The sequence below is a fragment of the Rhamphochromis longiceps genome, linkage group LG4 (assembly GCF_057381845.1).
Source record: "Rhamphochromis longiceps isolate RC_006_pf linkage group LG4, R_longiceps_female_GT1.1, whole genome shotgun sequence".
NCBI classification, from domain to species: domain Eukaryota; kingdom Metazoa; phylum Chordata; class Actinopteri; order Cichliformes; family Cichlidae; genus Rhamphochromis; species Rhamphochromis longiceps.
Window position 1 is genome coordinate 24,736,217 of NC_140560.1, and position 144,179 is coordinate 24,880,395.

Genomic DNA, 144,179 nt, shown 5'->3' on the forward strand with positions numbered 1-144,179 from the left:
CAGCTCTGTTCTAGGATGCCCTCTGGACCCAGTGGAGGTGGTGAGAGACAGGAGAACGGTGGCTGTCATCCCTGTTGGACAACATTTTCCACCCCATGCGGGAGACTCTGACAGCACTGAGCTATCATTTGCGTTTTGTGTTAACGCAAATGATACAATATGACACAGCCCTAGTCGACATACAGACTGCACGAGAAAAAAAGTCTGCTTAATAATGCAGGACGGGCATCAGTTTTGTAAACCATGAGGCTCTCAGAAAGAGAGTTCTGTTTATTTGCTTTGTTCGATTAGGTTTGGGCAAAGCTACTTGCTCAGGCTTACAATACAATGATGGTTTGGGTTATATAAAACACGCGTTCACAATGTTAAGTCTCCACTTTTAAAAAAAAAGTGCACTGAGGGCTAAAGAGTGCATTAAAATGGAACACAGAGGGATCTTGAACAGATGTCCCTATGTGAAAGGCTTAGGGTGAGACCAGTAAGTCTCCCTATCATACATCCATGTATTAACCTTCTTCTATTGGCTACTCCCTTTAGGAATCACCACAGTGGATAATCTCCCTCCATCTCATCTTATCACTCACATATGAAAATCTCATTTTTGATGATTTTCATATTTGATTTGGAAACAATTTAATGCCGAATGTCCTTTCTGAACCAACCCGACCCAGGTATTCGGTCTAGAGACCAGCACGCCACAGGTTGTTTTTTGATCTAAATGAGGTTTTTCAGCTTTTAATATTATTATTATTTTAAATACATTAAAATTGCATAAGAATATCTTTCCGTTATAACTTGGCTTAAGTTATATATTTTTCCATGTTATGAAATATTTACTACTGCTTTATAGGTTAGTTATAAGCCTTTGATGAATCTCACTCAAATAGCAAGGTTGTAGAAATCAGATATTGGTGACTTAATAATATGTTTAACACAGATGCCATTTATAATATATCACTAATAGATAAATTAATAATAAATTACACAAATTCACAGCTAAACAATTGGCGTGGAAAAAAAATACCTACAATAAGCTATATGTCAGTATAAAAAATACGTGCACTGCACCACCATTACCACTTAACAGTGTATAAAGCATCAAGCTACAGATATTATAGGTAAATGATGCCCACAGAGGACATTTGCACTATTGCACCTTGAAGACCTCCCTCGTGTTTTTTGGAGGGGTTTGATTTCTCATCACATTTACGCCTGTGAAAGCTCGCTTTATATGACCTTGCATCATTACTGACCCCAATTTCCTTTCAAAAGCAATAGCAGCAACTCCATACGTTTATTCTCCATCAGCAATCATGCTGACCCTCGATTGCAGCATTAATTAAGAGTCAGAACACTTGAGTTTTTACATTAATCCATTGACCTGCACAGATGGGGCTGAAAGGAAAAGAGGCACGCTTCCACCTCTCAGTGGAAAACAAAAACAGCATGTGTCTTAGATCGGCATGAATTTGAGTGCAAAAAAGATACTTGCTAAGAATTATGAATATCAATAAGCAAGTGACACTTTTACAAAAATAGCTTTTCCACCTTAAGCAAATATTAGTTTTAAAATGAAACATGACAAAATCCATGGTCTCACTCTGGAATGTGCTTAAAGGAATTAAGAGACTGCAGGCAAACACTCTACTTTCTCTTTTCCTTGTAGAATAAGGAATTCTGTGCGAGACCTCTTTGGTGGCATGTCTTGACAGCTCTCAAACATGTTATCATCAATTAGGTTGCTCCTGCTTGGAGAAAAATTTCACTGCCCTGTCCTATTTATACATGTGTGTGTGTGCACTACATCTGTGTTTGTGTGTTTTTTGCTGAAATGTATTACAGTATCAGAAGAAATAGGTTTAGGCTCAGGGGAGTGAGAAACATGTTTGGGATCATTAATCAAGTGTCCAGCAGACAGAGCGCCAGAAGTCCAGACTTTGCTCAGCAACTTTGATTACAAATAAAGTGAGTCGATTTGATAGAAAACCGTTTCTCTTATGGGAATACCACAAATGATTAAGTGTAAGCACATGATGTCGCCTGGCCTTTGTTATTTAATAACAGGTGAAAAATAGCACATACACAGTTGTATACATTATGATAATTTTACTTTTTACATACTTTTGATTGCCTATGTGAATCGAAGAGGCTTGTTGTTTGAAGACCACACAGCAACCTCTGTATTCTCTTCCAGAGGGTAAGAACAAAATGGCATTAACTTTTTTGTACATCTATAACAATTTACTGATGAGTTTTCAATCAAACAAGGAGTAGGTTTTCTTTCTCACTTTTTTAACAATAGTTTTGTTTTTAACTTTTGATATGAAAAGTAGTGTTTTTCTCATAAATGAAGTGCACTTTCAGACACAAATGGGTCTTCAGCAGAGATCATTACAGTCCTCATTACCATCATTCTAATGGCTGGATAAATTATTTTTATGAACATATTTTTCATGCAGTGCTCTGCATGAACAAACACAATATTTCTGGATGCTTTGGGTCTAATTTAATTGAAAATCTAAGCCAGAAGGCTCACCCAGACCATACCTGTTGTGAAAAGATTTAAAGCTTTAGATCTCAAATGAGTCATCCGAGAACGGTTTGGGATTCTCTCTGCATTTATTGCTGCACTGTGGGGGGCTAAACATCTGTGGTTCACGTAAGTGAATGTATGATTTCACTGTCAAAAGAAACTCGTGACATTACGGGATTACTGCAGGGTCTTTCTTTTTTTTGGTCAGATAGACTTGGAACATTCAGCTGCATCCACACAGGGAGTGACCCACAGCAACCTAGTGACCAGCGAACATAGAAACTCAATGACGTTCGACAATGTAAAGAGAATATGGGTGAAAAATTTAAAAACCAAAATCACCAAATAAAAAAATGTGAGGAAATTTTAAATGGGTGGGCCCTGAGATAAATCTTTCTCTCCTTCAAGGTGAGTGATGGCGATTGATATATGGCAAGGTAGGTGATTACATTAGAGGGTTACCTAGGCAACCAGAGCCTGGCATGTGATCCACAAGCAAAGTGCCCACTGTGTGGATGCAGCTTAAGAAAAATGAAGGTTTTAAACACTTGTGTAACGGCTTTATGTTTCATGGCTGGAAGCTGCATTTGTCGTTGGATTGCTCACTTGTCTCGGAGTGATGGCATTAACTGAACTGAAGGGGAGGAGTTGCTATAACAGGCCTTTGGTCGGACTGGACCTCACTAAAAATACTGAGCTGCTTTTTATTTTGCATGTGTTTCTTCAAATCTTTGCAATGAGTATACACTTATCAAACAGACACATTTTACCGGTGGTGTTTTTGACTTTTTCATCTAAAAATTCAAAATTATGCAAATTCCGCAGCAAAAGACCTGTGGTAAAATATTCAAATGTCAATGGATAACTGAAGAATAAGTGATGACTTATGTCTAACCTAAATGATTTACTTAAGCCTTCACTCTGAATTTATTTACATTGCTACATTGCTCCTATTTACCATCATCATATATGATATCATATATTTTCATTGAGATACCAGACTGAATTTGATTAAAAGGAACATTTCAAAAGGAGAAAGTCAGTGAGAGCATTCCTCATCACACTTTGGGAGGATTAACTGGCAACAGATGCTGCTCAAAATGTCATTCTGATAAGACGGCGAAAAGACTATTCTTTGTTCCCCTTACTGGTCTGGTGTTTATTTCTAACTGAGAATCTTTAGTGGATTAGCAGTAACACTTTTACATTTGACCAAAATCTAAACAACGTACTGAAGCCTCATAACAAGTGCATGTGCAGTGCTCAGTGCTGAATGCTTCTCATAACCGCTCATGTCATTCTGGTTATTTAACAACATTATTTGGTACAGTTGCAGAACAAGTGATCTCTCCTATTATAGAAGAAGACGTGACATGTTATGGGACCTTGCTCATTAGTCTAGTTTATTACGACACTAATGCGTTATGCGGAACAATAAGTATGTATATTATATTAGAGGACATTATGTTAGCATCATGTGGGCACTATTACTTTTATATTCTGAAAGTTTTCCACGTTTAATTTCTCACTAGCCATCCACTGTCACCAGCAGGGGAAAAATGTGTCTCTGGATGTTCTGCTGTTGACTTTATCCTTGCAAGTAAATTATCATCTGCGTTCAGCTCGGACGCAGCAGTGGAAAACAGCGCCCGATGCCCGTCGCACATCTAAGATAAAGGACCATAAGGACACTTCTCAAATTAAAGCACTTGTCATTAGCTCAGTCTAACTTTGTGGTGAGAGAGCCGTAGAGTGAAAAGTTTGTTTGCAAGCCAAGTGGGGATATTTTCTCCGTCTGAAAGGTTGGGAGCTAACACTTTGTTTCTTGTCAGGGCAGATAGCAGGCTTGAGGGAGATTTGCTTTCATTAGAGCTTCCAGTCAGCTGTGTCCAACACAATCGATATACGAGAGACCAGCTAACAGTATAACAATAGGCTGTGATTTGCAAGTTGATAAGGCTTTGTAAAAGTTGCACTGATAACATGGTACATTTTGGATTTCTATTCTAACTGTTATAATGTCCTTTATCATTTGTATTCATTTAATCTGCTTTTCATCTTCTAGTTGAAAACAATTTGACATCTGCGTAGCAGCAAGTTCTTTTTCTTTGTTTTGTTTTTGTTCTGTTGCGGCTTTAAGGTTTACCACTCTATCATTAGCTACAATAGATCTTCTACTGCACATACTGTGTGCATGAATGATACGCAAGATTGATAATCTCTCAGTTATCTCATGCACTTACTTCACTTATGTATTTGATTACAATTGTATTTCATGCGCTCATTTCTTCATTTTCTTTATATTGCAATTGCTTCTGCTAAATCATTTTTATTAGCCATTTGATACTTTGAAGTTTTACTGCTGAAAATATGAAAAGCACTCCAAAACATAACAGTGTTATCTCCTCTCAGCGTTGTAATTTCTGAACCTTTATCTTCTCTGGTGGCAGAAAGACTTCTAATTAGTCATATAAAAAAGGTGATAGTCATTCTGCAGAATTTTGATGAGCTCTTCTGTGCTCTCTTGATTCAAATGATCATGTTTGTTATCCAGTAATATACGATGAATCAGAGTGTGAGCACATTGATTATAAAATGTTGTCTAGCTGCCAGTGAAATATAACTCAAGCTCAAATTAGAAACAGAACATGTATAACTCTGAACGTGTCATCTGATTTGGCATTACTGATATGAATTTTGAATGCAAAACCAACAGGGTGGTGTAATTTTTTTCAGTAGTGCTTGTAGAGGGACCTCTATTTGTTTAAAAATATAATCTTTATAATTCAGTAAGTCTTTTGATGACATAGTATTTCCAGCCCAACTGAAATACTATGGCAGGACCTCAGAGAGCTGTATGTAACTTAATGCCTGCAAGCCTCAATGACCTGAAGCAATGTCGTAAAGAAGAATGGGGCCAAAATGAGTTATTAGTTAGTAAAAAGTTACTTCTGTTAAAAACTGAGTACACTGCATCATGCAGTGTACTCAGTTTTTCACAGGACTACATAGACTCTTGTGAAAGCTTAATTTTTTCATATGACTGTATGTCACTGATTCCCCTGAGTAGATGTTTGCATTCCCTTTGGCATAACTATATCCGGCCACATTTGGCCCCCTTTTGTACAAATCAGTTTCACCACTATTTAATTTCCAGTATCAGTTAACCCTTAATTATACAAAGGTTGCACAGTGAATCCATCTCTGTTGTGTTTTCAACAGGTGTCAGCAGGGGAAGAGGTGTCAGGATCAGGTGATGAAAGATTAAAAATGAAATAGGCTTGATATTGGTCTGCAATTTCCTGGTAATATCCTGTTATATCTACTTTACCCTCGAGAGGATTGTCATTAAATTGTTGAATGATATCATACAGACAGATCTAGCTTTATTGTTCCACAGCATAGATATTTATCTCTGGCGTGTGTCTTTACACATGGGATATTTGCCTCAAGAACGATGTCTATCTGTAATGACTGTAATCTGTATGCTCTGTAGATGGCAGTACTGTACATATTGTATACCTGAAGCTTAAGAACAGAACTCTGCAAAAGGAAAAGGCTCAGTAGGTCCTTCAGAGTTACTTGTAGTGCAACCCCTGCTTTCAATACCAGTCTCAGTGATCCATCTGTCAATCTTCCTTTGCAGCCAATATATCCTCAGCCACAGTTCTCACACTGTAATCCTTAACAGTCACCAAAACTGAAAGACAGCTTGACAGCAAGCTGAGGCATCGTCAGAGAGCAGAGAAGAATCAATATTTTTCAAGAGTGACTCACATATCTTCCTCGTTTGGAGTCGGTATGTTCTTTAATTGAGGAGCATCCGCTTTGTGAAATATAGTAAACTTAATGAACAATGCCAGGGCGAGTTAAAATTCTGATGTAGTGTTAACACATGCATTTATTTATTTATTTTAAAACTATAGTGCAATGGAGCAACTTCACTCTGGTGAAGCTGAATTCAGGTTAAATAGGCTGCACAGTAATGACAAAAATGATAATCACAATATTTTTGTTAAATCTTAAGGTCAGTGTTTCACATTACACATTCATTTCACATTGTTTCCCCTCTTTGAATATGATTTTGTCCTCGTTAATGTCACTTGCAGGACAAGCTCTTTGGCGTCCGCTGCGCCAGACGTCTGAATTTTGTTGTAAATTTGTCGTTCATATGTCATTCATTACACCAGTCCAGGAAACTTAAAGCTGTGCGGTGAAGTGAATAGATGTGAGTAGATCAGTGCTGATTTAGAGAGTGCTTTATTTGCTTTCAAATGTAACAAAAAACAAAACATTTTAAGGTCAAGTTTTTGATAAAAATGCTTGTCTTGCTAACAGTGAGCAGTCATATTTTGCCCTGTGTTGACTTCTCTGTATTGCTTTGTGTTAACAGATTACTCCTACACTGACGTTACATCAATAAGTAACAGGGATGATTTTAATGATCAGAGCTGGAATCCTTCTGTGACCTGAGACCTTTAATCAGTTGGAATCACCCTCATTACTTCACATATGAATTTTAATGCTGATTCTTCAAATCCTCACTCTTTAATCCATTAGCTAGCTACTAGTGGTGCAGGTACATGAATTGGAAAGACCAAAGGTCTTTGGTCACTGTGTAAGATCTATAGTAATTTTAGGAACTCGTGCGTGTATTGAAAAAATATATTTTATATTTTATCTGAAACTGATCCCAGCAGCATGTTTGAAGTAAGTCTGGAGCGGAACAATATGAGATGGGGATAGCTGTGTAATCCTAAAAATAAAACATAAACCAATACTTTCTAATAGTTAATCTGACAACTAATTAATAAGATGATCAAAAGAGCTCCCACTCATTGAAAGACTGCGTGGGCAAATAGTACAATAATTTAATAATGATAATATTCTTCGGTGCCGAGATTCTGTAAGAAGACAATCTGTAACAAGATTCAGTATATTTACTGAACATGCAGTATATTTTTGTCTTATATACTGTATTTCCACTTATATTTGTTCATATTTTAATAACCTGATGTTTGTATTTTCCTGGCAAAATGTAAAGAAACGAGGGGTGGTTAGGGCTTTTGCATAGCACAAAGGTGCAAAGAACAAAATGAGCCACTGGCGAATGACAGTCTAAGATAATCACAATCAGCAGAGAAGCACCCAGACACACACCTTGTCACAGTGGTTGTTGATTTGTTTGGGTGCTTTCCTCTGTCCTGCATGACTGGGTATACTTCCACAGTCTAATAATACTTGGCTGAGCTTTATTGCCTGAAGCAGAGTCAAAATGATCTTCACAGAGCTGACACTTTATTGGCAAACAGCAGCTAAAGCAACAGGCTACTTGAGGAAAATCTAATCAATACAATGAATTCATCATATCTGACAACCAAAATGGACCAAATGTCACTTGGGGAACATTTGTTGATATTATATATATATTGTTTTCCAGTTCACTACATTTGAAACTCTTTCCTGTAAATTGTAGATAAAATCACCTTCTGAATAGTCTCATAGGCCGTTTCTGACCCAACTCTGTGCTTGACATTTTAATGTAAACTACATCAAGATATATTTTTTTAAATCTAGAAGTTTCCTTTAAGAAACCTCATCACATCATCATCTGGTCCACCGCTCTCTAGAGCAACCAGCCAGTGATCCTCACCTACTCGTGGTATATTGTTTGTTTGCCACCTTTACTGATAATTACTTGGTGATGAAGCATGTGGGCAGGAGATGTGAAACAGAGCTGTTTATTTTCTGTGCTTGATTTGCGGTTGTTGATGGAAAATGAATCCATCAACTTATAAACTTTTTCATATGCAAACCTTTTGCTATAATTTCATTCATTCTCTTAATACCTGCAAGCTTTTAATGTTGTGCTGTGACAAGTGAAGCATTCTAACGGTGCCGGAACGACACTATTAGTAAAAGAAGAATACATCACTGGTCATTATTTTATTTTCTGCTTTTCTAAAGTTTCTATTTGTTCTCCACCCACGCTCTTTTGTTGTGTGTTGCCTTTGGACGCTCTCTCCCATTTTCTCTGCAACCAGCTTGGAACACATCTTGTATAAATTGGATGAACCCTGTCACATTTAGTTTTGCAGTGAGTCTCTCAGTCTTTATAAGAACATTTGAATCTCCTTCAGTAACATTCCTCAGGGACTTACATTTATGCTCATCCAGATGGGTTTTAATGAACTCGGAGTATTCAATTATAGGAGACAAAATGAAAGACTGTGGCTTCCAGCTATGCCCATGACAATCTATGCTGTTTGTTGGTATACGACAGCATAGCAATTACTTATGAACTCAAATGACAGGGAGCACTGAGACCGTACAACAGCAGGTTATTAAAAACGAAATACCAATCATGATGTCCCTGTGTCACTCATTCCTGTCTCTTGTGGTGCAAAACTGCTTAAGTCCCGCTCAGGTCACTGAAACATATCTAAATCTTTTCACCTTGCTATCTTCTTTTTACCGAGCGTAGCCGATATGCTTCTGCAGTTTTAAACCTTTGCATGATTTGCTCACAGTTGTTTCTGTATCTTTAACTCACATCCCCAGATTTTAATTGGCGTGTAACATTTTTATCAATCTTTCAATGCATTTTTGCCATTTTATTTCAAGCAACTAAAGGTTGTTCTAGAGAAATGGTTAGTGGGTTTGCAAAGTCCGCAATTAATCCTGAGTCAGTCACTTATTTCACCAAAACAGATGTGCACTTTTGGGTTGCTTAGATTAAAAGTCACAAGGATCTGTCATCTGTTGATGAATGCCTGCTTGGTTCCTAGCCACTTTGAGCTGAACAGTGCTGTTCAGACCAACTACCCAGCAAATTTCTGTGCTTGCTTTTCCTCCACAGGGTTGTGAAGGCTATAGAGACTACCGTAGGTACATCCCTCATAGACAGCCTATAAACAAATACTTCATGTTGTCTTTTCCAAGAATCTGCTTGAAAATAGAAACAAACGCACTCTACGCAGGAACACAACACATGCCTGTTTTTAAGTTAGTGAAAGATTTTGTGTGAGGTGCTGTTTTGTTGTTGTTGTTTTTTTTTTATTCCTTCTCACTGACTGCAGCACCGGAGTGATTCAATGAACCAATTGAAGAGTTGAAAAATGAGGCCTGCAAAATGGACCAAGAATTGTGGGGTAATTCGACAGAAGCGACCTCACACAGCAACATCGCTCCCTTGTGTTTCCCCACTTTATTGTTGAAATCAATGAAACAAACAGAAGAAAAAAGAAAGGAATTAGACAGAGAAAGACAGATGGTGGTTTTGGCCGGTGGATACTTGGATCAATTGTCAGAGGAATGCAAAGGCTCAAGCTTACATCAGTTACAGCTTGTTAAAAATGAAGTGTTCCCTTCATTTGGGACTGTTCAGTTTAAATCATGACCCAACATGGAAACTATGTCTTAATATATACACCTAACCCCCTTTTCAAACACCCGCCACGACTTCACAGATTACCATATGCAATTAGAATAAGTGAAGGCACAAGGAGTCCCTGCAGCCTTCTCCATATCTAAGAGGTGTTCTAAGTTTTGCCTTCCAGACATTTCGCTCCTGTGGAGTGCACTTTGGTGTTTTGGCTGCACATGCAGAGGTGTGTGATTAGAGGCCCACACATCAACAGCACTATCTGCACGTCTTTATAATCCACCATCCGGTGCCCAAGCTGTGGCTTTTGATAAACCAGCAAATAAACAGTTACAACCGGCGACAGATGCAACAAATGTCTCCATAAATACTACCACTTTCAGCTGGAGTAACTTATAATAAGGACCATAATATCCCCAGACATGTCTAGATGTATGGTAGTATTGATTCCAAGAGCAAAAGATTTACAAGTAACACTTTTCAGTCCTTTTAGCAGGGTTATTTTTTTTCTGGCAGGCGACTCTTATAGATCTATACATCGCTCTAGGAGATTTGTTCCATCTGGGGCTCAGAACTCACAGCCTATTCTAAAAAGCTTTAGAAGACTAGAAGACTGTCTCTGCTTTTAAGCTCTGTTATCAGATCAGAGAAGAGTAGGGTTTCCTTGCAGGCCTAAATGGACGGCTGTGATCTCCTACCGAGCTGGTGAAACCCTTCGAATGCGAGATGATCTCTCGCCCTATCTTAGCCTGCGCTGGATTTTTGTCGAAAGGCTTGCTATGCACTAAAATGAGATTTAAGGTTCTCATATTTAGACAGTCTTCCCACATTGTTTTTGTTTTGTTACATTTTGTCTTTAAGCAGGAACTGAACAAATATGCAGCGACAAACTTGTAGAGCAATTTGGTGATTTAATCCTTGGCAAGCGAGTATGCTGAGAAAAGGCACAGATGGCCTCTGGCGGTGGTGGTGCTGTTTTATCAGGCATCTTTGGAGTCAGTGCAGAGGTGGAGTGTGTTGCTGCAGAAGATGATGAGGTTAGAAAGAAAACTAGTAACTAACAGTAGCTGTGAGGTTTGTGTCATAATTTAAGACGGTTTTCATGTAAGTAAGAGCTTTAGAGATAGTGAAAAACATGTAAATATTAATGAACTCTTCACATCTCTCCTGTACCATGATGCAAGATGCTACAGGATGATAGGCTGAGCCGCAGATGACACATTCAGGAGTTATTTAGCACAGTACAAGAACAGAGTGTCTCTGATGTCACATCTGAAGAATGATTGATTTCACTGTCTGTGAAAGATGGAAACTCTAAAGAGAGATGACTGCATTGTGGGTGAAGGTCAACTCAGCACAGAGATTTAGTGATGAGCAAGTAAAAGGCCGTATTGTTGTGCTCTTAGTTTGTATCCACCTGCACTGGGAAATGTTTGAAAGTCACAACAATTCTGTACAGATGCTGTTTATTTTCCTATCCTACACGTACGCATATCCCAACTTACCAACAAGACTTATCATTTCAGTACAGGCACTCTTGCAAAATCTGTCTGAGTGTTTTGTGTAGACGACCGTTAGTCCCTGTCTACTGTGTAGTAATGCCACCTACTGGATTAACCGTGGCTGCACATTATTTTGTGATCAAAGACTAAACCTAACTTCCCAATTCGACCGTATATTTAGTCAAAATGTGGGTTGCTCCTATCCACAGAATTAAACATTTCTTTCTTGGCATAATTTTCATCACATGCCCTTTTGCAGCTGTGTCTCGGTGCAGGTTTCACATAAACAGTCGCTGGATTCAGAAAAACTGGAATTCATTCATTGACGTGCAATGTTTTGACTGGACCCGATGAAGTGATTGTCTGCTGTTCCTAGCAGGTGTTGGGTGTCAGTGTCAAAGCCCTACACCTGCCTTGGATTCAAATGCCTAATCAATCCCCCCCCATGGTAGTTCACCAGCATCTGTGCCCAGTCTGGGATATCCTGTGTTTTTAAGAATAACTAAACATCAGAGGAACAAAGGGTACACTGTGTCTGCTAGAGATATTTGTCATATGTGGTAACACTATGATGTAGTGGAGCTGGGATTACATGAGTTTAGGAATGTGAAGGGTGACAGCTTGGACAAGATGACTATTGTTGAGAGTAACACCTGAACTGGTAGTAGGAGTGAAAACTGATCAGGAGGAGATGGAAACTGGCTCATCTCTGGCCAAGGAACAACTCGTGTAAAAATTTGATCTTTCTTTATTGAACGGAAAGCGCAGGAGAAGTGCGTCAACGCTAAAAACATAGATGTGTATATATTTCATTGTAGCACTATAGCAGGCCGACATAAATTCTTTTTGCAGAATTTATGGCAAGAAAGATTAAGACAGGAGTAGTAAGGTGTGTGATAAAAGCAGTTTCTCTGCTTGCCTTATTTTTTTGGCTTTGTTTTTGCTTGTTTTTTTAGTTCAAAATTCAAAGACAACACTTTTTGTCTTGTGATGAAGACACACAAAGCACCCCTTTTAGACCATGCGATGGTAAATCTTCACTAACTGTCAGTAGAACAAAGCTCGTATTGGAACAGCCAAGGTTTCAACATGCTCAAGAGTGCGAGTCCTCTGCAGAGCACCGGTGCAAAGATAACAGCATGTTCGCATTTTTCAAATAACAAACCTCAAAACCTCTCAAAGCCATATCCCACTAGAATCAGCTGTAATGGATCCAGGTGGGAACTTTATGAGCAGTGAATAGTATTACTTTATTTCCAGACCAGATGGGATGCATTAGGGAGTAGGCCTGGTTAAAAATACAAAACTTTAACCCCCTTACACCAAGTTTGTTCCCAAATGCATTAGGTGGCCAGCAGCTGGGTTTTAAATCTTTCACTTTAAAAACAATGTGGAATAACATTTGGTGGGCTGGGGATTTTTTTTTCACACATATGTAAGGTGTGTGTAATGCTGGGTGGTGAGTGGAAGTGTGTAGAGCAAGTGAGAGACTTAAACCGCTGTGCAGATGTGAAAAGGGAAGGCGTTATGTATGGTGATGTAGTGGTGGTGCCTGAGGTGGAACAGCATTTAGGGTTGCATACATGTGCACATACTGCCCAACTTTCAACAGAACAACACATTTTGTGTATTTATTTTCAGCGTTATGATGATTTTCTGTTCCTTCTGTCATTTAACAAGTTAAAGAGATAGACTTTTATTCTCAGGTATTAATTATTAATAAAAGTTCGTAAAGCTGTGCATTGAGTCTGTTCCATAAAGCATATAGTTAGGGCTCAATCAATTGACCCTGAATCCTCCCTTAGTTATGCTGCAACTCAGTTTGTGTTTATACACCACTTTGCATTTAAACATTAGTTATTATTAATCTCTGGCTCTCTTCCACAGTGTGCCTTTTGTCCTTTCGTCCTCCCATCACCTCCAGCTAGTTGCGCCATATGGCTTCCCATCCCTGGTACATGTTCTGCCAGAGGTTTATTCTCGCTAAGAGGGAGTTTTTCCTTTCCACTGTTGCCATGTGCTTGCTCATAGGGGGGCATGTGATAGTTGCGGTTTTCTCTGTATCATTTTAAGGTCTTTACCTTACAATATAAAGCACTGTGAGGCAACGTTGTTGTGAATTGGTGCTAAATGATTAAAACTGACTTAAATTTAGTTGGAATATCAAACAATAAAATCGTGTGTATGCCATTCTTGAGACACATAAATATTTTGTTTATGTAATATTGCATGTAGTTAAAACATTTTTCTGACTGAAATTCTTCCTGGTGCTGCCAATTTCATAAACCCAAAATCTCAGTTTGTTCCTTTTCTTATTTAGAAATATCAGTTCCAGCTCATTGTTGCTTAATGTCGACTTCGTTTTGTATGTTTTTTCGCATTTACACATACACATTTGCTGTAATGGTGATGAATGGGGAGCACAACACTGAGGAGGTTCTATTAAAAACGAATGTATACTCAGGAAAGACACTTTAGTCCCTTATATCATACAGTCCACCGATGAATGGTGACGCACGTGTTGGAAACATTGATACAATCTAATGTTTTGACCTGAGCATATATTTTACACCTCAGAACTTTTATAGATAAATGGAGAAAATGTCCTTTTGTGTTCAGAATCTGGCCAACTGCCTGATGTGATGTCACTTGAGCTAGTGGCAAACTTGGAAAAAAAAAAAGAGCTCTGCTCTATTTTAAGACATTTTCAGTTTTTTTGTATGTTCCATTTCTACCAGGGTTTGTCTGTGTAGTCAAGTGAGTTCTGATATATCCAGATAGAGACATTTTCACTGAAAAATGTGAGATAACGAATAGTATGCATTTTCTAGATTGTGTAAACCTTTACAGTCAGCATATCTGACAGGCACGTATTTCTCTTTTATGGTGAAATAATGTTGAGATCGGCGGAAAGATTTTAAATTGGCTGGTGGCTTCTCACATGCCGATCTTTATGAAAATGTGCAGCACATGAAATCTTTTATATTGCCGTGAGCTTTATTGATGGCTTTTCCAATAAAGTCTGCTGTTATTGTAAATATGACAGGCCTACTCTGCACTTCTCAGAGATGTTTTTTAAAAGGGAGTGGCTCATACACACACACATGAACATACACACACACAAACCCTTTTCATTGTAAAGGCAGTGTCGGCTGTCCACATATAATAGATGAAATTCTATAAAGGTTTCTTGTGTGAGTGCGTGGGTGCATCGCCGTGTTGGGGTGTATCCATATTTTCGACAACAAGCAGTTGCTTGTTTGCGGCTCCACGGTGCATTGTACTTATTAAAGTCAGTAAGAAAGGAGTCTTTGTCACAGCCATCATCTAAACCCAGTCACACGGACCATCTTGTGCCAGAGAGCCCAACTCATTTTTACCACTGCATTCCTGGGCTGTTTGGTAAGCCCATGGGGGTCCTTTTCCCTTCTCTCCACCTCCCTCCCTACACCTCTCGTCTACATTCTTCATTCCATCTTCGTTTGAGTCCTAATGGGTACATTAGTTTTACAAACTTGCCTTCACCCTTTAAACTGCCCAGTTTAAAAGGTGGCCAGCAGCTTTCAACAGTTGTCCTGACTTCACTGCCAGCCCTAATCAGAGTGTTGGAGGCAGAAGGTGGCAAAGATCGTTTCTTTCATTTTCTCAAATGAGATCATCTTTGCTGTTTTCGCCACTTATTTACTTTTAAAGTCAGCAGAAGAAACATATTAAGTGAAACAGAACTTCAGCTAATGTAGTGCTTTAGTCATTTATTATTTTTTTTGTGTTGCTCCCCACATCGTTTTAATGGCAGACAAACAAACAATCCATTCACGGGATGCCCAGACTTCCCCAAGAAACTAGACTGTATGTTTATACATTCCTTCTATTTGCGAGGCTATTTGTGGTTGCGTTATTCCAATATTCCATGTTTCACTGTCTCCTGTTGTCTCTCTCAAACATTTTCCAGGTTTTCTCACTCCTAGTCTTCTCCTTCTCTTCCCTGCATCATGTCTGTCTCTTGCCTCAACACTGTTATTTTCTATAATATAAGATTGTTTAGTTAAGAAGTTAGAAGTTTTAATAGTCTTTTCATTACTGCCATCTGCAGCTTTTAGACTTGGAATAAATTCTTTTCTTTAAAGATACAGTCCCTGCTTTTTAGCTTTAAAATGTGGGGAAGTGAAATGCTTCCTTACAAATGAAGTAGACGAGCACTCACACCACAAAAAACAAAACAAAAACAAAAACAAGCACACAAAAGCAAACCAAAGTAGAGATGGGAATCGAAAAGAATTTAGGGATTCTAATTCCCTTATCGATTCTTGCTGGCTCCAGTTTGAGCGTTAGTATCATCGCTAAGCAGCATATCAAAGACATATTTGTGCAAATTAATTGTATACTGTGTGGTCAAATGTTTGTGCATATTGGAGGCATTTCTCCCCTCTCTTTGTTGTGCACACACACACAAATATTAGGGTCAAGAAGTCATACGTTTTTAATGGGCGCAACCCACACACTCAACCATGCTCCTCAACCCACAAATGCATTTTTCTTATAAACGTGGCAAAATGTAAAGGGAAATACACAGGCTCTCCAACAGTATAAGATTTATTGTCAAGAAGCATTTATACAACAAGGAACTAATCTCCCAAACATAAAAGTTTATGTGATTTAACTTAAAATGTATTATTACATTTCAAATTTTACATTGCGTTATTTGCTTTGATTGATCTGTATCATTCAGCCCTCTCGGTTTCCTGAAAGTTGGACAAATAGTGACTCAGTTGTAGCCTGAGTCATAATACGTCTTTGTATACACACACCCTGCAAATTGCACTTTCTTGAGCTCACACCTTACCAGTAATAGATCTTCATATAATCACATAAGTAGTGTAGTACACCACAAGGCAACTATAGGTCATTTGGTATTTTTGTAGTTTGGGACTTGTGTTGCTATATTAACCAATTTCTGTGTATGTATAATAACAAATGCATCCATTGTGCAGGGACTAATGAGATGAATGCAGCTTTTAAACTGGATAACGTGCATCAGACACCACATATTCTGCAATTTAGCATAAAGAATAACTTCAGCATAAATTACAAAAGGACTATTCTCAATTTTAATCCAGGTTTTTAAGGCCATAATCCTCTCTGAAGTGATGATGAGCTCATTCTGCACTCAGACATGGTAGGATGGTGGCAGGGACACATATTGCTTGTAAAGCATCAGCCTTACACAAAAGGAACATTGTTTTATTTTTCACCCAGCTTTAGTCATTCATAGTCATAATATTTAGTATTTATAATGGCCAGATTTGGCCAAAGATTTAGATAAGTTGATCCTGTTTTTAAGATTACTATCCCAGTTCCTGGATTTCTCTATCATAGACTTTATTAGATTCATCTCCTTTACAGCCAAACCTAGTCATCGGGATTAACTCAATTCTTGAGGCCTAACTCCTGCCTCAGCATGCCAATCATTTGGTCAGGCCTGGACATATATGGCAAGAGGCTTTGTGACTCGATTCTCCCTTGTGTGTCTTGGCAGTGTGTTCTTCTTTGTATTATCTGTTATACCAACCGGCCTTTTCTTCTTTTGCAACTCATCAAAATTTAGGGGCGACCGTGGCTCAGGGGGTTGGGAAGCGCATCTGTAACCGGAAGGTCGCCGGTTCGATCCCTGGGTGATGGCCAGAGGGGCTGATGGCGCGATATGGCAGTCTGCCCCAGGGCAGCTGTGGCTACGACTGTAGCTTGCCTCCACCAGTGTGTGAGAGTGAATGAATAGTGGAATTGTAAAGCGCTATATAAATGCAATCCATCATCAAAATTAGACACCAGAAAAATGGATAAACATTGACTGGACTGATGAGTCTTGGTTTCTGCTGCAGCAGATCGTGTGATCAGAATTTGACATGAACAACATAAAAGGATGACTCCATCTTTCCCTTTCAGGCAGGTGATGATGTGCAGTGGAGAGTTTTTGGGTCTCTTAATACAAATTTAGTGTAATCTGAATACCACAATCTCCCCGAGTTCTGCTGCTGACCAAGCCCATCTGTTTATGACCAATGAGTAGCACACGCACCATGCCATGAAGCTCAGATCATCTCAAACTGGTCTTTGAACATACTCAAAAAACCTACCGACCACATCACCTTAGGTTATATTATTTCCAGCACCTTGTTGAAATTTAGGGCACTTCTTGTCAGGCAACCTTCTAATGTGTTTTTCATGGCTGAAGATAAAGAAAAAGAAAACATGCCCATTTAATATTACCATCGTTATTTAAAAAGTACTTACATTACTAAAGAACATATGACTATGTTTGACTTGCGCTCAACTGGGATTGTTGACTTACTGGCCTTTGGTGACGAACCAAATTTTGTTTTATTTGGATAGAAGTGGCATAAAAGTAAACGATATAATCTCAGTGAACTTTAAAGCCAACATCACTGCATCATAACAGCCTCTTTATTTGACAGTTACTATTGTGTTAGTTATCTATTGGCGTTTATTGATAATAAGGGTTTTTTTTTTAACTCAAGAGTCAACGTCCTTTGCCAGGTACATGTTACTATAAAATGTTAACGTTCGGGCTGATTTGTTAAAACAACATGTTTGATTTTCTTAGTTTCGCAGTTTACCTGAAGAAAGTCCCACCCCTTCTTTTCTCGTCACAAAACCTGTTTGCACAGACTACAGAGAAATCTTTCAGAGCTGAACACTCTTGGGATATTGCTTTCTTCGTTATTTTAATAAAGCATTTCAAAGCAGGCCTCCAAGACTGTGAATGCACATTCTGTACTGCAATAAGTGAGTTGTTGTGCTTCTTTGAGTTGCGGAAACACAGAGTCACTTGGTTCCCTTGACTCTGCAGGTGCTCTGAGTACATTTCATAAACACCTGCTGGGAGTGAGAGTGTATGAAACTCTGTGACCGGTCAGAGCTTGAAAGTGTTTGACTGGGTTAGCCCTAAAAAACAGGTTGTGCTGTCTATTAGCCACTTAGGTAACTTTGAGGCAAATAAGTTATATTTAAAACCATTTACCATGACCAGTGGAGCAGTCCTCTGTGGTCCTTGAGAGCCATAATTCTTTACAACACATTTGACATTTCCTTGACCGTATTAGTCAGGGGTGCTTGAAATGTTTCCGAGGACAGGCTAACTATCTGCTTGAGTTCCTGGATTGACTGCAATGACAGCACCAGCCCTAACCTCAACATCAACCCTTCAACAGTTTACAGAGTGAGAGGAATGAGCGAGCTGACCCAAACTTCCCAGGATGAGAAAACTTTAAATCTAAATGTTATTCTTCTGGGTCCTCAAAGGATACATTGTGTAGGGATCCAGAAGGACATACCAGGCAGTGAAAGAGCCTCTTTCTTGTTTTCTGCCCATTGGCCCCCTCCCAGTCTCTCCGGGGCGGCCTGTCTCTCTCTGACAACAGCTGCTTGCTGCCTGTGGAGGCCGGGGGTGAGCGGCGCAGCTCCAGACATCTGTAGGCCCTGAGTTTGGGCCGCCTAGGTCTCTCTTTCTTTTTCACATACACATACATTGGAGCCCACAGTCTGCCCAGCACAAAGGACCACATTCATCCCTCTCATACAGTCTCTACTGGTGAAGAGGCTGTCTGAAGCTCCCAAGCTCTCACTCTTTTTTTTCTCCTCGCGTCTGTATCTCCTGTCATTTTCTCAGATATTTCACCATTTTCAAACTCTGTCTCCATTCCTTTATTGAGCTGAACTTTCTTCATTTTCTCTATGTGACTTACATAATCACTGAGCATTATGAGCTGTGAATGGCAATGGAGGCTACAGGTTGGCAAGTAGTAAGGCGTATTCTCCATTTTGGGAATTATAGCTACCTGTCTTTTGCTTTCAGTGATGTTAACGTGAGGTGTGTCCGAGAAATATGTTGTGGGAAAACATGCATATGTCTTTGTGCATCTATCTTTGTGAATTTTACCTCCAAGAATAGGCATTCCAGTCAGGAGGACTGCCGACTTAGTTCACAAAAGGATACTGAGAGAGGCCAGGCCGAACAGAGATCCTTTGTACAGAATGAATGTGGCCATGAAAAGTTTGGGAACAGCGTGGTTCGAGAAACATCTAAAAGTTGCTTTCAAAAAGCTCCACTGGTAGGAAACCATCTACGTTTAGGTTTTAGACGTCACGGTTGGCCACATATTGCCTTTGACAAAGTCCGTGACTCTATAAAACACACACATTGTGTTTCCCAGAACAGAAATTTAAAAAAAAGTACAGAATCATTATATAACGATCATAGCGAATCTATATATATATTTGGCAGTTCAACTGAGCACCAAACTAAATGTCAGATTTTAATGGTGTGTCACAATATACTGATATTATAAGATCATACTATGATGGTCATAACACATGTTTGTGTCCATGTTTGTAGTAATATATAAGTCAGCGTTCTCCCAGTACAATCCAAAGTATGTTTGCGGTGGCTCAGCAAATTGTCTGGCAGTGACAGCGATTAGATGACATATTGTTCAATGGCACACTCTGTTTAAACCTCGTGATTATCCCTGCGTCTGTCTTGCTAAGCTGCCCTCAAGCAACACAATGATTTCTGACCACTTCACTGCATACTGTCAGGTGGCTGACAGATTTTGGTTGCAAAATCTGTCAGCCACCTGAACAGGTTGCTTTCTAGGCAGTGTGTTTTGCAGCCTGTCCCAGTTTTGTTAATATATCCCTCTGGACCTAATAAATGAATTCCTTTCATAAAGTTATTTCTCCCGACTTTTCATTTGAACATTTTTTGAGGGTCTAAGCTATTGTATTTTCTGTGTTATTATTGGACTTGCGGAAACATAAAACTTGTTCTCAAAATTCCCGTTTTACTTCCTCATGTCCTCAGTTTTCATTTTTAACAAATGAACCATTGATCTCTTGGGAGCTGCTAATAATACCATGAAGCAAAGGGTAAACTCTGTTACAGTTTTACTATTAAATTATTTGTAAAGGAGACTGAAAGCTAATGTCTTTGTGCCATGTTCCCTCAAACCATTCCCATTAGGTTCAGATGATAAAATGACTTTGCGGTTGTTCTTTAGTTGACCTTTGGGTGGCAGATGATTATCTTTCCTCCAGTCCCTCACTATTGCTGTTTAGCGCTACCTATTTGCATTTGCATTTGATGACACCAGAAACCATCACTTGTTTACAAGTGCATGAGGCACTGACCTGCCTAGATTTCCCATCCTCTGTTTTTATCACTTCCTCACTGGCTAACTACGCATACAGTAAAGTACTTAAATGTGCCAAATGTAAATCTATATTTATGTTTCAGCCCGTGTCATTTTGAATAGAAATGATGATGACATGCAGAAGCCACACACAAATTTGTGAATAATTTGCTGACTGTGGTCGTAAAACACAACACTGACCAGAGTGCATGGTTTACATCAGCATGTTCTGATATCTCCATAAACTTTGTTTTTAACCTCAGTCATATCCCGCAGGTCCACAGTAAAATCCATCTAAGCTCTACACAGTCAACCACACATTCATGCTCGCACTCATACACACAGTTGGTGGAAAGCACAGCTTGTCTGCTCATCTGCTTTTGATTACTGATGACATGAGTAATGCCAAATGGGAGATATGGATCTCATTCGTCTGCAGACAAAGCCTTATTCATTGGCAGAAGGCTCAGATGTGGGAAGACAGTTTCTGTAACTTGGACTCAAGCCGGTCTTGTCCTTCAGGGTCTCATTTTATGTGAACAGCGGGGACGACCACATGTGTAAGAGTACATCAGACGCTATGTTGTATTCTTGTCTGAGGAGAGTAGAAAGTGGATTTGTTTTCCATTAGATAGTGCTGATAATGAAACCAGAGTTAATCTGGCATCTTATTGATCTAAGGGAATAATGTCAGATATTTTTAATCAAGCTGAAAATCAGGCACATTTTGTAAGTGAAAAAAGAAAGAAAGGAGATTCTTCAAAGGCACTGGCCCGTAGATCTTGGAGGCATTAAATAATTGTCTATATTATCTGCTGATGTACTTACAACCATTCTTTGCAGTTAGCGTGCAACAAGCGTGTGTGCTTTGGATCTCCTGCAGCATACCAGTAAGCTGTTTATCCATATTTTTTATCCATTCTTGTTTGCTAATGATCTGTTTGGCCAGCGAGATATGTTCTAACCAAATGTCAGTGCGTGGCTGCAGAGCTGGAAAGGTGATGGCACACCTTGAGAGGTCCGGCAACCTGCTGATGACAGCTTAACCCTTTTTTTTCTAACTGCTTTCTGTGTGACTAAAGAGGAAAAAAAATCAACGAGCGCCAGTGCTTGGATAAAACCTTAGGCTCCACCAACGATGACTAATAATTCAAACAGTCACAAAAAAAAAAAATCAAACATCAGAAGCACACTCCTGGGCACAAACGTACGCTCTTTACAGTTTAAAACAGCAGCTATCAGATCAGTAGAAGAGTTGTTGTAAAGCGCTTTACTGCAGTTATCTCTGGTTCATAGGTTCACATTTGAATTGTGGTACAGTAGCTAAATGATAAATGTTGGTTAATTAAATACAAGAAATGACCGAAGTCTAGCGCATTTTTCAATTTTACTTTTATTCCAAGTAGGGCTGAACGATATATCGCATTTGCGATAATATCGCGACATGATCAAGTGCAATTTTCTAACCGCAAAGGCTGCGATTATACTCTGGACATGTCCAAATTCATGGGCTGCATCCTCCTGAGGCCGCATTTGTAGACCGATTACGTCACAGCGACGCGCCGAAGGCTGTCCAAATTACTACCATATCCCAGAATTCATAGCGCGGCCCAGCCAAACTCCAGTTTCCAACAATGGCGGCCGCTACTAAGTTTTAAAATTACTCATACTAATCTTTCTGGGTCACAAAATAAACTTTTAACATATTTTCAGGCGAGAAAGTAGTTGTGTAAACATCAAATATCTGCTCGGTTTATCAAGATATCCCATATTTGCAAAAGTGCTTCGACGTTTTCAGAGGCGTCTGCTACCCACCAGCTCGACAGCTAGCCGGGAGCTCGAGGGTTACTGATGCGGCCGAGAACGGCACAACTCCCGGCACATCATTTTCAGATCACCGCGGAGTTTCGCTGCTCGGGTTAAACGTAATATATAAGTCACTTAGACAACCTAAAAATGTTATTGTTGGGCTTTTTTCAGTGTTTTGTTTGTTCGTGAGTAAATCGGTTTGGCTGAGATTAAAGTTATTAGATTAGATAAAATAAAACTTTATTAATCCCCCGGGTGGGTTCCTCCTTGGTTTTCACACAGCTGACTAAACGTCAAACAGAAAACTTATTAAACAGAAGTATGAGACAGTCGAGAATTTACGCCAGTGTCTGGTTATATTTTAGATAGCAAGAAGCAGACGGCCGAGTTTATTAAACTCCACCGAGACAGCGGTGACGCTAATCAGAACTAGACCGTCCAATTTCACGCCTTTAAATTTTAAAGGCGTGTTTGTGTGTGTGTTTATACAATTGCTATTATGTTTGCACTTTATGTGTAATGTTACTGACTGCAGAGATCAGTAAGATGTGTGTATTTTTTATTTATTAGTTTTATTTATTTAATATTATTTTTTAATTGAATGACTGTCTAGTAGTTCACAGATGTCGAAAAACTGAGTGTGGTAAAGCCACTGATTTTGTTTATGTATATTTCTGCAATCTGCACATTGTACTGACTTTCATTTTAATGTTTACACCAGGGTTCCTTGTCAGCACTTTATGCTCAGATGTTTGTAAGCTAAAAATAAACTATTGTGTATGTTCAAATATACTGTTGTGATTGAAGAAGTTAAATAAAAATGTCAGTCATCAATTCATGCATCACCTCATGTCATCATAACAGAGGTCTGTCTTCCAGGAAAGAACAGTTTAAAATTAATGTAATATAGTATTGGCCATACTATATGATGTATTGCTTGTCTTTGTTTAATAATACAGAAGACAAAGACCTTAAAAAATAATCGCATATCGCATCGCAATTGCAATATTGGGGCAAAAAAATCGCAATTAGATTATTTTCCATAATCGTTCAGCCCTAATTCCAAGCATCAATTCTGTTTCAATTCTTTAATTTGAGATTGTTTTTACAGTGTGCATTTGTAGTGTAGTTTGCTAAGACTGGAGATGCAGTCATCATTTAGAGGTTGTTGACCTTTAGTCCAACTACAAGCTCATGAAACAAGGCACTCCTGTATGATTGTCCAGTGTCTTTTCACTATATAATCCCCACAGTTAAACTGCATTTGCGCTCTATATTTCTGTCTCTCTCACTATGGCTCCTTTCACCTCATTTCTGCTTTAACCCAGAAAACAGTCAGCTTGCCAGTACATATAATAAAATGTAATGGTGGCAGTTACGATATTACATGCACATTTGTTAGGCGATAAATGGACATTGGCACATTCATTTCAGACCTGTGAGGCATTATTGATTGTAATGTGTAACTCAAAGATATTCCATTCTTTCCCAGAAACATACAAAACAAATTTAAGTAACACATGACTCTGTTTTTACTGGCTTGATAGGTCCTGATCAACAAAGCCAACAAAAGCTATCAGGCGTACTTGTTTACATACAATAGGAAGGGCTTACTTAGTTTTTTCCACTGTAGTATGTTTTCTCATGCAATGCACCATGTCATATCCTTCTAAGGCGTAACAATTTCCGTCTCCCAAACAAAACATGCTAGCGCCTGCATTGTGAAGTAACGTGGGAGCAAGTGATCTTTTGTCTTTGTCACCATTGTAAATGAAAATCTGTTTGTTCTACTTGATGTCACTCAAGCATAATGCTTTCCCTGTGTCAAGCACACTTTGACATTTTGCTATTTAAACATAATGAAAGAGACTAAAGTAACCTTAGCTAGCGCAGTATAATTGCTAACTTCTAATTAAATGAGTTAGGTATCCCTGCAGCTACTTTAGTTTATGCTCCAGTAGCAAATTCAGTTATATAGTAGCCTTAGTTAATGTTAACTGCATCATACAGTTTTTAACTTGTTTTTATATTACACTTCACAATGCACCAGATTTCTATTACATCTAATGCTGATAGTAGGCCCACAGTTGTAAAGGTCTTGTGCTTGCAAATGTGTCTCATCCACAGTTCAGTTGCGAGTAAGACTTTTGCCCATTTCTACTTCTAGTCCTTTAATCACAGCAGATGTATTAGACTACATTCTTTTTCAAAATCGACCTGACTATAATACTTACCCACACAATCAGTTTGACAACAACTATGACAGATAGGCATGTAAAACAAGGATCGCATTGTGCGATGATGACACATTCTAAAACTGAAAGAGACTCGTGAGATGAAAACACCTCACTGTATATATGTGAAAGGTTTCTATTTGAAATATCAAATCTTTGAAAAAACGTGAGGAAGTAGATAAAAAATTATGAAAAAATATTTTGCACTCTTTGTTGCTGGAAAGTCTGTGACTTTCTCTCTTGGCATATATATATGTATATGTGGACTACTTCCACTCCTGTTTCCGTCTTAACCACATAAACCTGTAGTGCATCGATGCAAAAAAGATCGACTACCACGCCACCCGGTTTTTCTGTAATCTCCAAAAACAAGCAAATGTTTCGGGCTTTACTCTCCTGGGCGCTCCCCTCCTTCTGCACCGCATGGAGCAGGGTTCATTTGAAAGCCACTGTTTGTTAAGGCTTTAGCGGTTAGTAAGTGCTTCCTTTGTTTGGTGGGAGCATAGAGACGGGGGTTAATATCTCCCAGAGAGCACATACAAAGAAGGCCTTCAGCTTCCCTGGCCGGAGAGGGGTGGCTAGATGAATGAGGCATGGTCGTGGGGCAAAGGTGCCAGGGAGGGCACGGGAGGGTGGGGAAGTGCAGGGGGCAGGAGGCAGGCAGAGTCCAGCAGGTCACAGGGGTATTAGAACACTGCAGGGGGTCTGAGATGCTGCAGGCTGCTAGAGAATAAAAGGAGCGAAGTCTCAGTTTGGGCAGTGACTCTTGATTCAGACAAGACACTAGGCTGAGATTACCATCAGAGTCCGATTGGTCTAAAACAACCAGACCAGTCAGCAACTTTGTGATTATGACATTTTGACATTCTTCCTCTGTTTGTCTAGATTATAAAAGCTTTATGTACAGTAGTAAAAGTTTGATGACATTATGCATTAGCTCTATTTAAACTATGTTATTTGTGTGATTGCCCTGTCCAAATGCGAAAGGTGGTAGGGCAGTATCTGTGCAGTTGCATCAAAAATGCCTTTGATACCATTTGACTACACTCGGAACTGTCATGAATCGCTGTGCGGCAGGCAGGAGTTGGACCCAAAGTGCAGGACTCACAGACTCAGGGAGGTGAACTCAAAACTCAGCTTTATTTGCTGGCAGGGAAAAAACATACAAACTAATCTAAACTGGGAACTTGGAAAACTCACAGAGAGACACACGGAGATCCACACAGCATGAGGGGCGACGCGACACTGACTCAGAGAAACACAGGGTTTAAATACACTGGGAAGTAACGAGGGGAATGAGACACAGAAGGAGGGCACAGCTGGGAGAAATCAGGACTGACAAGACAAGCAAAGCAGGACGCATTCACATGAGACACGGACCATCAAAGTAAAACAGGAAGTATCACACAGAGACGCGAACTTGACACAGTGGAGACAGCAACTAAGAAATACAGAGACATAAACCATAAGGCAGAGGTCTAAGAACCAAAATACACAGGGAAATACTCAGCTGGGAACACAAGAGACTAGACTAGAGAGAGTAACAAAAAACCAACCATGAGAACATAATGCACAATGCAGAGTGACAGAAAACAAGAAACTCAAACATGCAAAGACACACAATTACACAGAACAGAGGGGACACAGAGAGACATGAAGGGATCAAAACTAGAAGCCATAGAATAAATCACACACAAGTACAATAATACAAAAAAAAAAAAAAAAAAAATCACAAAGAACTAAAAACGCTGGGTCAGGAGACCCAGGACCGTGACATTACCCCCCCCTCAAGGGCTGGCTCCAGACAGCCCAAACACAGAAAAACAAAACCAAACAGAAAACAACCCAGGGCGGGCGGCGGGGGCCCAGGACGGAGGGCTCGGAACAGAAAACAAAAGAGCACAGCAAACACCGGAGCCCAAGAAAACAACCCAAACACAGAGCAGTTCAGGGGGCCGGCCGTGCGCAAGGCAACGGCGGCGACGTGGAAACAGTTCAGGAGGCCGGCCGTGCGCAAGGCAACGGCGGCGACGTGGAAACAGTTCAGGAGGCCGGCCGTGCGCAAGGCAACGGCGGCGACGTGGAAACAGTTCAGGAGGCCGGCCGTGCGCAAGGCAACGGCGGCGGCGAAGGAGACAACGGAGCAGTTCAGGAGGCCGACCGCGCGGAAGGCAGCGGCGGCTCTCCAGTGTTAGGCGTGCTGGCCATGGCCCGGTGGGCACAGGACCAGTCGAGGCAGGACCAGGCGACGACGGGGCCGGACCAGGCGACGACGGGGCCGGACCAGGCGACGACGGGGCTGCAGCAAGCGAAACAGAAGCCAAAGACGAAGCTGGGCCAGACGAGGACGAAGACTCTGAGGCCGGGCCAGACGAGGACGAAGACTCTGAGGCCGGGCCAGACGAGGACGAAGACTCTGAGGCCGGGCCAGACGAGGACGAAGACTCTGAGGCCGGGCCAGACGAGGACGAAGACTCTGAGGCCGGGCCAGACGAGGTTGCAGAGGCTGAGGCTGGACCAGGCGGAGCTGCAGAGGCTGAGGCTGGACCAGGCGGAGCCGCAGAGGCTGAGGCTGGACCAGGCGGAGCCGCAGAGGCTGAGACCGGACCAGGCGGAACTGCAGAGGCTGAGACCGGACCAGGCGTAGCAGAAGCACAGGCAGAGGCTGGCCCAGGCGTAGCAGAAGCACAGGCAGATGCAGCCGGACCAGGCGACGACGAGGCGGTCGCAGGTGGCGGCTGGACAGGCTCCTCGGGCCCTCCAGCTGATGCGGCGTGAGGCTGAACGGGCCCCTCGGACCCTCCAGCGGAGACAGGAGGCTGAACGGGCCCCTCGGACCCTCCAGCGGAGACAGGAGGCTGAACGGGCCCCTCGGACCCTCCAGCTGACGAGGCGTGAGGCTGGACGGGCCCCTCGGACCCTCCAGCGGAGACAGGAGGCTGAACGGGCCCCTCGGACCCTCCAGCTGACGAGGTGTGAGGCTGGACGGGCCCCTCGGACCCTCCAGCGGAGACGGGAGGCTGAACGGGCCCCTCGGACCCTCCAGCGGAGACGGGAGGCTGAACGGGCCCCTCGGACCCTCCAGCGGAGGCTAAAACAAAGCCAACAGGCATGAAGTCCTCTGGCGGACATGAGGACAACTGGCGCTGCACTGAGCACTGACTCTGCCCAGGCAATGCGAACATGGTGCAGTTCTTAGGGGGCTGCTTAAACTTCAGGGGTCCAGAATCAGCTGGGGACTGAGACCTAGCCTCTGGGGAAGCCCTGGAGTGGCCAACTGTGCCAACGGCGGCTAAACCATGAAAAGTACCCTGAGTAGAAATCAAGTTACCTCTCTGCATGGAGTGAATGAGCAAAACTGGCGACACAGGAGACTGAGCAGAGAGAGGCTGCTGGGCAGCTAACTGAGCTACTGGAGACACGGGTGAGAGTGAGAGCTGAGCTACTGGCGACACGGGTGAGAGTGAGAGCTGAGCTACTGATGGTGGTGAAGTAGATAACTGCACGGGAGACTGAACTGAGGGCGTCTGCACTGGCACAGGGGACTGAACTGATGTCTGTTGTAACGGAGGTGGTGAGAGCGGAGTAGGCAGGGGAGTTGATGACTTCACAGGAGAATGAACCAGAGGTGAGTGCACAGGAGACTGAGCTAGAGGTGGTAGTGATAGTTGAGGGGAAAGTGGAGCTGGTGATTGAGTGGATGACTGTGCTAAGGGATGCTGCACTGGGGACACTGGAGACTGCACTGGGGACACTGGAGACTGCACTGGGGAAAGCAGGGCTGCAGGAGGCTGCACTGGGGACACTGGAGACTGCACTGGGGATTGCAGTGATGGTTGTAGTGGAGGTGTGACGGGTGGAGGAGTGGCTGAAGTGGCTGCGGGTCGGGCGGCTAGTGGCTCAGCTATAGAGCATATTAACGGCAGGGCTATGGGTTGAATGTCTGACTGAGTAGCAGCCTGAATGGCTGGGTGTAGTGATGGTGGTGGTGGAAGGGAAACAGGTGGTAGTGTGGATGACGGAACTAAGGGCGACTGAGTGGCAGACCGAACTGATGACTGAAGCGATGGTAGAGGTGAAAATGGAGCGTGTGGTGGAGTTAATGGCTGTGCTAGCGGGGACACAGGAGATGGAGCTAGCGCTTCTGGCTGGGCAGCTAAGTGAAAAAACACAGCCCCGGAATAAACAGTCCCAAAGTCAGGAAACTCTTGATTGTCCCTTCCACTCACCACAGCTGGCAACTCAGACGTCTCGGGGTCTGGCTGTGGCGGTGGGTGTCGGCGGCGTGAATGCCGTTTTCTTCGGGAAGCCGGAGGTGCGGTGATGTAGGAAACTGGCAACGACTGAGAGATCACGGCCGGCTCCTCATCCTCCGACCACATTGCTGCGAGAAAAGCAGCGGGTGAGTGACAGTCAGAGTGGAGGGTGGATGGAGAGGAGTCCAGTGGCAGCGGCGTGGAAACGTTTCCCGATTGTGGCGGTCGCTGTTGCGGTATGACGAGCTCGCGAGCTTGTACTGTCTCCTTGGCTTTCTGCAGATTGGACAGTAGGCCCGAAAATCCTGAGAGCTCGCGAAGATGGGGATTCCCCTTGAGAATTGCCTCGATGGCGTTTATCCCAATGGACATTGCTTTAATGTCCGAGGCATGGGAAACTCGCTCCCACAGGCTGAAGATGCGGGCCAAATCGCTTTCCCGGGAGGAGCCTGCTGGGTCCATGTCTGGTCGTGTCGTACTGTCATGAATCGCTGTGCGGCAGGCAGGAGTTGGACCCAAAGTGCAGGACTCACAGACTCAGGGAGGTGAACTCAAAACTCAGCTTTATTTGCTGGCAGGGAAAAAACATACAAACTAATCTAAACTGGGAACTTGGAAAACTCACAGAGAGACACACAGGGAGATCCACACAGCATGAGGGGCGACGCGACACTGACTCAGAGAAACACAGGGTTTAAATACACTGGGAAGTAACGAGGGGAATGAGACACAGAAGGAGGGCACAGCTGGGAGAAATCAGGACTGACGAGACAAGCAAAGCAGGACGCATTCACATGAGACACGGACCATCAAAGTAAAACAGGAAGTATCACACAGAGACGCGAACTTGACACAGTGGAGACAGCAACTAAGAAATACAGAGACATAAACCATAAGGCAGAGGTCTAAGAACCAAAATACACAGGGAAATACTCAGCTGGGAACACAAGAGACTAGACTAGAGAGAGTAACAAAAAACCAACCATGAGAACATAATGCACAATGCAGAGTGACAGAAAACAAGAAACTCAAACATGCAAAGACACACAATTACACAGAACAGAGGGGACACAGAGAGACATGAAGGGATCAAAACTAGAAGCCATAGAATAAATCACACACAAGTACAATAATACAAAAATCACAAAGAACTAAAAACGCTGGGTCAGGAGACCCAGGACCGTGACAGGAACAGTGTGTAAGGGCCACATCCCTCTGAGAAACATAGATGTATATGTAAGAAGAGTTGCTAATGAGGAAACTAGGGATTATCACTATTTAGAGCAGGGGTGTGTAATTAATTTTTCCAAGGGGCCACATGAGAAAATGGGGCTGTTGTGGAGGGCCTCATCAATAAGCTTATGAAGTGATTCAATTAAAATTGCACAGAACTGAGTTTCTGGTGCAGCCCCCCACAACAGCCCACCCCTGCTTTAGAGGAAGACAGATAAACTAAAAATGTAAATAAATGCAGTTAAGCCATCATGTGACAACTTATTGAATTAGGAGTTATAATACTGTAATTAATATGTAAGCTTAAAACTTGTCAAGCTCTTGATTTACATGTTCTTGCAATGTTTCCTCTGCTGCCCAGCGCCCCCGCCCATCTTCCCAGAGCTAATCTAGAATCTGTATCCATATGTGTATTTTGGTGCTCCGTTCAACACGAGTGCAGTTTCCCAATAGAGTCTGATTGTGAAGGCTCAGTGTTGCATGATGGAGAACAATGGGATTTCTGTAGTAGTTTTGGATCAGATTCTATTTCATGGGAATTGGTGTGTACTTTGGATTGCTACATGTGTTGGCGTGGGTCATGATACAGATACAATTGGTGGGGGGGGGACTTGGCTGTAGGGGATGAGAAGTATTTTGAACTAGGATTTGGCAGAAATAAACTTTTCCAGGTATTGATGTACGAGGAAACACAACTCTAATTATTTCTGTTGTTTGTTCAACAAGAACAGGAAGTCTATCAAATGTGCGTGTTAATAATTACATATAATGTATTCCAGAGTTCCTCAGAACAATCTTTCTTTTTTAGTTTCACTTCCTTGTTAGACGTGTTGCTAGGCTGCATATCTTGTGTTGGTTTGAAATTATGCTCACATTGTGTCAGTGAGGGCTGCTTGTGAGGATCTTTTTTGATGTCTCCTTCTCCTCTTCTCCGTCACAAACTCATTGAGAAGAGAGAGAGGGAGATCTGTCTCACTGAGCTGAGTATTCCCACGGAACTCCGACTGGATTCATGCTGCGTCTCAGCCAAACCAATGGTCCCTTTGTGCCTGTCCATCCTAGATTCTCTCTCCTCTACACACTGCCCTCTCTGTACCCTATAGTCCATGACCAACTATTGCCTCTCTTCCTGCTTCACACCCATAACCACTTCAGCAAATCTCAACAAGTTCACTACCCACCTTTGTCTGCAGGCTGGTTAATCTCAAGCTATGATTTTGAAGTATAGAGGTGTGCTTATTATACAATCAATATTATACTAACTAAAATACAGCTGCAAACACACACTCACTGGCCACTTCATTAAATACACCTTGCTAATACCAGGATGGACCACCTTTTGCCCTCATAATGGACTTAATTCTTAACTCTGATCCTATTAACGTTTTTACCTGTTTACCTGGGTCCCCCAAGAATAATTCAGAAGTAGTCATAAGAGCAGAATAATAACAATAGCAAAACACATTTCTTCTCAAAGTCTTATTAGTTATGTAATTGGTGTCATTTAAAGAAAGAAATTATTGTTGTTACAAGTAATTTGCATAATTTATTAAATAAAACAAAGTTTTCTTTCATATAACTTGCAACTTTTCAAACATGTGCTCCACATTATCACTGTTTAGCATACTTTATTCTGTTATCACTTTGTTTTTCAGTCAGTTCAAGTTAATATTATTTGTGCTGTATATATATATGATGAAGTTGCTAAGAGTCATTTTGATCACTCAATTTGATCCCATGATAAAGTAAGTGAAATAAACAACCTAGAGCTCTAAGGCAGACTGTAACGGTGGACCCAAGAAATACCAGCCGGAGCGACTTTGACAATGCAGAACTTTTTATTAAACTCGGGGTTGTACGTGGACACATATGCTCCCGCGCTCTCTTTCTCTGCTGTCACCTCCGTCTCCGTCTGTCACTGCCAACATATAAAGAGACACAATCACTGTCAGATCCCAGCACACCTGTTCACCCCGCCCCTGCGCCGCCCCGGGAGCTCACTGCGTCACTCCTCCTCTGCAGCTGGCCAAGGACCACACCCACGCCACACAGACCAAATGACCGAGCATCTCAAAGGCAGAGCTCAGGCGCACTTTAGAGGAAGCTCATTTCTGCCGCTTGTATCTGTGATCTCACTCTTGTCTGTGACCTGGAGTGGGCACTCTACCCGGTGGATTGCCCACCCTGTTCTGGCTGAGAACTATAGCCTCAGATTAGGAGTTGCTGATTTCCATCACATTCATTTCACACACAGCTGCAAACCAGTGTAAACTGGGGGGGGGGGGCTCAATTAAGCCATGGGACCAAATCTCTCCAAACAGCAGAGATGGGATCCTGAGACCATAGACACCACACTCGAAACTTTGGCTGTCCTTATTAATTCTGTTCATAGATAATAAGAACAAATTGATGAAAAGCACAAAACTATCTCTCCGATCAGAGTTCTTGCTGGCAGTGCAAACCAAGCTCTCACTAAAGCTGTACAGGGACCAGCAACAACTAAAACAAGTAAAGCAAGTCAGGTTTTTACAAGAAACAGAAGTAATTATACTGTAAGTGTACGTAATTTTAAGTGCTGCATTAAACTTTCCTTGTAATTTAGCAGAAAAACAAACAGTATTTCCACATCTTACATTATGGAACCATGCCATAACTTCCAGGGATTGTACAGTAAAGGAGACACAAACTGAGGTTGAGAGTCAACAACGTGCATTCCTCAGAGACCTTGGTCGGTACTGACATGACAGCATCACAGATTTTATGGAGAAACAATTTTGAGCTTTGCGACCTGCTGTGTTATTCTGCTGGACAGAGTTATCAGTACACTGTGGTTATAGAGGAACAGTACTCAGAAAGTCTGTGGTATTTTTAAGATTCTCCTTCTTACTTTGAAGTCTCTCCATATACATCTGATCTTCTGCACATCGCCACTCCCAGTGTACTCTGAGATTCTAGGGGTTGAGGGGTTGAGGTCATTTTTACCTAAAACTCAGCCCTTTCTAAAATGTCATACCTCAAAAATAGATACACTTATTGTGAAGAAAATAAAAGTATCCCATAACCATATAACACATGATGAGTCTGGATATGGAATGTTATGACAACTTCACTCATTGGCAAAGGCGAGGCAGTATTTCTGTTAATGAATTTCTTTTAATTAAAATAGCAGTCTGTAAATGGTCTTTTTGCATCATCAACATCCCTATTAACATAATCACTTTGCCATTTATGGAGTCAGTTGTCAACAAGTGTTCAACTTAAAGAGTGATTTCCACCAGGTGTGGTTACTTGTGTGTTTAGCACATCATGCTGTGTGACAGTATACAATCTAGGACAGCTAATGAGGTCTTAGCTGTAATTTTAAGGCTACCTGAAAAGTAACAAAAGTTGCAAATGGTCATTTAGCATGTTTCATAAGAAGATTTTCCTATTTTTATGTAGTTGCATTGGCTAAATATGCATTCATATTTAGGATCATTGTCCTGCTGAATGAGGAAATGTTTTCAGGGCATTTTTGTGAATTTGTGTACATAGAATATTCTTCAATTGCACTCATGCTATTTAAAAAGGTATGCATCTGGCCAACCATCAAACAAGCTTTCAGCCACAATGTGAAGACGATTGAAACCTGATATTACATTTCCTTATTTCCACAGAGGAATACACCCCAAAAAAGCAATCAGGATTGGAAATTGATCACAGAAACCTTAACTGGAATGCCTCCAAAAGCTATTATTTCATCTAAGAAAGGTAAACATGTTGACTTATGTTTTAGTCCTCAGCCAGCTAGTTTTTTTCCTCTCTTTCTTGCTATTTCCTGTTACTGCTAGACATTTTTTCCCATTTTTTTTCCCGGGTCACTACAGCGGCATTTTCCCCCCAATGAGCTCATCCAGTCTTCACAGCTTTATGTGTGGTGTTGAGTTCTGATTCAAAGCAGGTCTGTGAAAGAATAATATTGCTGTTTAATCCCCTTCTCCACCTCTGCACATTCTCCATCCTACAGAACCATAGGAGTGTGCCAACAATAGCACCCCTCCCTTCTTCCTTCACTCCCCGCCACCTACTCTGCTCTCTCCCAGATAAAGTCAGCGGAATGGGTGGCAGGTGTTTGGGTAAAACACCATGTCCACGGGATAGGAAGTATGGGCATGACTTGGCTCAAAAGAATTCAAGTATTGTGGACCAAATGGGAATGTGTATGCAGACAGATACATTGCTGTCATCTGCAAATTACTTACTGTTAAGTTTCAATTCTAGAAACACCATATTAAAATATATCACAAGTGTGAATATTCCATTAGAAAAAAAACGTGTTGAAAGGTATCACTGGGCTTTGACTGTTTTGCTTAGCTAAATTAATTTCCTCCAGGTGCGCTAGTGGAGCTCGGCAAGAGAAGCATGGAGTTCTTTGTTTTCAAAATCTGTTCAACTGCACTTTTACAGCAATAGCAGCACCGCTCCAGGTTCACTTAAGTTTGGCAAAGCCCTAAAAGATCGACTGTGACAAGAGAACAGACCATTTGTCACCTGTTGCTGCTCTAAGTCACGATCCAGTCTGCATCAGTGCTGAGCCCATTACACATGCCGTCTAACAACAGTTACCTGTTGTTTACTTTTGCTTTTAATAGAATGGCATTGAGAATAAGTGACATCTGTGCAACCTCGGTTTCAGATAAAACAATCGCATAAAGATGCTCTTTGGATTAAAAGGCTTTTACAGTTTCCCTTCATTCACATTGTTCGAATGTCCTGGCACTGTGAAACGGAACAGTTTGCTCTTCACTGTCATAGGGAAAACCCAGCATAGCTCGAGAATGAAGTGAACTGTTTTGAAAAAAACAGACTCACACGCTCTTTTCCCCTTTAGTTTGATGAATATTCTTTCTCAGGATCATTTTTCATCTGATACAAAGACTCAGGTTTGTCAGAGACTCCAAGGTCTGTGATGTCATTGTTTTTGTGGTCAAGAAAAGAAAGGGGAAATGAGGAGAGTGAGTTCACCATGACCTGTGCTTGTCCTGGAGCCTAATACTTTGGTTGGGGGTTTGGGGCTGGGAGACAGGGAGAGGGGTCAGCCCTGGCAGCGTCATGATCTACTCAGCTCTTGGCTCTTTCATCACAGATTAGTCATGATCCATGTTACCTAAAAGAAGAACTCTTGATGCCTTTCGGTTTTTTCTCCTTACTTCACTTCCAAGTCTGTGCTTTCCCACTTGCGGAGCTTGATCTCTTGATCCATGTTTGCCATTTCAACTACTTTACTACTTTACCCTCCGTCAGATTTGAAGGTGTTGTGAGAATATGGAGATTGACCACAGCTGGAGAAGTAGGCTAAGGTTTTGGGAGATAACAAGAGTATGTGGACATTAGCTGGATTTACAGAGATGAAATTTAAGGAGGGCATGGCCTTTTGTCCAGTGATTATATTCATCGTGTTTGTACAACTGTCAGGAATGTTTATGAGGATTCCACTAATCTGCTAAATCTCTTTTAGTATTGTACTCTTACTGATGCACACCCAGGCACAAACACTCACAGAGTCACACACCTTTTACTCATACCTGCTACCATCAACAACATAACAGCCGTTACCTTTTGTTTTACCCCCCATCCCTCCTGTCTTTCCCTTCTCACCCTATTGCTTTCCTTTGCTTTCCTCTGCTCTCTGCCTTTCCGTGACTTGCTGTCATTAATCTTCCCTCACTAGGGGCAGAAACTTGACTGTGTGCCAGGAAGCGTTCATACAAAGCCAAGACAGCAATCCAAAAACAGAGCCGCTTTTCTTGTTTCCAGAGCACCACGAAGCTCACACTCATGCTGCCGCGGCCCTCGGGGCAGCACTTCTCCACACAGCAGCTGTAAGTGCCCTTAAACATTCACACCGAGCTTAACAATATTTCTGTATACACATGCAGGTTGCCACGTATGAGGTGCATACCTTTTTGTCACAGTCACTCATGATTCTTTTAATCCATGTCCATTGTGATGAGTATGATTTTGGTTCTATGCATTTCTCAGTCAAATATTTCAGCAGACTTTGTCCACTGATGCACTTCGATCTATGTCCTTTTTTTTGCTTCACTCATCTGTACTTGTAATCATAATTTACCTTCAGCCACCAGGAAGGGAAAATAATTATAGCTACTCCAAGAACATGAGTCAACTTCTGTTGACATTTCAGTGTGATGTTATCAAACTCCGCACACCTATATAACATAATAACAGGTTTACAGGAATGAACACTCAATGCAAAAATGCAATTCCTTCTCAGCATAGTCCTACAATAATAATTAAGCTTTATTCAACATCTCATGTTTAACGCTTGATCCCTGCATATTCGGTTGTTTGCATTTATATTTAAGATTAAAATGAGTATGCCTTATTTGTGTTCTGTATTTTTCAGCCAGTGATGACCAGTCTGGGAGGTGAGCCAGAGTTCACCTGGCTGACTGGGGTTTAGTAGGTAAACCAATCCTTGACATCATCCTCAGTGTGTTGGCAGCAGACTCTGGACTTTGTGTCACAGGTGGTAATTGTGCATTGCAATGCTTGGGAGAAGAATGAGTTGTAATTTCAATGTTTGCCCCTAATAAAAATGCAGATCCTTCACCATCATAAAGAGCTACTGTGAGGTTTATAGTCCATTGTAAGCACTATAAATGCCAGCCAGTAGAAAGAGGTGAGACACCCAATGTTTGTTCTGCGTGTGTGTGTCTAATATATATTGTATATCAGTGGCTTACTCTCGCTTATGTATACATCATCCCTTTCTTTATTAATTTATTACAACCCAAACCTCTAAACCTACACCCACTGATTCCTAAATTATTGTGAGTGATGATACTGTGACCTCCACATTGTTGCAGTATCTCATCTTTCAAAAGTAGTGCCCCATTCAGCCCCTATAAACCACACACACACCAAAACACACGCATACTTTACTTCTTAGAATATATCATCCAACCTTTACAACCCACCACCACATACTACTTAACTTGCCCACTTCTCTTTACCCTTAGATCTGTTTTCCCCTCAAACCCACATTATCTCGCAATATGGTTGCGCAGTTAAGTGCTGAGGGTGTATTTCAGATTGTGGGAAATATATACAATGCTGCCACAGATAGGGTTTAGTTGTGCTTTGGCCCTGGTGTTATGTTTCTCTTAAAGTGTCTTTTTCTCTAACACTTTGATAGCTATCTGAAAGACAGGATTTTATAAGTTTAGAGTTCATAAAAACAAAGACGCATTCATTTTATATGCAAATGCACAACATCGCTAAGGTTGATGTAGACAGGGTCTGTTATCTTATGAGTCAGAAGTGTCGCTTTGTTCTTTTGTTGTATTTAAATTTGACGTGCATCGGTGGATTAATTCATTCTTTTTAAACTCTCTCCGGACTTTGAATGTGCTAAAAAACACTTATTTCAAGAACGACTACAGCATAAAATCAATTTCAAGCACGTTGAAAGCTGCCGAGGACTCTTTCTCTGTTGGGGTTCTGAATATAGATTTAAGGGGCATACGTGTTAGAGGCACATAATGGTTTAAACAGAAATCAGGGGACACTGTATCTACCCAGGGGGAGGGAGAGTATGCTTTTACTCGTGGACTGTGATGATCCTCATGTGTGCACTGAGTCGTATACAGTAAGCGTGATATATCACACAAATTATTGCTACTTGACTTCTTAAATGCAAAGATAACACAAACCCTATGTAATTATTTCTTGAAAGGTGGGCTTGCAAATGAAAACCTTCAAATTGTTCAAACAGAACTTCCTTCTCTCTGTGTTTCATCTCTTCTGGCTAAAGCCAACAGTCAGTCACTCATATTTCCCTGTATTTGCCTGCAGGGAGAACACATTAACCTGCCTCTGCTGTCACGCTAGCTTACAGTTGTGTGAGTCAGCGTCAGCAAGTGAAATTGGACCTCGGCATACCATTCTCACACATCAAAGGCGCATGCTAAAGTGACTCCATACGCTGAGCCTCCGTGGCATGGTGTACACAGGACTCAAAAGAACCAGTCGGGAAAGAAAACAAAATGTTCTGAGGTCATTCAGTTTGCGGGAACCAAAAGGGGACAAGGGTGACAAAATAAGAGCTAAAGCTAATTATACTGATACAGTAAATCATAGTAAATGTTTACTTTTATTTTGAAGTGGTTGTTAAGATATATTTACGATTCAGAGCAAGAGGCCATGTTCCTTTTAAATCAGTAATGCGAAATATAGTATAAGAAAGTGGTGATTATGTCATAACAAAAATGAAATATGGCTTTCTAATTTTTGGTAGTTGGAAATCAACTCTTTTTAGGGTTTTTTTTTCTGAAAATATGCACCAATGATGACAATCACAACACACTTTTTGCTTTTTATTGTTGATTATTTTTTTGTATTCAGAGGTGCTTTGCCAATGTGCTTCTTTTCTTCTGCTGGAGCGTGCCAGAAAGCAGTCATTATCGTCCAACACAACCCTGTTATTAGATGACTGGCTTGTGGGGAAGACTGTTTGCAAACAGCTGCCTGACGTGACCAGAGAGAAAGTGACACAGACAAACAAGACAGCAACAGAACACCCTGAAATTTGCCTTTGTGACAGCTTTCTCTATTAATAAAACATTGGAAAAAGTAGAAGTGCAGCACTCACCAAATTTAACAAAAAAAGAGAGAACTTTGATAGCAGCTTTCATTTGCGTGACTTTCTGTCAAAATTGCATTAGCCTTCTAACTTCTCAAAAAAGCACAGTTTGTATTATTGGCTAATTTTATGGATACATACTGAAATATTTCCCACATGATGCGGGTAATGAAAGGGAACAATGGTTCCTTGAGGTGCCATGTGGTACACATTTACAGAGAAAACTTGTTTCACTGTTTAGTTACCACTTTGTTGGTCTCCCTCCAAGCACACCTTGGGGTGTGAAGAAGGACAATACAGCCCTTTCACAGCTCTGACCCAACCATCACACCTATCCAGGACGGGGACAAAAGCAATTGTTTGCAATGAAAGCAGAGAGAGAGACAGAAATGAACTCAATATGAAACAATGGACTCAGATGGCAAAAAATATTACACAGTTTAAGTTACAGGAAAGGTGGTGGATTGTAAAAATGTGTGGGAAATTGAGAATTTCTGATATTTTCCTTTAGAGTGTTTGTGCCGTATTCAGTGGTCCAGTGACAAGCAGCTGTGGCTGTAAGAAATATCTATTTAGTCCCCTGCACCAATTGCTTCATATCCCCTATCAAACAACCCCTTTGTGTCACTGTTTCGTCCAAGCACAGTGAAACAGTGAGCTGCATTGACGAGATGCAGACAGATTATCTTGTTTGAATGGCTTTTCCAGAGCAGCAGAAAGGCCAGAACAACAATAGGTAACTTGTTGTAGGCACAACAAATCTAATATTCATTTAACATAGCCTTGTTGTACGCTACCCGTGGGGGCTGCTCAAGCTGGTACAGTAACTGTTTGTATTTGCATAATACACTTCACCTCTGCAGGGCTACTAATTGGGCTGGTTGGAGGGAGCCAAAAGCCCCTGATGAAAGAGAGCAGCAGGCACAGTGATCACAGGAGACAACAATGAAGGGATTGAAATAATTTATTTTGTGGCTGTATGGGACTGTCTTTTCCTCTCTGACAGTCTGACTTTCCCAAATACAAAAAAGAGCAGACAGGGGTTGCCTCACAGCATGAAGGTCCCGGGATCAAATTCACCTGTTGGCTGCGGCTGTTCTGTGTGAAGCTTGTGGGTTCTTCCTGGATATGTTTGCCTCCTCCCAAAGCCGTAGCCATGCATGGGGTTGTTTAACTGGTCATTCTAAATTGAGCGTAGGTGTCAGTGTGATTGGTTGTGTGGTCCAGGGTGCACCCCACCTTTTACTGCTATGACAGCAGTAAAATGCTGCGATGCTGAATTGGATCAGGAGAAAAAAAACTGATAGATGGAGGCAGGACTCATGTATTACATTTATTTATCAATTAATCTGAGAGAATCCTGAATCTTTGTTCATATATGATCTAAGCATACTGGAGAACAGCGATGTGTATATGCAGTTGTCTCTCATGTGTGAACTTTGCAAGCACTTTTGGGTTTGTTACTACGCAGCATGTGAGTATGTGTACAGACATGCACGTTTGTGTGGGTTTCGCATTGTGTGTGTGTGTGTGTGTGTGTGTGTGTCCTTGACATGATAAAACGATTCTCCTTTTCTCTTGCATTCATTTTCAGTGATTTCAGCTCTATTTGATGCTGCTAACATTGGCACAGAGGTTTTGGTTTTCCCCTGCTTAGCCATGACGGTCATTAATCATGGATCTTCGTGTATCGGAACCTGACAGGACTTTTCATTGCTTCACAGTTTGTGGTGAAGTGCAGCTCAAAGGAAGTGCGTGACTGAGGTTGGCAGTAGTACTAGAGCTTGAGTCTGCAGACCAGATTTCGACTTGTTTTATTACCTTCCCCAGGAGTTTAAGTGTTGGATCATAATCATTCACGCACACACCAATAAATATTTTGGAAGTTATTCACACATATTTTTGTATGTCAGTAAAAGCTGTACCAAAACTATGTACAACACCTGAAACAGAAAATTGAAGGTTACACAAGTTGAAAGCGGTTAAAACAGTATAATCTCTTTCTGATTTAAATCAGTGAGAAATCCTTTTTTTCCCCCCTTTTCTCACATTTTGGATTGTCAAATCATATCACGATGGTGGTGCTCAGTAGCATTGCCACCTCACAGAAAGCAGGCTCTGGGCTGTGTTTTCATTTTCCCCTCACTGACCGTACACACTTTTTAAGTTAATCTAAACTGTCAGTAGATGTGGTTTTCTGTCTCTCTTTTATCCCTATGATGGGCTGGAAACGTATCCAGGGTGTACCCCCACCAATGAAGATTATTTTCTAGTGTGCCAAAGGTAATTTTGTTGGTATCGATATTACCAGAAGTGACAGCAGAGCTGGCATGTTCTCATCTTATGAGTCTGTGACAAAATGCGGTTCTTGGAGCACCGACTATCGTGGAAACTAGCAGAAAGGCAGTTTTGCGTAACCTGGCTGGCAAGCTTTAGCATATGGTGCCAACTCTAAGGGATGCAGTCATGGGATGTGACATGCATGTAGTTGGCAATGAAATATTAAATATTAAGTGCTTGTATATTACTATCTAACCTTAGATAAATTCTTGAAAGCTGCAGGCAGAACCATCTAAGAGCCTAGACTACTCTCAGGAGGATCTTGGGGTTTTGTGTCTTGCCCAAGTAAACTTCAACACACCAACCCCGTGTTTATCGGTCTCCGGTATCTGAGACTTTGTTGTGGCCAGTGTGATTCCAGGAGGAATTCTAGTTTTGATTCTGGCAACATTAACTTGAATTAAAAAAGCAAATTTACTGAAATAAGTCTTGTTGGTTTTGTCCATAACTTTGAATTGAATTGAATCTTAATTTTGAACATGTTAAAAAGAAATACAAGCACATAGAAATAAAAAAGAGACAAACTTCATGTAATGTAACACAATATTGCAGGACAAACTGGTTAAAAAAACAAATACAACAAACAGGAAGGAACAACACAGACAAAGGAGACGAACGTTCAGTAACAAAAAACGTGTGTGTAAAGTGTTTGTGAAACTGAATGTTCAGAGTCAATCAGATATTCAACCAGTTTCTCGAGCAACAGAAGGAAACTTCATGTCCTCTATAGGAAACAGGTGCTGAGTCAGTAAGGAGAGGAATTTCAGAAGAATGGGGAGGGAAAGGTAGCGTGTCAGAGGGTGCATGAGCGAGAGACTGAGAATGAGAGGTGTGTGGTAAGTGTGTGTAAAAGAGAGTGTGAGTAAGCCTTGGAGCTGAGGAAAGAACAAGGGGAGGAGACTCTCCGGGGATTGCGTGCGGACATCAAATGTTTACCTGTAACAAAGAGAAAGGGGAAGGTGTAGAAGGCAAAAAAGGAGAGGAAAAAAAGGCCGTGGTTTACAGGGGTGGGCGGGGACCCAAAGCCTAAAGCATGAGCTTCGCACGCAACTTAACAATACTACCTTTATGAAGACTGTATTTCATTAGTCAGTGAGCACACACACACTCACATGAGATAGCGTTGGTGTTATACATGCCCACAAGCACACACCGACACAAGTCGAGGAATTTAACAGGAATAGATAAGTGGTGGCATTTACACTGCAGCTCTCCTTGTCACACAATGGAAAAGGTTAAGGAAGATCAAAGGCACTTAGATTATTTTAAGGCAAACATGGGCTTTTTTTAACAACAAATGGGACAAAATAACTGATGCCATCTGTGGAACAGCTGGAGTTTCTGTTTGGCAGAGATATTTACTTGCGACTGTCCAAGCTCAACCCAGAACTTCTCAAAGCAGATGTTTAGCATTCCCACACATTCCAGACCCTCCCCATAGTTACCCTGTTCATTTCTTTCCCTCTATAATTGCCCAACAAATCACAACAAAATGAGAGACAGCTTTTGTTGCTGAAAGTACAGAGAGTGTCAGTAATTCACCAATAGGCGACCCCCCTTTTACTTTCTTTGGGGGTCTCTCTCAATCTGCAATCTACAGTATCTGCATGACTCTCCGTGTCAAAATTGCCTTATCTGCAACGAGAATAAAAAGGCTGGAAAAACATGGGTTGGCGTAGAACTGATAATAGATTACTATCAACAGTCACGTCATGTATTTACATTGTGTGCTCTCAATTATAGACCCTTAAAGTGACACCTCTGAATAATCTCTCTACGAATAACATTCACACCTATTAAGACATGTTTTTTTTCTTTTTTTTTTTACCATTTATATTATTATGACAGTGTGTTGTATATTCCCCTTCATAATACTGCACATACAAAATATCCTCAACACAATTAGAACTTTTACAAAATCCAACATTTCAACTTTTTGGATATAATAATATCAGGGGACTTCTCATAATCTCTTTTTTTTTTTTTTTTTTTTTTTTTTCTTTTTTGGCCTGTCCCGTTTGGCTCTTTTGCCATCAGAATTGTTGTCTAAAGGCAAAGAAAGATGCCCAACGGATTTACTTTACCAAACTGACCATCCCAGCCTTGCCGTAATGGTCCATTTGATTCACCTTTTATTGTTTATTTTATTTTCACTTACTGAATACGGGACAGACTTGACTGGGGGAAAGAAGGGGAGAAAGAAAGAGGGAAAGAGAAACAGCTGAGAAGAGGGACGGGGGAGAAGGGCAAAAGACAAAAACCAACAGAACGGGCAGAGAAAAAAAAATGCATATATCAATCACCTGGATCACCTGCTGAGAAAGAAAAAAGAAAGCAAGCAGAAGAGAACAAGAGTAATAGAATAAACAACATCACAATGATATATGGGAATATGACAGTAAATACTAAATGTTAAACATTATTGTGCAGCACATAAGATCAACAGAACACAGTGTGCTTTGAGGTAGGAGCCAAAAAGGGTGTAGTTTGCGGATGTGATCACCCGTGTGTACACCTGTGAGCATGGACGCGCTTGTTTTTTGTTTTTTAAAAGGTTCCTTCATGTAATGATCTGCTAGAGGGTGTGGGGGGGGCACAGCCCCGTCCTCCAGGGCATGAAGCAGGTGTGGATGAGATCAAAACTCCAGACATCCAGAGGCCCCCAGAACACAAGAGACCAAGGAAGACCAACAGAGGGGCAGCTGCGCCACTGTCCCGGAAAGAGCTGAGGAGAGTCCCAGATGAGGGCTCACTCAGCAGCCGCGGAGCAGAAGCCAGGGGGAGTTGCAGTGACGCGCCCGTGAGCTCCGCCGGCAGCCAGCTGCGCCTGAGTGACTGAGCCCCAGGCCGAGAGGCCGGGGGCACCCCACCTCCGAAGTGGCCCGAGCGAGCCCCAGGCTCCAGGCCCCGATAAGCGGCCGCCAAGGAGTGAGCCGGTGTGTACCTGGACGCCCACCCCCGGACACAAAGAACCACCAACGCACCGATGTCTGAGGGGGTCCGCCACTGGCAGGGGAAGTGGTGGTAGGGGGAGATAGGCCTCCAAACCTTGGAGGGCCTGAGATGTCCCCAGAGAGGTGGCGCCTGACACCCAACCTGACATATAGACACAGACATACAGGCACACATATCAGGGGACTTCAATCATGCCTCACTGGACTCCACACTGCCCACCTTCACCCAGTATGTGACCTGCCCAACCAGAGTCAATAAAACACTGGACTTACTGTATGCCAATGCAGAAGAGGCATACAGTTCATCACCTCTCCCTCCCCTGGGCAGATCTGATCACAACCTGGTGCACCTTGTCCCTGTGTATGAGCCCTTAGTGCGCAGGGAGCCACCAGCCACCCGCACAGTACAGAGATGGTCAGAGGAGAGCGAGGAGGCTCTTAAGGATTGTTTTGAGTTGACTGTGTGGGAGGTGATTTGTGATGACCACGGTGAGGACATCGACAGCCTTACTACATGCATTACTGACTATATAAACTTCTGTGTGGATAACACTGTACCTACCAGGACTGTACGGTGTTTCTCCAACAACAAACCTTGGATTACCCCAGAAATTAAAACCGTCCTCAAGCAGAAGAGGAGGGCCTTCAAATCCAGAGACAAAGAGGAGTTGAAAAGGGTGCAGAGAGAGCTGAGGGGACTGATAAGGAATGGGAAGGAGAGCTACAGGCAGAAGATGGAGAACCAGCTTCAACAAAACAACGTTGGTGAAGTCTGGAGAGGCCTCAGAACCATCTCGGGCCACAAACAGCAGAACTCTCTGCCTGGGAGGGATGTGAGATGGGCAAATGAACTGAATCATTTCTTCAACAGATTTGACTCAGCCATGAGGCAGTCTGCAACATCGGCTGCAGACTCACCCACCCCCACTGCTGCTGTTCCACCTCAGACACTTCACACCTCCTCTATTCACCCTGCTCACTCCCCCCCACCCCCAACAACAGCATCCAATACACACTCAACACAAGGCTCCAGCCTGTCTCTCTCAACCACCCAGGTTAGGAGGGAACTGAGGAGGATTAATGGCAAGAAGGCAGCGGGTCCAGATGGCATCAGCTCGAGGGTCGTCAGGTCCTGCGCGGACCAACTGTGTGGGGTGATGGAGCACCTCTTCAACCTGAGCCTGAGGTTGGGAAGAGTTCCACAGCTCTGGAAAACCTCCTGTGTTGTACCAGTGCCAAAGACTTCACGCCCCAAGGACCTCAACAGCTACAGGCCGGTGGCTCTGACATCCCACCTGATGAAGACCCTGGAGCGGTTGGTCCTGGCTCAGCTTCGGCGCCTAATAAGCTCATCACTGGACCCACTTCAGTTTGCCTACCAGCCTGGCATTGGAGCGGATGATGCCGTCATTCACCTCCTACATCGTTCCCTCGCTCACCTGGAGACCGCTGGAAGCACTGTGAGAATCATGTTCTTTGATTTCTCCAGTGCCTTCAACACCATTCTTCCCTCGGTTCTAAAGGACAAGCTGGTGAACTCTGGAGTGGACCATCACCTCACTACCTGGATCCTGGACTACCTCACCGACCGACCACAGTATGTGAGGACTCAGGGCTGTGTGTCGGACAGGGTCGTCTGCAGTACGGGGGCCCCACAGGGAACGGTTCTGGCTCCGTTCCTCTTCACCATCTACACTGCAGACTTCTCCCACAATTCCACCCAGTGCTTCCTGCAGAAGTTCTCTGATGACTCTGCAATAGTCGGCCTCATCACTGATGGGGACGACAAGGAGTACAGAGGTCTGACCCAAGACTTTGTGGACTGGTGCCAGCTGAACTACCTCCAGATCAACGCCAGTAAAACCAAGGAACTGGTGGTAGACTTCCGCAGGCACAAGCATTCTCCACTGCAACCACTGAACATCCAAGGTATGGACATTGAGGCTGTGGACAGCTACAGGTACCTTGGTGTTCATCTGAACAATAGACTGGACTGGACTCATAACTCAGACGCCCTCTACAGGAAAGGGCAGAGCAGGCTGTACCTGCTGCGGAGACTCAGGTCGTTTGGAGTGGAGGGCCCACTCCTGAAGAAATTCTATGACTCTGTTGTGGCTTCTGCTATCTTTTATGGTGTGGTCTGCTGGGGCGGCAGCATCTCTGCTGGGGACAGGAAGAGACTGAACAGGGTGATCCGAAGGGCCAGCTCTGTTCTAGGATGCCCTCTGGACCCAGTGGAGGTGGTGAGTGACAGGAGAATGGCGGCTAAGCTGTCATCCCTGTTGGACAACGTCTCCCACCCCATGCAGCAGACTGTGACAGCACTGAGCAGCTCCTTCAGTGGGAGACTGCGGCACCCACGGTGTGGGACGGAGAGATTTCGCAGGTCTTTCCTCCCCACTGCTGTCAGACTCCATAATAAAGACTTTAACTGATCAAGCACACACATCCATACATATGCAATAATACTAAGTGCAATAATCCTTTCTGTCATCGTTGTATTTTTACTCAGTTGTATATAGTATTTGTATTTGTATTCTATTTTTATCTTATTGTATATTTATTTTATTTTATTCTACTGTATATAGTATTTTATTTTATTCTATTCTGTACAGTTGTGTACTGTATTTATTCTTATTGTATTCTAATTTTTGCCTCATAACTTTTGCACTGTCCACTTCCTGCTGTGACAAAACAAATTTCCCACATGTGGGACTAATAAAGGTTATCTTATCTTATCTTATCTTATAAAAAAATCTGTCAGTCACTGCTCTGATTGGCAACTTGCGTGTAAAAGGCAGAGTTGTTGGGATTTAGCTCAGGGCGCCTGCGGTCAGCGCAATATGTGTACTGTAAATAATTTGGCTGTGTATCTCGTGTGATTGTGTGAGCAGGGAGGGAGAGACGGGCAAGCGAGCTATGCACACACTGGGATCAGGGCTTCCTCTCCTGCGAGTATCAGCAGTCAGAGCGCAAGGTACAATAGGGAGCATTGTTCACCTGGCAGGCCCCTGCTTGCCGACTCCCCCTCCATACCTGAGCACAGAGACAGGTGTATTTCTCCTAGTCACGCATAGCCCTGCCACACTCCCAGCTGCCTACACACTGCTTGCACCAAAATCTACCCCCCTGACCCCTCCCCACACACACAGACATTTAGAAAAGCATCCAGAGGAAAAATTTAAAAAAAGGCTTCATATGCTTATTCTCCAACTAGAGGTGTAAACTTACTCATAGTATTTCCCCTATTTGAACAATTTTAGCCTCACCTTCATTTTTTCCTGTTTAAAATTTTAAACTTCATGAGGGCTCTTTGTAGAGTCACCAAGCCAGAACTCATGCTCCTTGAAATGCATGCACAGGTATGCAGCTGCATGCTCCTTGGTGCTTAGTGTGTTCATAATTAGAGCTATAAATTTAGGTTTTTATAGACTAAGATTTGCTCTTTGACATAGAAACCCAATAAACCAAGACACCTGCAATGGTCAAACTATGCTACACGCCAGCAAGGGTGTGTTTCTCCGAATAAATTCCGCCTGTGTCCAGTGAAAGACTGAATGAGTCATATAGGCTACATGTCAGTGGTTCTGTAAGCCTAGTCCAGGCCAAAACTTCATTTAATTTCTCCTCAAGTGAGAAAACTTGGTTGGGTAAACACTGGAACTCCAGTTACAGTTTGACATCTTAATGCAAGATGAGATGGGAAAGGCTTGAGCGAACTGATTTACTAAAATCTTTACGGTTAGCATCAATCAAATGAGGGGGTTTGAGGGGGATTGTGCCATTGATTACATGGTTTTCTTTGAAAGGCTCTCTCTTCCATAGATCTGACTCCCTAAGGTGCTGGAAGGAATCCAGCTCTATCAGTCTCATAGCACAAGAGGATTAGCTCTTTATCCTGGGTGATTCTATAGAAAAGAGGTACATGCCACATTGTGTCTCATTATGTAAAACTGGTGAAAGCCATTTTTAGTTTCACATGAGAAATTTTCACCCACTTCAGTGAGAAACCTTGCCTTGACCTCTGTTTTGCTACACTTTGCCCATTCCCACAGGCGTGCCAAAAAAAAAACCAGACGGAAATCTGCATGTTGGCTGTATGTGAAATTACATGAGCTGCCAACATGGAATCTAACCTCATGTTTCCTGGCTGATGTTTACCCAATTAATTCCCAGGCGGATGTAGAAGTAATAACACTCATGAGAAGTGGGAAAGTGAGAAAATAAAGAACGGAAACCTAAGCAGACTAGCAATTTTGTGGTTACCAGAGAAACAGCATATAGTTATTGGGAAATATGTGTCATTGTGCCATCCACCCTGTTATTTCTGTAAGGTCATTACCATCCTTCCCCCTGTCCCCACCTGTGATCCAGCTTATATCCCTCTATAAGAGCAGAGGTATGGCCTTCAGTAATGTCTCTCTTTCAGTCTCATAGGCTCTTCTCTATATCCTGCTGAAGCTTAGGTACTCAGGGTCACATAAGGAAACATTTGTTCCCAGTCTGGTTGAATAGAGCCTTGTGTTGGAAGTAGTCAAAGAGATACAAGGGGATAGGACATCCAAACAGTCCAACACAAGGGCTCTGCTCTGAAGCCCCTCTCTGTCTGAGCTGGGCCAGTAATGAATGTGCTCTAGTCTTAATCACTCTCAGAGCACACACTGGAGATATGACTGACTCAATTGTCCTCGTCTCTATGTTTTCTACGTTGAAAGCAGAAGGTCATGAGGGTCATCGCTTTCAGTAAATATTAGATTTATTTCACCCACTCCAGGTGATGGCGGCCTCGCTTGGCTCCTTTGCCAGTAGATTTCCACATATCATAAGTTTTACACTTGCACGACTGTCTGTGGGTGTACACTCAGTCTCGTTTCCTCTGGATTTTTTTTTTAATGCATTCCTCCTTTTTCCTCCCATCTGTGTGAGAAGCATTCAGCATGGGTTTGTGCTCCCTGGATATGATTATCCTTGTCACACCAATGTGGAAAACATTTGTGTGCACATTAGCACATACCTACAGACGCATGCTGGCGTGAGTGGAGACACGGTGTAGGAGGATGCACACAAGTGAGCATAAACACATTTGCAGGCTGTTGCACAAACAACCTGGAAATCCCACCCGCGCATGCTTTAAGGGGATACACTGAGAAGCAATGCATTTTCATTTGATTTAATACTGCTGTTCAGCTGGCTGCTGGCTTAACATGAAAGCTGGCACACTGTGTTTACATTCATCACATTGTTTTGGATAAGGGATAAACACCTCTTAATTACCCCATGGCAGATAATTGCCTCAACTAATACTTTAATTCAGTCTTGATTAATGATTAATGAGCTACGAGAAAAATTGTGGAAGAAGCGAGGTCGACACAGTGAACCAGATTAAAAAAGTGCAACCCTCCTTTTCTTTCTTTTTTCCTTTCTTCCTTTTTTTTAAAGGAAAGAAAAAAAAACCCTTCACACTGCAGCGGTGGCTTAGGAATGTGAGACAGGAATGCTGTTGAGTTACTATAAAGGGGGTTTGATCACTGAAAACAATGTCTTTGTGTTTTCGTCCCCAGCGCTAGTCACGCAATGCTGTGTGCGCAAACCTCCAGCAACTTTTCAACCCCTGCACACAAGAAAGCCATCAAGTACCTGCAATTGACAGAATCGCGTGCAATTCAGGTACTCCTGGACTGGACTGGATCGCAGCCAAAAGAACAAAGTAAAAAGTGGAATGGAACCGTGCCAGGCCCTGTGTGAATAGGAGTAATGTATGAGGAACGAAAGTATAATAAAGACTGATATAACTTCTACGTGAATATACTTTTTTATTTATTCATGGTTTTTCCCCTTTGGTTTAGGTCAGAGTTTATCAGCTTTACTCCCTTAATCCCAGCTTTGTTGTCACTTATATCCTCTCTGCTGTGTTTTAGTCATAAACACTTCATCCGAGTACTTCTTAAATATGATGAAGTAAAAAACACAACAAAATCACAAATAACAGCAAACATGCATGCAAGCTTTGACTCCACAGTCCACAGTAGAACAGAGAAGAAATGTCCAGCTTTACTTAGCTTCAGCTTATTATAACTAAGTGGGCTCTGTTCTGATTTTGATCTGTGCTCCATTCCCGTGAATCCAGGCCTTGTTTTGAAGTTTGAGAGCGTGATCCCGGCAATACAAGCAAGCCTGGAGGTGGTTAGGACATGAAAGTGAGGTAAGAAAGACAAGAGATTCATTCATGGGAAGGTGATTCAAGGCACCGACATCTCTGTATCTCTGCACAGCTACAGATGATCATTATTACTCACACACACTGCTCACACGCAACCTGGAATGAAACTAACAGGTGATGAACGATTGCAACAGAGATTGTAACAGCTGATATCCATGACAGCTTTACTGATATTTATAGAATAATAATACTAATACTACTACTGCTAATAATAATAATAATGATAATATGATCTAATTTCTAATGCCTGTAACTGTTTTAAAAGTTATTTTAAAACTTTTAAAAGTTTAAAAGTTATTTCACCTTTACTTTGCTTTCATTATTTTAAGGTTAACCTGTGAAATCATTTCATTGCGTTCCGTGTTTTCTTTCTTTCTTTTTTTTGTCTTTAAAAACTGCTTTTAAGGTTTAAACCTGCTGCTGTTTTCCTATTCCAGTTAACTCCACTTACCGTCATGCATTGCGCATCTACGTTTGGTGAAAGCAGCATGTGCTGAGGCGCTCCGCACAAACTATGGCTCAGTGAAGCTGCGGCTCTTGACGAGAGCGCGTCGTGTCAGCAGAGACTCTGGCTGCAGCTGCCGCAGATACCATCATTGCGCTGGACCCTAAGGAGGAATCAGCATCTTCGAAAATAATCGTTCTGATTGCTTTGCTGGATTTGCCTGGGCGTAAATCGTTTAATGCTGGGGCTCTTTGGACGCATTAACGGGATTAATCGCGACATTGACAAACGTGGAGAAGTTATTATTGTTTTGTGTTTTTGTTTAAACGTGATCACGATGATAGCAGCTGATGGATTGAAAACTCCAGCTATGGATCTTTTCGCGTGTTATAAGGAAATGCTGACTTCAGTCTGGGATGAGTTTCTACTCCTGCCACAGATTCAGCTGCTGGACAAGTCTCTTGGGATATTTGGGATACACGCGTGGTCAAGTGCTGACATTTTCATAGATGGTTAATGTTATATGCTGATTTCGGAAATGAAATCTGTATTTGGTGGATTTCTTTTTTTTTTTTTTTGCACAGTTGGATATCTTGGATTATGTTTTGGAAGCTGTGCTCCAGTGGATGTCCAGTGATTTGGATAATATGTGCGCATCTCCTGATTCCGCAGGTATGTGGACAACGTCAATATAAAAACCCCAAAGTATGCTTGACCTATGGAGGTTTGTATTTATGTTATACATTCGCGACGTGACAATGCATTCAGCACTGTCTGCTTTGGCCAAAGGTTCTGTTCTTATCTTCTCAACACACCCACATGGGTGCCCATATCTTCTCTACCAAATTATAATTTATACTGAAATTCTTTTGGAAGTGGACTCATTAGGAACATACTTATACATACAAACACAGAAGGTGTGTTTCTGCTCATTGTCAGTTGGGAGCTGCGTATTTTGACAATGGAAGCCTCGCCAAACTCTCATTAAGTTCACCTGTTCAGTAGGTGAGAACTCTTCTTTATTATTCTCTAACATCACTACATATGCATCTGTAAATGTTAAAGAAGAGGGGAAATGGCTCAATTTAATATTTCACATGCATGTGTTGAGCACAGCCATTGGCTATGCACCTGCACTGCCGGGTGTTCACAGCCTAGAGAGCAATGACCTGTTATAAGTTGTTAAAGACCAGGTGCAGCTGAAATAAATCCACAGTGTGGATACAGTGTTCATAAAAAGGAGCAGGCCCTCCCACCGCTCATACAGTAACTCCATTCAAGGTGAGAGGAAAGTGCTTTGAGCACTATAACGTTGACCTCAGTGGTAGTGGAACACCTGTCAATCATATCTATCTATCTATCTATCTATCTATCTATCTATCTATCTATCTATCTATCTATCTATCTATCTATGTATATATATATATATATATATATATATATATATATGGAATGTAATTGGATTATGTTGAACCTACAGGTCCATGTGATCACCCAACTGATAAACATGCTCAAAATAGCGTGAGATAACCTGCTTTGCAAGTTAGCATGTCCATCTTTTACAAGCCTTGTGTGACTTAACGGCATTGCATTCATAATGGGTGCTGTGTGTGTGTGTGTGTGTGTGTGTGTGTGTGTCTTCCTTCATTTGCTGAAGCCTCCACTTTCACCTGTCTTCATCTTTCAGTACCCAGTCCTCTCAATCCCACGCACTTCTGTAGCAATGAAGAATTTCTCCTGTTGTGGTTGTGGGAGGGCACAGAGCTCCACTATATGTCCGTATACAGCTTAGAGCACCGACTGAGCACCCCTCTGTCCACACACACACACACACACACACACACACACACACACACACACACACACACACACACACACACACACACACACACCACCTCTATTAAAAATCTTCTCCAAACAAGACCCCCTTTCTCCACTGAAGAGCGACCCTCTGTCTAATGCCAAGTGACTCTCATGGCCAGCATTGACGGTGGGACACTTGCTTCACAAAAGGAGCTGAAGTGTCAAATAAACTCGGTCAGAGCCCCCGACACACAAGAATTCCTTTATCTGGCACCCTGGGAGGCAGACAAAGACAGACTTTGTGTCAGTGAGCAGGCCTTGACTAAACACTGGGGCTTTTTTCCCCCTTACTCCTCTTCTCACAACTTCTGCCTCTTCTTCCTCCGCCTCCTTTTGTTATTTAAACGGCAAAGCGGGAGCAATATCTGACCCCGGTTGTCCAGCATCTGTCCTGCGCATGGCCAGCATCACCCCTTTTCCTGTTTAAGCCCATCAAAAAATAAAGATGCTTAAATGGAAGCCCACGAGTGATCGGATAGACATCAAAGCAGCCATGACGCTTCAGCAAGTGTATTTCTTTTTCTGATTCTTTTGTTTATGTTTGTCATAGCTAAAAATAGCAGGAATTTGCTTTCTCTCAGTTTTCTGTCCTGTCATATGATATGTTTGTGGTGAACCACAGCAAAGAACCATATACACACACCGGGGCAAGACTTAACAACCCTGTATTTACTCCAATCAACGTTTCAGGAGGACCTTGTCATCACTGGCAATTGAGTTTCAGCTTCAAGTTGATTTGTGTTGTCGGGAATATAATACGCTAATCTAGTTGTTTCTATTTAGTAAGATGCAGCTGATGTTTATTAGACGATTAACACCAGTTTACACTCCCTGAATATAAATGTCACCTAAGCAAATCAGGGAGCGCGTGCACTGTTTCTACACTGCGGTCTGAAGCACATTACATATCTAATTACTAGTGATGGGAAAGGATCTCATGTAGCTCCCCATGCTCCTCACAGATCCTCATGTAGCTGTGACAGCCATGTGCATCAGACCCCTAAGAGTGCTATCACAGGCAGATAGTCCCGAGCACCATGCGGTTAAGGTAAACGGATAGAGTTCATGTGGTCGAGCGTGTTAATGGTGTGTTTATGAGCTTAAGCTGAGTGGTGATTTATCATGTCTAAACTCAAGGCCTACCTCAGCTCCCTGGCCCCCGATTGAGCTCACAGGGTGACAACACGCACTGAGCAGCATGACCTCCTGGTGAACTATGACTCAATGTCATGACTGCTTTTGACCACCGAAGAGAAATGGAAGGCAATAGGAACAGTTGTTATTCATTATTACACAAACGGCCCTCAGGATTATCTCATCCTGTCCTCAGGTTCAAAGCTTAAGACGCAGGAAGACATCCTTACATCATTAGTGTCAGATAAACACTTAATGAGCTCGAGAAATACCAGTCTTAAAAGAAAATGCTCCTGGTATCTTTTTATGTAGAGCACCATTTAAACTTTTGTGTGTGTGTGTGTGTGTGTGTGTGTTTGAATGGGCCCTAAAGTTTGTCTGAACAGGAGAACTGTCATTTATTAGTAGTGCGGGAACAATGGGGAGCTTGTCTCCGGGGTGGTGGGGGCCGGAGGGGGGGGGGGCAGTGGAGCCAGGGGAGGGTGGCCTGAGATTGGGCAGCAGCCTCTGACCAAGAACAAGCCCCTGTCTGATGGAGAGAACTGCTGACCCTTCCTGAGTAAAATGGCACCTTTGTTTCGAGGTGTATGTGTTTGTGTCTATGTGTTTATGTGTGTGTGTGTGTGTGTGTGTGTGTGTGTGTGTGTGTGTGTGTGTGTGTGTGTGTGTGTGTGTGTGTGTGTGTGAAAGGGAGAAGGAGAGAGCTTTTGAAAAGCTGGAGCGCTTTATAAAGTGTTTTTCTTCTCAGGGCTTTTGGCAATTGTGTCTCCATATGTGCTGTCTCGTGTTTAAAATTTTGTGGTAGGAAGGTAGGAAGAGAGCGCAAATTGAACTGACACAGCAGCTAAACGGTCCAACATCATGTCATGTTTTTCTGAACGGTCCTCTCGTCTTGCTCACAGTTTCAAATTCGCAGAATATTCTGAAGTTTAGAAATCACGAAACGTCCTTCAAGAGCAGTCACATCAGAATGTGTACATAGCTTTTGTTAATAACACTGATAACACCCTGATGCTCTGACACCAGATCACCGCCTTAGATTTATTAGCTGTTTTTGGCGTCTTTTAACAGTCTGTGTGGTGCTTTCTTCCTGTAATGATCTCTCATAAGGGAGAGAAGTTGTTTGTTTTAAACATTGGGGCAAAGAAAAATTAAAGGGTGCAGAGAGGAGGTGTAAATGCTGGTGGGTAATGGCAGCAGATTGCTGATTTCCTAAAGGGAAACCACAACTTAGAAGGTGGCTCGTGTGTGTATATTTGCCTCAGGGTGGTGTTATCCTGGTGTGGGAGTTACCAGGAAGTGTGAGGCTGAGAGAGGCATCCAGCCTGTGCTTAGGTGAGAATGAAGAAGGTTGTTTTAGAGGAAGTAGCAAACCTGGGTGGAGGGGTTTTCTGGAGCGATGCCTGGGAGGTATGACACGAAACCTGACTTCTTTGGTTAAAAATTCCCAGTGCACTTTGTGTTTACACCTTTTGAAGTTACATAGCTGTCATATAGCCTGTCACTTGCTGTTATGTGATAAAAAACGGTATGTTTCCTGGAACTGTAATTGTGATCCTACTACCCCGTGGGCTTTTTACCTTTTGTGCATAAGAAAAACCACACTGACCTCTGCAGGAGTATAGAAGATAGAGTGTCAGCCCAAATGTTAAGACCAGAGAGCAAACAGTGAAAATGCTCAGCAGGCCACATTACAGGGGCACCTCTGTCAGCACGGGCAGACAGCTCTCCATTCTCACAGGATGCTCTACGTACCTCAAACTTGTCCCAAAGAGGAACGATGCTAAATAAAGACTCTTACTTTAATAGTAAAACTCAAATACAAACAGCCCGCTCTGATAGTTTGCAGTGTAACAATGATGACACTAGTTTAAAATGCATTTCTTTTAAAACAGACTTGGAGTGAACTTTCAGGTGCATTCTTAACCGTCCTTGTATGGAAAAAAAATCTGATCGAGAGTTAGAAATACTTTAAATTCCTGACATTTCTCCTTCAGTTTTCTTGCTCCTGTTTTGGAAGGAAAATTCCTCCCTTTGTGTTTTGCTCTCATAAATGTCACATTCCACTGAACCTGTGACCACGTTCCTCCTTTACTTTGCTGGGTGTGGGTTGCCATGGCTGTGTTTCAGCGAGTCACACCTACATAAGTAAGACAGAGTGGGTTTCCTTTCTTTTCCAGTTCGGTCTTTCATTCCTCTTTTCTTTTCTTTTGTCTCCAGTCGGGAGGATAAAGGAGACATTTTCAGTGTGAAGAGGAGCGTGAAATTTCCTGTGTGACCTCCCTGGGACACAGCAGAACACCAGGCTCCTCAGACCGCTGTTTATGTGTGTGTTAAGTCATGTGCTCGTGTTGGAGATCCGTGCAATTGTGAAAGCTTTTAGTTCCTTTAAAAGAGATTGAATGTCGTCAACTCGCAGTCGTCTCCACATAAAATGCTTGATTAAGGTTGATTGTTTGATACCTTTGGTTTTCTTGACGCATAGAGGCTCATTGCTGAATTCAAATTTTAGGCCTGATAAGTAGGGGGGCAGATGCTGAGCAGGCCAGTGTGTTGTGCTGTCAAACTATTACTTTGAGCCCTGACAGACAGGGAAGAATTTGCTTGCCAGTGTCACTGAACAGAGTCACAGACTTACAGCACCAAAGTAGTTAAATTGACTGCAAGCTGTCCTCTACTTGGGCTGTCATCAGAAGGCTTCAGTCAAATAAGCAGAGCCATTCATGTTTCCCAGGGGACTGATTTATTTTGTTATCTTACATTGGCTTAAAATGAAATCTGGGCTTCATAGGTGTGATGTTAGTAGTTGTGTAAAATAACACTGAGAGAATTGCTGTGCTGTAGTGCCATCTGTAGTCAAGCTTTCGGATTATCTTGATGCATGCCTTACATTCTGCTGCACTCTTGTGGTTAATGTGTGCAACAACATAATCCTGGTTTTCTGGCCTGCATTTCTTTCTGTGGTCGCTTAAAATGTGTGGCGCTAATTTGGAACTTTACTCCTACCTCCGGCAGCCAGCAGAAGTGGAAGGGTTGCATCAGGGATGGCATCCAGTGAAAAATCTATGACACAACGAACATGCAGATCTGTCTGCATCCCTGTGGAAGAAGAAGGTTTATCCCTCGGGAAATTAGTTTTCATTAGGGGTTTTTTTTTAAGCTTTGTGGTGGTTTTCTTAGTGCCTTTTATCCAGCGAATTATGATCACAATATCTTCATTTATTTTGAAGAGAGAAAATCGGGGTTTGAAATCAAAGAGAGATTAAAAATCAATGACAAAATCATCATAATTACTAGTTAAATGTTTTTTAAGGCATTCAAAACATTTCACACGTCTGTGATTTTTTTTTTTAATGACTTTCAGGAGTTATGAAAATCTCAACAATGGCATTGTCACCTTAACTGATTAAAACTTCCAGTAATTCTGGCTCTCCAAACTACAGCTGGAGAGATCACCCTTTTTTGTTCAGACAACTTTGGCTTACTATGAGTTAGCATGCTAACAAACAACACTTAGAAATTAAACTTAATAAATATTTTCTAGTGGCTAACAACTTGAGAGTCTTTGATGATATCCTCCTACTCTTCTACCCTCTTTGATCACGCTGTGTGCTGAGGGTTCCAGAGTAGTAGGGGAGTACATGTTGAGCTGCTGCCATCAGATATGACACTGGGGTCCAGGTATTACTCATGCTTTGTGGGCCTTATGATTTGGGTGCCCCCTCGGGCACTTTGTGCTGTTTGTACAGCGTGTGATTAATCACCCACCACCACATATATATTTAAATGTGCAGGCTGCACTGAAAAAAGGGGGCATTTACAGATTGTGCGTTCATCTATAACATGTTCTACTTTTCATACTGTTACCTTGGTCTCCCATTGTAATGTACACTGACTACACTGAATCTATCTAATGTTCATCTGTCGTAGTAGTGTAAAAATCCATCTTTGAAATCTGATCTTCTAATTTACAGTGCTTAACAAATTTATATGACAGTCTGTCATAAAAAAAAGGAAATCTGTTAAAATCTTGTTTGAAACTAAAAGTTTTATTGTTTTTATTAAGCAAATGAGACAAACTTAAATTTGTTAAGCATTGCAAATTTAATTTTATGTCACAAGCTAAATAAAATGTAAATAGAGTCTAAAAAAATGATAAAACATAATAAAATAGTTAAAAGAAAATTAAAAAATATCATTTTGGGGACACATTCGCTTGCTCTCTTGTTTTTCTGTGCCTTGTGACGTCCCCCACACACTTCCTTGACTTCACCACTAGAGGTCACAATTGGATCTTTTCTGTGGGGTTTCTCAAGGCCCCACTTTCTATTTGTGTTTTATTGTATTATTAAGTGTAATTAGATTACATATGTCACCTGTCACAGTAGATAAGCATGTTTCATATACAGTTATTACACCTCGCTGACTCTTCTGCCCTCGGTTTAACTGTAAATCACAGCAGAGCTTTCTTTCCTCTACTACAGCACAGTCATTAGTACAATATGTCCTCTACTGCTAGAGGTTGACTTTTTTTTTTATCACTAAAAGTGTTTTTAATATTTTTATACTTTTATACTTACAAATGCTTTGAATAGCATTCATTCACATCCTTCACTTTTCAATTTGTTGCAGTATTTGTAGAATGCAGTGCTGGAAGCTTCTGGTCTTGAATCTCCTGGTTGGCTGGGCCTTTCATTGTGGGTTTACGTGTTCTCCCTGTGGCTGTATGGCTTTCTCTTGGTGCTCTGGTTTCCTCACACAGTCCAGTGACTTGCTGGTGATTTTACATTGGCTTTATATATAGATGGAAGAGTTTATGGTGGTCATGTCTCTGCTTTATCCCTGGGATTGACTGAAAACTTTTCCAGGGTGTAACCTGCAGCTTGCTCTGTTACATCTTAGATGGGCTCGAGTCTGCATCCAGCTGACCTAACCTAAGATGGAGAAGGTTTAGGTTTGCTGTTAAGAAACTGAATGCATGGCTAGATTTGCAGTAGGTTTCCATTGCTGGTCCGGGTACATGCGACCACTAGGTGGCAATGTGGTAACATGAAATGTGGCTCTCTGTCTGGAAAATAAAAGCTAGGAAAGCTACTTTGCATGTTGCAGTGAACCTGTGATCTATGGAGTAATGGATATAGATTGGCGTTATTATCTTCTTATTGCCCCTCATTCTAGCTCATCTCCCTTTGAAGATCAAAGTGGCCGTGTGCCTCTGTGTGTACCGACACCGATAAAATCAGAGTGAAGTTCAATAAAGTTCACTTTGTACATCTGTCTCCCATGACCCTTTTCCAGCCCTGCAAGTTGCTGTCAAATTACAGGAAACTCAAATATGCAGCATTTTTGATTACTGCTATCAAGATAATCTGAACGATTTCAACAAAGTTTTAAATACCTGATAATTTGATAAAGTGCTGAAAAAAACAAAAACAGCCTTCAACGCCCACTCTGTCCTTTAGATTTAACAACTACTGAGCAATCAATTCATTCATGTACTTCAGCTCTGCTATAAACTTCAGACATTAACGAACAGAGAATGAATGAAGCGGAGATAAAACTGGCCTACTTCAGGAACAGGTGGGGCAACTTATGACAAAGTGACAGCACAGTCATTAGTACAATGCAAGTAGAGTTTTCATTCCCACGGGTGTCCCATATGCATGTGTCTGCGCAAATTGTGTGTAGGCCAAAGTCATACTTTGGTCTACACATCTTGCAGCTTTTGCATATTTGTAAAGGTGAAGTTTTCCATGTCCTCTTATTGTGTACATCACATTGTTGTACGTTGACCAATTTGCTTTAAACAAAACAGGTTTGAAACTATGCAGTTTTTCAGGTTAGATAAACCTGAAAAAGTTTGAGATTAGAGATGGAAAAGAGTGTCATGGGAACAGGTTTTAATCACAGGAGGATTTTTATGTGACCTTTTGGCCCTGTAGTGTCTTTGACGTGTCTCAGAATGTCTCTCAAACAGTCTGTGCATTCATTCTCAATGCAGTATGTGCACATGTGCAATTAGACATTTACTGTTGCATGCATTTGTGTATATGTAAAGTGTGTGCATTTTAAATGCAAAGCTGCAAGTCATGCACAAATGCACTATATCAAGTCATCCATAATCTACGGCCTATCAGATTTCTCTTTTTGAGTATGTCAGTCATGGAACTTGGACCTTTGACACTTTAAAAAAAAAGTTGAACACACACACTGAGATATGCAAAGCCTTCTTAACTTTAGTCATATTTCATGTACTGTAGGTCCTTCTTATCGCCTCATTTCTTTCTCACCAAAGCCTAAATACATTTCCAACCTGCGGGCTTATCAAAGCTGTTGACCATTCATATCTGTTCTTGTTGCATTTTCCATATACTTTCTGTTTATTCTCAGTGAAAGTGCAAACTTGTACTGCCCATATTTTATTTTCAGGTCTTTGTGGAAAGCTCGCTGACAATCGCACCTGAATTAAAACTCATTCATTCTCAGACAGTTGCTGTATACAACATAAGCAAATGATTGCAACACTGCTTTCAGCTGCTTATCTTTCCATCTCTTCTAAGCTCTCCAGAATTACTCATCTCTTCATAATAATCGATCACTGAAATCCTTCAGCAGCTTTTGATAACAGCTACTGCAGGCTAGCAGAGCTCAGAACCTGACCCGGCGTGTTCGAAACTGTCAGGCAGGAATCTTAGGAGCTCACTTGCCTTTACGGTAAAGATCTGTGTTTTTCCCCAAGCTGTTTACTGCAGACAGTTTGTTGAGGCATGGTAGAGCTGCCGAATGAGCAAGTTAGGGTGGAGCTTTGGTAGCGATATGAAGGAGGAAGTCTGTAGTGTATTTTTATGTGCCTGTCTAGTCAATGGCTCAGGTAAACCCCAGTCTACTGTTCAAGTTAATCATTGATGCCGGAGTTCACCATCTTTCTCTACTTTGTAAGAGGCCAAGACTTTAGGAAAACATTTGTTCATTAGCTGCATTTTTTAGATTTCAAACCTCAGAAGGTTGGCTTTTGCATTAACCACATTTTGCAGCTGGGCAGTAAAGAATTACATTTCTCTGTAGCTATTTATTATTGCTCTGTGCCGTGGCTCCTTACAGTTGATTTTAAAAGGGGTGTTAAGAGCAGCAGCTCCTTGACTGGCCTTTTTTGGTGCACATAGCTTCTTTTTTTATTTGTTAAACTTTCCAGCAGGTCACCTCCACACAAGCCCTCCCTGGTATAACACTGGCAATACCTCAGTTTAAAACCAGGGGAAATCCTACCACAGTAAAGTACTACATCTTGCCCATCTGCTAATGCTCTTAATGGCTTCTGTAAAAGCACGTAACACTATTAACAGAGCGAGAGTCTAGTGCCCAACAGGTAGCATAGGTGAACTAGAGGCAGACATATACATGCACACAAAGACACCAGCCCCTGCATGCAGACACCAGGTTAGCACTGGTGCATGTCTGTTGTGAGCTTGGCATTCAGTGTGGTGTAAGGAGAAAAGTTGGTGTGAGGTTAACACACGTTTGTGTGTGTTCCTTCATTTGCTTACAAAGCCAGTCCTCCTTCACTGTAAACTCTGCCAGCCTAGCTTCTTCCAGACATCTGTCTCTCTCTCTCGCTCGCTCTCCCTGTCACACACACATTCACATGCCTTCCCACCTTCTCAGTAAATCCCCAAGTCTCAACAAGCTGCAACTTGAAATCCAACCCCCGTGCACCACAATGTGTGCATATAAAAACAGGTAATACGCCTTCCAATATAATTACAAATGTGACAATGCTGTGCTCTATTGTATGTAGATAGCGTGCTTTCTTTGTCTCGTAAAGCAAGGGGAGGTCTGTGGAAGTATTGATCGTGGTCACAGCAGACAATCTTAATGGCTTTGAAGACAAGGCAGAGGTCATTCAGGTGAGGCTGGCCCTCTCCCAGAACTCTGGCGCCATGCAAAAGATCAACTTCACTGAGCTCTTGAGGGCTGAGTCGTGTACAACCGGGGAGGAGAGGCAGAGTTTAGATTGTGAAAACATTTTGGAAAGTTTGAGTAAGGTGGCCAGGGACCTAGCGGCTACAAATGGCAAGCTTGGCTTCTGCCAGTTGCCAGCTTATCGCTTTTAATGATGTTAGAGAGCGATGGTCAGTCCCCCTGTCTCCTGGGTTTCTGTGTCCTTCATGCCTGCCAAGGCAATAAGAATGGCAGCAGTACACCAATAAAGCTCCACATGGTACTGATTGAGAAGTATTAAAGCTCACATTTCCTAAATCTTTATGATCAAAGAAATTCAGATATGTCCAGCACATTTGGTCATTTTTAAGTTGAAAATGGTTGCTTACTTCAAATGCTTTTGTGTAAACTTCTTTAATCATCAGATTTCCGAGAGATTTATGAAAATAATCAAGATTCATGCTAGGACTTTTTTCATTTTCATTGCATTTATTTCATTTCTTTTAGTAAAGCTTTTCGTTTCGGGCACCGCAGGTCAGATTGGTTTGCCTGTAATTTCCAACCTGCCTCCGTTCCTCCCCTGTCCTCTTCTCTTTGGCTGACCTGTTTTGGAGGGAGCTCCAGGGGTAGCATTCATTTAGGAGTCAGATATAAACAGGCATTAAAAAGCAGCGTGGTCTTAATTAGCTGAAGCTGCTCATATGTTTGGTGTGATTGTGTAATGTTTATATTTCAGTGAGTGCATGCTGTGTCAGGCCACAGTGCTAATCACCTATCCTTAGTTTTATTGCCCCGTGCGATGTTGTAACGATGCCGAAGCGAGACAAGCGAAGAACCCTCACACGGAGACAGAAGATCGATGGACGAATAGTGATTTTAATGACTTATAGCAACGAAAAACAGCTGCTGTTGTAGCATCAATGTACGTCATCTTGCTTTGTAGCAGCATCATGATTACGCGATCTCAAAATGTCTTCCATAAGGGTAGGTCCAGTGCGATTATGCAAGTTGGTTTTAAGCATAGATAGGTCGTGTGTGTGTGACAAAACAGCACCAAAAATGCATGAAATAGATTTCTTTGTGCAGCACTGTGTTCTAGTGGAACTCAAGTAGAAGTCTGTGAGAGCAAATGGTACCTTTCTGTGTGGGAGGACCAATCCTCTCCTCATCAACACTTCCTTAGCCTAAACAAAGTTCCAAAACATCATAACTGTCTTGTTTTCTAGAGAAGTATCTGCCCCTTTTGGTGTACAGTGAAGCAATGACATTTGGCTGGGTCATAAAGGAACTACAAGAGCCATAAAACACCTTACGATGTCTGGCTTTCTGTAGCCAGGTTATTAAGCTGTAAAACCCTATTGTAAAAATCGAGATTGAACCGATTTATTTAAGGAGAGCGCTGCAAAGATGAAAAGGGCCTTACTCAGCCATACTTTCATAGATGTACAGTGGGCTTGGTTTGTGCCGGTAAGCACACAGGAAAATTCTTTGAATTCCCCGGCCTCACACCCTCGCTCTACTTTTGCCGCCCGACAGCCAATACCGCTGGCTACATGTGCTTGTTTGCGGCACATTTGACGTCACGGAGGGTGTAATTAGCTCCTCGGGTTAAAAAGATATTTTGCTTTATAGTTTGTACATTGGACTGAATCTGTAGATAAGAGAAGCGGCATATGGGAATATGCACTTTTAACCTTGTAAACACTTGCACATAGACACATGAATATTCAGCTCCTGTGTAGGTGGGCCATATCACACCATCTGACCATACTGGAAGACGTCCACAAGTCTGAGCACACCGCCTCCCTGCTCTTTTCCTTTGTCCCTCATCTCGTCGATCTATCTTTCTATATTTGTGTCCCAGACCCAGACATGTCCATAAATAAACGGGGTCTCCCTCTCCTCAACCAGACCCAAGCCATGTTTATGTTCGGGCCAGTGTTGGGGGGGACCATCTGGACCACTGGGAGTGTATCACCACCTTTCTCTGAGCTCAGGTGGAATCAAGATGTGCCGCCAGCATAACAGACTAACACAGGCAAAAGACATATGGGCTTTTGAGATGTAACTTTAAAGTTTTCCTCGAGTACTCCCTCCCACTTTTAGTATTTTACGATCATCATCCTACAGTGAATTAACTCATCTGTTAAATACTTTTTCATCAATTATATGAGGACACAGTTTTAATTTCAGAAATAGGCTATTTCCTCCCATTCCTCCTCTACTCTTATGCAAACTTCTTAGAAAAGTCAGGATGATTTTTAAATATTTTTTTCAAATTTCTCTCACAACAGACAGTTGATGAGTTTTTTTTGGTTTATTTGGTTTATTTACATTAGCTGGATGTGGTCTCCTGGTCTTCATTTCATTTGCTCCGGGAGCCAGGCTATTAAAACTAATGAACACTTATTGCCCTGAGTTGGATCCTGAGCGACCTGCTAAACATCCCTTCTGTAGCTGTTTGTTTTACTTGTACCTGATTATTCAAACAGAGCAGTAAAACATGTGCCCGAGCCTTTGCCTCTGGTCTTTACAGGTACTCTCTTAAATAGCCTGATCCACAAAATGTGATTGGATAGCCAGGGTTTTTGTTTGAGTAAACATGGGTGGGCTTCACTTTTCTTCACTAATCATCTTGGAAAGAATCCCAGTGTTTTTAATGCATGCACTGCATGCACTATGGTGTCCTGTGTTTTCAGGTATCTGCGTGTAAAATCGCTTTTTTTCTTCTCTGTTAAAAAGCAGAACTGTTTAATGCAGAACATTTCGTAGTTTTATTAACTTTTTATGGTCCTTGTCTTGTTGGAGGGAATGACAGATTTTCTTGGTATGCACTAATCAAGACATCTGCTTTGCAAATGTTGGGGGACATGGAGCCTGTTCTTCAGAGCTTAGCTGAAGCACAGTTTGATGTATTATGATGTTTAATAGTGCTACTTTCAGTTTGTTCAAAAGTAGCATACGGCATTTGTCTTCTTTGTAATATTCTGATAATTTGTTTCAACAGCTTTATTTATTTTTTGGTTTACAGCGCTTGAAAACACTCAACACCTTTTACCTTTAGCTGGTTTCAGCTTTTCATGCTTGATTGCTTTAGAATTGTTTGCTGATCGCCAGGTGTCACACTGAAGTTTCTTGCACTAACCGACAGATGCTCTAGAAAAGTGTGCGTATATGTGTGCCTATGCCCATGTGCTCATGTGTATTTGTGTACACAACAGTTTGAATGTGTCACTGCCAATCATTAGTGGAAGTAGAGAGAGAGAGGGGGACTTGGTGACTGACACATGAAAGTGTGTATTTTTTTTCTCTTCGCCGTGACCTTTGTGCTGCATAAATCAGCCGGAGCAGCTCGGGTAATGTTAAGGGGAGGAAAGGCGCGTTCTTCTGACTCTTCTCCTGACATTTGTGGTTTTTAATATGATATGTGCATACAGAAAGTGTGCTCAAATAAACAGCGTGTAAAGTTTCCCGTGTCTGTACCAATCTGTCAAAAAGAGATGGGGCTCGACTTTCACCCCCCTCCCCAAATCGCCCTCACCTGACCCCTCCCACTACTCTTACAGCCCTTGTCATCCCCCAGGTGGAATTTCCCTGGAGTCAGCACAGGCTATTTCTACTTGTTTTAACCTAATTAAATAATCCGAGAAGGCATGCCGCTTAACAGCTTCGTTTTTTTTTTCAAATACAAGATCAAAGGAATGTGCATAAAATGACAAAAAAGAGAGCGTATAGATGTAGATGAAAAGCATAGGAGAGGCAGAGATGGACACACACACTTTTCTAACTTTTTGTTACTCACATTACCCTTAATGATGAAGCATACATTAGCATTTTATGCAGAAACCTTATATGGTGAAATTACAAGGTAGGGCTGCATAAACTGCTACATCTAGGCCAAGGCAATAGTTCTGATGTTCTTGTATTAGATTTCACTTAACATGCTCTCATTGTAAAATCTGTAATTAAATATGGAACACAAGGCGCCACACCTATAAATCTAGCACAATTATAAAAGCCTGTTTTGGCTTGATGCTCGGACTCCACCTACGTCAGCAGTGTGGGTGGCACTTGGCTACTTTGTGTGTGTGTGTGCTCACAGGTTATGTACTATATCAGTCCCTGTTGTACTTAGTCATTCTACAGATTTGCTCTAAAGAGTTTGGAGATCTCACAACAGCACGAAACCACCTTTTACAACTCTACTTTCCTTGTTTGTGCTGAAGATCATGAACCACGCTGGCACCTCGGCAAACAATGGAAAGAACAGATTAAAACATTACAGCATAATGTGACGGCAAAATGTTTAGTGCAAGAATGGGCCCTGCAGCTGTGTAAAATGACATAAAGAAACAGAAAGTGGGGCCAAGCATTGTGGGAGAACATCGGAGACAGGCTTTTGGAAAGACCTTTGGGTCCTCGGAGTGTCTTAACTGTAGCTGCTGGTGGAGGAAATACTGAATCCTCGCTGCAGGGGCCTTCCTCTGTTCTTTCCTGGAGAGAAGGTGCCCCCAAAGTGCCTGATAGCGCAGGTTTTTCTTGGATGCCTAACAAAGTCTCTTCACACATCTAAAGATGTATTTTTATCAGAGCACAGATGACAGGGGTAATCCTTTGGTGTGTTGCCACCCCCAACTGTCCGTCTACTTCCTCTTTTTGTTTTGCTTTCACTCTCTTCTTTACCCCCTCTTATCAGCTAATCCCTCCTTGGATAGAACGGTCAATTAAGGGACTTAGTTGATAGAAAACAAGACCATTTTGGATGCATGGAATGTGTGAAAATGTAGTGAAAAGAAGGGTTGTGACTGGTCCTCCAACCAAAGAAAAGAGGGAAATTGAGCTTTTTGCCAGGGTTCATTTACTAAAGCATAGTCTTTGTTGCCTCTGAGAGCTAAGAAACAAACTTCTGAATAGTGGAACAAAAACGGAGTCGAGAAATCTCACATCCTAAGCTCGTTTTGTTACACAAGTGGGTTAGATCGGGAATTTCAGACGTCATTATCAGGCACTTTTATAACTGTAGCATTACATTGACCTTAGCATTCCTGACCTTTGATGCAGAAAAAAAAAATAGAAAAATTGCCCGGCAATGTCTTTCAAAGCAAAAGCACATGTACACGCATGGTTTCTGATCTGCTTACTAAGATTAGACATAAATGACCGGGATTATGACGCTGTAGAATATTATGGTTTAATACGGTTTTAGAGCTCAGGGCCATCTACTTTTGTCTAATTCAGGAAAACATATTGCACAAGACTGGTTTGATTAGTAGAAGCCGTGAGTTCCCATAAACTTTAAGCTACAACTGCTAACCTTAAGAATGAGATATACCTGTAATTAAAAAACTCTAAAACATTTTTTTAGAGTTACTCGTGTTCTAAACTGACAACTAGCAAACCTTTTTTCTTATTATCCCACTTATCCCACACTTTTTAGCCGTGCAAACATATCTAATGCGCCCTCTTTTTTTCAGCGAATAGCATCCCATTACAGCTGTGAAGTTTGAGATGCAGCTGGGGGTGAAAGAAATGTTTTCTGTGTACAAAACATAAACGAGATGTGCTTTGAGCACAGACTCTGTGCTGTGCTGCTTGGGGTGGAGAGAAGAGGTGAAGGAGAGGGAAGGGTGGGGGTAATTGGCACATTAAGGAAAAGGAATTCAAAATAAATTTAATCTCCCAATCCCTTTCACCCCCCCGAGAGGTTTACAGTGAGCATGCTCTGTCTTGTTGTGAGACACAAGGAGAGCACAGAGCACAGAGAGAGTGAACCAGAGATGAGGAACGTAGAGAATGAGGTTCTGATCGAAGTAATAAGCTGGCTTCCAGTCAGAAGAGGCAACTTTGAATAAAAATGTCTGAGTTGGTTGTGCCATTTTTATGTACGTGTGTGTGAAGTTGGACTTAGCATCTGGCCAAAGATTTGCATTTGTTCTTCTACGCCATTTCTCGCACCACCTCACACAGTTGACTACTACCATCAAGCCTACACACTACACAAGCCCACTGCAGTATCTGGCAACATGTCAAGAGCGGTACAAGTTTTGGTATGTAGTTCTTAGGTTGGGAGATTCTGAAATCACAAATAGAGAGAATTAACACTTTTTAAGCACAAATTTTCCCTTTTGATAACTTCTTTTTTTCTTTAAAAAAAAAAAAAAACTTCTGGTGAAATGCCCAAAGCGAGGCTGTGTCAGCTTGTGAAGTGCAGAAGCCACGTTAGAAGGCCTGCTGGATTTTATTGTGTGTGGTTTGGGCTCTTACAAGGACATATGGTGTGGCATATTTTTTTATAATGTAATCATTCCTCCTCCTGCAACAACACTATTAAAACTGTCTGCATGCTGAGGCAAGAATTCAGTCAAGGACCCTGCTGACCCAGACACAGCAGAGTATAAACAATGCTGCTAAGGCTTTAGCAGCACACATGAAAGCACACACATTACCACACACATCATACATTGTCAGTACCCAAAAGCTGTTTATTTCTGCAAATTGTGCAGCGGTTCACTGCAGCTGTTTTTTTTCCTGATTTTTAAAATCTTTACTTCAGATTTGGGTCAATGCTGCATACATACAAACTCCTCGCTCCAGTGGTTTTTATTAGTGCTCTGTGTTTATTTTACTCAAATGCAACCCGTGATTTGCGGAGGTTAGTCATCTTCCGCTGCCGAGGAGGGACCGAGAGGTCACCTGGAGTTCTTTCATTCAGAAGCTGTTTGAGTGACACTGATCTGGCTTTCAGGTAGTAAAGTTAGTTGACACGGTTGCACAAGCCTATCATTATGCCTTCTCTCCATTTTGTCAGTATATAGCCCTTTTGTCACACTCACGGTAATTTCTACGTGTCACATGTAGTTCAGAAAATAATAATACTAATTTAAAAAAAAAGCCAACCAAAAAAAGTATATGTATATACAGTATATATCGCGGCTACTCTGTTTAACTTGATGCATTTTAATTTGTTTGAAAGCTACTTCCTGTATAAATGACACAGCTAACAGGCTCATGTGTGTCACAGGAGACTTGGCGGCATGATTGAATGGGATTGTCTTTGCTCTGTTCCGCCATCTCGTTAGGGGAAATACACCAGCCCGGATTTCAGGGTGCTGACAGCCTGATTTGGTGTGATGGGTTGCCCTGCGCATGAACATGCCATCCCCTCGGCTGCTGCGTGAACACTGTGCTCTGTGTTGATGGTGATGGCAGGCGCGCAGATCATCTTTCCAGCAGAAGCAGGAAGTGAGAATTGGAGGGTTCCTGCTACCAGGCCCCTTCTTTCCTCCCGGTACTACACCAGACCAAACTGAAACCATGTGTGTTCTCACCCCGTGGACCTCCGCATACAGCCAGCCTGGCTGCCCGGCTGGCAAGTGATGTGGTCTTTCTAACAACATGTGATCTCAGGAAGCATTCAGCCCCTCCCCCTTCCACTATTGTTATTTGAATCCCGTCTCTGTTTAGCTCCACTGGGGTCTCTTGGGGAAAGTGGTAAGTGATTCCTCCCTGTGTCCAGACTCCAAAGAAAAACCCCTCCCCTTTTCAGCTTTCATTCAAGGTTAGGCACACGATGGATGTGATTGGGGAAGTACAGTAGTCTGTCACCCGGCCCAAAGGTCATTTCCTGCTGCCACGGGTTAACTAGGAGCAGATTAAGAAAAATGGCTCAGACTCACAATGACAATGGAGGAAGTGAAGCCCTGATAATTACGTACAGTTTATTTGTAATCACATAAATTGATCATTTTGTTGGCTTGTATTTGACAGGTGGAAAAAAATGTCAGTTGTAAAATGGAGAGATTTTCAGGATGCACGTAGCAACTTCTGACACACCTCTCATCTAATAAGCACCTACTGTATGCCTTTACACGCTGAAGAACACAATATAAAAATCCCACTTTCAAGCTCAGTATAAAGGTCTTGGATTCAGTCATGTAATTCAGCACAAACATACTGTATTTTTGCTGTGGACTGTGTCTTCATTGAAGCTTTTTTCTAAGCATTCAAATTGTGTACATTGTCATCAATCACAATATTTTAGTCATGGCGACATGCTCGGGCATGGGAATACTCCTGAAGTGAGGTGTTTATGTTGATGGAAAGTGAGGGTGTATGGGGCTGATTACTCGAAACACCCGTCTTTTCTCTCAATCCTTCCAATTCAAACGACTGTTTACTGAAAACATTGGCTGATGAGGGGATAATCTGTCAAAAATATACTGCACAGTGTGCACTCCTTCATTGTTTGCCTCACTTTCTCTCTCTCTCTCACTGACTTCTGTTGCTCTTGCATCTTTAGGAAAGAAAAAAAAGGCAGATTTAATCAATGCATGCAACTGACTCCGTGTGCAAAGCAAAATTAATGGAAACAAAATCTTTTTTGTTGTTATTGTTGTTGCATTAAAAAAAATCATATTCTTGCAGAGTTGCTGCGCTGGCATTCCTGCTACTCCTGGTCTATGAGAGATTGTTCGGGCCTTGCCCCTGCCGCGTTCCACTCCTCTGTCTCATGTGAAAGTCAGCTCTGACCAACCTCCCATCTCTCATTTTTTCCTAATGAGACAGGCATTGTAGGGACACCTGTGGACTGCCATTTCCATTGAGGGGGGTTGAAGGATGGGGGTGTGGTGTGGCAGCTCTGCTAGCTTTTAATTGAGACGCGTTGACTAATCGCCCAAGGATTAGCCTCTTAGACAAGGCCTCTTTCATTCTGATATGCCATGTAGTGCAAAGACTCCACTTGGAGATGCAGAGGGTGGAGGAGAGTACTTTTTTGGGGGGGGATGGGGGAAGTGCAGATGGCATACTGTACCTGGGTGTGCTTTGTTTGATCATGCCTGAGCCCTCTGCATTTACACACACACACTCACACATACACATATATACAGACACATACTCGTATCCTGAGGCTGGATCTTTTCTCCGTCCTCTAAATGGAGACAGCTCTGCATATTTCTCACAGCACTCACCTCCTCTGCCTCTACCTTTGGAGAAGTGGAGTATATTTACAGATGTCTGCCCAAAAGCTATAAAGACATTCAAAAAAGTGGAGCGTTATTGATTTGTGAGCAACAAAACCACCTTGCCACGTCATGCTTTGCCGTGTTTTCACGCCTGTTACAAAGAAACATGCACACACATACATATTTGTGCAGTTATGCTCTGACTAACATTAAGTTTAGCATGCCGTGGATTGGTTGTCTAAGTGTTAGTGAGTGTGGACAGTGGACCTGTATATTGTTGCATGTTAATGAAGCAAAGAACGTTTATTGAAGCTCTAAGGGCCAAAATTTGCGACTGATGTTACCCAGATCCATTTGCTGTGTATTCTAGGAGATCATTTATAACACACAGTGTTCTATATACATGTGCATAAGCAGCATGCTCATGCCAAGATATAATGAAGGCAGAGAGAAGAAAGCCTAACCTTGCTGAAGACCATTGCTTCTGTCTGCAAAGAGGTGCAAAATTGGTTGTCCTTTAAGACAGGTAAAAGAAAGCACACGACTCTTTAACCTTCAATGTGCAGCAGCAAATTTCTACTTTTAGCCAATTTGTACTTTATACAAACCTCCAATATCTGTAATATATGGCTAAACAGTATGCTACAATTTCCTACAGAAAGTTTTGTCAGTCTTAAGAACATTGGCACTTGAGATAATTTGCTTTTGGTTTCTGGGATTAGAAACTGGTAAGGTGTGACATGCTGTTTTTCTTGATTTTCCTTCTGCACAGTTTGCCTGTAAAGCTTGTGAGTTTCAGCTTTGACATACCTATCAGAACAGGTTGCTACACACTAAGCCATCTCTGACTAGGACATAGTGCAGAACAAGCGAGGGCCTAACACAACTCTGTTAACGTGACAGAAGATAAAGGGGGGCAAACATTACAGCGATCCGTGTCCTTTGAAAGAGTTTGTTGGGGTAGCGCATCCCAGCAGCCTTCTTTGATTGATCCTCTGATTAACCCTGATTAGATGATGTGTTTGCAGAGAGAACCCATTAAACAGCAGGCTGTGATCTTCAGATATTTGCTTTTTTTTCTTTTCTTTTTTTTTAAGGTGGTATATGTGCACCAGGTGAGCTGAGCCGTGTGTACTGTGTGTATTGTTATCCACGTTTACTTAGTGGGTTTATATGTTCTTTCACCTGTGTACACTCTCAAATAACAATGGCCATCATGGATGAGGAAATCTACACGAGGAAGGCATCGCATTTAAAATATCAGGCTTAAGGATTCATAATTTGCTATTGAAACTGTATGAGAGAGTTCATTTCTTCCATTGAGTTGAACTGTTCAACTTATCTGATTCCATTTCTCCAAACTGTTTGCTTTAGAGTACATACTGTGGCCTGTTGTTTGTCTAGTCACAGGAGCAGCCTGGATGTGGCTGCCAACTGGGCTCTGCAGGTTGTGTGCTGGTTCACTTACCTTGTGGGGAAATGATAACGAAGGAAATAAATTAAATAGTACTAAAACATTTGCGGTTTGGGAGATAGAAAAGTGAGACAGATTTTACAGCAAATGGGAGGTGCAGGGCAGAAGCTGAGGCTGCAGGATATGAATAGGTGTGTGTGTGTGTATGTCTGTTTATGTATGTGTGCGTTAAAAGGCTGTTTTTATGAAGGAAAGGGCTGGGAACTAAGTGTTTGGCCCTCCAGGTGTGTGCGCCGGTGGTTGTTAGGACTTGTGAGGCCTTCTGCGGAGGTGGCTACGTGACAGTGGTAATGATAGGTTGTGGCAGGTGAAGACATGAGTGTATATGTGTATCTTGCTGCAGGCAAGTGTTAGCTTGATGACAAACTCATACACACACACACAAGCCTGTGCACACAACAATGTACCTTATATCAGACTTCATATCCCACGCAGTGCAAGCAATTAGATGCATGACATCAGGACGAGTAAGCACTTGCCAAGTGAGGAGAGCCAAGTTCTTCAGTTTGGGGTCAGATAATCCTCAACCAAGCAGCTCTGTCTGATATGCAGGTGCTTAAATCAGGTGACTGAGAGGTCAAGTTCAGGTTGAGGTGTAATTTAGCTGAGAGAGTCAAGTGCTTCCTGTCTGATTGTCTTTGACCCGTTGACTTAACAAGTTGAGTTGTGTTTAATTTTTTAGGCGTTTATACCGAGTAAAGAGTGCCAAGTGTGTGCATATAAACATATAAGTAGTGTTTTGTTCAGTTGAGAATATTTGCATAGTTTTCATGTGCACCAAATGTGCTTTAATCGTGTATCTAATCTATAGTGTGTGCAGGTAAGAGTAAAAGCTATAGGGTTTTTGTTGTTGTTTATTTGGTTTCAAAATGAAGAGTGACCAATATAAATCCATATATTAAGTCTTCAAATATTCAAAGGCAAAACTATGTCTAAAAAACACAAACTTGTATTTATAGGATCATAGTCAGTATGAGAGAGAAGCTCATTGCAGCTTTTGTGCTCGTGGGGTTTGCACCATATCTACTTATCTATTACGTCACCCAAGATGAAGAGTTTTAATTGCGCATCTTCTGCACAGGTGCTTTTAGAAACAATGGTAGTCGGATAACTGAACAGACTGCGTGGACTGTGTAATGCACTCATTTTCTTTGGTATAAGCTTTCTGATCAACACAGTACATCCTCTTAAACACTGAGCTAAGATCTGCAGATGTTTAAATTAGCTTTTTTTTTAACGACAGACACATACCTGGAGCTCATTAAATGTAATATGCACTGTACTACACTCTCCTGTCATTTACAGTAATGTATAAAGATAATAGCGCTGCTTGACAAAGATGCTCATTGTTGCGGCTTTGCACCAAGGCCTTGCATCTTGGGGAAACAGAACTGGCTGCGGCAAGTCCCATCACACAATAAAGCTCTCAGGAGGACCTTTTCATCCCCACGGCGTTCCACAATGGTCTCACCACTTTGGCCGCATCCGTTTGCCCCATTCTGCGCATCTTTCTTCTGTGATGTCGCAATATGTGAAAACACACATATGCGCTCGCAAACACACAGGAAGAAGAGAAAGAGGATAAGCAGAGACAACAGGCGAGCTATTGTCTTGTCGTACATAGGATAGGCTCAGAACTGCTCATGTCTGCATGTCTGTGGTTTAAGACGGTTTAGTTCCTAGTGGTGTTTGCCAAGATGACTCTTCAATGTGTCAGCTACCATTTAGTTTATTGAAAGTGGGAGACGTAAAGATAATGACACGAGTGAGAAATGATTTTAGACACCTCTCGAGTCATCCTCAATGGCAGCTTTCCACATTCCATCCTCAAGATAAAAGTCGTAAAAATAATAGTCTGACAGATAAACTCCGGGGAATCACTGGTTTGTCTCAGAGGGCTTTTGTCCACCAAGATCAGACCCCCTTTGTCAGGTGCATGTGTATAAGTGCTTGTGAGATTATTTTTTCATTAAACTTTCTATTATGAATCAGAGTCTAATGGGTTCAAAGACATCAAGAGGATATTTCCTGCTGTCTTACGGCACAGAGCTACTTCAAAGTAATCCAACTGTTGACGGCAGCTGGTCTTCTCTGGCCCTCCGACTTTGTCCTACTGTATGAAGAAGCTATTGTCATTCACAACTGTACATATCCCCCACGTACCGCAGTAGAAAGTTTTATGCTGTAGACAGTATTAAGCTCCCTGGAAAGATATCAAAGCTTCCTTTTGCCATCATTGACTTCTCATTGTTTCTCTTCAATCCATCTCTTCTCCCGTCCCAAAGACGGCAGTGCCCAAAGGCAGTATCAGTGCTTATATTTGTGATTTTGTTGGCAGAGGAACAATGCTTCAGTTTAAGCAGTGCATTCCTGATTATTGACACACTGTGGTATGGCGAAGGATTAGCGAGTGCCTTGGCTTTCTGATTCTTCAGCTTTGGCCCACGAGCTACACCTGGGTGTATCTATGACAACAGGCTTCACAATGGACAGATATTTCACCACCAACCGGTTCGACAGAGAGTCTGTAGCAAAACTTGTAGAAGGAGTGTCGCTTGAGAGGAGAAGAGGGAAATGTTTGCTTTATATTACTGACTGTGGCTCAAAGTGAGCCTGTTTAAAGATTTCTAGGAAATAGGAATTGAGCTGTCACCACTTTAAAATGATAATCATATAATGTGTTTTCTTTTTTTCTTTCCTTTTTTTTTTCTTTTTACAATGTTCTATCTTGTGTATACAGTAGAAATAGTTTAGTAGGGTGTAGCTGGTGGTTTATAGTTTTTGCAAGAGGAACTGGTCCTATTCTGACAGCCCTGATTACCTGTGTCCGGCTATCCCACATGTGGTCTGTGGTGAGATGGCCTGATATCTGGAACTAAGGCATTATTGTTAGCTAACACTGAGTTTGCTGAGGGCCTCCTTCTGACTTTCTCTCAGTCTTATTGCTAGGAGGCTCCATAAGCATCCTGGAAAACACTTCCACTGACACCATGGGCTTAGGTGGGAATTGGCTACTTGGTTTTGCAAAGAAACATTAAGACAATGAGAACCTGTGTTGTTTTGCATTATCAAGGGCAGAAACTGTAAATGTAGGGGTGTCGTGAGAATTTTTGCATTTAGAGTAAACACAACAAAAATGACTCCGTTACCCTGGAGACATTGTGTTTTGGGGTTGTATGTCCATTTGTCCAGTTTTCCATCGTGCTGATGTTAATATGTCAGAAAATCCTGAAATGAATGTGATTCAAGCAGGCACAAAACCAAGACATCTTCGGCCATAAATAAATTGTCAACATTTGAATTTCTGCAATATTTCTCACAACTGTTTAATAGATTGAAATTTTAGCAGCATCAGTGCAGTGTGGCATCAAGCCTGTCAGCTTATGGCTCTACTGAGATGTTATTGAAACCCAGGTTGCTTTGATAGCGGGCTTCTGTAAGTTTTGGATTGAGTGTTTCTCATCTTGCTCTCGACAATACTACATACATTCTCTATGGGGTTCAGGTCAAGCATGTTGTGTAGTCAGCCAAAGACAGTAATAATATAGTCAGCAAATCATTTGGTTGTAGTTTTGGTTCTGTGGGCAGATGTTAGAGTGCTGCTTTTAAAGGAAACTGGCATCTCCATAAAGCTTGCTAGCAGATGGAAGCAGGAAGTGCTTTAAAATCCTCTGGCATACATCTACGTTGATTTTGGACTTGAAAAAACAGGGTAAACCAGCAACCAACAGATGACCTTTGTATCTGTTTCTTTCCACACTGTGTTCAGAAGCTAGGATCTTAATTTCCAAATAAAATGCAAAATATAATTTCATATGAAAAGAGGACTTTAGACCAGCAACATAAAATATCTGTGCATGGTGGCTCTTGATGCATTTCCTCAAACTTGAAATGGAATATTCTAAGAATTTGAGATGCACAATTTCAGATTTCTGTGAGCTATAATCATCCAAAAATAATACACAAAACACTTGAAATATAGAATATATTCAAATTCACCTTTGATAATAAAATTCTGAAATAAATTAACTTCTTGTTTAGTTTTGTTTTTTCAAATGAACTAGAGACTAGATTCATTTTACGAACAATTCAGAGTATAAATGTAAACACGGCTTTCCCCCCATCAGTATGGACTACAGATATTTAATCTGACAGCTGTGGTTGCATTCCTGGAAAGAAAAAAATATCTCCATATCATTTTAATAAACAAGTGTGGGAAACATAATGCTCTCAAGCTTTTGAGAAACAGCCACAGTGGTGCCATGCCACCAGATCTATTCCTAAAACTAAAGGTAATAAGATAATTACTTATGGTAGAACTGATAGGACTGAACTTCTGTATCCTCCTCAGTGAAGCACAAACCTTGAGAATAAGCTGATAGATATCATGTAGGAAACAGTATCTTCATGTGGATACACTGTCTATACATCCAAGAAGTGACTGTTATCTACAGCGGAAACTTTATCTCAAACTTTTTAAACTGTGTTTCTAATGTGCACTGATAAGAGAGGTATTTGGGCCATTCCTCAGTCTAGGTAATATTGCTCAGCAGGACCGACACCTGATAATCATGCCAAGTGGGGGAAAACCCAACAACCTGAAGCACATTTGAGTAAAGTTTTTAATTCAGAATATGTTAATCCATGTCAAAAGTCTCCCCTAATAAAATTCATACATGTTTTTCTCCTACAGAAAATATAATGAAAGAGATTATCATGCTGCAACAACAGTGTGATTTTGGCAGTAGATTTAAATAATAATATTAAAAAAGACAGAGACCATAAAAAGGCCATCTGAGAGTAATGTAGGTAACTTCCAAAATTAGCACATAAATTGTGAAAGAAAAAAAGTAACCAGAAAAGCTTCTTCCTGATCTGAGATGTCAAAGGGATAAGTTGTAATATGACTGGAAATGAGGCTGAGAGGAGTGTAGTGGAACCGGACTTGATCAGGAGCTCTTTTACTCACAAGTGGTTTTGTTTGGCACTACCCCGTTGTTGACACTGCCAGGTTCTCATACTTATTTGATTGCTGTTGACAGACAGGACTGTGGTGACACTGTTTTACCATCGACTTAACCGGAATAATAGCCGAAATAATTTTAGATGTTCAAGAAAATTTCATCTTTGTCGCATTACAGAAACACATGTTCAGTAGATTATTGTTATTTTTTCTTGTGACACTAAAATACAGTACCTTGATATTTTCTCTAGACTCCACGTGATGGACAGTGTGGGAATGTTTTCCCAGACGTTCTTTTGTGTAATTGATGTGTTAGTCCTGCCACGTGAATGAGGAAATTGAGTATGGTTGTTTTTTGTTTTTTAATTGTTGCTTTTTGTTTCTTCTTTTTCCTTATGGCTCATCCTTGTATGGGCACTGAGGCACTGCCCCTTTGGGAAACAAAATTCTCCTGCCTATAATGAAGTGTCACAGGCTTTAACCATGGTCTTGTGGTGAAAGGCAGCGTGGGAAGTTTGTTGAACTTCCTGACCCCACACACCACCACAGCACATTGACCCTCATCACGTGACAAAGGAATGTTCCTCATCTTTTGTTTTAACATCCATGGCACTCATAGGGTTGAGAGCAATTTTGCATACTATAGAATGATCACTAGCTTGGCATTTTGCCTCCCCATTCTCCTTCAGCGTTATTATCAAACAGGATTTGTGGGCCGCTCTCTCCTGCATCTTTTAAATCACTTCAAGCGCTACTGAAGCCTTTTTCACCCAAAACGGGCACCAATCTAATGGCATCATTTGGGCCTGCACACATCAAGAGAATCAACCCCCTTTTTTTTTCCATGCTTAAGGTTTTGTGAACCAGGGGAAAACAAAAGGCTGGCCCAGTGAAGCGCATCTCGCCTGGCCGGCTGAATAGAGGGGCCCCTTTCATGGCTGTTTATGAGCACCCCTCTTCAAAAACACACATACAAATCACATCCAGTTCTCCCAGTGGCTCCTCTAATATGAGGGTGACAGCAGGAAAGAAAGGGGAAGGGACTGGAATCTAGTTCTGCCTCTTTCCACTTATTCTGTTCCAGTTGGTTAATTCCATCAACCAAAAAAATGTAAAGTTTTTGACATGTCACACATTTGTTAGGCATTGTTTCTCAATAAAAAAGAAAAAAAAAACAAGCAAACAAATAAACGAAGAAAATGCTAAAAATTATTTAACAGCTTTTTAGACAAATCAGCTGATTTCATGTGACATAAAGATACCAGAAGAATTCCAACATCCTCTAAAATGTTTGGCAACCAATGAAGAGATGAGTAATATGCACTCTGTTACAGTAACAGTGTTCAGCACAGTCATCTGTAGTTTTGTTAAGAATCAAAATTGCATAATGAAGCTGAGTAATCATCCCCATTTGAAATCGCATAATAAAAATACTAATAGCAGTAATAGCACTTTGGGTACGTCTGCTGAAAACACTGATAACAGACAGAAGAGATAAAAATTCAACATTACAAAATAGCCACTGACGTATCAAATTTCAGTGACATTCAATTTATCCTCTTTGTGGAAGTACAGCAAGTTTCAAACATTATAAATAATGTCCAGAGCAGATACTGTGTTCCTATTACACTTTGCGGATGTGTGCATTGACATGTACGTGGAGGAGGAGTGACCTGTAGTGTCAAACACTTTTAATAAATTGAAGTCCTTCTGCAAGCTACCTTTTCCGCTCTATGTCAAATGTTGTTCAACAGGTAGGGTTTGATGGACAGGAGGAATGCGGGCTGAGGGATTTGTTTTGTAATGGCAGTCCATTCTCTGGGTGTTCTTGAGCAAATAGTGTGGCGCTATGTCCTGTTTTTACGGGTTTCACACGTCACTGTTCAAACTCTCAAACAAATTGATCCCCAAGAGTACATGGAAGAATGGAAGAGAGCAAACAGCGCTCTAATACTTCACCGCTCCGACCTTCTGCTAACTTGACATACACACAGACAAACATGCAGTCACACACACATACAGCGTTTTACCTTTTGCTAAAGGATGTGAGTGTGACCCACCTGATTTTTCAGGACAGTCCCACTCATTCTTAACTTTAGCTGAATCCTTACATTCTCTCTAAACATTAAAACATATTATTTATTCTGTTTTTAGATTCCCCATTGTCTTCATGCAGGGAATTGTTTCTATTCATGCACAACAGGTCGTGCGATCTCTGTTGGTGGCTGCTGTGTGTCATGATTAAGCAGCAAACGAACGCCCCGGTTTGGCTCCGTGTGCCAGCCTAATTGAGTGCTACTTTAATGCGTTTGGGTCAAACGCACGGAAAATGGTGGGAATTCTGTGGGAAAGTTTGAGCACTCATAAAATGATGGATTTTTAAGCACTCCCTTTATTCCAACAAAATGTAATGAAACAGCCCAATGTGTTTTTTTATTAATGGCATGGAAAAAAAATATATAGGAAACATGTAGGGCTCCCTGCTTGGTGCTCCGTGCTGTGTGTCTCAGTCTGATTTAGTTTATACAAGCATTTGTTAAGCAGTCAGGCGTGTATGTGTCCGGACTTGTGTGTCACTGTTACACTAATGCCAAGCTCCCTGCCATGTTTTTCTTTTCTACAAACATAAAAGAATCAAACACCTACAGCTTCCATAGTTGCCTCTGCGATCCACTCTTTACTGTTCTTTTCTTTTGTGCTCGTTTTAAGTCTCTCTTTGATATAGCAGGCATTCCTTGGCAGTTGTGTAACATGATTTGGGGCAAAAGGAGAGAAAATGAGATAGAAAGAAGGCGAGAGAGAGGGAGAAAGAGAGAGAGGAGGGAAAATGGTTTGTCTTGCTGCGTTTCATGTCCTGCTGTGCGCTCATATTTCTCAGCCCACTTCACAGTTGTGGGGTAGCTGGCTTATCGTGGGGCTCCTCAGCTCTTTCCATCATGCGTGGCCTAACTTAATCTCTCTTGTGTACTGTAAACTGCACCTAATAACCCTGCACACGATTAAAGCAAACATCTTAATAATGGCCTGTCTCATTATCAGCTCGCATTGGGAAAACGAAAGGTTCACTCTTGCCTCTATAATGTGGCTCACAAATAATCCAGAGAACAAGGCAACCTGCTTAGTTAGTGTCTCAAAGAAAACCAAAAAAATAACCGCAAGCCTGACGTTTTAAACGGAATTATCTGCATTTTAAGTAAAGCAAATGTTGCTGATTAATGCTGTGCTTGAGCAACGTTTTCTGCACGTCATGCAGAGACCAGGAGTGAGATGCAGGATTGAATGAATTGTGTCACTCTAGAGGGTGCTGTTTGCTGAGGAAATGTGCTTTCCTCCCTTTTTTCCTTTCCTGCAGCTCACACTAAATTCTGTTCCTCCTGCTTTTTAAACGTGAAGTCTTAAACTTATCCGACCAGCGTAAAGAAGATCGTAATAGATACAACAACTCACATTTAGTGGATATTTTACGTATTGTATGTTTCAGATCGGACTCGACTCTAAAGGCAAAGGAAGGAAAGGATTTCGGGGGAAATAATAAGTCTTCGAGAGACTGTGTGGTATTGTGCTGCAAGGCATGTTTGACGCGATGTTAGGCCACGGTAATCCTTCTTTGTGTGTGTTCTCCTCACCTGTATGTCCCACACACAAATGCCCACAAGATGTTTACACAGGTTTCAAGCAGCCAACGAACGTGGAGAATGAGCTGCCAATCAGGCCTCCGCTGGCAGAGCGGAGACGGGGAAGAATGCGTCCGCGATGATGGTTACACCTGTGCTGTCAGTGATTTCCTGCGGTGGTATTGCAGGGTGTAATCCCTAACATCGCTTGTGTTTATGCTTGTGTTTTAGTTACAGCCTTGATACACACATGCTTTTGAGCTTAGATGGGACTTCTGCTTCATTTACTCCTCATCTTATCCCCGAGGGCATCCTCTGCAGCTCTGACACACACACAGGCTCATCTCCAGAATGTATACAGCAAACTCATGTATCCTCAGTCTCCTATTCACGTTAGATACACAAAACCAATATGCACAGAAACTGAAGACAGATGATTCTCTTTTTTTTTTTATATATCTTTTTCTGTAAAGTTATGTAAAAGGCACATTTGTACTTTTACTTTGTTCTAAATATAGAAAGCAGGAAGCTATATTTTTTTTGTTGTTTTTTGGCTTGCCTTATTTAACCGGATAATTTACAGGAAACGCTAAAGTGTGCCTGTTTCCTTATGTACTGAGTATTTGAGGAGGTCTTTTTTTGTTGTTTTATATGGTTTGTGTTTCGTCACGAGTGACGCCGGCTGCACCACTGAGGTCATGAATGGGCAGGACAAACTCTCAGTGCCAGCGACTGAACTCACTTTTTATTTTAGCAAATATGCTAAATTTAGAGCTCAGCCGCAGCCAAAAGTTTGTCCCAAACTCCCTGAATGACACACCTTTCGAGAAGTGACTCTTAACATCTGCTATGTTTATCATAATTACACTTTTTCCTCTTGTTTTCCTTCTATTCTCTATTTTTTTTCCTTCTCACAGACACAGTAAGTGTTGCTCTGTTTTTCATTTATAAGATTTGTTGGCTGCGTTATTACTGAGAGGATTCTAAAGGAAGGGCATGCTTCAGCTGTGTTTTTGAAAACACTGTGCTCTGACGTTAGTAGAAGTGAAGGACCAGTAAAAGGTCTGCTCTGTTAACACACCCTCTAAACACCACTGCCCAGTGAAAGGCCTGTTGTAATAGTGGCATTTCAATCCTTCAAAGTCAAAGACAGCCAATTGGATAATGAATTTTGGTTTGCCATTCTGGGGAACAGACCAAGTTGTGACAGTGCATAAAGTTACATATGAGAACTTCTGCTGAGTGAGACAGAACCCAACACTACGTAAAGTCTAGCCCAAAATAGGTGCAGCATTGAAGTCCTGTGGTTTGTCTGTATGATGTGACATTGATGAAATCCACCCATCGCTCATCTGTTATTTTTTACTCTGATCCATTATGGATGTGAGTCTGCGCCACTGCAGAGTGGGTAATGTTCGAAACCTGTTGAGTATTAGCTACTCTGTCACTGTTAAGGAGAGCGAAGTGTAAGCAATGTAATTGTACCGCATATTATCAAGGTGTGAACTGACATATTTCCTCTTCTGATTTGTCTTTACAGTGAAGGAATCCAAATTCTCGAGATGAGAGTTCGACCTTTAATTGCATGCTAGCGATCTTCTGGTGAGTTTGTGTTTCCAAAGTCACTGCAGACTTTTTTGATGAGCTTGGGATGTTTTAGTTTTAGAGTCTTCTCCTCTAAACCATTGCAAATCAACCTTCCGTGAACTCAAAGTGTGCATGAGTGTTTTATTTGCCGCATTTGTGGCAAAATCTTCTGTAGCAAAGAGGATACATGCCAAAGACTTATGGTGTTACTGTGGTTTAGGCTTATAAAACTGACGTAACTCCTGCTTTTACTGTTGGCACAACAGTATAAGTAGCCAAGTGCTGTTAACCATTTAGCTTAGAATGACGAATAGAAACCAAATTTCCAGGGTGATGTTTGTTGTGGTGTCCTTAAAAGATTGTTCTCATCCTCAAAATGGCATCTTAACACAAGTCGTTTAATTACGCTACTTTAAAAGGGCACAACCATCAGTACCGTTTGTGACTGTACTGTAGCCCCCAGTACTCGGTGTGCCTCGCCACTATCCCACTTCCAATTAGGCCTCTTCACCCCCCCACCCCACACTGGTAGCCCCTATCCCTTACTCCCTCTTTCAGCTGGTCCACCCTCTGTCTGCCTGTCAGTGTGTCACCCCAGGGTAATGCTCCTCTCTCAGCCCCTTGGGGCCCTTTTGCCTCCAGGGCACTCCATGTTTGCCCAATCATTTGCGAGCCGGATACGGGGATGAATTGTTAACTACAGCAGGTCAGCCAGTGCCCTGCAGCCCCCCAGCCCTCTCTGCTCTCCCTCGACCTGCTGTTGACTCATCTCCATGGCAATGGGGCAGGAATTTCTTTTTTTTTTCTCATGTGTCTGCTGCCAGGCAGTTACCCGCCACCCTTTGCCACTACCGCTTCCTCTTCTCTTCAATCCCTTGGTCTCAGAGAAACCAATCAAAAGGCAGCTGGAGAGAGTCACGTGGTCAGGAAGTGTCAAGGGTGCCCACTGTGTAGCGTGGTGCTGTCTCTGGAGCTTGGCTCAACTAGGTTAGAAAGGCCTTAGAGACAAATAAGTGCCATTTGTTTAGTAGGATTTCCTGACACACAAAGCATGCAGATATTTTTTTTAGATTCTTGCACAATAAAATGTACACTGTGCATGTCCTCTTACCAAAGGCATTGTGATGGCCCAAGTTAACACCATTTACCTCTGTTGATACAAATCTTGCATTCTTTCATGATACGGTGAGTTTGTCATTAAAAATGTTACATGTGACTATCACTGAGATGGTCCTTTAAAAGAAAATTCTGATGCTTTTTTCATTTAGTCATTGTGCAATCTAATTCCCATCATTGTCTCAGTATTGACGAGCTTAAGTGTGTGTTTGCCCCCACACATGTTATTAGCTTAGGGCAGGTGAATATTTGCCTAGCAGTCTCCCCGTATGAGATCAGTGTTTGCCTAGGGAATGTACCATGTCCGATTTGTCATGACACATATTGTTTAGCTCATCAAACTGGTCCCTTATGGCTGAGTTGCGTTGTGCCCTTTCAAGTGAGAAATGTCCTTTTTTGTGTTTTTTCCTCTTTGGTTCAGGACATGTTATTGGATTGTGTGACTTGGTGGAAAAGTATTAACGATGGCATATGAGTGAGAGGAGTCCACATCGCCGTTAAGAAAATGAATGCCAGTGTGAACATCACCCATTATCCTCCAGGCACATCCCGTAGATGCAGATGAACTCTGAGAGAAGCTGGCTCTCTCGCTTTGTGGTTGTGAGGAAGACTCAGCAAACTCATTTCTCCCACTGCACTTGAGTGGTTAACCAGCCATTACCCATGGCATGTGCAGCTTTTCATTTAGTCCCAGAAAGTCTTAATCTACAATATTTACTACATCTTAAACAGCATATGTGTTTGCATTTAAAGTGTCATTGAGTAATGGTTCGGTGTTTTGTGGATGTCTGTTGAACAATGTCCATATTAGTCACTATTAGCCTGCAAGTATATTCGAATAGCTGTGCGCCTTTTGTGAGTCTGTGTGGCTGTTGTCCTGTGCCACTATCTGGGTGGTCCTTATGGCTGATTTGATGGTAATCCGCATGTCCCATAAATCAGTGTCCAGGGTTTGGCCGGGAGCTGATGCTGTGTTCCTCACTGGAGCAAGCAGCTTTAGGCACTAAACCGAGACCCCAGCTCCTGCCCTGCCCTGACCTGGCCACACGTCAGCTCTCCACACCACCTCTAAAATAACTCATCATGCATGGCTGCCTTTGGAAAATGGCCTCACTTCTGAGCACATATTAGCCACCAACATTATAAACTGTGTATCTGTATATTGTGATTTCAGTATTTCAAGTTCTCAAAACTTTTTGATCATGTATATTTTACTTTCTGTGAATTATTATAGAAAGTTTTTTATTTTCTTTACTAACATTACACTTGTTTGTTCTGACTCGTGGCTGACACAAAGTGACTCTGATAGGCTTCTAGAGCCATGCCCTCAGCTGAGATGCCTTATGAAAGAGCTAAGATTAAAGTCAAATCTCAGTCTTTGTAGGGCCTACACTTCTCTCAGAGAATGAGGAGGGAGGGTAAAGGCCCGTCCGGCTGTCTGGCTTGCATACAGCTCTCTACTGAGCTTTTATCTAGGGAGATTGCTTGCAGCTCTGTCCAGACCCGACTCCTAGGGAGTGCACAGTCCTGAGACCTGTGGCATTAATAAAGATAATGCTGTTTGGAATAATAACAGTCAATTCTACTCAAGACAAACAACAGACACAAGTGGGCATAATACAAAAGAAACCTAGATGAAAGGCTGGTAGGTAGGTCCATGCACCTCTCTGGCTCTCTTGTGGGAACTGATGGAGCCTATATCAGTATGCTCAAATACAAACAGCACTGAGTGGGACCCTATATCAATTTTGACGCTTGGTGCCATGAGGCAGAAACACAATTTGTTCTTTTGTCTGCCAAGATCACAGAGGGAGAATGGTGACTTGTCTTTCCTTTCATTTGTTTCCCTCTCGCTCAACTCCTTTTCATTCTCTCTATTCTTGCTTTCAGTGAGTACAATTTAGTTTGATGAGCAGGTGGTCTTTTTTTGAATCTTACAGTGCTTTGGGCTCCCACCTTTGGCGTGTGGGGCTTTCAGTTGGAGTTAGTCATGTAGGCCAGAATTAGAAGGGTGGAGGAGAAGGAGGAGAAATAGGTCCAGTGTCTTGGTATTGGCAACCTTAGCACCCTGCAGTCAGAACCATGCAGTGTGCAGATTGAAAGAGTTATTTTGTTACTTAAGCTTTCAGCCGCACCCCAGATGGCTTTTGTGCTGGCCAGGGACATACTTGGGGACAAGGTTAAAGTGACAGAGTCCTTTAGGCCCGTTGAGTCCCTGGGCACAGCAGGTAAAGCACTGTGGACGAGACAATGAAAGCACCGCCTGCTCTGCACTTTTCCGTCTTGAATCTTAACACTGAACCAAAAGAAAATAGGTGGTTTCGAGCAAAGGGAAACTTTTACTTCTCACCACACCCACAAAAAACACACATGTACACTGCATGAAGGTGAGATTCAGTACTTTCACTGCTTTACCTTTGAGGTCATGTTTCATCACACAGATACTATTTACTCAGCTCTGTTACTACTTAAAGGAATTCATGGTCAGTCACAGTATCTATCAGACATGATTTTGCCATAACCTCCATGGTGACACCTCGACATGCGAATGGTTTTGTGTCAATCATCCTGAACAAAATACAGTGCTCAGCTGTCTACTACTTCTAACTATATTTATTTTTGTTATATTTTAACAAAGAAAAACAAACATGCTCATATTTAAGGAACTTGGAAACTAGTTCAGTCGCTCTTCTGAACCACCGCTTGTGATGTTGAACTCCATGTGGTCGCAGTTACCTATTTAACTGGGACACACGACTTGGGAAAAAAGTCTATTTAATCGCATTGTCTGTGTATCTACTGAATTTTTGCATTGCTGATTGCATGCTAACTAATTCAGCCATAATGCTATGACAAACTTGTCATTTAAGTGTCTAAATATGCGACCGTCACTAGAGATGGTCAAGGCTAAATCATATCCCCACAGAATATGGCTATCATGAAGGTAGTGTCAGAGTGAGTAATGAAGTGGTGATAATATGGTGAGAATGTCGTGCTTTGGTCCTTGAAGTCAGATCTGTAAATCAAACTGAGAGGAGTGATTTGGTCATACTGATCTGTTAGCCATTCTCGGTTTGTCCCCCAAGTGTTTATCATAGAGCTTTCACAAGTGGCCACTTCTGCTTGCACTGATAAACAGCACGGATTGGATCCAGACCCTGCTGGGTTATAGCTGGAGCCCTTGGGCTTGTAACCACACAGACTGAGAATGTTAGTCATTTGTTTATTATTGGCAATATTTGCCTGCTCCTAATCTTTGGCTGGATTAGCCAGATTAGGTGATTCTTATCCTACCTTTTTCCACTTTGGCATTTAGGGACATTTACATTTTGCATGTTTTGCTAATGGCTGCACTGACAACATGCGCATGCATAGACATGCTTTTAGGCTTGTGCACTAATGCGCGAATGTGTGTTTAAGTAAATGCTATTGCACATGTATCGCTGAAGGATGTTTGTAATCAAGAGTTTGACTGATACCCCTCTAACTTCTTCTTTATTGGAGGAATCAGGGTCTGTAGGAAAACTATTGCTGTGGCTGATATTTTATCCCATGCCAGGTCATCTTTGTGGTCAATGCTTGGAGCTGAAGGAGTGTTTGGATCTAGCAATATAGGGCTCCAGAAAATATTTTTTGTCATTTATTTTTTTCAAACAGAAACACTCGCAAGAGCCCTGTAGGAAACAATTAATCAAAGAAGCTGAATGTCAGTGCGGCGTCACTGGAATCGGAAATTAGTGATGTCATGAAGATGGAGAAAGTGGTCAGAATGGCGATTTTATGCCAGTTCTGTGTGCCGTGAAACTACTGGCCGAGAGTCACCTGGATCAGAAAGGGAATAGGGTTTACTGAAATGAGCTAGCTTGTTTAGTATGACCTTTACAGAGCTGATCCCAAACACTACATAAATCTGTTTCCAGTTTCAAAACACAACCACGCACATGCTCATTAACATGCCGTACTGCTTCACCCAAACAGTGTTTTTGTGGGTGAGAAAGTCCTGCAAATCTGCACAAACGCCCAGCACATAATTCACGCTCCTCAAATTCCCCCACAAACATGCACAGAAGCATGCACCACTGCTGCAAGATGGGCAGACATATAGGAAGTTTGTATCTATGCGTACGAGTGTGAATTTTGAGGTCAAAAGTGTAAGAATGATGGTTTGGAGTAGTCAAGTTGGGTGAGAATCTGATCTCACAGGGCGGAGGAGTACAGTAAGTCACTAGATTTATGTTAAAACTGCTGCTTTCTGGATGTTTAAGGCATGTCAGACTTCATTAGTTTCTAAGTACATTATTAGTCTCTTTTTTTATTACTTTTGTCTCTTTAGGTAATTTTCAGGGAAATAATCTCGCATTTAAGGATGTTATGATAGTTCTATATAGCCAGGGCTAAATGCTCTTCTTATAATATAAGAAGATAATTATATAAGGTTATATAAATGTATAAGGTTCTCAAAAAAAATGTTAGTGTGTGATTTGTCATTACTGAGCTCTTGACGTTTCTGTTTAAAGTCTTGTTTAAAGCGAGTTGTATTTTAGAGCCATCAAGTCTATAGTGAGTCACCGCCGCTGAAATTTGGTAAAGTCTCAAAGATTAAAAATCCCTCGGACATTTTGATAGAGATGCTAATATTGGGTGTGATTGACAAAATGAATGTTCAACCCTCCTTCAGCATCCCTTCTGACCCACCACAGAAAAGTCTCTTTACTTGCTGCACATGTAAGCTCTTCAGCTGAAGCAGTCACAGCTGAGCTTCATGGGGTGTTAGTTAATTGGCAGTTTTTGGTATGTGCAGATATGCTTCACTATGCATATCTTCCTTAATGTGCCCACCACTATTTGCTTTTTTTTAAAGTGTCCTTTAATTGGCTGCACAGTCACAGTCTCCTGCTTTAACTCTCCCCTGTGGAACCTAAATGTGGCCTGTTTGACCTCGAGGCCTCGGGGTGAGAACCTTGTATTTGCAAGCTTTAACCATCTGCTACTTACAGTTTTTTCCCTCTGTTTCTCCTCTTTCCCTCTGTTTCTGCTTCCAGTGTGAGTTGGTGATCTCTTTTTCATCGATGCAGCATTGGGTCACTGAAAATAAAATCCGCTCTGTTTCAACGCCTTCCCATAACCCTGAACTATTCTGTTTTTTTTGTGTGTGTGTGTTACTCCATCGGCCATAGTTAGGCCATGCTGTCAACATGGTAACATGTCTGCCTCCTTAGACGCCAGAAAAGGCCCCAATGTTGGACTCTAGAGGATCAGTGCTAGATCTGACCATGCATTCTCCCTACACACCAGTCACTTTTAACTGGCTGTATCAGCAATACTCAAAGACCTGAGAGTACTCTGATCCCACCATGGGGTGTATAGCTGTGGCTCCGGCTGTGCTACACTTTAATCCCCTTTCCTTTCAACCACAATGGGAAACATGTGCTTACTCTGTGTAGGGTACAGGCCCACCATGGGAGAAGCTGTTTACCTTTGCTCCAAAACTAACATTTCATGGATCTTGTGACAATTCTTGGTCACTGCACCTTCTGGTTTAAAAGGGTCGTAGAAGGTGACACTTTCATCTGAGACTAGATGAATCTTTACCGCTGCTGCTTCTGAATAAAACTGTTTCCTCACTTCACACCTTGTAAAACTTGACACACATTTTTGTCCAAGTATGCATGGATAAAGGGAAGAGTTCAAGGCCAGGTTTGGAAAACAAAATGACATAAGGTACATTTGAATGAGCAAGGGGTGCAGCACGTTTGCTTGATTCACACTTTCCCAGTCGTAGGCCTCGATTTCGATCTTTGTCTAACATTCTTCAAGTGCAGTGTATGATGGTTAATTAATGGCACAGCAAGTGGGAGTTCCCACTCAAACCTCCAAAAAGGGGGGTTTTGCACACCCTTAGAACTGAATATGTCTTATTTTAGAACCACCTGAACTTCATTATCCTCCTAAGTTTCCATGTGGGTCAGTAACACCAATATAACACAGATTTTTGTACTTTCTTGCTACTTGGTGAGATAAAAACTATATCCAAACACCAACCTAATCCACCATGTGGACATTTTCATTAACCTAGAGCTAAGGTCATGACCCATGTCACCAAAGTTCGGTCCCAGTTCTGGTGATGAATGGTTTATGTGCTGCCAGAAAACTTCAACAGAAAGATTCAGAGGTGTAAAACAGAAACAAGTAACCATATGTCACGCTGGAGGGCAGGAAATAAACTCCAGATGAAGACACTACATTGTGGTTTATTTTGCTTATGTGTGTGGGTGTGCACATACTGTAATGTAAGTGAACTGTAGGACTGTCTTTTGAGTTGCACAGCACACAGCATCTCCATTTCCACCAATCTATTCTAATTGTAGGATCATAACAGGTTTTTTATTGATCTATTGGTCTATGACTTTATCAAATATCCTAAATATCTAAAATAATGACAGCTATCATCACAAGTTATAATGTGGAACACTGCTCGTTTTCTTATTCTAAATATTACAGATAAAACCATAAGACATGAGAAATTCAACTGGCAACTCAGTGGCTAAGACTGTTTTGATCAATGTCTTGCACCATATTGCAGCTGTTTAGACACTGGACCTCTTACATAGCAGATACTAGATACCCTTCACCTTCATTTGTTCTGTTATAACAAAAATAAGGCATATGGTTGTAGAGAATAATTTCTTGTGTTGTTACCTTGCTTTAGATACAGGGATAAATCAGCTTTTTTGATAAATTACTATTACTATTACTTGATTGACATGATTTGGATTGTTGAAGCTAATAAGGTTTGTGTCATATATTAAATATTTGTATCGTTTATTTTAATTTTTGGGCAACGCAACCAGAGCTTCCAGTTCAATAGCTTTTTGTGGGCATTATGCTATCTCAATTTACATTGACTCTAATCTGAGGCTTTGGTGACCAATTCTAAACTTCTGACTGGTGGCACTGTGTGATTTAGACACTGGCCTCCACAGGTGTGGCAAGTGATCTGAGGGATGAGTGAATTCTTCCTGAGTAATGGTAGCCATGATTTGCTCCCCATGTTGCCCTGCTCAAATCTTCCCCTTCCTGTTGTCTTATCTGAGCATCCAGTGCAACCTAAACCAGGGTGCGGTGCCTCTGTTCCTCCATTCCCTGTGCAGCCGGTCCCCATTGCTGGTTTTCTCAAATGTCACTGTGAAGAGAGAATGACCCAGTTGAGTTGGACTGACTGACAGAGTCCTGACACCCCATTGTAGGCACCCTGTCTCAACCTGCCACCCACAGCTTCCCACCTTCTGACCTTTGTGGCACCAAGGGCAAAACAGGCAAAGGCATTCAGCTATGCAGTAGATCCACGAAGAACTTTCTTTGTTTTTATAATGGAAATTGAAAAGCATTGATTCTTCTTCCAGACTCAAAAGTAATTTAGATTTCCTTAAAACATTTTTAAAGACGTAAATGGTAAGTGGTAGTAGACGGAGAGTAGACTAAAAAAGTAGAGACTTAACATAGATTGTGTAGAGACAATTTATACTTCTCCAACTGTCTGGATTTGATTAAGCCAAACAGTCCACCAGCATCAAGCCAAGCATCCTCTTTAACACTGTAACTTAAAAAAAAACTGCAAATAGTTACGAATCTGACCACTGAAGCTAAAACGCACAAAGATGTTAGATGTGTTCAGCAGCGTATCATAGAACCAAGCAGTCATTAAGGATATGCACACTGTGTATAATAACTTTGCCACACCGTGCTTATTTATGTGCTAACCCAAACTTCATTACTCCATAGAATAATAAGGCTTGTTTAAAGTAAAATCATTGACCAAAGCCAAATTGACACTTACTTAAGCTTGATAAACTGTTATTTTCCTGGCTTAATTCTCTGGTGCATGGTAACTTGAATAGGATTTGAATCATTTGTGAATCATCTATCATTTGCATTCCTGCCAAATACGCTATAAACATGTTTCCGCATGTGTTCATTCCATAGCTGATCTGCCAAACAGCAGTTGAAGGCTGCTGAAAGAAGGCTTATCTCACAGCCTTCTATGAAAATATATATATTTCTTTTTAATGGAATGTGGAATCAAAGGAATCTGCGATAAATTAACTGGATATTGCATTTTTTTAAATGATTATTTTGGCCAATGTCCGATGCTGTCAATTTTTTTTGTACATTCACAAAGACAGGAAGTTTTGTGGGGAAAAATCTGATTAACTGAGTGCGTGTGTGTGTGGGTGTTTTTGTGTGTTTGTGTCTGAGTATAGCCACCAAACTTTGAATGTGTGTGTAGACTTGCAGACCTTAGCTCAGCTCGGAGATGTAATCTGATTTGCAGAAAGGAACGGGTCGTTTCACATGACTGGTTTAAAGGACCGCTGGCGCAAGGTTGTGCCAGTGTCCCTGACTGATTTGTGTGTGTGTGTGTGTGTGTGTGTGTGTGTGTGTGTGTGTGTGTGTGTGTGTGTGTGTGTGTGTGTGTGTGTGTGTGTATGGATATATGTACTTCAATACTTGTGTGTATACACCTACAAGTATTAATTTGTTTTCACAAAGTGCAACGCAGACATGTGATCATTTGCTACTATAGGCTTGCCTCCACTAGAAAAAGAGAGGTGTTGAAGTTTGCAATGTGGTCAAACACACCAGAGTTTTGCTTTTATTCCGTTGTTCTTCGGTTTAAACACGGTTTATTTGCAGAAATAAAGCCACCACTAATTAACAGTCAATTACACATCTGGAAAAAAGCAAAGCTCTGCTACAGACTCGGATGAAGGTTTTGTTTGCAGCTTTCTGTTTACACATCTCTTATAATCAGAGCTTTATTTTGAACTAATGGACCATCAGAAATTATATCAAATAATTGAAATCACCCTGTAGCCTGAGCCCTTTTTACAAGACTGCTAGGATTCAAATCCCCTTAAAGCTTCCCCTATGAATCTGCTGGGTTGTTTTTTTTTTTTTACATAAATAGAAAAAAAATGTTTATTGATGTTTTTGTGGTCGAGATTCTCAGATGGGTTTTTTTTTTTGAGCTGGAAGAGGTCCATCATGTGATTTTCATTGGAGAGTGGCCGGAGGAGACGACCACAATAAAAACAAGTGAGCGTGCATGAGCGTGTGTTTGTGTGTCATCTGGCCTTGTTAATAACTGCAGGTTGTTTTCCATCTCGAGGTCGTCAACTGCGGTCATGGCATACACAAATGGAAGAGAGGAGGCCCTAGGAGGTGATATCAATGAGTGCTCCTGGGAGTGTCGTGTAAATGCATGCACAGGTCTTGTGAGTTTCTTAGTAATTGTGCTTCTGAGAGTTTGTGAGAGTTGCAAGTGTGTGTGAAAGTGCTGTTGCTTGAAAGTGTTTTCCTGTGTGTGGAGAACTCATAAGCAGGATGATGTAGCAAGCAGGAAGCTCTGATCCCAATAGGCGTGTCAGCAGGAGTAGTTTTTCATAAGGTAGTAATCTGACCAGACAAAGGGGTGTCCAATATTAAAGAGAGCCCCTACCCCTGAGCTAATCAAGACCTGACCAACCCTTCTGCTGGCTCACCAACTCTCTAAACATTACCTCATCTGGAGGCTTAGCCTAGCCACATGCAGCTCCAGTCTGCTGGTGTACATGATAACTCACTTAGCACAGTATGATAGCTAGAAATATAAGAAAGGATATAAAAGAAATGGGACCAGCACACAACTACCTATGGTGCCTAGTGCCAGGGAAAGGTATTTTAAAAGGCAGAGGAAAGAAAGAATCATTTTACCATGTCCTCCAGAAACTCTGGGAAGCAATTTGCCGGTATTCAGTTTCTCTCCCCACCGTCCTGTTATTGCTGTTTTCCCCTCAACTCTTGGAGCCTTCAACCTGAAAAGGAGTTTTTTTAGTTTAGGCTTTGTGTCACTTGGAAACAGTGCCTTTGTTGCCAAGGCAACAGTTCTGGGACAATGAAACTCAGAAGCAGAGAGCGCCTTTGTCTTGGAATGGATGAAGAGTGACCGACGCTGTCTTTGGTCCAGCCTCTTAACGTGTTTGCATGTGCTGTAGAAACCTGCAAGAGTCTTGATTCAGTATCTACCTGAACCTCTTGACCTCATAAAATAAAACCAGCACACCAAATAAATTTTAAATGTTACAATGGAAAAGCTACTTTGGTTACTTAAATTTTCCTGGGATGCCAGGTTTTGCAGAGCTCCCCTGAAACCCTAGATTTACACTAAGCAAAGATGAAACGTAGATCTCAGTTTCTAATCCGGATTTGACTTTTTTTAGTTTCTGCGAAAGTACTGCTTTCACTTATTTTTATATACAGTCATGCATATATGAGTCATTTTCTGTTTTTGTTCTTTTTCATATGGTTAACTTCTACATGTACAACATGCTCACAAATTTCAGTTATTAGAGCTAACAAACGATAGTGCCCATAGACTCCATATAAAAGAGGCTTTGGCTTACCATGTTAAATTTCTTGAGCTTAAAGTTGCTATGTTTAGGCCAGAGAGTAATTCTGAGCTATTAGTTATCAGCTAATGCTAGCAAGCTAGGATAGCAAGCTACATCTGTCAGCTGTATGGGTCCATTTCACAGACAGAGATATCAGAGGTGTACTGGGGTTTCACTCACAGGCAGTGGAGCAAAGAGCAAAACTCTGTGCACAGATTGTGCAAACTCATAGCAGGATATTATTTCTCCCATTCAGTGAATTAGCAGAGGTAAAGACTAGAAAACCGGTACTGCCTTTAGCTGCCTATGCCAGCTGCTTAACCCTGAACATGCCATTAAAAAAAAAAAATACTTCTACATACTGCAGCTTTTTTGGCTCTAATTTGAAATATAATTTTGCATGAGTAAGTGGGACTTTCCCTAAATGAGTCAAGTCACTTATGATCTGTATGTCTGTGAGAGACCTGTTGTTTTTACAGACACTGGAGAGGAAGCAAGTTGTCTTATGTACTATTCATTTATTTTAAAAAGATAAAGTGCACATGACCTGTAATTCTTATTGTACTGTTGTTTCCTTCTCTCTGTTTTTTCTTGTTATAATATTTAGAGGCCATGCAAAATGGGAAACCATATAATTAATTATAGGAATATTAACATAATCCAAATCAGTTCAAGCAAGTGTACTAAATGATTTCATTTTAACACCCAACAAGACTCAGAGATTATACAACACTGCGGGTTAATCTTGTGGCATCTGTAAATCAAGGGAACATTTGGCATTACTCATTTACAGTTATCAAAGTTTCTTAATACAAGTTTGGGCAGTGTTGGTCGAGATAAAATATGACTCCAGTTTTTTTTTCTTTTGTCTTATATGTGCACCTCTCTCTGAATCACTTTATTTCGCCATTCTTTATCTTTTTCAGATGATCACCAAGAAGGGGCTGAGTAATGGAAACATGACCTCAAGAGATTCAACAGGTAAGATTCTGTCTTTTGTTTGATCTTAAAGCCTAGGAGTACGTGATTACACACAGTGTCGTCTTATGAGGAGCAGCGACCGTTGCTATAAACAACCACAGTATGGTATGTTGACTAAATAAACAGAGGAAGAAGTGGTAGTTCACATATATGAGAGATGTGATCAGGGTGGTGCCACTGGATTCATGCCCGTGTTCTTGCTGTTTTTTTTATTGTGTAACCCAAGTCATGACAGCACAGTAAAGAATGCAGGGACACAGAGATATCACTTCAAACACAACTTCTCTCAGGAGCCTCAGATCCTTTCAGTGGAACTGAATGAAGATATGCTTTGATGGCCCACCACAGAGTCGGTGGCTTTCAAAGAAACCTGTTGATGGGATTGCACAGTGCACCCAGCCAACTGAATGAGTGGTACTGTATTTGTGCCTCTCAGGATACTCCTGGGTGTTCTCATTGGAGGTCAGATCTGCTTGACCTCAACATGAGTAGTCATTTTCTGTAGATTTTTTGGCTTGCCTTATCTTTTTTTTTTCTTCCCTTCCATCTTGTTCTCTCACCAAATGGAGAACTGTGTATGGATGGCAGGGTGCCAGCAGACAGGTACAGTAGATGTGCTGATGAGGGATGGTGATAGGGGCAGGCCTCAGTTGCAGCCTCGGGCAGAGAGAGACATACACAGGCAGGCGTAGACTCAGAGGCAGGTTGAAACCTGGTGCTGTATGCTGATGTTTCTCTGCTTGGCTGTGCTCCAGGGTGAGGCATGTGAGAGAAACGTGGGAAGGGAAAATCCAGAATGGAGGCCAGAAGAGATGCACAAAGTCAGGTAAAGGAAATCTGTCCTCCTTTCCCTGATTTTCAAAACTAAAGCCACAATGAAAAAAAGAAGGGTAGCTAAGAATGTGTAGTGGTAACAAAAAGTGAGAGCGGGAATAGGCGCATGAAGAAAGAGTACAAGAATGAGGCTATACTGTACACTGATGGAACGTGACTACTCACAGGTAAACCAACTCAGAGGTGCAGACAAGCAGAAAGAAGATAGGAAACATTGATAGATGACTGCTTATCCTCTGACATGTTCCTTCCCCGGGCAAAGAACAAGCGGGGCAGGCCCGTCCTGCCACTTTTCTGCCATAAAACATGCAGGGTTGAGTGGGTGGTAGACAACGTCATGTCATTTTGTGGAGGGTAAAGCAAAGCCTGGGTTGTCAGGAGAGCACCTCTGTGTATTATGTCATCTTAAAAGCAGATGTTGAAGCCAGATTAGATGAGAATTCAGAAAATAACTCAGCTGTTCAGCTGCTTATTAAGCAATTTGCTTATATTTCTATCTTTAGTCTTAAAGATGGACTTATCTTTCTTTTCTTTTATGAAAAATAGTTAGCTTCATTTGCATGATTACCTGGCCTGGTACGCTGTATCCAACAAAGGCATCTGGAGTTAGCCAACACACCATAATGTGATAATGAGGCTGTGGATAATTCTTCTTCTCAGGCCCATTTCTTTTGTCAGCAGTTTTTTGAAAAGAGCCAGTTCTGTTCTGCTAAAGTAATCAGCTGCGCAGTAGTTGATCAGTTTTGATGTTTTATTAATTTAATAATTATTTGACGTAACTTTAAAAAACGTTGACTCAACATTTTAAGCAAAACATTGTTATAAAGGATCCAATACTTATCTTTTTTTTTCTTAAGCGCAGGTATGAGAAATGTCTCAATATTCAAGTAAGTGGTTTTGGGCTCCAGTCAGTCATTAGTTTCTGTATTATGTTTCCAGGATCATACTAAATCCTGGTTTGGACTGTTGGACCAGCATCCTCTGAAGCAGATGTTTGCTCCTGGCAAGGCTGCCGACAACATGAGCTCCAACACTGGCAATCTAGCTCCCAGGATTCAGTGAGCAGCGTGAGCTTGGAGAAGCTATGACATAAACGCAGCAGGACGGTGAATCGCGTTTTGCTGCTCAGACATCATGGAACAGATCAGTAAGCCCCATCTGGAGAAATGCTCTATAGAAGAGTCATATATTTACCATAGTTACTTTGATGGATACAGCATGTTGTTTGACTTTATTTTTCTAATTGATTTTATGATGATAATTTCCCGGCATCTATGTATCTTCTCTTGTTTTGCAGATTTTATTTACAGTGTCGCTCATTCAGTAACTTCAGCATTTAATGTGTAATTTTTGTCATTTTTGGTAATGTGACTGTTTTCAAAGTGGCTCTTCTAAAACTGCATAAGAACGTTTATCCAGGGAGGAGCACAAAAGATGTCTCCTACTGTGTATAAAGACTTAATGCACATGTGATTGAGATTAATCAGACGAATCACTCAATCAGTGGATATGTGATTTTCATCTTCGACAAAGAAGCCATTGTCATTAATGTAAAACCATGAATTCTCCTTCTTACGCTGCATTTTATTGTGACACATTGGCAGCTTCTGCTAATTTCAGTTAATAATCCTGTCAAGCAGTTTATTCTCATTATGATTTATGACTCCATAGCTTTTGTTGTTTTTGTTAAGCCCTGTTAGCAGAAATTAAAAGGTGTATCCAAGCTGCTGTTTGTTTGTGTTGTCATTCCAGATACATGAGATAAATGGTTGGATGTTTCAGTGGTGTTCATTGTTACGGTTATTCATGCTGGCTTCCTTACTAGTTAGGCCAGTATGTGCTAGTCTAGCATTTGAGGAATAAATGGGGTGTTATCTTTTTTTTTTTTTCTTCAAAGGAAGACAAGGTAAAGGTGAACTTTACAGTAAAAATGTAATATGTTACATTTAAACTGAAACAGTGATTTTTAATAGTTTTACTGGCAATCGCAACATACTGAATGTATATTTTTGGTTGATGTTACAATGTAATGTGTAAATGCATCACTTACTATAATCACAAAAAATTGTAGAAGTAACAGTAAAAAGATGACATCATTTTGCTGAGTTTACACTCTACAAACGTGTCACGTATGATGTTGATGGAGAAGTGCTTAATGTCACATAATAGGTCAACGTGTGTCAAAATGCAGGGAGTTTCCAACCATACTGTGGAAGAAATCCCCACAGATCCCTCGTCTTGTCCCAAAAATATTCAACATACGTCGCTAATGCATGCATTGTTTTCATTTAGTCTGAGTGACTTCAGCATTTCAGCAGTGACTTCCCATTCAGCTGTCTTTCGCTGTCATTTCAGTTACGATTCAATAAAGTCTGCGTCAGGGTGGGTGGGAGCTAAGGGCCATGTGGGGAGAGGGAATGGCACATAGGTGAAGGAGTGTATAGTTGCTAAGGGTGTAATTATTCCTCAAGGGGTTACTTATTGTTGTCCTTGCCTCAGTGATAAAACAAAGCTGACTGGGCAAGTTCCATTACAGTTTGTTCAGGCTTTTATTCTAGTGCTTGACAACTTGTCTCGGGCATCATAGGAATCATATTAAGACTCAAATTTGAGGTGGACGAGGTCATAGCCGTCTGAAAAAAAAAACCGACAAGCGGGATAAAGGCCCCGGTGGTGATGTTTTGGAAGTTGAGCTTTGTGACATCTTTATGGCCCTGCTTATGTTCAACAACATTAGCATGTCCACAATGCACTTCTCTGCTTGTCTGCCTCCCCCCTTTTTTCTCTCCTCCCTTTTCTCACACACATACACATTTACACAACTCAGGGGGGAAAAAATGACCTCTCGGCAGCTCTCAATTCACTGCACTTCTATAGCCTTGAATGGACCGGCTCAACAAAAGGTGACATAATTTTCTCAGGGTTTGATTGGCCCCCTCCATGCCACAAGATGACATCATGCGAGCCTCCCCCTCAAACACTCTACCACCACCTCCAGCACTATCACACAACCCCCCCTCTGTTCTTGGATGCTGTGTTACCAAGACAACAGAGCTAGGCCCAGGCCATGGGGCAGGACTTGGCAACGTGTTGCAGCTTGGCTGTCCATAATAAGCTCAGGCAGCGTTGCTGTTGTGTTTGTGGTAAACAGTCTTGGGAAATGATACGGGGGAGACGGGAAGAAGGGATGGGATAATGATAGTTTGCCTTTTCATTCAACCTCTCCTCTACATGGAGTATTTATGTAGCTATCAGCATCAGGAAGTATTTCAACAAGAAGTGTCAAGTCACAAACCTTTGATGTGAAGATTCTTGTCAACTAGTGAACTCTTACAACTTGAAGCCTCCACATGGTTCTGGTATAAGGTTTACTCTGTCTCCATTTATATTCAAGTTCAAGGAGAGAGTATGTGCCCACAAGGCATGGCTAATTGGCTAATTTGCTTTTATTAATTACAGATTTTTATCCTGTTAAAATACGTGATGATTAAAATACATGATTTTTCAAAGCTGTACTTTGTACTTGTTGCCTTTAAAAAATAATAATGTCAGCATATGTATTCCGAATTTGACATAATATGACACTTTTTCTAAAACTGTGGGCAGTGGTGGTATTTGTCATTCCACTGGTCTATGACATCAAATAATACATCCTAGGCTCTCACACAGAATCAGAGCCAGAAAATCTGCTGGCTGCCTATGGCTCAGCTCTGTAAAACCTGTGTCCTTAACTAATGAATGCCACTTTTCATACTGGTATGCATCCAGAAATATTACAGGCCCTGTATACCAGACTATCACACACATACAAATGACCATTTCCCCTTGGAATTGTCATTAATGAGGATAATTTGAAGGTGGTTGACATACAGCTCTGAGCCAAACCTTGTTGGTTCCAAACTCTCCTGCAGCACTGATGCCTTTCAGCACGCTCCAAACCATTTCCTCAAATTGGTGCTGTATCCCAAGAAAAAATGACACAATTACCACTTGGTCTTGGAGAGAGTCCATGCTTCATGTTGAACATTACATATTGCACTAAAGAGTCGTGTGACGCATGTGCCTCTGCTGGTACGTATTGATTTAAATAGTCAATATAAGGTAATTTTTTTCCTTCTTTCCATGCAGGTTTTTGTCTTTATCGTGCCCATCATGTAAAGTCTCTTACCCATTTTAAAGTGCTCCTCTCTCTAGTTTTCATACTTTGCCTTTCGTCTTTCCTGTGGTGTGATGTGATTAACTGTGGTGCACAGGGTTGGCCCCTTTTTGGACTTTGTTGGATGAAAGCAGCTTTAGTGGGTTTTTGAGCTTGGTTGAACACCGACTGGGTATCGGTTACCTCTGGCATGCCGAGGATGCGTGGGCTCCCAATGTCCATGACGTCGATCCGCTCAGCTTTGCTTGCAAAAAAGAAATGGTGGGAATCTGCTATACCCTGCCCTTTCTCCTTATTTTCCACAATTGTTCTTTTATGGAGAGAACCTATTTCCAACAGGTTTTCACGTGTCATGGGATTTACCTTGAGTGTATTTTGGCTGTATTTTCCCAAGTAAGAACTTCATCAATAAAACGACTTCAAAGTGAGAGTGACATTAAGGTAACAGATACTGCACAACTTATTCACTGTGACAGCCTTGACTGGACTGGAGGGGTGACTCAGATAAGGTGGTTGCATGGCAAACCATCCTTCGGTCTGGGCAAGCACCATCTATCATCCTCTCCATCACTTGCCTCTCTTACTCACTCCTAATCCTCATTGAGTAGGGGAAGGAGAGACTCGGTAAGCAGCAGAGGATGAGGAGGAGGGGAGTGACAGAGCAGGCCAAAGGCTCCACTGACATCCATGGGAATCTGCAGATCCATTCAGTGGTAATTATCAGCATCAATGCAAAGAGGCAGTGGCAAGGCAAGGGGTGGGGGCAAGGGGTGTGGGAGAGTTTTGGGGGTGGGATTGGGGAGAAGGAAGGGGGTTGGGGGAGGGTCGGTCAAGGATAGAAATAATGGTGCAGATCCAAGAGTGAAAATGAGAAGAGGCGGTGAATTAGAAAGAATTGTGGGTTTACTTTCAATTATGGTAAATATGACGTGAGCTTCATGAGAAAGCACATGTTGATTCAAGGCAACATTTCCCTTTAGCTTTCTGGAAAAGTGATTACCATAATATATTTATACGACTATCTGTAACAGACATTTTATTTCTCTGATTAAGTCACTTCTCACTTTGTTTTTGGTCCAGGTCAGTGCTTTTATTTAATTACTGTCAGTGGAGATTATTTAATTTACTTAGACTTAAATTAAACCATTATTCAATTTTTAAAAATGCTTTCAACTTCTTGCTAAGGGCACATCTGCAATCTGAAAGTTTTTTGTATGTACAGTATTTTTTTAATTGATGTTTTAGAAAGAAAAAAGGTTGCATGGACATATATGAGCCAGTGTAAAGTGAAGGAGCATGGCAGAAGTTCTCAAGTCCAGGATGCCAACCCTCTTCCCTTCCTACATCATACATCACTCTGACAGGCCATTTCACTCCTGGATTCAGAATCCAGGCTGAGAGACCACCTCAAACACTCTGGGCTTGTCACCGCATGGTGAGAACGTCACTCCCAGGCCACTGAACACCACGTTTGAACTTTGGCCAGCTGGCAGAGCCGAATCTGTTCAGCTAAGAAAATTATGACAAATGATTGTTTTTTTTTTTAAAATTCCCTTTCCTAATTTTACACAGAAAATCTGAAAATTTTCCAGCAGAGGGAGATTCACCGCATCAGCTCTGGGTGACCTTTAACGACTTATAAAGAGGAAGAATCAAATTTAAATGGAAAAGACTAAAATTTTTGGGCGTCAGTTCTCTCAAACAGTGTTGCTCATTCCTTTTCTCTGTGGAGAAAAGGTCAAGTCAAAGGTCAGGTCAGCACTTGTCTTCTTCGTTAGAAAGTCTGGTGATACTCTGGACTTTACCAAAAGAAACATTGTCAGCTAGAGATGTTTCATTATGCCTCTGATGAATTTAGAAGGATGGTGTCAACCTGTCAGCTCCAAGGATAAATGATGTCTTAATGTCAAGCTGTCAGAAAGAGGTATCGTAAAATATGGTGAGAATGCTCAGAAAAAAGGCACTGTGGTCAGACTTCTCCTTAGAGGTGTGTGGTAAGTTAGGGTAAAAGTAAAATTCCCCTAAAAGCACATGTAGCCATGTGTTGTTTATTTACAGTTTATAACGTTTTATAAGTGCTTGAGAAAAAAAAAAGATCACTTCCTTTTTAAATGGAAGAAACATCACGTTTGAATCCCAGGTAAAACACCTTTTTTTGTTTGTTTGCTTGTATGTTAGAAATTTCTATGACGTTTCTTGACTCAACAAGAAACAAAAACAGGTTCATGTTCCTCATCATTAAAGGTGGTTCTTGAAGTCTTTATAATCAACCTTTAAGACTGGATTTTCTGTATACACAAGAAGGAAGCTAATTACTTCCTGAAAATAGTAAATTTACCATTTTTTGTTGCGTAATTAAAAAATATTGTGGGATCTCATTTCGTTGTAAAAACCAGCATGATGGTTTTCTACCTCCCACACACGCCCACCAAAGCAGACCTCTTTGGTCAGGGAAAAAGAGTGACCCTGTGACACACACACACCCAAAGTTCCTTTTTACACACAGCACTTGAATTTCATTTCCTGACGTGTAAAGCTAACAGAGCGGCGCGGAGCAGCGAGAATTCAAGTAGTGATCTGTCACAATGATAGCACAAAGATGGTGGCGGTGCCAGCGTGTGCAGTTTGCTTTCTTATTTATTTCTTAAGCTTGCTCTTTGACAGATCTGCATAGAAAAATCCTAAAACACACCGTGAGTTGTTGCACACACACAGACGTACCGTACACAGCCAATCGCGTTGCCAGATAAGACCTGTCACTCCTGTATCTAGACTGGTTGATAGCCATCAGGTCTGAAGCTACCCGGCCCTTGTTTACACAGTCTACACACATGAGTGAGGCCCTCAGTACCAACACACAACTCTGATTCAGCTGCTACACACCGTTTCACATGCATGTACACCAAGGTCGCCATCATATAGCCAATGTTTGCACTTTGCAAGGAAAAAAAAATCACAGCTTGGGAAAATCAAACCATGAACTTGTGCCAGTCCTGTCCTGCATTCAATGTGGAACGCTTAGTGGCTCCTCTGCTCTTACAATGTGCTGAAAAGCAAGAGATATGCTAAAATAAATATTGCAACACTCCTATGTCCCCATTAAGGCTTAACATTCTGGTAACTGTGGGTAAATAAGGTTAAAGCCATGATGCGCTCTGCATGTGCAGAAATCATAGGAATCTGACACGAACTTAGATGCGCTTTTATCTTGAAACAGAGGATGTAAAAATACTGCAGACTCAGGGCTTTTCTTCCCTTGTGATTGTATTTCAAAGGCAGCTTTCTCTTGATATTCATCCTGCTTGAAATGTAGCCCAGAAAGTTGATGTTATGTGATCTTATCCCTTTTCTTATTAGAAATTCAAAAAGCTTCCCACGTCTCTGAAAACTCTGAATTCCAAACAATAGAAAATTTGTATTTATTTTTCACTTTTAATGCAGTGTCACTGCATTTCATTCTGCACCTTGGACAAGATGTTTTTTTCTGGTTAAATAATATGACGGATAATAGCGTAATAATGCCTGCCCCCTCCCTCCCCAATTAAAAAAACATTGAGTTACACAACCTATCAAATCATGAATCTACATTTTCTAAACATCTGTAAAATGTCTGTCCATGACTGAGCAATTCACTTTACAAAATGCGTTTACTTAGCTGAGCCACTCCCACAGTTTACTTCCCCTGTGTGCAGAATCAAGCATGATTTCACACATTTAAGGGAAATTTATTTGGATGGAGAAACGCGTCGCACTGGCCCTCTTCCAGTCAGTTAGTTCTGGGTGAAATGCAGCAGGAGTAGTAGTCACACAACACTTAAAACAATCTGATTGGGGAAAGTTAAATACTAAAACCCTTTTTTTTTCTCTAAAAAAGCGAGATCCTCTTAATATTGATGTTTTGTGTGATATGTTCCGATGCTGAGACACTTTTTTTCCTGAGGTTTCCAGGAACGTACATCAGTGTCTGACAGTGAGCAGGCTTTTAGGTTGGTTGGGTAATTTTCCCAGCAATTGGCTCCGTATGCCCTCTCTTCAGGAATGTGTTTCTGTAGGGGAGGTGGATTTGCCTCCCAGTGTAAAATGACAGTTGCAAGACTTGCGCCATAAAACTACCTACACTCACTGTTAATTTTGTTTATTTCTCAGTTGGAGAGAATGTAACAGGTTGTATTTGTGCATGAGCTTATTTGTTTATGTGATTCTGTCATGTGCTTGTAATCTAATTTCCGGCATTGAATGATTCAGCCCTTTTTGTGAAGCTTCATTGTACTCATGGGAGTACCCATGTTGAATCCTCCTGAGAATGGCTTTTAGAAAACAGTCCCATCTCCACCAGAAGCAGCTTGAATGACACTGTCATCTCTGCAGGTTATTGTTATTTGGCACCTGTTTGGACTAGGCCCAATTTCTCATGGCATACAATGTAATGCAACTAACGTCTAGAATGTACTACTCTTACTGAACACCTTTCATTATTTGCTTTTTTGCTGTGAGAAAGAAGCACGCTAACCAGTGATTCAACCTTTTTTCACACAGTTACGCTCCCATCTGATCTTTCTCTTAACATCTAAGAAACCAAATGCAAATTCAGTCTGATCCTGGTGCTGAGCTTTTGCTTGACATAGAATAAGAATCACAGCATTAAATTCCCCATAGTAATGTCAAACTCTTTCTTTTCCTGTTTTGATACAGTCTACTCACACTTCACACTATGCCTTTAAAGCACCTGGGAACTCCCCAGAAAGAGGGAAAGCAAGAGATTAACTTAATCAGTAAACAGAGGGAAGTAACAATGACCTTATGGTGTAGGGGGAAAAAAAGTCAGCTTAGCAATCTGAAAAATCCCTCCAGTATAGCAGTGTGCTAAGTGTTTAAGTGTTTACAACCGGGGCATGTTGGAGTTATTTAGCAACGGACATGGGAGTTATACTGTGGCTTTACAGCTGGGGCCAAGCGTGATTAGTGTGATGGCCATAATGACAGTGGTGATGGTGTTGAGGTTACCAAGAGGTTATGATGGGCTGAGGAAGAGACAGAGTTTATTGCCACTGGGAGGAATGCATTGTATGTATTTGTTTTTAACACCAGAACCTTTTCAGAAACTGGTATCCCAATTAAATGCATTATTTATAGCTGTGATACTAAAAAAATATTACAACTCAGCTTTTATGAGGGGGAATAGCTTGAAATGAACATAAGAAAATTCTTGGTATGATTGATAACAAATAGTGTGGGATGGATGGGAGTGATCGAGCGTCTTGGGACTGGAGCACATCCTGTCAGCTGAACTTCCTCTTCTTTTCTCCCTCCTTCCATTCTCTTCTAAACAGCTGGCGCTCGCAACTGCATGCAGGGTGATGTGTGGGTTGAAGGGGTCTCTCTTCAGGATTTCCAGCTGAATAGGGGCTCAGCCTCGAAGAGTGCTATGGGGTTAGCTGACCTTTCGGCCCCTGGGTTAACCTATCAGCTTCATCTCTCCCCAGGGTCAAACCCATAGCCATACTGAACACATTAACCCACTGACCCGCTCTGTGCTCCTTAGTACACTCCATTTTCACTCAGTAGCAGCAATGGCTTTTATACACACTGATTTGCAAATAGTGAGATATAATGAATAATAGGTTGAAGACTAAATGGTCCCCTTGCATGTGAGCAAAAGATCATAGCATCATCAGTGGACGGGGCAGTTTAGGACATAGCCGCACCAACTACAAGCTCAAAGTCTGTTCGGCTAGACTTAGCAGGAACTGTTCAGCAGCTCCTGATTAGAGCTGAAGGCTCAATTTCCAGGCCTGCGGGACGCAGGGCTTCCAGGCTGGTCAGGTGGAAGGCTTGAGGCTGGGTGACTATCACAGGGTAGCACTACTCCTCCCTCCCTCGCCACTGATCTGCCCAGCATGCACAGGACTTAGGGCAAAAGCCGGGGATTATCTCCACTGCACTACCACCTCTACCACCCACTGCCTGCTTGCAATGCAACACCACACTACCCATAACTCACCTCCTTTCTTCCAGCCCTTCTAACTTGACTCCAGGCAGGTCACCCACACGCACACATGCACCGTAGTTTCGTTGTCAGTACTCAACATGTTGAGTACACTTCAGCAGCAGTGAATTTAGAGCCGTGTTCCTCTTTCTCTCACTCTCATAGTCACATTTGTCCAAGCCATATTTCTCCTGAGGGAGACAATAAAGACTAAACTAATCACTGAACAAATGATCTGTGAAATAGATTAATTAATAACAAATTCACAAATGAATTCATAACAAATGTCTTGTCATTGCAGGCTGAACACTTGAGCTTTATTGTTCTTTATTATGTATGGCTCCCAGTGACAGACAGGAAACAATACTTGTTTTTCGTGTTCTGTCTTAATGCCATTTTAGTTACTCATCCACACACTCACACACTCATCACTCACTAATCAACTCAGATAGCATCTGGAAAGAGACATAATGTAAGACTGACATGTGAAGACAAAGTCTGAGCACCTATATTTCTTGTCTCGTTTTAATTGTCGATCCAGCAGCATTAATTCATTCAATTAATTAGCTAATTTATTTATTTGCACCACTTTATTGGTTTATCTGTAACATATCACCCTTCCTACCTACCCTGTGCATCAGTGATGATTTCCAAATCTATCTACCTGCATCTACAAACACTTCTTTAATGTTAGTTTTGCATTAAACGATAGTGCCGCAGCCTTTTAACACAGTTTGAACAATTAGATTGGTCCTTCTGTTTGTTAAGGGTTAAGGATAGGATCGTTTTTTGTGAAAGAGATGACAGAGGGAACTAAAGGCCTCTACCTTACTCTCTGTAGGGCTTCTCTCCACATGGCACTGTTTTAAAGGCAGCTTATGTTTCATTTCCTCATAACTCGTTGCCTACTGTGTGCTCTGCATTTCTCCCCATTTCTTCCATTCTGTCTCTGTGCTTCTCTGTCTGACACGAGATGGTCGTATCCTCCGAGTAACTGACACACTAATGAGCCACCTCTCGCTCATTATGTCATGTGTGAGCGCTGACAAGTGTCTAGCTTCTGTGTGGGTTGAAAAACAAACAGTAGCTGAATAAAGATGACTATTGATAGAGACACTACAACAAATCAGAGCTCACAATCGGATGACATTGCTGACCCGGCAATGCTGCAACAAACGTTTGGAGAGATAAAAAAAGAAAAGAAAAAGAAAACACTGGTTTTATCAGACATGTAAGAGGAAGTGATAGAGCTCTGTTTAGAAGAGAAAGGATGAAGTAAATGATCTCATTATGTTGGAATAGGGTTGTATCTCTTGCAATGATTCATTTTTTTCTCCCTCTCTTCTTCTTCTTCTTCTTTTTTTTTTTTTGCTGTTGCTTGGGTTTATTTCTTTGGCTGTCTTTGAGGGTTTACATTAGTGATTTGTGTCTATGCTTCCAATGCAGGCCAAAAGCTGCAGTGTTGCAGCTGTGGGGTGGGATCCACTTGGCATGGTGACATGCTTTCTGTGTTAAAGCTTAAGTCAGAGAGATGTGCACTATTCCCAGCCCATTTCTTTGCGTGGTGCTGCTGATGTAAAACGATATGAAAAAGATTTCAGCTGCACTGGAAGACAGGTTCAGAGCAGCTTTGCACTGTTTGTGTTCCGTTTTAGACAAGTTAAACGAGCTAAAATGGCCTCCGAGAAAGTGGATATGTGCTGACATGTTTTCACAAAGTCTGCTTACTGCAGACATTGGCTCATTCTCCATGGCAGAGGTGGCAGCGAGTATGCTTGTGTGTGTGTGTGTGTGTGTGTGTGTATACACTGTATAGGGATGCTTATGTTTCCTACTAGGGGATGGAGTGACAAAGAGCACCATCAACAAATGATTGGCCTGGTGCCAGAGGAGATAACAACACTGTTGAAAAGATTTTTAGGGTAATGTGGTAGCAGTGGAAACAATGATGTCATCGAGGGATTTTGGCTGCTATCTAGAACCGCTGGTCTCCTAGAACTAAAAGAAAAAAAGGAAAAGGAAGAAAAGATAAGAGTGGTTAAAAGGTTGTAGGTGCAGAGGTGGCGAGTTTCTATGACTTTCGGAATATAAGAAGGGCTCTGATGGTGCGAACTATACTATATTGTTTACCTCATTCTTGGTATGCATTTGTGCATAATGTGAATGACATATCTATAGTCAGAGCATGGTGGCAGAGCGTAGTTTATCATGATCTATCCTCTGCTTTTTCTCTTCCTCTATCCCCTTAACCTGGCCTCTGTAAAACCACTCTGCAAGCACGTAGTCACTGCACCCCTCCCTTCACCTGCTTATGTCTGCAATCACACTGCCCTCACATACTGCTGGCAAATAGCCATTTAAGCAGTGCAGATACCATACTGACTCCAATGCTACCCACACCTGACAAACAGGAGGATTACAAGCATCAAAGTAGCAGCTGCACAGCTCTGGTTTTGCACCGCGCTCAGTTGCTGAAGATTAAAAGTGTGTATCAAATTCAGAGCAGAAACTCAAACAAAAAGTCAAGTTTGTTCTGCTTCTTTTATCACGCAGACACATATATTTCTAAAACAGAAACAGGAAGTATTGTGTGTAATGTAGGAAGTTCAACAAAATGCCTTAACCTTACTGGTTAAACAGGAGCAGGATTTACAAAAGCCAACAAATTTATCTAGAGTGGTTTTGGGTTTGGCATCCTTTAGTTATATTAAACCTGCCCAAGTGATTGGCAGCAAGCACTGAGCACCTCCATTGAACAAGCTTACAGAGGACTTAACGAAACAAAACAGTCCCTGCCCATAAAACATAGAAATGTAACTGAGATTCATAGTAGTTGAAATATAGATGTTATGCATGACAGGGTATGAGTGCACAAAGGTTAGCTCAGTTACTTAGCCCATTACTTTCATGTTATAGTTTGGATGCTTAAGTGAGAGGTGCCTGCAGCTTGAGGTAAAACCAAAGGCCTTACAGTTTAGGTGGGCCTATTGTGTTAGCTTAGCTCTGACAGCACCTGGGACTGTTTAGCATCCTGGCTAGCTGACATTGCTGCTGGATAAATTTCAGCTCTGTGGGAGAGGAGCAAAATCTACAAAGACAGAAGGAGATTTCTGATGTAAGCATAACAGGATTGACACCAAATGTTCTCAATTCACACATGCACAGTCTAATGTCTCACTTACCAAGCATCATGTTCAGAGTGCACTTTGCAGTTGCGTCACACAGGCCCGCTGAACATTGTTTGTGTGTGGACCTGCCCTACAAATAATACAAGAGAAGATACACAATATTTGATGAGAACACAAACAGTAACTGACAGTCATGTATTTCCCAGTTGTGAATCAAAAAATGAGACAGCAATTGTGAGAAAAACCCCTTCCAGTCTCTCTGTCAGTGGAATGAGATTTAGGTTAAAATAAACTGTATATTCAACTTACGTAGCGGTTTTTTTTTTTTTTTTTGTAATCATTTTCCCATTTTTGCCTCAGCATGATGTGAGGTTGCCTCACTTTATCCACTAAGAGTACAGTTCCTTAATCCCAAAATGGTCCTTCTACTTGCTCTCACATCCAGCCTTACTTTTCACATTAGTGCGGGGCTTGAGCAGTGGTTCCACCTCAAAAGCTGTTGGCTGTGATTCTTGTTCCAGGTCCAGGGTCTGCACCACTACTGCAGCATGGCAGCTTTGTCCAAAAAGGTTTCAAAGACAAAGGCTCTGGGTCAGAAACAGGGGCTTCTCTTTGTGACGCAGTCATGCCAGAAAACAAGGGTAAGCCTGCTTTACTGGATGGATGGGGCAATGTTCTGCCTTGACCAGTGCTGACCTGACTAGACGACCACAAGCGCTTGGCCGACTTCAGTTAATTTTCGGGCTGCCATCCCACCTCCATGTTCTGTGCTCAATTTGGGCTTTCTTGATCCGTCCCAAACAAAACCACAAAAGCGGAGGGGCTGATGCAGTGAGACTGTTGAGAGGCTCTACCTCGCTGTGAGGTCATAGACTGCGTGCCCCAGCCTAATACTTGGCATGTTGCATGAGAACTGTTTTAAATCCCATACCTCCCATTCCTTTTTCTTCTCCCTCTGCTCCCGCTTCTTTCTCTCTACTATCACCCGGCTTTCTTTCAGGGATCTGGCATCTTAACACTTCATCATCCTTCAACCTCCTGATCTGGGGAAGAAGCAACAGAGCATATGTTATCCGTATCATGGTCATGTTACTCATCAAGATCACATCCATCTTCACACAGCAGAAATCATTAGTGTGTCTGCTTCTTGGCATTACAGGATGGTGCTATGACGTGATATGTTAGCATAACACCAGCACTGCCAAGGTGGCTATATGGTAAGGCAGAGGAGCTTTTTATGTTTGGGTACAGTTACATGCCACAGAGGCCTATCAAGTCTCGAGCCAAACCGCTAAGAAAGCACCATATCCCTCATCTCTCTACATGACTGCCTTGCTAAACTGGACATAAAGCTCAGACATTAAGACGGAGATTTAATCATTGGGACGGTGCTGGTGTTTATTTTCAGTGATCAAAAAGAGATTTCTTCCAGGGAAGGAAAGGAGGGAAGCTGATGAGTCGCAACCAGGTACAATTGTATACCTGAATGCAAATTACAATGCATGCTGGATTCAGATCTGTAGCTTTAGTTTGACAGTGTTATCTGATGCAACAAGCAATTATAAACAGGAAAGAGGAGAACTTTAAATTTCCTTCCAGGTCTCCTTTGCAGCGACTTGTACACAGAAGTCTGTTACACTTCCACAGCTCAGTTACTGCCTGGGCAAGCTCCAAGGGCAATTTTCTTGTACCATACCATGTTGAATGGTAATATCGCCACTGCTGCTCAAACTGCGGTGAACTTTTATACACGATGAGACACGCATGGCTTGGGAACATATTGCTTGTCAGTCATACATCACCTTGTTCTAACACCTTAACAGACACAAAGGTGCCAGTATTGTTTCTATAACGCTCCCTCCTTTCAGGGTCTGATTCTTTATTTTACAGTGGGAGAAAAAAAATCACTTCCTGCATTAGAAAGTGTCATGTTACTGTCTCACACAAACAGCTCCTTGTCTCCCCGTGCAATTTACCTGTCCCATAGCCATAAGGGCTGTTGTTCCCCTTCGCTTCGTCAGGGCACAGAGCTCAGTTCACTTGGAGGACAGGCTTACTGTTGATGTTGTCTCTGTGATACACAACCGCTAGAGAATGAGACGGAACTCAAATTATGGGATGTCATGTATGGGAATAGTCAGCAGTTTGCAGCAGTTATACAAAGTTTTCCCAGGAAACTAAGCAATTATATTTTGTCTTGAATTTCACAAAGGTTTTAAGAAGACTTGACATTCAGGCATTTCAAGCAAAACAAACTTTTATCTCATTTAATCAAAAAGAGATCCTCAAATAAAATGCTCAAAAATACTGCTTTTATTATCAGTGGAAAGTTTTGTTGAATTGAAGGACTACTGTTTGCTCACCAGAAGTGTGAATATTTTGTTGTCTTGCCAGGTCTGGTCCAAGACTAATAAGTACGTTAGCCACACCCTTCACTGCCTGCCTAGTATGCTGAAGGCCTTAGGCCAAGGGTTATTAAATAGTGCATGAATATACTCTGCTAAGACTTGTTTTGCCTGTCATTGTAGTTCAAGAGTATCAACCCAGAGGAAGTGTCAGTAGCTCTATATCCAGTGGCTTTGTGCTGGGTGTGTATAAGTTTGCACACTTGCACAAATTGGCATACATTTTTTAGAACCGCATGACTATGCAAAATTGATTAACAGGAATAAAGTGTGTTTGTGTATTGTCTTCATCGTCATGCTCTCCCAACGCTCATGTATGTGTACAGCGCGATGTGTACTCTTCTGTACTCAGCATATATTGACAGCTGTTTGTGTTAACAGATTGGATCCAGCAGGTTTTATAGCGCTCCCTCATTCTTTGAAATGTGATTATTTTATTGCGCATCACATAAAAAGCTTCTTCCGAAGTTCTGTCATCAGATTGCAGCCATTCCAGTTCTTACTAGCTATTTTATTATCCCGCTGCCTTAAAAATTAAGAGCAAAATTAAGGGTGAAGAGAACGAGATGAAAGAACTTGGCTAGGGGTGCCAAAGTTTTACAGTATTATCCGGCTCATAAAAGCACACTGGTGATGATTACACATTAGTGGAAAATTATTCTTAAGTCATGTAGCTGCACTATGACCAGTCTCTCAGAGGCTCGCTTGCAGGACCGTGACCTGGAAATATGCTGGATTGCCAGAACACATTAAAAAAGAAACAAAGCAAAGCTAAACAGGCTACATGGACGAGATGGGGTATGTCTGAAAAAATATTTTTAAAGCATTTTAATAAATTGTAAACAATTTTAATGCAGCAGTGCTGTATAGATAGAAGGTGTTTAGATGTTTCTTCCTCATTGGCTTGAATATTCTCCAGGTTGGACCAGCAACTTAAATCTTGAAGTTGGTGTGTATATGCATGTGAGTTGTTGCCTGTTTCTTTGTGTCAGTAACAACACGGTGCTCTGTCCAGGTTGTAACCTGCTTCATAATTGATGTATGAACTTTATCCAATGTCTTGTAAGACATGAACAATCAGGTATAGAGAAATAATTTATCTCTTGTGAAGTTTAGCATATATATCGTGCACTATTAAGAAAACAATGCATAAACATTAAAAGAACATATTAAACATGCATACCACAAAATATCTTATTACTTACCCATGATCTGATAGTTACAGCCTATCATAGCCATATAAAATCCAGCCTTTTTGCTGTGTGTTGTCCACCTCAGCTTACTATTCTCCACCTCTCTCTGCTGCTGCTGCTGCTCTCTGCAGCATATTTCATTTCATATGAGAATGAAAATTAGAGCATGTAATTGTGAAGAATTCGGATACACAGATCACTGTCTTTTTTGTCTGACATCCTGTTGGAAAGAGTTGGAAAGGACTGACACATTTGTTGCTATGCATTCAAAGATGAGCATACACAACATTCAGGAAGTGACCTCACTTTAGCAAGGATGCAAAATGTAGAATATGTAAGATCTTAGGCTAATGGATGCTTGATTGTGAACATCTGCAGCATTTTTCACACACAACCAATTAAACCAGGTCAGTTTAAGAGTCAAAAGCCAAAGGTAAAGTGAACCTTCAGTTGCACAAATCTTTTCCTTTATTGAATACTTTTTTCTTCAGCCACATTTGTTTCTTGTTGCTCAGTATCTATGCAAACAGGCCACTAATCAGAAAATCTGAGTCATGCAGAACACATAAGCTGACAGCATGTGCCCAGTCAACTGTGCTTGGTGGGTGAAACACATGAACGGGTACTTGTTGCTTTATGCTATACTCACACTCACGTATTTTTAGACAGAATCATTTGCCTTGACGTTAAAGTGAGCGACAGTGTTTATTGTGGGTTGTACTTGCCAGCTAGGAACATGCTTTATTTTATCTGAATAAATTGTATAATCTAAAAACACATTTGTAGTTCACTGAGGATGAAAACTGTGTTTGAGGTGCAAAAAACCCCTGAGTAATGCCAGATAATGAGGCCTTAAGAGGATATTATGGTTGTCCAAGGTGGGAAAACTTGGACAGCCAATGTCCTTCCTTCTTGTGCTGTCTGTCTGTTAAGCTAAAAACTAATAGAGGTGTGTCTCAGAGAGTGTAAGCGTGTTGGCGAATAGAGTTACTGCCAATAAGAAGCTATATGGAAAGAGGAAAATGAAAATGAGTGGAAGGAAAGGGAGAAAAAAGTAATTTTACAGAAAGATTCAGTTGTTTAACAGAATGTGGAGTAGAGGTGAAGAGATGGTGTGATCCTAAATGGCCGAGTGGAAACTCTGCTCTGACAAGGGGCTCTCAGCGCTCCCAGCAGCCATCTCAGAGCGCTGCCATCGCTATGGTGACGGCAGACTGTTTTCTTTAATAATAGGCAACTGTGAGTGCGTAAGCGTTCCCGCGCACGGATACTCAAACATTAAGGACACCTGTCAAAGAAAGCCTGTCCTGTGAAATTTGATGAGCTCAACAACTACTGTGGAAATGCACGGGCTTATGTTTACTGTGCACTCACAGGCACCTCACAGATGAGAATCGTCAGCGCAGTTGATGCGGACATCAAACTGTTCACGAAAGGGCCCTGAAGGAAAAGAGCTTTGACAGAAAATTTGTCTCAGTGTCTCCGCTTGACAAAAAAAAAAAGCTTACGTACGTTCAGTGGAACTCAGGAGAACTGAGAGAGATAAAAAAGAAAAAAAAAGAAAATCAGTGATATTGTTCACGAAGGGATGTTTGGGGCCCGCATGTGATGTTATCACTCTGATGGTATCTCACCTTGAAGAGGTCCTGGGAGATGTGCAGCAGGGAGGGAGACTTGGTCACGTCTCATTGCTCTAAGCTGGATGACATGCAGCTGTTTACAACTTAAGGCAGCCCCCAAACCCAGAGATAGGTGTTCTGTCACATCTGCACTTTTTCCTTCATTTCCGACGGATGTCGCTTCACAATCGCGTTTTGTGCTGTGATGAGATGAGTACGATAGCTGAAAAACATGTTTTACTCACTTCCATATAAACTATATTATCATTATCGCAACATAAATCTGCCACTGGCTGACTGTGCGTTAGTCTTAGAGTAACAGCCGCAATCATAAAATGTGTTTTTTCATGTTCCTGTAAGTATACACAGAGATGATAGCTGGTGACGCTGCTTATTAGGCTTGACTACAGAAGGTGCTCATTAAAGCTGAAATTGATATGGCTCTCTGTGCTCAGTTGCTCAATGCTTTTGTTCAGTATGGGAATAGTCCTGTAACCCAGAGTGCTTGGCAGTAAAGCACTGGGTCGTTTTGGCTCTGTGGTCTGTTGTGTCTTTGTCAATCACCTGGCCCTGAGAGGAAATAGCTGTGTGGGACAGCAACATCCTGGCAAGCACCTAGGACAGCTGATACCATGGGAATGTCTGTCAAATAGAAACATCAGGCACTTGTAGGATTGTATAGTATTATTGTGTATGGAGTACATGGTGTGAAGTGATTTTCTTATGGGAAAAGAAAACTTTTCATAGCTTTTTCTTTAATGGATTGATGAAGATTATTTGCAGGATTTGTAGAACTGCATTGCCCCAACTTTGCTTTTATTTTTGGTGCCGGCTTCCTCAGGCACTGCTATTTAGACGTCAGCAGCTCTTACATCTCAATATCCTCCCAGTTATTGTTTTTCTTTGTGTCTATGCTTCGATTATGTTAATGTATATAAATATAATAATAATAATAATAATAATAAAGTAAGGTATTGTAAAGTATGGCTTTTCCATGGTTAGTGAATAACACATTTGCCTTTCATGTGAAACTGGCTTACAGTGTGATTCCCGGAGGAGACGAAAATACAGCCTCAGGAGGTCAAAGTCAGTGTACTCTTGGTTCCTGTCCCAAGCCAGGATAATTGGGAGGGTTACATCAGGAAGAGCATCCGGTGCAATATCTGTGCCAAATCAAACCTGCAGGGCAGATCTACTGCTGTGATGACTTCTTGGAAAATAATGGAGTAGTTGAAAGTACCTTTCATATGTGAAGTTGAACCTTTTCTTCTTCTGCCATGAAGAGCAAATTTGCCATAGCTGACAACGTTGGTAATTATAAGTTTGCAATAAATAAAATGTAATCATCCAGTGAAGTTATCTGTACATTTGTGTCTTTCTGTGCAATTGCATGTATCACCACTTGCATATGTTTTAAGGTATCTATAAAGGGTGTGCGTCTGGGTTCAGATGAAGGGTAACATGCATTTGTCAAATAATCTACTTTGGGATTTATAGTGGCTCGGTTAGTAACTAGCAGCAAGTGGCATATTAATAACTTAACAACTTGGCTGAAAAACACTTTCCGAATGATTTTATAATGAAAAACATTTTGCACTCAATTCAAGTGCAGCCAGTACCTGAATGGGATAATGCTTTTGATTATTATGCTTTTTATTCAATCATACAAGCTTTCTAATCTTTCCTTTATGATCCAAAGTCAGCGGAGCTCTTCAACAAGCAACAAGCCAAGAATTTAGCAACATATGGCTGGCTACAGGAGAACACATTACTAGGAGAATCCATGTAGTCTGTCATCATTTGATGCAAAGCCTAGTCTTGATCCTGTAATCACACTGAACCAATATAACAAAGAACAGACCATGCCAGTGAATCTGATTCAAAGCAATTTGTTCAGTTATAGGGAGCTGGAAAGTGGAAACTGATACCCAGTATGAGACTTTAGTTCCACTGCACTCAGGAAAAAGTGCTAAAAAAGACCCAAAAAAATCATTGTACAATATTATGGCTGCAACTACTTCAATTGTTCCATTGGCAATTTGTTGTTTTGAGCAGCGGTACCTGAACGTACAAGATAAATCAAGGACAACAGCATGTACAAGATTTACTTAGTAGCCAAGACAAACTCAGACAAACAGACAAACAAACAGCATCCAAGAGTATAGCTGAGGAAAGAATATTTCACTTCCTCTAAAAGCTATATATGAATTATCTTATAAATATTAAATTAGCAGAGCTGTACCCATATTCTTCTTAAAGTTACCAAAATATGCATTTAAAAAAGAGAATGAAACACCTGATAACTCTGTGAGTTAGATATTAACAAATACACATAAAACACTTAAAGAACTTGGTTTTACTGCAGACTGTCATTTAAAAGTCATGTTCATCATTTAACTTCCTCTTTGAAACTAATAGCGTCTCTTTTAAATCAAAGTCAGATGGTAATAATTTAATTTGGCTGAATCATATTTAAGCTCAGAAGTTGTTGTTTTTCCCCCAAGTCATGTTTCACATGGTGGAGACAATGTCAGAGTGATCAGATTTTTGATCTTCATGAGACGCTTTGACATCATCACTGTGGGCTGAACACAGACATTATGCTCTTTCACTTCTCTTTACTTTCTCATGCCTGTCTGAAATTACTGATATGATTCAAGCACTTTTTATTTTTCACCCTGCTCAAGAGGGGAAGTTTGAGTCTCTCACTGTGCCTAAATGCACTTTTCATTTTTCATTTCCACTGCACAGTGACGTAACATGCATGACAATTTCTTTCTAAGTAGTAATCTAATATAACCTCTGTGGCTTGTGCTTCTCTTTTCTCTGGAGCTGGTTGGGAGTGCCCTGTGGTCTTCAGAGGTGCATCCCCTTTTGTCATGGGTTATACATATTTCACACATTCCCAGCTCCTCCTAAAAATGGGGATTCACAGTTTGTGCCTCAGCATGTTTACTCCCTTGTTCCCATTTCCTACATGCCACTGTGGCTGAATGAATTCCAGACCACACCAAGGGTTAAAAATTTCCACTTGCCTCAATTTAAAGTTAATGTTTGTGTGTCTGCATGAAAAATGTCAGGATTTTGACAAGAACAGAACTGAAAGGCATCAGCAAAAGCTTTCCTGTAAAGTACAACAAGACTTAATCAAACATCAAAGGTCAAATGTTGTTTCGGAAATTCCAGAATCACTTCTTGCATTGCAGCTTTTGCGAGGAATCTCACATGCAAATAAAGCAAATATGATCCTGTGCATTTGTACATAACAACTGTGAGCAGGCGCACATGCGCACAGTCACAAACAAGAAGTACTAGTGAAACTTGTGTAAGTTAGTGTTGTAGGGATCCAAATTCATGGTAAGTATCGAGCACTGAGAAAGCAAACAGAAGTGTAGGATGTTTTTTTTGTTTTTTTTGTACACTACTTATGATGCTATAAGGCTAAAGGGTGCCACACAAGCCAGTTGGACAGCCTGATAGTAGGACTGTCAAATAATGGCTAATTGTTGCTACAGCAACATCACAAACCTGTCAATTTTGTCTAAAATCATTTCTTTTTACTACCAAAATTGGCATGTTACAGAAAATACAGCAGTGTGAAGCTGTCGTGTGAAACGGTGACCCCACTGGCAAGACACCGTTGTGTGTGAATGGAAAATGGGAAGTATGGAAACATGGAAAGGAGCACAAACAGCTAAAACTCAGAGAGCCAGGAACCTTCATCTCAGGTACCCACACCAGCTAGACTAGCTCATTTTGCCAAGCGCTTACTTCACTCTTGCTCTTGAGTGCGTCACAAGAGCTGCAAGAGGTCATCTCTGACAAACACATTCCCTGGTCTCCCCATAAATAATCTGCTCCTTGTTTCCTTTGATTTTTTTAAGTAATCCTATGACCCCGGGGATGTAATGAGTTGGGATTAATTCATAATGGATGTGCTGGATATGCCCAAGGCTTCCATGTTGCAAAGCCAGCCTAACTGGGTCAACTGCCAAGAGGAGGTGATTAGGGTTTGTCTGTTTGACAGGAACCCAAAGCCTGACAAAGAGAGGTAAACTTAACTCTGGCGCCTTATTTTTCATGGAGGTGAAAGATGAAGGCACACACCCAAAAGGCCATACGCATTTAGTGACAGAGAGCACAGTAACTCTGATCATTTATGCAACCATAACCCCCAGCACTGCAGTGAGCCATAGCTATTAATGTCATATTAGCCCTATCAGTTTTACTTTTTTTTTTTTTTTTTAACAACACAGCATTTTATTCCAAAAAGACACTGAAATATCTGGCTCATAATCAGAGCCAAGCTTAGCTCTGTGATTGAAGTTGATAGGAGTCATTTTTGGCCATTAGTAGGAGATATTATGGGAATTACTTAATTTCAGTGAGTGGCTGATGCTATCTTTCATTGGGTGTGTTAGATCATCAGTGGCATAAATGCTTGTTGGGACTCGCAATATCTCCCAAGTGTAAAAGCATGACTTAATCTGTCCAGTTAATGCCAGCAGGCCCACTGGTGCAACACGCCTGCATAGGCTTGGCCGGGACTTTGCTGGGCTGCAGTGTGCTGAGCTGGCTACAGCTGGCTGCAGCTGGCAGACATCTCTGACTATAGCAGGCAGCAGACCGAAAGATGAGGATAAACAAAGTCAGCCTGCATGGTGTGTTTAAAGTTGAATCTAAAATATGGTGATGTTATAAGAAATTAATGTACACATATTGGTGAAACCAGTAACCAGTGAGCTGTTATTTGTGGTGCACAATGTTAGTGAATTATGTGCCCATAGTTAAACTCTTCAGAGAAAGCACTGAACTGGTACTGGAAGGAAAGGGAGATTAGATAGGTAGTAAAAATGTTCACTATCCTCAGTTGCAGCATTGATTTTTTATATTATCATGCATGCATCAACTTAGGTATATATGACTTTAGATATACCATGTGGTCTGAGGTTTACCATTTCTTTTGCCCTGCCTGTAATGCAAAACAGGTGGAGGCAGTGCCACTGAGGCACAGCATAGGTGGCTCCCCAGTTTGAAAGGTGCAGCTCTTGCCCATATATCATTTGCTAATCTATTGGCTATCACCCTGCCTGCAGTGTCCCTGCCCTCACCCCTTTTTAGCCAGACCTGGTCTATTAATGACATCCATTTTAGGAGGCAGTGAGCTAGATCCTTTTATGTAGAAGCGATAAAATTGCTTTTTGCCTGTGCTTAGCAATGGTGCTGATCTGACCAGTAGACCATTATGTGAAAGTAAACCTAATTATTTTCTGAGCTGCTGTACTGTGGCCCCCAATCCCCAGCTGCAAACTTAGACTCGTGCTCTGGCCTCAGCTCCGGGGCCTAATGAAGCTCAGCCTTCCCCATCTCTGTAAAACTAACCCAAAAAAGAAAGAGTGATTCACTTAGCCAATAACTGTACCAATGCGCTTAACTCTCAAATCATAACCATGATCAGATTCTGTCTACTATAATAATATGTGAAGTGTCCTCTTTCAGTGTATTGACTCCAATCTGATGCAAGATGTTTGTCAAAAAAAGAAAATCAGAGAGAATCTCGTAAATCTTAATCTAATAATTATCATTTGGGCATGAATGCATATGCAAATGAGCCTGAAGGGGTTCTACAGAAAGGGAAAAATGGTGTAAGTCCTACATGCTACAAACATGAACCACATGTGTTTCTCTCTTTGTCTGTAAATGCAGTCAGATGGCTTTGTTCTTGCAGTACCCCCTAGGAGAGAGTTCTGCTCAGCCCGGGTCCCTTCAAGCAGCCACAAACCTCTCTTGCTTGCTTGAGCCTTGTTTCCCAGAAGATCCTCCTCCCAGTGTCCCCAGCCAGATGAGGATAGTGTGGGTAGTGGCGGTGTTGCAAGAATAATCCTGTGAAATATCTGTGACCAAGCCCAAAAAAACTACATTATAAAAGGGAGGTGGACCGGAGGAGCCAGAAGCCATGAGAAGCCACAGTTAGAGAAGAAAATAGATAGGAAATAGATGTAAATCCACTGCAAGATATTTGCATCTACTCCCAGAAGCTGAAGGTTGGCCGGGTGGTCTGCTGCACTGTCCCAACCATGGAGGAAGTTTCCTTCCCAGTGGGAAATAGGGCTCATTGCTTGGCAGCTCATGTGTACTGCTGGGAATGTGACAATGACCAAAAAGGGCATTGCTTATAAGTCTTAATAATGACAATAATAATCGCTTTGCACTCTGTCTAGACGAGGAACGGTTAAATTGGGTGTGTGAGGGTGTTCGGGCCCTGGAAAGTGGGGGTGTAGCGGAGGGGGGCAGCCACTACTGGAATGGGTGAGTAAAGTGAGCATTCTATTGAGGTCTTAGTTTGGCTAATCTCCCCCATGTGACAGCACAGCCAGATTTGCTGCCATGGAATGCCACAGGCTGTTGTGCTGAGGACAAAAAGAGACAGAGGCTTAAGCTGCAGGGGTGCAACACTTCGTGGTCCTGGAGAGCAGCACAGCTATGCCAAGAGAGAAAAAAAAAACGTTCTCAGGGTTTCCTCACACACCCCTTCCTATCCCGCCCTCAACCACCTCCAAATATTCACTTTCGACAGTCATGAGCAGCAGCAGCGCTCACTCACCACCAATCATGATGCATACGCACAGTTTTCACCCACCATCTGAGGTGTTTTGGGAGACTTCTTGCACCCATTTGACCCACCGCTCTGTTTCTGTCTCCCTCCCTCTGTCTCCAGTGCCTACAGTTGTTCCTGTCATGCTATGCAGTCACTTTAGGACCACATCTGGTCTACAGCCTTAGAGACTTCCCATGAATACCAGAACCGTGGCAAGGACAAACAGTACAGATCCTTAGGGTGGATGGCTCCTCTACACAACAGTGAATGTTTTTCTACCTTCTTCCTTTGTAATGCACATTATCTGAATGGGTATAAGCCATCAGCAAATGTCTCTTAATTTCCAACCGCACAAGCATTGCAACAATCAGTTGTTTTTATTTATTTGTTTTCATGAACAGCTCCAGTTCAGCTCAAAGCAATCCCCCTTTGGAAATGCATAGAGTGGTATTAATAAAAATAATATACACACATGTGTACAAACATACGGTGGCCCCTAGAGACAAAGCACGTACAAACTCCAAAACACTTGCAAACTCCAAAACACATGCAAATTCCAAAACACATGCAAACTCCAAAACACTTGCAAACTAAAAAACACATGCAAACTCCAAAACACATGCAAACTCCAAAACACGTACAAACTCCAAAACACTTGCAAAATCCAAAACACGTACAAATTCCAAAACACTTGCAAAATCCAAAACACGTACAAATTCCAAAACACGTACAAATTCCAAAACACTTGCAAACTCAAAAACACATGCAAATTCCAAAACACAACGGAAGTGCTCCAGGACGCTAGGGGCAGTGTTGAGCTTTTGTTACCTAGTAACTACACAAGCCAGGAAGTACCAATGACCGGATTTGGGGTTTGCAGCCTTAAAGGCCGCATTTTAAGGCCGATTACGTCACAGCGACAAGAGAAGGCTTTCCCAATTCAAAGGCTGCTCGAAATGCGGCCCTCAAATGCATCCATAATTTCCCTTCATGGCCCAACATATCCCAGACTTCATAGTGCGGTGGTGGTGTGGATAATTTTGCCGAAAAAAAAAACGGTGGAAGCAGAGCGGAGGAAGAGTAAACTTTCAGAAGTAAGTACTGAATATTATGTCACTTATTTATGCGCAAATATTTTTTTAATGAAGAACATTAAACCATTATTGTTGGCCACATGTCGGGAAAGTTATGTGACATTAGTCATGTCTGTACTTTCAGAATTAACTTGGTTTTAAAGCCTTTACTTTAAAAAAATATATATAGTCGACCTTAATCTTACAGAGATTGTGATGATTTTGTGGATAATTAAAGTCAGTCATATATCCACAAACACAACAAGCTGAAAGTCAGTGATGCTGCTCGGTTTGCAGTCCTGAATATCACAGCACAAGGAAGATTCACTGCACTGTTAATGTTAGCTATGTTATATTGCTGCCTCTGTTCGGTGGTGTCGAGCCAAACGGACTTTAACGTGTGTTTGAACGAGCTGACAGTTCACTCGTTAAGCTGAAAGAAAGATGCTTTAATCACAGGAGTCACACATGTGTGTCCACTGTACCATCTGGGAACTCCTCTTGTTTCGTAATAACACAAACACTAAATCCTCCTTCTTTTGTGCTGTTTTGTAGCAGTGTATACACCTGAGACTGTAACCTGTCTGTCTGTCCTGCACTCTCTCTCTGTTTCTTTCTCTCTGATTGTGTAATAAAAGTATGAACATGTGTTTATAAGTCACACTTGTGTTTGAATCCTGCAGCTTATCACACATTTGATTTCCATGTGTGACAACTGCAAGTGTCCAGAGTGAGGACAGACTGAGGGACCCACTGCTGCACATCATCTGTGAGGCTTTGCACCCCTGATGATCCACCAGGACAAACTCAGCAGTGTGTGAGGAAGAGTAGGAGGAAGAGCCAGCAGCAGCTGACAGATGGAGAGAAGAGACAGACTGTTCCCTGTTTGTGAAGGACTGCTAGAAAAGTTTAAAATAACTAATTGTCTGTCCTGAATCAGTCTTATTAGGTAATGTTCAAATAATTTTATCATTCCAGTGTTTTCAGTGTGGGAGAAAGTACTCAGGGCCTTCAAGTTACACACTATGAAAGGCAGCAACAAGTGTAATATTCAGAAACCTAAAGTATGTATCAGCAGCAGAATGGAGCTAAAAATAAATGTTTGTTTCAGTTCTATGAAGCTTTGAGTATTTTGGATCAGTAGCACTGCTGTGTTTGTTGCATCATATTGCTGTAATTGTTTATATGCTTTATATATTCTGAGGTAAGTTGATCTATAGTGTTACATCATATTCTATAAGGATGTTATGTGTTTGTTTACTTTCTGTCCAGTTTGTCCCATTTAGCAGAAGCCAGCCTGTTTAAGGCTCTGATATCTATTCTGTATGACTTAAAGCAGTTATGACATGGTCTGATTTTCTCACCCAATAAAGGAATATTTCATATATCAGTCTACTCTTCATTTTATCAGAAACAGTTATCACAGCTTGTACATTTTCTTTTTATAAATATATGTAAGCAATGAGCCAAATTTAGTAATGCCAACATGAAGGAACAACATTTGTCTCTTATATATGATACACCTATTTATGCACTGTCAAAGATACTTGTCTTTGAGTGAAGATTTAAGGTGATAAGACATGTAAATAACTGCAACTTGAATCTGTACTGAGGCTCAGTATTTGACACAAAGTTCATGTTCACTGCTGTAATAGCTAATAATGATTAATATAATAACTAGAATATTGGCCATATTATATTTACATTACCAAAGTGATATGACTTTAGTCTCATGAACAACATCAGCTAATTCTTATTTACTAATTAATCTTGAAATGACTGTTCAGTACAGAAATGAAGCCCAAAAATCATGTTTTACTGTCCTGTGGTCTCAGCCTCAGATACTTATCAAATCACACAAAGCTCATGTAGAAACAAACAAACAAATGAACAAAATATGTTCTCCCTCATTTCTGTCAAACCAAGTTGTATGACACGTTTCCAGCGGTTAGTATCACGGTTGCTAGGCAACCTGGGAAGCGCGACGGAGACTAGACCGTCCCATACAGACAAACTTGCCGTTTATTTTGCAAATCGAGCTCAACACTGCCCCTAGCGTCCTGGAGCACTTCCGTTGTGTTTTGGAATTTGCATGTGTTTTTGAGTTTGCAAGTGTTTTGGATTTTGCAAGTGTTTTGGAATTTGTACGTGTTTTGGAATTTGCATGTGTTTTTTAGTTTGCAAGTGTTTTGGATTTTGCAAGTGTTTTGGAGTTTGTACGTGTTTTGGAATTTGTACGTGTTTTGGAATTTGCATGTGTTTTTTAGTTTGCAAGTGTTTTGGGTTTTGCAAGTGTTTTGGAGTTTGTACGTGTTTTGGAGTTTGCATGTGTTCTTTAGTTTGCAAGTGTTTTGGAGTTTGTACGTGTTTTGGAGTTTGCATGTGTTTTTTAGTTTGCAAGTGTTTTGGGTTTTGCAAGTGTTTTGGAGTTTGTACGTGTTTTGGATTTTGCAAGTGTTTTGGAGTTTGTACGTGTTTTGGAGTTTGCATGTGTTCTTTAGTTTGCAAGTGTTTTGGAGTTTGCATGTGTTTTGGAATTTGCATGTGTTTTGGAGTTTGTACGTGCTTTGTCTCTAGGGGCCACCGTACAAACAGGATACGAAACATAATAAGAAAGATATTACCTCACCCGTAAATGCTCAATAGGCATTGTCAGTGCAGGTTATGCATTCTATGTATTGTTGGATGTGTAGTTAGTCAGCTTTTCTTGTAACTGAGTCAAAGATCTTTTTTGAGGTTCAGAAAAATGTATGCCTTCAGGCATTATAAATATATATGAAAACCCTGGGTCACAGACTGAAAGACTCAGCCTCAATCCCCAGCACTTCACACACCAGCTAAACCCCGCCGCCCCCCAAGCCCCAGATATCCAGTCTGGGCCGGACGTGAGAATTCTTGTCTAGTAGGGGTAAGTACATGCAGTTCTATCAGTGTCAACTCCACCCCTTCTCCCCTCTTGCCCCCCTCCAGTGCTTTAATTAAAGAAATAATCAGCATTTGCATCACAATGGTACGCACAGCTCTTACCATTAGTGGCCTGTTTGCCATCTAGTCTAATGAAAATATAACATCACCTAAGCCCTCCTTCACAGATTCTCAGATTAGCCATTGCAGACTGGAAGAGAAAGCTTGGACCTTGAGTTGGTTTAATTCTTTTGTATGATAAGCACCCCCCCCTCCAAATCCGGCCCAGCCAAATCCTCTCAAGAGGGTCTAAGTGGCAAGGATGAGTGAAGAGAGAAGAGGAAAGAAGAGAAGAGGAGTGGGGCGCACAGGGGAGCAAAGACGAGAGAGAACAGGAGAGGACAGGAGAGGAAAGAGCATGGAAGCAGAGAGGATAGTTGAGGAGGGCAGGAGTGTAGATGGGAGGAGAGAAAAGGTGGGCCGGTAACCAAAACATCTATACCATGCTCAGGTCTGGCTAGACCTCTCTTCCCTCGCCTGCCTTCGCTCCATTGGCCTCCCCCCTCCCTCAGCTGTCCCGGGCCACAATAGGCTGAGCATCTTTTGTGGCATTAACGGTTTGTAGGAACGGGAGAACAATGTATGAGAAGTGAGGAGCGCAGGGTTCCCACACACAGGGCCGACATGTCCACACACCCCCACCCAGCCACAGCTCAAAGACGGCAACCTGCACACAGCTGATCGCGGTCCCCTGCTGCGACACCCCCCCATCCCCACTCACAACACTTGCACAAAAAAATTTTCCTTCACATGCTTGTGTCAACACACACACACACACACACACGCTTACAAACCCAATGCTCACATGCACTCTACATACATTGCTGGTGGGACACAGATATTTGCTCATGTGTAAGTTTTGTAGTTTTATCATCTTAGTGTACAATGGTTTTATGTAATTGAGTCTTTTGTGAATGTAAAGCCCAACAAGGGACAGCAAGAGCTGAAAATTAGCAACAGCTATGCTTCATATTGGATCTATATTAAATTGCGTTGTTCCTTTTAAATAAATGAAATGAAACATTTAATGCATGACTAAAAATTTATGACATGCGATGCCGTTGTTGAATGTTTCATTCATATGTGCACGTACACTCCCACGTGTAATTTATTGCCTGGAGGGGGCCATACAGTGCCAGGGAAAATCTTTTGTTGCATGATGGGTGAGGGTTTGTCTGGGATCGTGATTAATTTGTACTGTCATATGTGGGAGGGGTCCTTCGCCAGGGGTTACGAGGGTGGGAATGCCACTCACCCAACTCACCCAAGTTCTTTTATGTCAAGTTTAAGTTTGCCAGTGCATCAGACTCGTTAAAGAATCACCATTCATCAAAATCAAATAGAAATTTATATACTTGAAAATATTTCGCCTTGTGATTTTTAAGCTGAAGAAGGGAAAGTTCAATTCAAATAGATACTACTCTATTACTCTATGTTACACAATGAGTTTTAATATTGGAGTAATTCAATCATTCAGTAAAAGCTGTTTAAACCACTGGAAAAATAATGGGATGTTTTACAGGGTAAACTTCAATGCACCAGTGTACATTGCACTGTACACTTACTGGTAATAAATAACATGAACCTCTAGCTTGACTAAATTAAATGTTCTAAAACAGCTTATAATGTGTTAGTAACATTAATTAAGCTTTGAAAACTGTTAAGGTAAGGTTACAAACTTAGTTTAAATCTTTTCTGACAGTGCAAAAATGTTTCCCATTGGGGATGAAGTTTATTAAGTTCTTCAAGTTGCTGAAATGACTCAGTCACATCATTTTTGATAATTCTGTGATTATAAGATGATGTATTTTATGTCTGCTTATGATAGATAATGTTTATTTGTAGTTTTTAAAGACTTGTTGCTGTTGCATCTCTTCTTTCACTGACCTGCATCTCTCTTGGCCTGCAGATCCATCTGGTCACATGATTATGCCAAGCAGCAGTGAAGTGGTCAACGTGACAGTTTTTCATGCACTCAGCTTTGAGTGAAATTTGTGGAATGCCCAACAAGAGTTTGTTTGACAGAAAGTCATTAAGGTTTTGTATGTATGAATACATGAATCCTTGTTATTTGCACTGAACCGGAACATATGCTCAACATATCAGCAGCTGCATTGTTAACTTGAGCAGTGTGATTACTTTGGGAGTGTAATTTATTTACATAAGCTATAGAAATATGCAAAACTTGAACTGCCCAAATGCCAACTGCATCCTTCTTTATTAAGTATACCTTATCGTCCTGTCAGAATGTAATCTATTTAACAAATGAGGGATTCTCTGTTTGAGTGTATGTGCGACACGGTCTCTCTTTTCTATGGTTCACTGTTTGCTTCAGACTTGGCAAGTGGATAACAGGAACTTGCTGAAGTGGACTGTCAGTCATAAAGTTGTTTGAAAATGCTGTCTTCATATTTTGGTTAAAGGTTATTTTCCATTATAATTTCATAACAGTCAGACTCGCAGCCAAAGAGGTAAATTTGTGACTTGTTAGTAGACCATGAGGGCTGACAAATTTTACTCCAGGTTTCAAAATGTACTACTGTGACCACAACCATCTCCATCCCATTCAGCCAACACACAAATTTGCACCTCGGCAGGAAACCTTCGGAGCTCATTTACTCACTAAAGTTTATTTTAAAGTGAGATTGAATGTAGGAAAAGGTATTAGCGCTTGACGTGTGATGTTCTTTAATAACAATCATCCATCCCACCAAGTATTTATCACCTCAAAGGTTATGTCAGAGAAAAGGAGTTTCCTTTAGTTTGTCACGGGGTGATACAGTAGCTGGCACTGTTGCCTCACAGTTAGAAAGTTCCTGATTTGGACCTCCTGGGTGAAGTTGAGTGACATATTTGTCCTACATTAGTTAATCACGTTAGGGTAAATGGCAATTCAAAGTTGGCTGTAGAATGTATGCATGCAGTTTTGTGCCTTCTGTGATGGACTACTGAGCAGTACTTTGCCTCTTGTCCCACAACAGCTAGACTCTGTGGTTGCATAAGCTTCTTAGAAAATGGGTGGCTTGCTTGGTTAGCATTAGCTCTGCTCCAAATGCAACAGACACATGCATTCAACCCCATGAGAGTAACTGTGTCCTCAAAGCTGTCTTTTTCAGAACAGCAATGCCGTGCACATGTGTGTGTGTTAGCTCTGCTCTATAGGCTCACTTCAGCCATTGTTGTTAAATGCTATCCTATGTGTGTGATATCAATCTTGATAACGTCATATATCTGGATTGCAGTTCAAGGCTGATGCTGCTGAATCGTTTCATTGAAATGCATCATTGAAATGCTGTCATTCCAAATCAGTTGTGTATTTTGCTGACATAACCCATTCTCCCTGCTGCTAATGACTTCAGTCATTCACTCATGCTGCAAGACACAGTTTGGAACGAGTATGTTTTAAATGGGACTGCCCTAGTTGCAATAATGTGGAATAATGTTTCTTTTCCCCTCCCTCTCCCCTTGGCTCTTCTTTGCTCTCTTTCCCTCCATCATCCAAATCTGCTGTGTGTGGTACTCAGTGGATTCCCACACTCCACTGCTCTTGTGCTGTCATGCCCAATCAGTGGCCGGATCTGTATTGATTTTCAGCCACCTGTGCCAGGCGCCCTGCTGCTGCGAGGGCTCCCTGCTCCTTTCCTCCTCCTCTGCACTTCTTCGCTACCCTGAGTCTGCCACTGTCTCCTGGGGCAACTGATGCGCAGTGTGCAGTGCAGTCCATTTGTCACCAATTGTCAGCGTTTAGTGGGGCAATGATGTGTGGCAAGATGGGAGGGAGGGAAGGAAGCAGAATAGGAGCTTAGGATGTGGGGGTAGGTTGAAGGGGTGAAAGAGCTCCCTCCTATGGAATGAGAATCACATCCCACCGTGCAGCCCCTTGCACTGAGGCAAATATTTGTGAGGTTGCACATGGTGTCTCCTTCTGGGGTAACAAACTGCAAAGCCTCCATGTGAAATAGACACATTTCATTTACTCCAAATATTATTTGGCATCAAATTCACATTCCTTCATAGACTAAATGGTGGTCACCATTTCTGAACGTTAAAAATTATCATAGCTTCACTTGATTTTTGTGATTAACCCAGGGCAGTATCACACAGAGAGGTGTGTGTCTGATGTCCTTGTTTGTTTTCCTTAATAACCAAAGACTTTTTAAGAATGTCAAGGGTTGGATGTCTGAAGTGAGGTGCGGCTGGTCCCTAGTGAGACTTGGTCTGAGTTCAGCTTACTCATTTCCAGCTCTGAGTCAACAGGGAATGGGCAGTTTTCTGCCATGTCATCCCATCCTGTCTAGCCTCTGAAAACAGAAAGGATGGGACACTAACAGAGGTGCCCCAGTAGAAAAGGAGATATCAGTGTAGTCGATCCTCCAGTGGATCTCTTTTCATTACTGAAGAAGTGGTTATTTAAGTAGACTATAGGGAGAGCCCACATTCTCGAAACATCTACGGAGGGGTTTTTAAGCTGATCGTGAAATGATGTATTTCACTAGCTGGGCCCACGTCCTCATTTTAGGCTTGACAGCATTTTAGTAGGTAAAGGTGAATGCTTGGACATTAACTGAGCTGCGGTTTGGGGAAGGCCTCAAAGGGGACTGGCGACAGCTCCTGGGCCTGGCAGATCCCCATGCACTAAATAGGAGCGAAAGAGTTTAAGAATTGGGAACAAGGAGGGAGTGAGGGTGGAGCACGTAAACGAGAATGAACAGCTTGCAGAACTGGGGGAACCTATATAGATGACAACCGGAAGGAGCATGTTTGGAGGCGTGGTCCCGATCCTGAAATTCAGATACATAATCTCCAGTAAATTAAGGCACCGCTATCAGGAAGACAGAGGAGGAAGGCGTGATAACTGTAGGTTGTCCAAATTGCAGATTTTTTCTGTGACTGTGAGATCCCTCAAGTAGTTTTAATATAAATCCCTCAAGCAGTTTAGTGTACCTTATTTTGTGTCCAACACTAAATTCCCCAAAAGTACTTACTGCTCAAAGTTGACTCCTTTTTTTAAACAGGAAGTTGTAAGTAATTCAGTCAGTCGTACCAGGTCTAATTTCCACACTAGAATTTAGTTTGGCAGCAGAACTTAGGAGACTTTATGGTTACACCTTGTTAACGTGAACTGACACTTTCTTCAGTCCAAGGTTGACAAAGACGCTCATATTCTACCACCTCAATGTGACACCTTCATATTTTCTTCAGTGTTATAAAGCAAACACTGAAGAAAAATTTTTTTGATACACTTCTCCACACAAATGGCTCTCTTCAAACGTTGCCAGGTAAAATTTGCTGACTTGGCTTTGACTTAAGTAGCCTCCAACAATTATGAAAATATGAAGCGGGGAATCTTTCATAGTGCTTTGCGTGTTTAAGTGCATGGATCAAAGTGCATAGGTGTTTCTTGGTCTGCTTGGTCTCACTGTGAAGACGGCCTTAATGGATCTCCATTAGGGTGCCCTGATTTGCCAGTTGCCTTTGCCAGTTGCAGTGCCAAGTCTCTGGACACATTTTGGGGATCAGCTCATGTAAACACAGACACACTATTCCTGGATCCACATGGAGGAAATCACCCAATAGACAGTAATGTTATGCCTTTTGCAGTGGAACTGTGGGATCACATGCTTTCCATCCCCATTATTTCCCCTAAATATCTACATGGTCCTTTTTCTTGAATAGCTCTTTCAATATGTCAACATGACTTGCAAACTGACAAGAGTACTTCTACATCCCTGAATGAACATCTATCCTCCCTAGATTATATGTTAGATGCAATTAAACTGACTCAAATATACTCAAGATCAAGTACAAAAGGCTGCATACTTGTCCAAATGCTTACAGGTTGGACTGTAAAAAAAGATACCAAAAGACATCCTCCTCTCTCAAGTCCTGAAGCATAGAGGTTAATGACCATCCGTGTAATTACTGTGCAAGGGACCTGTTTCTTCTCATCATGGATGACTGGCTTGCGATTAACTCATTACCCCCTATCCTGACCATGCAATTAGGCCTCGCACCACAATTAAGTCTCTATGTTACGCCTCACTGGTCACTAGACACAGTGATCATTGCCAGGGCACCATTGCTGCTACCTTTTATCTGCGTTCTGTGCATGATTACTGAGTTATGGCTTGTAATTGTAATGACACTTATTGTTTCTACATGTCCTATCTGGTGCATGTTATCGATTAGGGTGGTGTAAGCCACAACTTTTGAAGGTTGTTGACAGACAGGCGCAGTTGCTGGTGTTGTGGGTTGTCTGTGGCTGCTGTCAACAACATTTTGGCTCTCGCCGGGTCCTTCAAATGTCTGTCAGGGTGGCCCAGGAACAATGATGCCCATCTGGAAACAGACCTTCCCAACTCTGGACGATCTGATGGATGGGGAAATTTCTTCAGGATGTCCAGCTGAGCCCACAAACAGAAACTCAATCAATCACCCCACTCTTCTGTCCCTACTGACGAGCACCCACCCAAACCGAGACCCACAGGTCAAGGGTTCTGTCAAGACATCTCCAGTTCCTTACACTCATCCCTTGACCAGAGGCAAATTAATCTGATCACTTTAAGTGTGTCTTCATACACCAAGTGTTCATTGTTCATTTTCTTACTGCCGTCTTATTTAGATACTCAAGTCTTACTTACTGATGTATCACTCTTTGTTTCTGATGTGGTTCATTTTCCTAAACCAACTGATTCAGAGTCGCATGTGGAAAATCCAGGAAACGACTATGTACTCGGATAAATGTGGCATTCTTCAGCCTACAAAGTTGACAATTTCCACTACTCTAATGAAAGCCATAAAAGAGATTTTCTCTTAATAGCAGCATTTACAGTAGCTGCAGTCTGGAAAATCTTAGGCTTGCAATCAATATGTGTCTTCAGTCAAGTATTTGTGACAACTTCACAATGTATTATCTTGTCAGGATCTTAAAGTAGTTGATGAAAAGCACTTTTTTCATCCAATCTGCTTTTCTGTGATTGATGAGGTTTCAGGCAGATTTTCCATTGCTCCGGAGACTCCGTATGTCAAGAAGCTTCTCAGGTTCCTGGCAATAGTAATCCGGTGCAGTTTCAGAGATGTTTTCAGACCTAGTTTAAAATATGGGAATGCAAAGATTGAGAGATGATGACAATATTTGTCATATTTTTACATTTGACAGCATTGGTACTGATGCCAGGAAACAGTATTGGAGGCATTTTAGCTTTTTCATTTCTTCTGTCATTGTGCACTTAGGCATTGAGATGGGCAGTGAGGCAGATAAGTGATAGAACTTTGTATTGATAGGCGAAGCTAGTGACACAGCTAGGAGGTCAGAGGGAGACCCTTCCTCCTCCTGGCTGGCCCAGCTCGGCACTTATCAGTCATAATGACAAATGACAGCGTTTGATGAAACAGAGGGGTTACATCATCACTTCCCTAATGAGGGAGCTCACAGCAGGAGGGGAAAAGATGGAACAAGACAAGCAGTATGGAGGGAGAGATGGATAAAAGGAAGATAGACCACTTTATAGTTGCCAAATACCGACGGTTGCCCAGAGATTGTCTATGTTTATCAAGGAATAGATTTTAGGATTGCTCTGGAATACTAGACCTATAAAACTATAATCAGTTACATAAAGGAAGTTTTTCTTAAATGATTGCTTTTGCTTTTGTTTCCAGCTTAATTTGACATTTAAGTGTCCTTTTGATCTCATCGAATAGACGTCTTAGGACAGATACTTGAACCATGCCACTGTACTGAAAGGATTAGAGTTATTTGGAAAGCCATGTGGAAAGAAACAGAGACAGTGTACATTTAAACAGTAGCTCTTAGTTATGAGGCCAGTAGGGACGTAGCTAAAGGAGTTTGCCGAAATATATCCTTTTCATTCATGATATTATCTGTCATAGCATTTGGTGTGACAATAGAATAGCAGCTTCGGAGGCAGCCAGGCCAAAGGACATTCCCTGTATGCCCGTGTCTCTCTGTGTCTTTATGGTTGGCTTTGGACTTGGCGCTGGAGTCCGAGGGGGAGATTATCTGGCCTGTCTGCCTTCAGGAGCTCTCGGGGTTTGTGTCTTTGTGCAGCATTAGAGCAGGCTGGGAGTGCGCCCACCGCGAGAGGGGAAATGTGTTTGACATACGCTCAGCGCACACGGTCGGGGAGACTGGAACAGCAGGATACGATTAATGACCACAGAATCAGATTGTTACAATATGGCTTCCCTCACCCCCACCTTCTTCACCATGGGGCTGTCATATTTCACAGGCTTGCCTGCCTGTGTGTGTCTGTGGCGTGCTTGTGTGTGTGCCTCAGTAAGGAAGGGGCCCTTTTCTCCTCTGTATTTTGTTGTCTCTCCTTCCGTCTTTCATTCTCCCTCCTGCACTCTCACTCTGTCTCTCTCTCTCTCGCTCTCTGTCTTTCTGTGTTGTTGTGGGTCATTTATATGCAACAGTGCATTCTTGGATCTTACAGGAGAGTCTGTTCTCATGGGTTTTGTGGTGTAGTTTGGCTGGTTAGACACATGGAAGCAGGTTCCTGGGTCCATGTTATCATATACATATAGCCTGCAGCAGACCCATCAATTTCTATTTGTAAAATTGGACACACTCATACAAATATTTATATAGCTTCTATATATATCTATCCATCTGTTCATTTTCTTAACCACATATCCACCACATATAATACATGCATATACATGTTATTTGTATTTTCATATAATTATTCCCAATCAAATTTGATTTAAAGTCGTAGAAAAACAAGTTTGTTTTCCACTTTTATAGTTTATGCTGATGAGGCTGTGTTTGACATGTATCGTTGTTAGGCTCATAGCTGTAAAAATATGTCCAGCAAAACCATTGTCAAACATAATAAAGAACAGTTTTAGATTAGGGTTCAGGGAAAAACAAAAACAAAAAAAAAATCTGGAAGCCAAATGTTCCAAGATTGTTAGGAGGCTCCTTTAAGGGGACTTCAGGGCTTTGAGGTCAGTGACCAAAGATCAAAAGGTCACACTGAGCATGGATGTACAGAGGTAGAGAATGCGCGAGGAAGAAGAGGAAAACCTTGACAAGGTGTTAAACAGGCACGTTGGATCTGCGCACATAAGCACACGCATAACTAGACCTGCGCTGTGATGTTTGTTGACACGTCTGGGAGAGAAATTCGAAGTGTTCACAGGTATCATAAATCAGGAAGGGGCATGATTTTTCCCAGGGCTTCATGTCACTCTCTGGTGGTCAGTGACACCGGGCTGCGTTACCACAGAAGCAAATTATGAGAGCGTCAGAAGAAACAGTGTTCTGTAGTATAGTTTCAATGCCAGGGGTTAAACAACAAGAAATTAAAATTATTCGTTCAATTCATGCATTTTTTTTCTTTTCTGTTCTTGAAAAACAAATGTGTCCCTACTGATTCTCTACTTCCTGACGTCTACTTGGAATTTCACAGCAAGTTACAGAAAGTGAGAAGGGCAGAGAAAGAAAGAGAGAGCTGGATGTACTGTCTGGCACTTTTGGCTCTGTACCTGGGCACAGCACTCACCCATTTATTGAAATCCCACTCTGTGATCCTGCTATAAAGTGAGCGATTCAAATTTCTCCTTCATCTAGCCCACGTCAAAAGAAAAAAAGAAGAAGAAAAAAGAAACACCCAGTCTCTTCTAGTTTTAATTCTTTTCCCACTGTCTGTTTTTTTCCAGATGTACTGGCTACTTTCTTCTACTCTTATAATCTGACAGAGACACAAAAACATGGCTCCCGTTGAGGTTAAGTTATATTTTTCTTTCTCTTTCACTATTGCACTGTTTAAGTTGCCTTTTTGTGTTTTATGCATCTAACTTGCTGCAGACCTCATTACCCTTCACCCTGTGCTCACTACAAACACCTGTTCCCTGCAGCTGCTGCAGCTTCATTGCACTCTAGGACATCCGAATTGCATGTTTTCCAAACCTCTTGTGGGGAAAAAACACTAGAAATGTTTTTTTAGAAACGTTTTCTTTTCTTGGAAATACATTTGACACCTAATGAAGAGTTTTAAATCACAGGGTGCGTTTGTGCCAGACAATCACCAGCAAAGGGAGGGGGCCATCGAAGTATCTGTAAAACAAAAAAGTCGGAGCTGCAGAACAGCTAACATCAGCGTGCTCTCCTGCACCTTGTTTTAAAGTATTCCCTTCTGCTCGCAATGACGCTAAAATTGCTGATCCTTCAGAGGTAGTTGGAAAGCATTAAACTACCTGTGGAGAAAATAATAGAGGCACACAGCTGAATCATACCAAGCCCTTTCCGATCGCCATCCCAGTACTGCTACCAATTAATGCTCTTAAGAGGCTGCCTGCATGGATACATTATTTTTCTTTGACAGACCTATAAAATTATATGATAAAATGTTATAATTACCAGAGCTCTGCTTTTGTCTGTAGACTTTGCTTACACCCTGTTGTCAGCCAGTTTTGTAAAAAGTCAGATTTCCTGCAGCTATAATCTGTCGGCAAACAATGAGCACCAAATCACAAGACACAAGTCAGAGACTAGCTTCTAAACTAAAACCAGGCTACTGATTATTTTGGTCGCAGTGAAATGATAATGATAAAAGTGATTTAAGCAAGTTCTGATGGTAAATATGCTGTTGGCTCTAGTTAGTAATACTCCTGGCCTTCTGCTGATATTCAAAAGCTCCACTCTCAAAGGAAAAGAGACAGCTCATATCTTAACACATGCAGGCCACTGGGTTCAGCAAAAGAAAGAGCTGTACAGAAGGAAAGGAGGAAAAAAGTAGGACACATATAAATGCTAAAAACAAATAAATACACATGACCATGCAAAATTTCTTTCATTTCTTCCTTTAGTACAAACTGGCTGCTGGTTTGGTTGTCACTTTCTGTTGCTGTGACAAAGAGTCTCTCTGTGTTTGATTAATTGGTTTACTGCCAGGTTAGGTACTGGCTGTTTCTCTGGAATCTGCATTTGGCCATGAACTTTACTTTTACATGTTGGTTGAGGTATTAACTTATTTAGACTGGGGATTAAGGCTTACTGGTTGTCCCGTAGATGGAATGGACAAACATAAGGGAGGTATGTTTGAGATACCGGGGTCTGTCAGTAAAGAACAGGCTGCTGAACGGCTAATAATGCTCTGCAGCTTGTGTCACAGCAGTGGCTTTGCAGACAACCAACAAAGATATAAGAAACACAAACAGTGCACTCCCATTTCATGTAAAAATTCTCCCAGCCTGTGCCCCAGGAAGAGAATTAGATAACTCGATAGTTAAGAAGTCGTCGTTTTTATGCAATAACAGAAACGGACAATTATGATCTAAGAAAAAAAGCAACCTAATATTTCTCCTGTTTCTAATTTATGAGCTAAAAAGTCTTATTAAAAAGATGAATGCAATAGTAATTCCACTCTATTTATTTTATAAATAGGTGTGGTTTAACACTGAAACAAAACAGGAACTAGGTTTCATGCCTGACTTACATGCCTCATAGTTTCTCCATGTACATGACAGCTTCGGCTTTGTCTCAAGGATCAGCTAGCAGAGCTTGGCTTATTTCAAGTCCTCATGCCCTGCGAGAATGGCATCAGTTTTACCGACATGTCAGTTTGACTTTTCTCAAACAATCTGTCCCAAATAAGCAAATATGGACAGTTAAATGATATGTTCTGTCAAGACTTGTCAGGTACAGAGTCGCAGTAAGAGACAAATTACTGTATCTGTGGCTGGTTCGTCAACAAAACTTTAAGTGTCTTAACTGGAAACAAATGGAAACATGGATGGAAAATCTCATCTCTATTACTGGAGAGAATCCTTCTTTGAACAATGAGGGATAATAGAGACAAGGATGAGAAACCTTGATTAAATAAAGCTTATAGACAAACCCAGTTGATCCATGTTCTTGTTTAGGCCCCTGGATTCAATTATGGAAGACTGTCTTGCTAATACATGTTTTTTTCTGTAATACATGCTTTTTGTTTGTATTTTTGTATTTTATTTTTTTTTTTTGCATTTTACGTACCACATACTCATATAAAACACATGCTTTAGGCATGTTTTTGACTGACACCAAGATTTTACTCATTTATTTATCTTTGACTGATCTTTGACTTCTTAAAAATAAAAAAAATAAAAAATATATATAAATGCCTAAACTGCCAGTCTCATCTTATTCATTGGCTGTGCACTTTAGCACAAACCACCCACTGCCAGACCTCACCTACCTTCCTCCCAGACTGAGCTGGGGCTCATGAGGCCTCAGACACACTTAATGGGATTATGGTAATATAATTTTGTGCCGCTGACCTCGGGCTGGTGCCAGGTTTCTTCCACATCCTCAGACAAAGGCACAAAACTCACCAAGGGTTCTAGCAGGCTGGCCCGGCTCGGCCTCTTGGCACAGGCCGCTCTCCTCCTAGGGCCTGTGGAAGATGGATGGCTTTGGGGCAAAGTCTTACTTCCTAAGTCTGCTCCAACAGTAACAAAGCAAAACTGAGCAGTGACGGTTGTGAAATTTTATTGTAAATATAATCTCACAATAGAAAGAAGACTATTGTTGCTCGATGTAATCACATTGCGATTTCGGCTACACACCACCTAATGCAGTTCAGGACGGAGGAAATGTGCCCTTTATTTGCTCCCCATTTACTCCCACAGTAGTTCTTCAGCTGAGGGTGTAGCCTCCATGGAAACAGCCTTGTAGTCAGCTTGTCTTGCCATGTGATTTAGTGTAGTTCATCTGGATGTGTCTTAATAGTTTCAGAAGCAACTTTATGGACTGGATGAGCAATTTAAATTCTTTATACAGGACATTGAAACAATCCTGTCATCAATAAACTAAATATCATCCATAATATTTGGTTTCATTGAACATCTGCAGTATTTGTTTTTTAAAATTGATGTTCCAAGCAAAAGAAAGCGCACTCACAAAGTCCATCAGCATACGGTGTGCTTCCAGTATGTTGTTGAGATCGACTTTTGGTTTGTTTCGTTTTACTTTATTGTGTATCTTATTGTCGTCCACTCACCGTGGGTGTATCACCAGATTTTTTTCAGCTTTTCTTTTCTTTTCCTCTTCCTTTTGCCTTTAGAAAGACCACCCATAGGGTTCGGAGGGGGCAGACGTCTCTGCGGAATAATAATGGAGTCGTCCTGGGAAAATTGCCCATGGAAAGGCCTGTCTGAAAAAAAAAGAAAGAAAGAAAGAAAAATTTGGTCTTGTTTCCGATCCTTCTCGGAAACATTCATCAGGGCACTCCTGCTGTTTGGTGGGCAGACCCATTTCAGCCCCAATCCACTCACTAGCTCGGCAGGCTGGGACGCTTAGTTTAGAAAGATGCTTTTCTTTTTTCTTTTTTCTTTTTTTTTGCTGTGCCCAGATTTGTTTTTAATATAGATCCCCAGTAATGATAGGCTGTGACTGTATATGTCGTTTCCTGAATATCTGATGTTGTGCAGTTGCTTTGAATTGTTAACAGAAGTTATAATCAGGGAAAACGTTATTATCATTTCTTGTGGCAATTTTTTGGGATGAATTACATTAAATTTAACATTACTTTTGACTCGCCTCTGGCCAAGACCGCCTGTGCCTGCAGAAAAGCCTGAGAAATGAATCACTGTGGTCTCACACAGGGAAAACCTCAGTACTGATGTCATTTCCTGGCGTGGTGCTACCATTTGACAAAACTACATGACACATCATTCTGATGAAATACGATGAAAGTCACTATCATCATGTTCTCTATTATCTCTATGTTTTCTTTTTTCTACTGAAGTCAGAGAAATTCAAACATGTCCTATCCAGACTCTCTGTGAATAATAAAAGATAAACATTCAAACACCTTTCCTCTGTAACAGAGTGACTTAGACTCACTTGATTCACCCTGAATCAATCAAGTGAGTTTAACTCGCATAGAAGGAACAACAGAAACTATACTCAGAGAAAGGATCAATTAAAAGAAATTATCAAAAATATACTTTTTAGAAATATTAAAGCAAAAAAGGCAGGCTAATATTTTACCAGAAGTGTTAATATGATCACCTTATGTGTTCTGAATTGATCTGGATTGATTTTGGGGGGAGCTGGACTTGCAAGTGTAAACACTTAACATTTTCCCATGCACTAACACTGCCAACAACCTGAGAGTGAAACAATTTAGCAAAAATGTTTTGGTCATTTCCTATAACTAGCGAACCTGTGTTTACTAAAGTTGACTTTTTTTCTTTGTTTACTGAACAGAAATGTTGGCCCCAGTTTAACTTTCAGGCAGCAGTTTTCACGAGGAGCCAATCATGTCCTTAGCACTGAGTCACGCCTGCTGGAGCAAGCTCAGGCAGCATCAAGACATTTAAGGTCAGGTAACATTTTATTTTCATTAAGAACTCGTGCTTAACAACTCTTGATGGATTTTTTTCCCTGAGATTTTCTGACAATCAGTGCTTTTAATGATAAAAGGGGCGCTTTTCTTTAATGTTCTTCTGTCCTTTTCTCATGAACGCCCACATCACCGTTCTGCCCTGTTGCCTAGCTCCACGTTTGAGCCACTGGAGGTTCAGTGATGGATGTGCCTCAGGGGCTCTCTGTGGGAGGTAGGTTCAGGGCCTCACATGCCCCGCATGCTCCTCACCGTTAGAGGGGAAGTTTACTACCTTTGTATTTAACCAGAGACACCAAAGTCAAGCCTTAGGACAGTGTTGTGTCCTCAACACAATAAACCTTAAGTGACCGCATATCAGTTTCTGAACGCTTTACCAGAAGCCACAGAAAATCCCAGACCAGATGAACGAAGTAAAGCTGGCGTTATGATGTCACAAAGCATTACTTTTGTATTTTTTTATTACTCTGATCATAAAACTAAATGTTAAACAGCCACTAGACATTTTTCTCTCAGAATAGCAAACAGTTTAGATTATCTAATAAATAAATTAGTCTGATGGACATATTTTTAGAGAAGCAATTTCTCTTTCCCCCTCTTTACATAAGAGTGCAAAATATGGTTAAAAAAGAAAAGAAAAGAAAGAAAAAAAAACACATAAAAAAACTTTGGGAGAAAGTCACTCAGACCGATTCCAGTCTGCATTACAATGAGGTGTTGAAATGGTTGATGGGTCTAGTTAATATATCTGGCTCTCTATCCATAATACAGGTTTTGTGTACCTTAGTATGATGTCTAATAAGTAGCTACAGAACAAGGTAAAAAAAATGTCCAGTCATCACAGTGAAATGAAGTGCAGCAGTGGATGGCAGGAAAAAGAAAAAAAAGATTTTAGTCCAGTTGACGTGAGGAAAGAGACGTCATCTGTGAATGTGCCTCAAATTTCAACACAAACCTATAGTACCTGATTGTGTTTACACTGTCACTGATTTATTAAGGTCAGCCGTGCTCCAATGTTACGAGGCCAGTAATGACTAAAAAATATTCAGTGTTTAGTTTGTTTCTTTAAGCCGTTGAGTATACAGGCGAGGGGGGCTGGGGGTGGACATACATCTTGGCAGTAGTCCACGGTAATAATGGACCTGTGACCTCACGGTCTGAGAAGGGAGAAGTGTCGATGTGCAGCGTTACCAAACTACTGCTGTTGGTGGATGACAAGCTGGTTCCAAGTAATGCAGAAATTAAATTATCTGTGCAATCTATTATCCCCCCCCCCCCCCCCCCCCCCCTTTTCTGTTCCAAGGTAATTCAGACTCATCCAGTGGCATCGCCAATCTGCTGATCTCATGTCAGCACCTTTTTGTAACTGGTTTGATGGGGATGTCTCTTCTCACATCAACTGAACTAAATCCTTTTTTAAAAAATACCACCTATTGTTGTTCTCCATCTCCAGTGATGACTAGATGCCTTTTTCCATAACTACTTATTGCACACCGTATTAAGGTACCCGTACTGCCAGAGTGCCCCCGAAACTCTCAGATGTGTTGGTGAGAAATGCTGACAGATGGAAACCACGAGCAGCGCTGTACAAAAACACAGGACGAGACAAGACGTTTTGCTGTTTTGCTTTTATTGCAAACAAATATAATACAAAAGATAAGCTTTTAAGAAAATGCCATGTTTACCTAGGGAAACTGCATTAAGAAGATGACAAAATGGGAACTAATGAGACAGAATATAAAATGGGGAACACAATGTTTTTGATAAACAAACAAACAAACAAAAAACATGTTGATTCCAGCAAATTCTTTACAAAACGGCTGCTTTTATATTCATTTAGACATTTGTTAGAAATAGAGTGACAAAAGGAAAGACTTCCAGTTTTTCTTTTTACTTACTCGTGTAATTATAAGTATTCTGTACATAACTAGATCATGAATAAAAGAAACTTTTATAAGGAAAACATTTACAAATGATAAATAAACAAATTTGTACCACATATGACAGCAACCTATTTCTCCTCAGCTAGCTGCTGCTGAATTAAAACGACAATTGCAAATAGTTATTTTCAAATAAAATTAATGCTAAAGAATAAATTAAGACAAGGGTTAGGAAAAGAAAGTTGAGGCAGAAGGCTTGATAGAAACACACCGGACTCAGACTTGATGGTTGGTGAGAATAATGGGGTCAAAGGTCACTTCTTGTATCTCATCAAGCAGGAAGTCAGAACTATGCTGTAGTTTTCACACTGCAATTCAAAGTGGACGAAGCCTCACTGCCGTAGCTCTTGAGGCACCAATGGTTTCAAGGCAAAAAAACAAAACGAAAACAAAACAAAGCAAGCATTGCTGTTACAGCTAGCAACACAGTAAGGCCCTTAGGAGAATTACATGGCACCTGCTATAGCGTTTCCAACACAATAAACTTGAGCTAAAGCAAACAAGAAGTAGAATATTTGACTAATTCACTGATGACACGGTCATATCATGGCCAAAAATTCTCATCTATTTCAAACGTGCGTCGCTCAATCCTTGCATCTCATTGGAATTACATTAAAATATGTACAGTACAAAAGTTCAAAGCAGAATATAGGCTATTATGAGACGGCAGTGTCAGTAAACGGTTTCTTACTTCCTGTACAAAAATACATTAGTCAGAAGTAAGGCCACTGAAGGGTGTTTTTACCCGGCATTCCTGCTCTGTTACGTTTGTTAAACCTTCAAATCGTGACGACGAGGGTGCTGATGACACTGAATATGATAGTAATGACAAGAGCAGAACACATACACAGTACATACTAATATATTTATAGCCAGTATGTCCTCACAGAGGATTTAACTTTTTTTAAAACATTATATCTAAAAAAATATAATCACAATTCAAACCAATACAAAAGGCACTGTTGTGAGCCAATCCAAAGATGTGTTTTTTCAGAACCTTAAAAAAAAAAGTTCTTGTCATGTTTTTCTGTTGGCAATGAAAGGTGTGTGACGTAACGGTGCAAAGGCCACCGAGCAGAAAGAAGTCTGGGATATATGTGTTATATAGTCAGTGCTCAGACTGCCTCCTCAGGGCCTGGAAAGTTGTGTGTAAATGGGCTGCTCCCAGTGCTGCGGACTGTGGGTCTGCGGCACAGAGGGCACCCCGGTGGTGTCAGCAATTGGGGTGTACATCGGCCTCTGAGTGGGGCTCACGTAACTAAAGGTGGAGTACAAGCTTGAGCCTTGGCCAGCTGCGTGGCTGTAGTAGGAGTTGGCACCACTTTGGTGGTCTGAATAGTCATATTGTGATCTGGTGATGGAGGGGTAAGAATTGGTGCTGTAGTGCTGGAGGTTGAAGGACCCATAGGTGACATGCTGTGGGGAGCCCTGCTGCTCACTGTAGTGGCTGGGGCTCAGCTGCTCCGTCTTAATCTGGGTGGTTCTCTGTTGACCCTGCTGGCTTTGCTCTCCTCCTCCACCCAGAGTGGTCAGAGAGAGCTGCTGTTGCTGCTGCTGCTGCTGCTTGGACATCCAGGCGTGGGCTCCAACACTAGCTTGCTGGCTGACAGAGGAGCTGTTGATAGGGTAGCCGCTGCTGTAGCCAGCCTGCGCTGCACCATTCACCCCAGCATGGCTGTGTGGTGGCAGGTACTGATCAAACTCATCAACATCGAAGCTTCCTATATTGGAGATGACATCAGTGCTCAGCTCACCGATGTCCACAGCTCCAAAATCAATGTTGAGCTGGCGGCTAGTGCCCTCCTGCATGGGCCGCCCCTCACGTTTCAGATCAGCTTTGCTGGAGGGAAGGTCTGTCTTCGGGGTGGTTGGGGGTGTTGGTGGACCCTGTGACTGACCTAGTGAGACAAAGGCAAAGTTAGACATTTGTTTAGCATAACATTTTTGTTAAAAAAGTTTGAATTTAAGAACATGTTTCCCACATGAGATATAAAAGCTTAACTGTACATGCCTCCAGGAGAGGTTTATTGTAACTACAGGCAGGTGTATTTGCATGATGGCTTGTAAAACCTAATAATCATTAACTACTAATCATTAACAGTTCTCCAGTTAAGGCCCTGAGGGCTTCTAAAAAATATATTTTTAATCCAAACCGGAACTTTTGAAAAAACATAAACATTACAGAAAATATATTTGCTTTTTATTTCTTGTTCCCTCACCTGAGTGCTCTCCCGGAGAGTGCACCTCGCCCATACTTGAAGCCGGAGAGTCGGCCTGCTGCAACGCCTTGAAAATGGCATTTGGAGAGATATGAGTTTGGTCGTTGTCCTCCGGTTCGCTTTGCCCATTCTTGACAGACTTTCTCCGCCTTGGCTGATATTTGTAGTCGGGGTGATCCTTCTTATGTTGCACTCGCAAACGCTCAGCCTCCTCCACAAACGGGCGCTTCTCTACCTCATTGAGCAATCTGAAAATAGCACACGGAATTGTACAAACTTGTTAAACTGCGCTTGGTAAACAGTTGCAGAAGCTAAGCACACTGATTCAATCTGTGCAGTTGGTAATTAGCATTGATCATTACAAAAAAGAAGAAAAAAAAGTTAGCATCGTAATTCTTTAGAAGTCATTGTATGCATAACAATGAACTTAAAATACTCATAAAATCAAAAGCATAGGTGAGTAAAAGCATTCAAGCCAAAATACTGCAAAGCTAAACTTGAAAGAGCAGGAATCTATACGTTAATAAATAATGTGCCGCGCACAGCGGCGCGTAAAAGTGCATTGTAAAAGTGAACGATAAACTAAAGCGAGCCTACCTCCAAAGTTTGCCCAGGGTTTTGCTGAGTTCTGCGTTGTGCAGGTGTGGGTATTGATCGGCCAACTTTCTCCGTGCAGCTTGAGCCCACACCATGAACGCGTTCATGGGTCTTTTGACGTGGGGTTTGCTTTTACTCGAGCCGTTGACGCGCACCGGCATAGGCACGAGCGTCCAGTCGTAACCCTTCAACACCTGAGACACCGCGTCTCTGATACACACGGGAAACTTTTCCTCTTCGGTTTCCTTCTTATAGTCTTGACCCATGAGGAGGTGGTTGTCGGACGG

At 41.6% G+C, this 144,179-nt stretch overlaps 1 protein-coding gene and 2 long non-coding RNA genes across 3 annotated transcripts in view; 2 read left to right on the forward strand and 1 right to left on the reverse strand.

Annotated features, from left to right (window-relative positions):
- The first annotated feature begins 33,816 nt into the window (after positions 1–33,816).
- Positions 33,817–36,761, forward strand: LOC146671680 (uncharacterized). The gene is made up of 3 exons (XR_014911609.1): positions 33,817–33,910; positions 35,871–36,021; positions 36,567–36,761. It is a non-coding gene; the product is annotated as an uncharacterized LOC146671680 (long non-coding RNA).
- A 13,532-nt stretch (positions 36,762–50,293) lies between these two features.
- LOC146671681 (uncharacterized) lies at positions 50,294–97,377 on the forward strand. The gene is made up of 6 exons (XR_014911488.1): positions 50,294–50,432; positions 50,756–51,435; positions 82,253–82,314; positions 94,772–94,826; positions 95,582–95,652; positions 96,600–97,377. It is a non-coding gene; the product is annotated as an uncharacterized LOC146671681 (long non-coding RNA).
- Positions 97,378–140,747: 43,370 nt separating this feature from the next.
- The window catches only part of LOC146671682 (transcription factor Sox-9-like), a 3,896-nt gene continuing 464 nt past the window's right edge, over positions 140,748–144,179 (reverse strand). The window contains exons 1-3 of the mRNA XM_085404030.1: positions 143,893–144,179; positions 143,296–143,543; positions 140,748–142,974 (exon numbers count right to left, since the gene is read on the reverse strand). The exon at positions 143,893–144,179 is cut by the window's right edge and continues 464 nt beyond it. Of these exons, the coding sequence (XP_085260156.1) occupies positions 142,205–142,974; positions 143,296–143,543; positions 143,893–144,179 (1,305 nt within the window). The 3' untranslated portion in view covers positions 140,748–142,204. The remainder of the gene's footprint in view (positions 142,975–143,295; positions 143,544–143,892) is intronic.